Source organism: Eleutherodactylus coqui, chromosome 12, assembly GCF_035609145.1.
Source record: "Eleutherodactylus coqui strain aEleCoq1 chromosome 12, aEleCoq1.hap1, whole genome shotgun sequence".
Lineage (NCBI taxonomy): Eukaryota > Metazoa > Chordata > Amphibia > Anura > Eleutherodactylidae > Eleutherodactylus > Eleutherodactylus coqui.
The window spans coordinates 102591821-102735999 of NC_089848.1; the positions used below are offsets into that span (position 1 = coordinate 102591821).

General features: G+C 46.0%; 1 protein-coding gene across 2 annotated transcripts; it reads right to left on the bottom strand.

Moving 5' to 3' along the window:
* Positions 1–59633: 59633 nt before the first annotated feature.
* Positions 59634–120999, bottom strand: NCAPG2 (non-SMC condensin II complex subunit G2). Of its 2 annotated transcripts, none has more exons than XM_066585370.1 (28): positions 120896–120999; positions 114012–114095; positions 112737–112925; positions 111692–111806; positions 109536–109693; positions 106073–106207; positions 104015–104109; positions 103424–103493; positions 103041–103127; positions 99971–100063; positions 97836–97961; positions 97560–97739; positions 94195–94347; positions 92636–92858; positions 90087–90208; positions 86492–86665; positions 85103–85173; positions 84865–85018; positions 80429–80602; positions 79117–79233; positions 78898–79026; positions 72124–72223; positions 67185–67375; positions 66111–66254; positions 64680–64783; positions 64386–64486; positions 62454–62556; positions 59634–59821 (listed from the first exon to the last, which is right to left on the bottom strand). In XM_066585370.1, the coding sequence occupies exons 2-28, from the start codon at positions 114087–114089 to the stop codon at positions 59770–59772; spliced, it is 3438 nt and encodes a 1145-aa protein (XP_066441467.1). In that variant the 5' UTR covers positions 114090–114095; positions 120896–120999; the 3' UTR covers positions 59634–59769. The 2 variants fall into 2 exon arrangements, with proteins under 2 accessions (XP_066441467.1, XP_066441466.1); XM_066585369.1 differs by lacking the exon at positions 120896–120999 and adding an exon at positions 120777–120814.
* Positions 121000–144179: the final 23180 nt, after the last annotated feature.

Below are 144179 nucleotides of genomic sequence, written 5' to 3' on the forward strand. Positions count from 1 at the left end.
TGACATTCCCACCAAATGTGTATCATGTTGCCTCTGCTCCCGCTGCATCTCCAGTAATCCGGGGAGGCCTGGGGAAAGATCCTCTGCAGTTGGTCAGGAGTTCTGTACCACCTTGAAACTATCTTGTAGTTCAGGTCTTGAATTTTACCTGCCGTGGAGACCTTATGGGTCAGATTCCAGATCCTTCCCCAGTCCTCCTCTGTGAGGTTGTCCCCCAACTCCCGCTCCCAGGACTCCTTGTACCCCAGGGCCTCGTCCCCCGTCTCCCGGCTCAGCAGCATTTTATATAGCTTAGAGATCATGTGCCTTTGGTTTAGGCTTGATAAACAGATTTGTTCGAACTCTGTGAGAGATGCTGTTAAATTCACTTTCGGCGTCAGCGAGCTCACAAAGCCCCTTAACTGTAGGTATTGCAGCCAAAAACCTGGCTGTGGTGGAGCCTGGTCTAGAATCTCTGTCAAAGATTTCAATCCTGACTCTGTCACTACGTCTCTTAGTCTGGGGGTTGGTGTGGCCGGAAGGGATAGGAGACCCGTCCTATTTTTGGTGGTTTCAAATAATGGATTTGCAGTAAGCGGTGTTAGTGGCTCGGGAACCGTGACCAGGCCGATGCGAGGCGCGAAGCCCGCCCATGTGGTAAACAATTGCCGACTGAAGGGAGAGATATTAGGAATGTATTTTATCCACCTGGTTGGTATCCAGGGGGCTCCGTATAGGCCATCCGTCTCCCCTGCGTGTTCTATTTCCACCCATAGCCTTGAACTCCTGCTTTTAATAATATCAAGGGCACAGTTTGCTATGTTGGCTTTGTGGTATAACGCGAAATCTGGTAGGCCCAGACCTCCCTTTTCTTTTTCCCTCGTCAGTATGGAGTAGCGTAGTCGTGGTTTACACCCCTTCCATACGAAGTTTATGATCAAGGATCTAATTTTTTGGAAAAATACTCTTGGGAGACCTATTGGAATGGTTTGGCAGATGTATAGAAATCTGGGCAGCACGTCCATTTTTACCGCATTAATTCGCCCATTCCATGAGATGTAGAGGGGGTTCCATTTGCCCAAATCCTTCTCCAGGCTTTCAGCAAATGGGATAAAGTTTAACTTATAGGCTGCCGTAGGCTCTGCTGAGATATTTATTCCTAGATATTTTAAGTGTGAGTCAACCCACCGAAAGGGGAGTACCGACTTCAGATGGGAGACCTCGGCCTGCGGGAGTGATATATTCAGGGCCTCTGATTTCTGTGCGTTGATTTTATAGTTATTAATTCTCCCGAATTTCTCGAATTCCTTTAGGAGCACGGGCATGCCGACTCGGGGGTTGGACAGGTATAGCAGCAGATCATCGGCGAATAATGCCATTTTATGTTCTGAGGTGCCAACCCTGTAGCCCTTTATTGAGTCGTTACTGCGAATCGCGTTCGCTAGGGTCTCCATGGTAAGGATATAGAGAAAGGGGGAGAGGGGGCACCCCTGTCTCGTCCCATTGCTTACTCTGAGCGTGTCGGACCACGTCCCGCTCACTCTGATTCTCGCGGTCGGGTCCTGGTAAAGCGCCATGATCTACTGGAGCATCCTTGGGCCCAGTCCGATTTTCTCTAGTGTGGCAGAGAGGAAGGTCCAACTCACCCTATCGAAAGCCTTCTCTGCATCAATCGACGGCAGGCATAGGGGGAAATTTGTCGATTTGGCCCTAGCTATTAGGGACATTGTTTTAATAGTATTGTCCCTTGCCTCTCTGCCAGGGACAAAGCCAACCTGCTCCAAGTGAATCAGCTTAGGGATTTGATTTTGTAGTCTGTTTGCTATCAATTTAGCAAACATCTTGAGATCGACGTTTATCAGCGATATTGGCCTGTAACTCCCGCAGGCCGAGGGGTCCTTGCCCGGTTTAAGTATGACTGTGATGTGGGCTTGCAATGCCTGCTTAGGGAACGGGTGGCCTCTGTTTACCGTGTTAAATGCGTTTAAAGCTATTAGGACAAGTTCTTCCGCGAATAATTTATAAAATCTGGCTGTGTATCCATCTGGGCCCGGGCTCTTATTCACTTTCAGATTTTGAATTATATCGGTCAGTTCTGAGGGTGAGAAGTCCTGCTCCAGGGCCTCGGCCTCAGTTGGTACCAGGCTCTTAGGTGCATATTCAGAGAGGTAGGCATCTATCTCGTTTTTAAGGGTCTGGTGTGGGGTATGTGGCTCTATCGGGATGTTGTAGAGTTTGTCGTAGAAAGATTTAAATTCCTCCAGTATATCTTTGGTGTTGTGTACTACTTGGCCACTGGCGGAGTGAATTTTAGGGATATATGTTTGGGGGGACCTGGGATGGAGGGTCCTAGCCAGGTGTGCACCACATTTGTCCCCGTATTCAAAGGACCCTTTTCTGATTTTGTCCCTGAGGGCCAGAGAGCGCTGGTCTAGTATCTCTAGGATCTGTTGGTGGACCAGCGAGATTTCCGCCCGCAGTGTTTCGTTTTGCTGTCTTTTGTTAGTGTTCTCTTTGGCCCTCAGGGTAGCCAGAAGCCCCGTCAAAGTGGCTGCTCTTTCTTTTTTAATCCTGGTTCCCTGGGAAATCAGCACGCCCCTTAGTATACACTTGAGGGCTTCCCATTTTATTGGTGCCGGGGTCTGGTCTGCTTGGTGTGTATCCTTAAAGATTTCAATTTCTTTTCTAAGCGTTGATACGCACAGGGGGTCCTTTAGGAGATTGTCGTTGAGTCTCCAGGACTGACATCTAGGTGTGGATCCCCATCCCGCTAGGCCCCCAAAGACCGGGGAATGGTCCGACCACAACAGGTCCCCGTGTGAGCATGAAGGGGAACTATCTAAGAGGCTGTGTGAGATCATGAGATAATCGATCCTACTGTAGGAGTTGTGAGCCGCTGAGTGAAACGTGTAGTCCCGGGTGTCTGGATGTATGTTCTCCAGAGATCTATTAAGTGTAATGCGTCTAGCTTTTTTTTGAGTGCCCTGATTGCTGCCCGGGAGACGGAGGACTTACCTGATGAAGTGTCCACTGAGGGGTCCATTGCCACGTTAAGGTCTCCGCCCAGAATTATTCTCGATCCGTCCGCAAATTTGGCTAGGGCGGTCAGCACTCTCATCGCCGCAGGAACTTGGTTCTGGTTGAGGAGATAAATGTTAGCAAAGGTGGTCACTGTACCCAGTATTTCTACCTTAAGAAAAATATATCTACCCCCAGGGTCGATAAAGGAATCAACTTGCTGGTATTGGAGTGTCCTATGTAGGGCAATGGAAACTCCTCCCGCCTTTCTCAGAGGGTCGGGGCTATGGAGCCACTTGGGGTAGTACGAGGAGGAGCAAGTCGGCACGCTCCCCTCCCTGAAATGGGTCTCCTGTAGCATAGCTACCATCACTCTTTTTCTATGGAGGTGGTAGAGGAGCTGTCGTCTCTTCTGTGGGCTGTTCAGCCCCTTAGCATTATGGGTGCCAAACGTTAGGTTCGCCATTTGAGCCTAGAGACCAGGGTGGATGCGTGTCTCCCATCTCTCCTCAGGTGGGTTAGGAGCTGGGAAGGGAAGGGGGGGTGACACAAGAGGAAATGACACATCGGGAAAGACCAAGTAGGGGGTAAACACGAAACTTGAGAACAAACAACATCTGGTAGGGGGCCGCTAGCGGTCCCCTAGAACTAGTGGTCCGCCTAAACTAGGCAGAAAACAACAGCTTAACTTAGCTGTCAGCCCTATGTGGGAGTGTGGAGGCCAAGGAAGGGTGGGCTCCGTCCCGCCTCTCAACCCCATCGAGATAATGTGTCCCAGGTGTAGGAACCGGGATCATTAAAAATATGAGTGGGCGTTCCCAGACCCGGCTACGTCCAATTCGTCCCCCCTGCTAGTAGGATCTTGTGGCATGTTCACCCTGTAAAGGCGCGCTTGAGGGAGGGAGGGAAAGGGGTTATAGGTATAGTAGGAGTATATGCATAAAAAGAGGAGAAACAAGACAGTATGAGATTGTAGGATAGAAGTGGCTGCGTCCTGGTCACTCTGCTGCTCCACTTCTAGCGACTTCGTTTCCCCCCTGGCGTTGGTCTCTGTGTCGTCGTCTGGATCTCGGAGGTACCGGTAGCCACGTGTTTCTTGGGGGTGGCACCGGGAGGGAGCACGGTGTTGGCCAGTCTGGTAGTCGGACTGGGGGTAATTCCAAAGTTCCCAAGAAATGTGCTAAGTCTCCCAGTCCTCGGAATGTTGCTGCCTTGCCATTCTTGGAAGCATGTAGTTGAAAGGGGAAACCCCAGCGATAGGGGATCCCCCTGTCCTGGAGGATGGTCAGCAGCGGTCTCAGTGCTCTGCGCAGCTGCAGCGTTCGACGCGAAAGGTCCGGAAGGATCAGGATTTGGGTACCCTTGAAGGACAGATCTTTGATGTCTCGTATTTTTTGTAGAATTAAGTCCTTGTCTTTGTAGAAGTGGATTCGGCAGACCACATCTCTGGGTCTGCTGGGGTCTGAGGATTTCGGGCCGAGTGACCTGTGAATTCTATCTATTTCTAGTAAGGCGGACTCCGGTCGCTTTAGTATGTTATTAAAGAATGACTGGGCCCAGCTTTCAAGTTGTGAAGGTTCCACTTCTTCAGTGAGGCCTCTTACACGTAAGTTATTTCTCCGATGGCGGTTTTCTAGGTCATCGAGGTGCGTGTAGAGATCCAGGATCTGCTGGGAGTGTAAGTGTAATTCTTGATAATGGGCCTCGAGCGTTTCTGTGACCTTCTCCTGGGCCTCCTCTACTGCCTCTACTCTCTGGCCTATTTGTCGTATCTCCTGCTGGAGAGATGCTACGTCCTTCTTACGTGCGGTCTCGAGTTGCTGAAAGAGGGTATCGATGTGGTTCTGTGTCGGTAGAGCCCTAAGATGACTTTTCCAGTCCCAGTCCTCTCTCACTTCTGATTCAAGGGTTTGATTGTTGGGTTCGCTCTGGGCTAAGTGCCTGGAGTTCGATCGTCCTGCTCTGTTTCCGGGATTGTCTGCGCTGCCTGTCCCCAGGTTCGGTTTGCTGGCTTGCACCTCGGGAGTCTTGGGTTTGGCTGCGCTTTGTGCATCGGTCTGCGTGTATCTTCTCTGTCCCGCGCTTCTTTGTGGTAGTGGGGCGCTGTGATATGGCTGTACTGGTGGGCCAGTCTCTGTCGCAGGCTGGTGATAATCTGTGGGTTCTTTAGAAGGGGCTCTGGGTCCTAGATGTTGCTCTGGCGCGCCGTGTGTCAGTGGGAGACTGGACCGCGAGGGAGCCTGGTCCGGCTGCGACGCCGGGAGTGTTGATGCATTCTTGGCCCAGTTACTGAACTCGTTCTGTTTGTTTGGCCTCTGTGGTGGCTTAGTTGTGGTTATGGCCTGCTCGTCGGCCGGTCTGGTCTTTCTTTGCGATGCACTTTTTTGCGGCTGAGGGGAGCTCGGTCGTGGCTGGCTTGTGTCGGCGTCCGGCGCGTTTATATGCGGGCTGTGCGTAGGGCCCTTAGGAGTGTCTCCTTGCCGGGTGGGTGGCTCTGGGGAGCTGGGTGTTGGTGGGGTACTGCTCTGCCTTGGGGGGCTGTTTCCCGGTGGGGGTGCTTGCTGGCCTGAGCTGCATCTTGCTGGGGAGATTCGCCCTGCCTCACTGGGTGCTGTAGGTGTCTCTGGTTTAGCTGTACCCCCTTGCTGGGCTTGCTGCTAGTGTGGGTTGCTGCTCTTTCCCCCTGCTCCACTAGGGGCTCTTTTGCTGGGGGTGGTTGTCGGGCTCTCCCCTTCTCCTGGGCTGCTCTCCCTGGTTCCTTTTTCCCTGCTTGGTGCTGCAGATCTGCCTGTGGGGGGGCTATCTGGGCCGCAGGTGGCACTGGTTTTGCGCTGGTGAGGTCTCCCCTTATCCCTGGGGCAGGATCGCTGGTCTCACTCACCGCCTCGCTTGCTGTAGTGCCCTTCGCGCTTGCTGCTCCTCCTCCCCCTTCTGTTAAGCTGCTGCTGCCGGCGGGCTCCGGCGGTCCGCCGTCCGCCGCTAGTACCGTGCCGTCACCTCTGTTCTGTAGCATGTGGTGACCGGGGTCTCCCGCTGGGCCGCCCAGGCTTCTGGTTGCTCTCCGGGTTCTTGCCGGCTGGTCGCTGCCCGATGTAGCGCTGGGTTGCCGCTCCGGAAGTGGAGCGGGCGCCATCTTTGGTGCGAGCTCCCGGGACTCCGCTCCCGCTGTTCTTCTCAGCAGGGTCGCAATGCTTCTCCTGGAGTCATCTGGGGAGGTTGGTGTAGCTCCTCTCTTCTTTCCCTTTGCCATTATTGCGGATTGCCGGGTCTGGGTCATCCACATGTGGGCTAGATGGGGCTGGGTGCGGGAGCCGAGCTGAGATGCGTCTCACTCCTCCATTAGCTTGCCACGCCCCAGCACATGCCCAAGGATATTTTTGCAGAAGCTAATGTTAAGGCCTCATTCACACGGGCGACACGGCATCGCTGCGCGAAAACCGCAGCTATATCACATCGCTGGTCCGTGCGATATCGCTGCGACTTATCGCTGTGATACCGAGATTTTGTAGCACCACATGCAAGGATTTTCAGGGAAGGCTTGAAATATAAGCCCTTCCTGGAAAATAAGACATAGCTGAAGAAGAAAAAAAAAACACACATACATCACCTCTCCCGTGGTGTCAGCCCGGCCGCATCTTGTCTCCGGCAGTGATCATCTTCTTCTCTTCTGGCCGGGGATTCCAAAATCCCCGCCTCCTGGAAGCACTGGCTGTGATTGGCTGACGCTTAGCCAATTACAGCCAGCACTTGATGAATGGCGGTGATTGGTTCAACAGCGCAGGAGAGGTGATGTATGTGTGTGTTTTTTTGTTTTTTTTCTGCAGCCAGGGCTTAAATTTTAGCTTTGACAGCAGGATTTCCTACTGTCAAAGTTGCATCACATCGCACGAAAATCGTGTTTTTTGTGTGATGCGCAGCAACAGAGGAAGGCTCCATAGCGAAACATGGACTACAAAACCTCATGAGTCACGTGCATATAGCAGGACCCGTGAGGTTTTTGTGTCTGATTGTCGCATGCTACACAATATCGCATGTGTGAAGTAACCCATAGGAAAGCATGGGCTTCACATATATGTAATTTGTAGCATTGTAGCAATGCTACAAAATCGCGCAACTTTGTCGCCCGTGTGAAGGAGGCCTAAACAGGAGTGAATTTCCCTAATATCAGAAGCTACAATATAGCATGTCTAACAAGACACATAGTAGACACATAACTAAAAAAATAAAAACACTCTAGTAAAATTAATAAAATCAGGTAAGCCAGTTAAAAAACAAATGACACGGGTGAAGAGGTCTGATTATCGGCCTCCTCGAACAGAGTCCACTTGCTCAAGAACTGTAGGACAGTAAGTAGTCTGCAAAGATGTTCCTGACTTGGAAGCCAGATGATGCAGGTCTGCCATGCCGTCCACCTTGGTGAAGCGTCATTTGGTTGGCAGCTCCTCCATCATTTGAAACACATCGTACTCCAGAACTATTTCACCGCTCTCACTGGGTCTTGCTCCACCCTCCTTTTTCATCTTTGAACCCACGTAGTTGGCTTGGCAAAAATTGTGCAGAACCACACAAACTCCCATTACGGCACACACATTCTCGGGTGCCATCTGAAGTGTGCTTTGGAATATCCTCCACTTGCTGTTGAGAATGCCAAGAGCACATTTAATGAAACATTGGGCCCGTGACAGTAATTAAAAATGTGACTCGTGGTGTCCAACCCTCTGGGTGCAAAGGGGTGCGGAATGTGGGTGGCCAGGCCAAAGCCCTCGTCTGCCACAATAATGCATGACATCTGGATAGGAGTTAAAATGAAGGGGATGTTACTATGCTCAGCCCTTTGGTTTAGAAGCAAGCAGTTGAGTATTAACCAGCGGTCCTGTAACCATGCACTGACCTGCAACATATATGCCTTGTCTTGGCTCCTACCATTAATTTTAGTGATGTCAGGTGCATCCTTAACTTATTGATAAAGTTCCCCTTGATTCAGAGGTATGTCCACGTATGGCATAGTTTTTGGGGGCTATGAGTACAGAACCATCAGTTCCTGATTTTTTGATCTGTCTGAAATCCATCAATAATAACTTTACGGTGTTTCACAAACTTATTGTCCCAATCATATTAGGAATAGAGTTGAGCGAACGTACTCTGTCGAGCTGGATGCTCTTCGAGTATTAGTGTACTCGATGGTGCTCGTTACTCGAACGAGCATCAAGCCGTCTTCGACCCTGCCCCAGTTTTTGGCTCCTCCACGCTGTGACGTGCCTGTTTTGGCCCCTTCCCGCCGCAATGCAGCGTGCGTCAATGGCAATTTTTTTGTCTGCGGAGAGAGAGAGAGAACCAAGAAAAGAAAAGCTCGGCACCCGGCGTCCCACATATACAAAATGCTTGAGTCTTCCATTGTAGCCAATGGGGTTCAATACTCGAGTAGAGCTCTTGAATTTTACGAAAAGCTCGACTTGAATAATGCGGACCCGAGCATTTGGGTGCTCACTCATCTCTAATTGGGAACTTTTAACACTTCATTGATTTCCTTGATATTAGGAACTGTGCAGAACAATAAAAACAGACTTGTAAACTTTGCTGAGGGTTGGGGCTCAACACTTTCTTGCAATGGCTGGTGTGTATCTAGGTGTATTTTCATTCCACTTTGAATGAAGTAGCGGTTGTGAGCTGTATCTGGTAGGGTCCAACGAATCTCAGTTCAAATGTTCACATTGCAACATACACCTGGGGCGTAAACATATGTAAATCATCAGCGTCGTTACATACTAGGCCAATCATGAGTTGTTATGATGTTGGAAGGGATATGCATGTAATTGGTGCATCATATTCAGTATAACTGTATTGTACTTCCTTACAATAAACCAGAAGGGCATGGGGGCTCACTGGGAGTACCCCTGAGTTCAAATACATATATTCATGCATGAAGCTTCTCATTATAACCAATCTGGAGCAAACCAGTGAAATCTTCTGGAATATGACTTATTCCCATAACAGGACCTTATAAGGGGACAGCTTGGTCGTTTTATTGAGTGTGGTTCACACTAAATATAGAACAAAGGCAAGACATTCTGGTCATAGTTTTCTGTCTTTTATCGCTTTTTGTATTTTTAACTTCTAACTGCTATTAAGTCTCTGTACCTTGCCATTACTCTTGGGGTGGTATGGAGTATGGAACACCTGAGTGATCCCCAACCCCTCTAGGAGCTCCTGAAGTTCCTAACCATTGAAATGTGTACCTCTATTGATTTCTATGACCTCTGGTACACCATATCTACAGATCACTTTATCCAACAGTTTCTTAGCCTTAGTCTTGGTGTTGGCATTTTTTTTTATTTTCATAGGCCACACATCCAGCTAACCTGAAAAGAGGTCTATGCAAACCAGCACAAACTCCAAAACACCTAATGTAGTCAATCTGCAGTCGCTGGAACGGGTAGTCTGATCAAGGTGGGCATCGAGAAGGCACCTTTACAACTTTGCCAGGATTGTGTTGACTGCAAACCATGCATCCTTGTACAAACCTGGTCGCAGCAGTTTGAACCCTGGGGCAATCCAAGAGGAATACACTATACCACACATTACCTCTTCAGGGCTCAGTCACACGGGCGCCGATCCGCCCGTGTTTCTGCACGATAAGACGGCCGCACCGCGTGTGGACGACTCTCTGCATGACCGGCTCCATTGATGGCCATGTGTTCTTTCCTCCGGCGGTGCGGGGAGTCGTCTGCACCTGCAGTGCAGCGGTCTTATCATGCAGGAACACGGGTGCCCGTGTGACTGAGCCCTCAGACTGATGGGTAGATCCATGATTTAGATGCAGCACCATGGAGAAGAGCATTCAGGGAAGACACGGGTGTTTACCTTTCTTCCAAACTCTTCGCTCATCTTCTTCAGCTCCCTTCTTGCACCACCCTTTTTTCTCCATTGAAAGTCTGTTCCTACAAAATAGACAACAGAGAGACATCCACTCCTGGTTTAGTTGCAACCAGATTGACCTGTATGATGTCATCTAGTGGGAGTCGGGCGGCGGCCTTCACTGCTGCATTCACCCTCTGGTTCCCTGGTGCTTCTGAAGTCCTTTCCTTGGTGTGAGACCGCGCTTTGATGACTGCCACCTGCTTGGGAAGTACTACAGCCTCATATAGTAATGATACTACTTCTGAATTCCTTATTGGCTTACCCAATGATCCAACGACACTACTGCATAAAGTATATGTGAATACTTTCACACTATTATCAGTGAGAGTCAACAGCACTACCGAGAAATATTGATTATAATTGTAATATCGGAACCCTGAGTACAGCAGCTTCTTTACATGAATGTGGTTGCTGTAGCAAACCATAGCTAATCCAAGTGTCCTAACTCCAAGGGAAAAGAGAGTCAGCCACCATGCTGAGATACTGGGAACAGTGTCAGGCATCACCCATCTGTCACACACATAAGACATCAGACGTCTGGAAGCCGCACCTGCCAAGGGAAGGGAGAAACCTGTGGGTATATGCATCTGCATGGTCACCATATCACATGCTATTTGATGCACACACCCCAGAACTCAAGGATGAGGGGGGACAACAGGTGTCCAGACTGTCCTCAGGGAAGGTGAGAGAGACACTTCAGACAAGCATGCAAACACCAGCTCTGAGTGGGATTAACACAAGCTAAAGCACTAAAATGACCAGCATCTACTACCAAGAGATGCTGATTTTTATATGCAGCAGACAAGAGGCGATTGGCTGGAGAAACACCACACCCAACCAGCTCAATTAACCCCTACCTGTGAAGCTGTGCTCATGGAAACCTGTAGAACCACAGGTCCCAGACACACAACCTAACAAGTATAAGCCCTTATACCAAAATGTTTCCCATAAACCTACATATCAGTCTGCTCCTGCCCTATAACATGCTGCCTACAATATGACTAGAAGGTTATCGTTTCTCCTTGGGAGAGCACCTAGAAGGTGCGATGAGACTTATAAGACCATTCATGCTCCTCTGGGAAATATGCAAATAGCAAGATGGGACAATACCTCTACAGCACCACCTATTGGAAGGTAGAATTCCTGCAAGTCGATGTCAGACATTGGTATTGTTCCTTTTTCCCATGTTCAAGGTGACAGGTTCACTTTAAATGTTATATTTTCTTTCAGATGACTTTCATGCTTAATCTATTTTTATTGAAAAAAATTTTATGTTTTAACAGAACCAGAAATAGACAATATTCCTGACAAACGATATTTCCAATTTCTACCATTTAGCATATCACTTATCACTTCCTACCCCACTGATTAAATACCAGAGGTGATAAATTCCTCATCAGGCCAAAGTCAAATGAGCAATTCTTTGTGTGCGCCTATGTGTGCAACAAAAATTGCGTCTATTAGAACCATTGGTTCCCTATGAAGTGTTCACATGTCCGTTTTTTACAGGGCCAAAATACTCACACCTGCAAAAGAAAGGACATGCATGCACTATTACAGTGTTCAGTGATGAAGGGACTCCCCGCTGAGACGAAAGAATCCCCTGCCACGGCTGTGGCAGAGGATCACGATGTTCTCCCATTGCTTTCAATGGAGTTGGCGCTACTGCCGCCCCATTGAAAGCGATGGGATGAAGGCAAATCGTGCAGTGATTTTCGGGGAAGGGCTTGAAATATAAGGCCTTCCCTGAAAATTATAAATAAATATAAATATATAAATATATATATATATATATATATATATATATATATATATACATCACCTCTCCGTCGCTGTCCAGCTCCGGCACGTCTTCTTTCTGGCTCCCCAGCAGACTCCTGAAGCACTTTCTCCTGGCAGGGAATTTAATAATCCCCACCTCTTGAAAGCGCTGGGTTTGATTGGCTGAGCACTGTGACTAATCACAGGCAGTGCTCAGCCATTCATTGAATTCTGATACATTCTAATGTCATTTGTTATAGACCAACACAGAAAGTTGGAAGTCTCCCTGGCAGGAGGAAAATCCAGATTATAAAATGAAGGGATTAATGGCCCCTTCTTCTTGGACAACCCAAATCTTAAAGTCAGATGACTTTTATTTCTGTTTTTTTATCACTGTACGGCAATTGCGTTTGATGTCGGTCATACAAGGACGTTTCTGGTTTACTTTGTATTCACTACTGAGTTTGACATGTTGAAAGTAGAGACCGAAAAATCACTATTGACTAAGTTATTATAAAATACTGAAATTCTCTCGACTTCTGTCCTTTGTGAAGGCGCAGTCATTATATTCATTATTTATTATCTGTCATCCCTCCTGTGATAATTTCCACTGCAAGCCATTATGAAATAATTACAGGTCGAATCCGGGTTTGTTTCCGGAGCCTCCCTCCTACGGGCTCAGGTTATAGCAATTAGCTCGTCTCCTGAGAGACTTCATCTCTATCATTTGGTGTCATTGTAGCAGCACTGAGCCGACTTTTTCAGGTTCTTAATATGTGATTATCTTTCCTGTATATTCTGTAATTAATCATGTGCTGGGGCTACGACCATAACATAATAGACCGCTTACATCAGAGCCGCCATTAGACCAGTATTATCACTACCGTTATAAAGGGTCCACGGTCAAAATATGGGGTAAAAAAAATAAATAGCCCAAGCACCAAAGTGTTATTTAATAATACAGTGAGGAGGAGAGGGGAGGGGGGGACACAACCCTCTTGATCTGAATAAATGTTCAAACACAGAAATTTGAGAATGTTTTGCACTCAAAACCTAAAACAACAGACATAATGAGCCGAGACATAAATCCTAAATCAGTCCACTGAGCTCAGGACAGTTTTATAATGTGTCTTATCTCTCCTTCAACCTGCACATGGAAGGAGATGCAGCACCACCTATTGGATGGCAACATTATTACAAGTCAAGTTCTGAAATTTTATGAGGTTTTAAAGAAAGGAGAAAAAAAATTATGGTTGCAAAGAGGACATCCCTTTTGACCTCCTTCAGACCTTTCATATTATGTGCCATCCAAACTAGTTTCTTTCACTAGCCTGACGAATGGGGCAAGATATCCCTGAAAGCTTGCTGTAACATCATGTATTTTTGTTAGCCATTAAAAGGTATCATATCTACAAGATTACTTGGTTTCTCTCACTGAGAACAATCACACATTGCTCTACTGGCTTACACTGTACCAAACCTTTTTTTTTTGTTTTAGCCTAAGATCTTGTATCCCATGACTCCCTTTCCATTAAATGTTCTTGGGCTAATTCCAAGATAACACTCTTCATAGGCCCATTCCAGAAATCTTCAACGATGTTTCTCCTAGGAGATCGTCTGCCAAAGGTTAAATACCAGGTGCATAAATTGATTCAAAATATTTGTATGGCGGCTAGAATCCACATTGCTGCCAGATGGAAGCAACCACATCTGTCCTTTCAGGATGTACTGAATAGGATCTCACAGATAGCGCTATATGAAAGACTACATGCCATAGAGTCAGATACGCTAGACAGGTACGGAGTAGTGTGGGGACGATGGATATTCCGGGATTCTGCCATGCTCTTCTTTTGACCTGGAACTGCCCAGTTGTCTAGATACAGATCGATACTCTACCATAAGTCTGTTGAGAGTGTTTAGCCAATTAAAAGCAGGATGACCTTAGTTTGGTTTAGTCAAGTTTTATTGTTCAGGTTTATAATGCTCGGTATAGTATATAAATTTCATAAAATTTGAGAAAATTGAAGAAAACTCATATTATGATTGCTTACATAATTGTGAATGTTTTACCATTTGTTGCTATGACTTTGAGGCCCCCTGAGTGGGGATTAGGATGCATAAAAGGCATTTGTATCAGATTATGCCATTAAAAAAATGTCTTGAAATTAAATTTAAGACGACTGTCACCAAGTTGGCCAACAGGCACCACCAGAGCGCCAAAAAGTTTTCCCCCACCCATCTAAGTTTCCCACTTGTATTTCTTTTCACTGAGGAGGAGATATTCCAGTTGGCCCTGACTTTTGACTCACTGTGCATTTATCATTTCTTCACCGTGGTTTGGTCATATGGGGAGGACATTTCATAGGAGTACTAATCACCACTGAAGACTGTAGGATATTCTTGGACAAAGGATGTAAATGAGTAGCAACACATAGAAGGTGATTCATTTGATGCATCGCTTGTATTGTATTGTTGATGTCCTTCGATGGAGGGTTGTATACATGACAGACAAAGGCTTATCTTGTGTTACAGCGAATGGTGTCCATAAAACAGAGGAATCTCTTGAACTATTAATCATTGGGGGAATAATTTTGAGCTGTCATTTCAATGGTTTTTTAAAGGCCCTTCCTTCTTTTCTTGACCACTTTCTGATATAATGGCTATGAGATACCTGTTCTATATTCAATATACCTACTCAGCTGGCCGAAGGCATAGTGTGACGTTCCTATGATCTGCAGGAAATTAATGTCACAGGTCTTCCACAACTTTATATGTAGTTTAGGTGACATTCACATCTGCATTTGGGCTTCCAAGTAGGAAAATGAAATCCATGCCCGAACAGATTCATTCCATGGCGGAATCGAACAGTACCGAATGATCCGCATTGAATTTAATGGGGTCTGTTTGGCTTCTGTCGTACCCTATGAAATTATTCTGGATAAAATAGCGCATTATGCTATATTATTTCATCCTGGATATTATGCCAGATCTAAGACGTAGAGTATGGCCTTACAATACGGATATCATCTTAGAATACCCAAGCAAAAGTAACCTGAGCAAGAATCAGAAGTATTATTTATTTCCATATGTTATTACTTAGTGGGGCTCCTTTGGCCCTAATGATATCAGATACTCTCTGTGGCATACTTTCTACTAACATCTGATACACTTCAGCTGGTATTTCCCTCCATACATCCTGCAAACAACTGAGGAGTTACCTCAAAGAAGATGTATTGGCCTGTCTAAAATGGTGCAAGAAGCGTTGTCATTAGACAGTTGAGCAATGAAAAAACATTCTACAGAGTGACAAGTCACACTTTTGAATCTTCAAGTCAGATGGATGTACCTGGGTGTGGAGGATGATGGGGAACGCCTTTTGCCTGAGTGTGTCGCACCTACAGTTAAGTATGGCGGGGGTATCGTTATGGTCTGGGGATGTTTAACATGGCATTGTCTCAGTCCGATGCTTGTAGTGACACGATCTCTGCTCATTTTACATCCTGACAGCCTGAGAGGCTGGTCATGTTAGGTTAGCTCCATCCTGAGGAAGCAACCATCTCCAAGGTTGTGGAAACACGTAGATGGAGAGGGAGGGATAGGTTCGATGGGCCGATTCTCTCCATAAGAACTAATCTATGTGGGGGTTGTATGTTCATCATAATGCAACCCACGTAGACATATACAACTACAACTATAACAGACAGAGTCTATAGCTGTTGGTGCATCACAACAGACTGCATATACAGAGACAGAGATTTATCCAAAAGGGCATTGGATATAGGTGATAGCCTAGAATTCATTCTGGGCTACCACCAAACTATCTATGTGCATTTTATTGCAGCTATTTAAATCCTGAAGGATGAGTAGCTCGTAGATGAATACTGCAGCTGTTCCATTTAATGCAGCCACTGTCTTTATTCATCTTATATATGTTCTACCTGTAATAATCACTTATACAAGTGGGAGCATCATCTCTCCGGAATAGAGCCTATGTATAAGTAGGAGAGAGAACATATTGAAAACACATTATTATTTGGAACAACTTATCTCTATCCTTGATAATCACTGAAACTGTCGTCTGGTTGCAATTAACCTTGGTATATAATCACATGAGCCATAAGAAATGAATGGCTCATGCGATCAGTCATAGGCATAAGGGAATACCATAGAGTATCAAGCCAATATAAGCTTGGGTCTGCGTTATACAAAAACATACTCCGGACTTAACACCTAATGGTGACATATCGGGGTGATTTCTATATAAATCAATCACCGCGATATTGTTCTAGATATAATAAGAACAAATACGACCCAAGCAATATTAATGAGCAACGGTTATAAATGGGACGACAGTACTAGTAAATGTGTGTGTCAGGTACAATATTACTGACTGTAGATTAACAGACATCACTGTACCGTGACTAATCAGAGGACATCAGGCCTACCCTGTGATAGAGAATTAAAAGTGTTCAAGGTCACTGACAGTGAGTGCTTCACCACACTTTAATAAACATCTGGTGGCGCAAGTCATTGACAAATAGAAATCTGAGTAACCCTGGATAGAAAAAGACATCAGGGAATACAAAAGTGGTAGAAGCACGCGGGAGGCCCGGGTACGATTCCCGGCCAATGCACCTAGATTGTTGAGACAGAGCAGTATTCATCTATATATCTAAGCCCTACTGTTTTTAATTATTGTGTGACTTTTAGCACATATGAGAAAATATAAGGACGCCTTTTTATTATTTAAAAATCAATAAAAGCTAAGTTTTATTATTTTTGGTCCTTTCGGTGACAAGTTTCATTAAAGTTGAAAAAGGATTTCATTGCTACGGTGACAATAGTGACACGATCCATGAACATGGAGGTGTACCCTGACATCCTAGACAATAATGTGCTGCTGACAATGTGGTAATACTCTGGGAATGGTCGGTCATACTTCCAACAAGACAACGCGCCTCGTCACACATCCAATGCTGGTTTATGTTGGTTTCAGGATATGGAAGTTCCATGATTGGACCGGCTGCACAGAGTCCCAACCTGAACCTACTGAACATCTTTGGGACAAACTGGAGCGTTGGGTCAGGAAATATGAACAACCTATAAACTGTGAAAGGAATAGCACACAAGGTGTTGCAACAAGTGCAGGAAAGTCATCTACAGCCATATTCCCTGAGGAAGAAGCAAGGTGCCAGGTATGACATTGCAAGATTCATCCCTTGGCCGCAGTGAAAAACTTGGATAAGCAGTACAGGACATTTTTGTTGTCAGCGGTACCTCCAGTTGCCATCTCCTGCGCTGGATGTATTGAATGACAGCCTATACTTAGCCGGAAACTACAATAAAGTGTTTGCTTTTAGTTATGCTTCTTTTTGTTATTTTATAACTTTCCCTGGGTTGCCTACATTTTTTGTTTGCTCATAAAAGCCTTTTACAGATAAGAAGGACTATGATGATGATGATGATGAAACTGTGAAGTAATGAGTAGCGCAAAGTACTATATCCTTCTAAGGTGAACCCCTGTTAATGGTGAGTTTGTACGGAACGTTTAACCCTTTCCAATCCACTGTCTGACCTCTGAAGACATTATGATTTAAGGCTGTACAGCCCCAATGTTGGAAGACGTCCGTCGGGGTTCTCTTACTGTATATTGCCAGCCTCTCTGGTGTCGGAGCCTATCCAACGTGTCACCTCATGCAGTACTGGCTTTAGCCAGCAGATAGCGTTGTTGTATAACCGCAGAAAAAGAGTAAGCCCCCAAGGAAAACCAGGATACAAATTGGATTGGAAAGGGTTAATTCCACAGCAGAAAGCTTTTCCGCTGCTGAACTTACCAAACCAAACTTTCAAGTTATCCCCTATCCATTGATTGACTGAGCCAGCACTTTATGAACCAATCAGAGCAATCTCTTGCTTGAGGTGGGGTCTTCATACCCCGTCACTAGCAAAAGATTCTCTGTTGGCGATGACAAGTGCCAGGAAGCCTGCCTGGAGCTCTGGAGAGCAGCGTCAGAAACCCGGACGGCGCCTGCTAGGTGAGTATTGATTTTTTTTTAGGCAGTGTAGCTAACACTTGTGTTTAGTGCTGTCAAAAACGTGGTACCAAGTTGTGCCACATTTTCACCAGCGCTGAAACCAAAGCCCATTTATTTCAATGGGCAACACATGGCTAAAAACGGCCAAAGATAGAACATGGATCGCAGTCAAAGGCAGCTTTGAAGACACTTGTGTGAACGGCCCCATTAAAAAAATAAGAAAGAGCGTTGTACAGCGTTTAGTCAGCGTTGAAAAGGCCGCGCTAAATGCTGTACAAAAACACCTGTGTGAGGCAGGCCTTACTGCGCCCCTGCAGTGAAAACGTAACTGAATGAAGCACTGGTTGCGCATCTGCAACATTCACTTCCAATGGGACTGCCAAGATACCCGAGCGGCACCTGCTTCGGTATCTCCGTCAGCCCCCTTAAAATTAATAGAGCGACGACCACTTCATGTAGACGGAGAAGCGTCCCTCGCAAGGAGAGGAAAAATGGTACGCGGAAGTACTGTTCTCGAGATCAACGGGGGTCTCAGCAGTGAGACCGCCACTGATCAGCAGGTTAATGTGCGAGGGTGGTGGAGGTATATCGACGACGTTTTTATGTTGTGGGATGGTCCAGATGAGGAGTTGGTATCTTTTTATAATGAGTTGAATGGTATCCTCCCAGAATTGAATTTTACAATGTCAACGTCAAAAACGGAACTTCAATTTCTAGATGTAATGATTATTAAGAATGGTGAGGTGTTGGAGACTGATCTTTTCACCAAGGTTACAGATAGAAATAACCTGTTGGTATTTAACCCTTTGCAATCCAATTTTGGATTCAGGGTTTCCTAGAGGGCTTTCTCTTTCTGCCATTATATAATGGGGGCCACCTGCTGGCTAGAGCCAGTACTGCGGTATTGGACATGCTGGAGAGGCCCCCAACCACAGAGCAGCCAGTAATATACAGTAGGAATACCCTGCTGGACGTCTTCCGACATCAGAAGCTGTACAGCCTTCAATCAGAATGTCTTTAGACATCAGACAGTGGATTGAAAGGGGTTAATAGTTTCCACCCGAAAAGGAGTATCGAATCGTTACCGTGGAGCCAACTTCTCCGAGTAAGGCGGATAGTTAGTAATGATAAGATCGATGAGAGGTTGGAGGAAATGTGCTCCAAATTTATAGTAAGAGGTTATCCATGTGAATTGTTGTCACCATTGGTGGATAAGGTCCGATCACTTCCACGTGAACAATTATTGATTCCTAAGGATAGAGAAACAGATAATGCCCGCATTCCATTCATTTCAAACTATAGCCCTATAATGACCAAGTGATGAGAATCATCAGAAAGCATTGGCCACTATTATCGAGGGGCAGTGTAAACATTCTGGAGTTTCTTTCGTTCCCTATAATGGCATACAGGCGTGGTCAAAACCTCAAAGACCAACTAGTACACTCCTACTTGCCTGATGTCAGTCCCCCGAGCCAACGTACCCTTCTTCCAACTAAGAAAGGGAATTTCCCCTGTCTCAGCTGCACTTGTTGCAGCAATATGAGCAGGGGGGGGATACATTCAATCATCCGAGGACAGGAAAAGTCTTTCATATAAAGCATAGATATACTTGTCAGTCCTCTTATGTTGTGTATTTAATATCGTGCCCCATGCGGCCTGTATTATGTGGGCAAAACGATTCCGGAGATCCGCTCCAGGATCACAAAACATAAGAGCGCGATCAGAACGAAGAAGACAATGCTGCCCATTCCTAAGCATTTTTTGGCTTCTGGGCATAGCATCAGTCAACTTAAATTCAGGGTCATAGACCACGTCCCTGAGAATATACGTGGCGGTGATCAAATCAAAACACTAAAGAGAAAGGAAGCCAGTTGCATTTTCAATTTGGATACTCTTAACACCAGCTGGCTTAAATCTAGAGTATAACACCTTTGCATTTCAGTGAAGCTTTGGCCTCTCTCTGACCTATTTTCCCTGTATATATGTGTAATATTTATTTCTTTGTCTTTGTATTACAGGTATTTCGGATGGAGATGGAGCATACCTTGATATGGAATTACCTTGTGCATGTGGAGCCTTTGGAATCTGATTCAATAGATGTGACAGGCTGGTGTTATGCTGCCTTGAATATTTGTCATTATGGAATAATGGATAATGCCCATCCCTTTAATGTATTTTTGCAAGTGATTTAATAAAAACATTCATTGTTAAAGTTAGTCCTCCTCATATGTTGCACTTTTTCTCAGTACCCCTTGGCTATATATTCATATGCATAAACCATAGAAGCAGTGAAAAAGCAATTAATTGAGGTTTGAAATAAACGGGGACTGTATGTATTGGTTGTGAACATATGCGGAAGATTCTTATCATCCGGCATATGATTAAGCACTAGAGATGAGCGAGCACCAAAATGCTCGGGTGCTCGTTACTCGAGATGAACTTTTCGCGATGCTCGAGAGTTCGTTTCGAATAACGAACCCCATTGAAGTCAATGGGCGACCCGAGCATTTTTGTATATCGCCGATGCTCCGCTAAGGTTTTCGTTTGTGAAAATCTGGGCAATTCAAGAAAGTGATGGGAACGACACAGCAACGGATAGGGCAGGCGAGGGGCTACATGTTGGGCTGCATCTCAAGTTCACAGGTCCCACTATTAAGTCACAATAGCGGCAAGAGTGCCCCCCCCCCCCTCCCAACAACTTTTACTTCTGAAAAGCCCTCATTAGCAATGCATACCTTAGCTAAGCACCACACTACCTCCAGCAAAGCACAATCACTGCCTGCATGACACTCCACTGACACTTCTCCTGGGTTACATGCTGCCCAACCCCCCCTCCCCCTGCACGACCCAGTGTCCACAGCGCACACCAAATTGTCCCTGCGCAGCCTTCAGCTGCCCTCATGCCACGCCACACTCATGTCTATTTATAAGTGCGTCTGCCAGAGGAACCGCAGGCACACACTGCAGAGGGTTGGCACGGCTAGGCAGCGACCCTCTTTAAAAGGGGCGGGGCGATAGTCCACAATGCTGTACAGAAGCAATGAGAAATCCAATCCTGTGCCACCGCCATCAGGAGCTGCACACGTGGGCATAGCAATGGGGAACCTATGTGCCACACACTATTCATTCTGTCAAGGTGTCTCTGCATGCCCCAGTCAGACCGCGGTTTTTTATAAATAGTCACAGGCAGGTACAACTCCGCAATGGGAATTCCGTGTGCACCCACAGCATGGGTGGCTCCCTGGAACCCACCGGCTGTACATAAATATATCCCATTGCAGTGCCCTGGACAGCAGAGCTAACGTCAGATTAAATGCAGGTGGGCTTCAGCCCCAACCGGAGCAGGGTTTTTAATTCATAGACACAGGCAGGTACAACTCCCTATTGTGAAGTCCCTGTGGACCGACAGCATGGGTGGGTGCCAGGAAGCCACCGGCGGTACATAAATATATCCCATTGCATTGCCCATCACAGCTGAGGTAATAAATTCATGTTTAATACAGGTGGGCTTCGGTCCACACTGCATGCCCGAGTCAGACTGGGGTTCTTTAGAAGTGGACACATGTAGTTACAACTCCCTGTGGACCCACAGCATGGGTGGCTCCCTGGAACCCACCGGCGGTACATAAATATATCCCATTGCATTGCCCATCACAGCTGAGGTAATAATGTCATGTTCAATGCAGGTGGGCTTCGGCCCACACTGCATGCCCCAGTCAGACTGGGGTTCTTTAGAAGTGGACACATGTAGTTACAACTCCGTGTGGACCGACAGCATGGGTGGGTGCCAGGAACCCACCGGCGGTACATAAATATATCCCATTGCATTGCCCATCACAGCTGAGGTAACGTCAGCTGTAATGCAGGTGGGCAAAAAATTAATTTGATTACACTGTAGGCGAGGGCCCACAAAAATTGGTGTACTAACAGTACTAATGTACCTCAGAAAAATTGCCCATGGCCAACCGAGAGGGCAGGTGAAACCCATTAATCGCTTTGGTTAATGTGGCTTAATTGGTAACTAGGCCAGGAGGCAGCCCAGTTAAAATAAAAATTGGTTGAGGTGAAAGTTTCAACGCTTTAATGAGCATTGAAACGTCTAAAAATTGTTTATAAAAATTATATGAGTGAGCCTTGTGGGCCTAAGAAAAATTGCCCGTTCGGCGTGATTACGTGAGGTTTCAGGAGGAGGAGCAGGAGGAGGAGGATGAATATTATACACAGATTGATGAAGCAGAAATGTCCCCGTTTTTGATGGGGATAGAGAACGATGCTTCCATCCGCGGGTGCAGCCTACGTATTGCTTAGGTATCGCTGCTGTCCGCTGGTGGAGAAGAGAAGTCTGGGGAAATCCAGGCTTTATTCATCTTGATGAATGTTAGCCTGTCGGCACTGTCGGTTGACAGGCGGGTACGCTTATCCGTGATGATTCCCCCAGCCGCACTAAACACCCTCTCTGACAAGACGCTAGCCGCAGGACAAGCAAGCACCTCCAGGGCATACAGCGCTAGTTCAGGCCACGTGTCCAGCTTCGACACCCAGTAGTTGTAGGGGGCAGAGGCGTCACGGAGGACGGTCGTGCAATCAGCTACGTACTCCCTCACCATCCTTTTACAGTGCTCCCGCCAACTCAGCCGTGACTGGGGAGCGGTGACACAGTCTTGCTGGGGAGCCATAAAGCTGTCAACGGCCTTAGAGAGTGTTGCCCTGCCTGTGCTGTACATGCTGCCTGATCTCCGCGCCTCCCCTGCTACCTGGCCCTCGGAACTGCGCCTTTGGCCACTAGTGCTGTCGTATGGGAATTTTACCATCAGTTTGTCCGCCAGGGTCCTGTGGTATAGCAACACTCTCGAACCCCTTTCCTCCTCGGGTATGAGAGTGGAAAGGTTCTCCTTATACCGTGGGTCAAGCAGTCTGTAAACCCAGTAATCCGTAGTGGCCAGAATGCGTGTAACTCGAGGGTCACGAGAAAGGCATTCTAACATGAAGTCAGCCATGTGTGCCAGGGTACCTGTACGCAACACATGGCTGTCCTCACTAGGAAGATAACTTTCAGGATCCTCCTCCTCCGGCCATACACGCTGAAAGGATGACAGGCCAGCAGCATGCGTACCCTCACCAGTGGGCCAAGCTGTCTCTTCCCCCTCCTCCTCATCTTCCTCCTCCTCCTCCTCACCGCGCTGAGATATAGACAGGAGGGTGCTCTGACTATCCAGCGACATACTGTCTTCCCCCGGCTCTGTTTCCGAGCGCAAAGCGTCTGCCTTTATGCTTTGTAGGGAACTTCTCAAGAGGCATAGCAGAGGAATGGTGACGCTAATGATTGCAGCATCGCCGCTCACCACCTGGGTAGACTCCTCAAACTTTCCAAGGACCTGGCAGATGTCTGCCAACCAGGCCCACTCTTCTGAAAAGAATTGAGGAGGCTGACTCCCACTGCGCTGCCCATGTTGGAGTTGGTATTCCACTATAGCTCTACGCTGCTCATAGAGCCTGGCCAACATGTGGAGCGTAGAGTTCCACCGTGTGGGCACGTCGCACAGCAGTCGGTGCACTGGCAGATTAAACCGATGTTGCAGGGTGCGCAGGGTGGCAGCGTCCGTGTGGGACTTGTGGAAATGTGCGCAGAGCCGGCGCACCTTTCCGAGCAGGTCTGACAAGCGTGGGTAGCTTTTCAGAAAGCGCTGAACCACCAAATTAAAGACGTGGGCCAGGCATGGCACGTGCGTGAGGCTGCCGAGCTGCAGAGCCGCCACCAGGTTACGGCCGTTGTCACACACGACCATACCCGGTTGGAGGCTCAGTGGCGCAAGCCAGCGGTCGGTCTGCTGTGTCAGACCCTGAAGCAGTTCGTGGGCCGTGTGCCTCTTATCTCCTAAGCTGAGTAGTTTCAGCACGGCCTGCTGACGCTTGCCCACCGCTGTGCTGCCACGCCGCGTGACACCGACTGCTGGCGACGTGCTGCTGCTGACACATCTTGATTGCGAGACAGAGGTTGCGTTCGAGGAGGAGGAGGGTGCTTTAGTGGAGGAAGCATACACCGCCGCAAATACCACCACCGAGCTGGGGCCCGCAATTCTGGGGGTGGGTAGGACGTGAGCGGTCCCAGACTCAGACTCTGTCCCAGCCTCCACTAAATTCACCCAATGTGCCGTCAGGAAGATATAGTGGCCCTGCCCGCCTGTGCTTGTCCACGTGTCCGTTGTTAAGTGGACCTTGGCAGTAACCGCGTTGGTGAGGGCGCGTACAATATTGCGGGAGACGTGGTCGTGCAGGGCTGGGACGGCACATCGGGAAAAATAGTGGCGACTGGGAACTGAGTAGCGCGAGGCCGCCGCCGCCATCATACTTTTGAAGGACTCCGTTTCCACAACCCTATACGGCAGCATCTCAAGGCTGATGAATTTGGCTACGTGCACGTTTAACGCTTGAGCGTGCGGGTGCGTGGCGGCGTACTTGCGCTCAAACACTTGCGCTAGCAACGGATGGACGCTGCGCTGACAGACATTGCTGGATGGGGCCGAGGACAGCGGAGGTGTGGGTGTGGGTGCAGGCCAGGAGACGGTAGTGCCTGTGTCCTCAGAGCGGGGTTGGATCTCAGTGGCAGGTTGGGGCACAGGGGGAGAGGCAGTGGTGCAAACCGGAGGCGGTGAACGGCCTTCGTCCCACCTTGTGGGGTGCTTGGCCATCATATGTCTGCGCATGCTGGTGGTGGTGAGGCTGGTGGTGTTGGCTCCCCGGCTGATCTTGGCGCAACAAAGGTTGCACACCACTGTTCGTCGGTCGTCTGCACTCTCAGTGAAAAACTGCCAGACCTTTGAGCACCTCGGCCTCTGCAGGGTGGCATGGCGCGAGGGGGCGCTTTGGGAAACAGTTGGTGGATTCTTCGGTCTGGCCCTGCCTCTACCCCTGGACACCGCACTGCCTCTTGCAACCTGCCCTGCTGCTGTCCTTGCCTCCCCCTCTGAAGACCTGTCCTCAGTAGGCATAGCAAACCAGGTGGGGTCAGTCACCTCATCGTCCTGCTGCTCTTCCTCCGAATCCTCTGTGCGCTCCTCCCTCGGACTTACTGCCGTACTACCTCACTGATAGACAACTGTGTCTTCTGTCCCTGCCTAAGCACTTCTGTCCCTGGAGTATGTCACAGAACTGCACAGTGTTGCACTGTGAACTGCAACACAGCGGTGATTTCAGAGCCCAGACAGAGCCAGGAAATAATTTGGCGCAAGCCTGCTGTAACACTTAGCTGGCTGCGTATGATTTTGTAGAACTACTACACCCAGCACAGACAGACCCAGAACACTGAGCACAGTGACAGGCAGGCCAAATAGATTTTTTGCCCAAATTTTTTTAGCAAAGGCCCACTGCCTATATTCAATCAATAATTAATATGTCTTCTGTCCCTGCCTAAGCACTTCTGTCCCTGGAGTATTACTGCAGGGCGCAATGCTCTGCACGGCCGATATACCAAAAAAAAAAAATGTGCAAAACTGCTAAAAGCAGCCTCCACAGTACTGCACACGGTTAGATGTGGCCCTAAGAAGGACCGTTGGGGTTCTTGAAGCCTAAAATAACTCCTAACGCTCTCCCTATAGCAGCTCCAGCACCAGCAGCACTTTCCCTGATCTCTGTCAGAATGCATCTGAGGCGAGCCGCGGGAGGGGCCGATTTATATACTCGGGTGACACCTGATCTCGCCAGCCACTCACTGCAGGGGGGTGGTATAGGGCTTGAACGTCGCAGGGGGAAGTTGTAATGCCTTCCCTGTCTTTCAATTGGCCAGAAAAGCGCGCTAACGTCTCAGAGATGAAAGTGAAAGTAACCCGAACATCGCGTGGTGCTCACCTCTAGTAACGAGCATCTCGAACACGCTAATACTCGAATGAGTATCAAGCTCGGACGAGTACGTTCGCTCATCTCTATTAAGCACATATGTGACTATGGATTTGTAACTTATCCTGAGGGATAGTAATGTAATTAAGGGTAAAATCAAAAATAAATATAAGCCCACGATAAATGTAGGTGGAAACCAGTAAACCCCCTTTTATGCAATTCAACCTCTCAGGTTTGTTCTTTCTTGAGGGTTTTGAGAGTAGGTATGATGAGGATAAGATAAATAAATACAGCAAAAGAAGATAATGGGTTAATCAAACATGGGATTATAAGGTAGATTATCGGAGTCCACTGAAATTAACTGTGTATGTGAATATTGAATTGAGTATTATGCACAGGCTGTGGTAGGATGTTATGGGTCCTATACTTATAGGGTTATGTTAAGAGAGATGATCATCTATCTCCTTGAGTTTACATGATTAGGAGACACTGGGACCTCTGCGCATGCGCAAGGTCCGGCCCCGCTTGGGATGGGTACTATGGGAACGGAGGTACTATGCGTTACGTGATGCACGTCGGATGACGCACACGGAGGGGGTGGGACAGCCCCTTAATCCTCCAGAGGCTTGAATATCGCGAGAGGACGTGACTCCCGCGCATGCGCGGTGCTCGGCCGTCGCTTGGAGATGATGACGCTTTGGTGGGTGGATCCAACGACGCATAGTATACGTCACGTGAGTAATCACGTGACGAGCTTAATGGAGAAGACAATCCTGGTGCATACACAATGAGGATGATAGCGTTTATTCGCTAATTAAGAGGTAAGGGCAATAAAGGATATGCATTTGGGCTCACATGTAAGGTATGCTCCACGCCTGTTACAAATGTTTTTAATTTTGTGGGTGGTTGTTTGGGATATAAAAGTACCTCGGAATATGCATTGTATTAGCTTGACAAAGACCAGCACAGAAGGTCGAAACGTCGCTACTTTGTGTGATGTAGAGGCTTTTGCCTGTATTCTGATGGATACATAAGAACAAATTGCACCGATAATCTGCTGCCTGACGCTTCTTTATTTACCTGTGACTACAAGGGATTTGGATCCGATCCCGGTCGGGCGTGCATACTATCTATTCAGAACAAGACCCCCCCGGACAGGTGGTGGTGAGTGCTGCTGATACCTTCTCTCCTTACCGATCAGCAAGTTATCGCCTATTCTGTGGATAGGGGATATCTTGAAATTCTTGTACAGCCCCTTCAAACTGGAGAGGGGAAAAAGCTGCCATAATAGTGGCGACAAAAATTCCCTGACAACTTTCCATGCAGCACATTTATTATACTATGTATCATTTTGACTGGTTGCGCCAATGTGATGTTGTTTTTGTATTTTTGTTTTCTATTAGTTGGCTATATTTTATTGATTGTGCTGTTGTCTTATTCATTTATCTCTCGGCATTCACTAACCCCTCCGGTCTTCTCACTGTCTATGTCAGCGCTTGGATATTTCCTGTTCTTTCAGGCCCTGGCGTCACGTCTCCTGCGGCGTGCCAGTGCACCGCGGGAGCTCTTGTACAATGTCCCAGCCCATTCAGCAGTTGCCTTGCCCGGCTAGGTGCCAGGATTTCTATGGCAGCAGGCTGACTCCGCTTTTATCCGTGTTAAATCCTGTATTGTTTAGACACACATGATCCGTGCTCATCACATGTATGCTCATAAACCTGTTTCCGGCAGTCTGCTCTACGGTTTTTCTTTGAACGCAGGTATCTGCGCCCTCCGGCTGCTTCTTTGATCTCATGTTGGGCTTTCTTCTCATTGGTCGCTGATTTTCTATAACATTTTTACTACTGAAGTGCCTTCAAGCGAATATTATAGGTTTTGCGCAGATTTCACCGCATTGTAAAGGGCGAAATCTGATGTGAAGATCCGCAGCATGTCTACTCATATACCATCTGCATGGCGGTAGATGAAATTTGATCAAGTATCATCCACTTTGCTGCTGCAGTAAATGTGCACAGAAAATCTTGTGCTCTGTGTGGCCATGGCCTTAACCCCTTAATGACTGAACCTATTTTGGCTATAAGGATGCGACGATTTTTGGGAATTTCATCTTTTCAAGAGCCGTAACTTTTTTATTCCTCCGTCCACACGGCCGTATGAGGGCTTGTTTTTTGTGTGGCGAACTGTAGTTTTTATTGTTTTTTTGGTTCCATGACCAAGGCAGAGGAATCAGAAAAAAGTTAAAACATATAATGTATTGAAAAACTTTTATACATTTTTTTCGGGGGGCAGGGAGAAAAAACATCAATTCTGCAATTGTTTGTTTTTTTTTGCATTAATCATATAGCATGAATGACCTGATACATTTTTTTCTGCAGGATTGTACGATTATGGTGATGCCAAAGTTATTTGTTTTTTTTTAGGATTTTCCATATTTGCACAATAAAAACCCTTTAATAAAATGTTTTACATCATTGCATTTAGTCCCATAGCTTTTTATTATTATTCTTCCATGGATGGAGCTCTGTGGGGGCTGTTTTTTTGCATGATGAGCTGTAGCTTTTATTGGTACCATTTTGGGGTACATACGGCTTTTTGATCACTTTTACTGTGTTTTTGTGGGAAGCAAAATGAACAAAATAATCATTTTGCCTAAGTTGTTTAGTTTTTCTTTTTTACAGTAACTACCCTGCAAGGCCCTACATAATCTATGATGTCATAACTATTGTGTGCTTATGGTATCATAGTCCTATGAGTTCATCACCTCCACCCTGGCTAGGGTTGTTGGGTATTACATTACATAGTGCCAGGGATGGCAGTACACTCATGCTGTCTCATGTCCCTTCTTGCAGCTCACTATTTCGCTTTGCTCTTCGTCTGCACCCTGTTCAACACACAGACCTCTTGAAGTGTCGTCTTCTTCGGTACTGCTGGTGTAGTGTCAGGCACTGTGGGGAGGAAGACTCTCTCGCTTTCCAAGCACTGCGATGATGCAGCTTATCCTCCATTGTGTTGCTTTTGTGCTCACTTCTTCGGCCCCCAGGTCTTCAAGGCCCTTTGGTCTCTCAGCATAGGGAAGTATCTACTGCGTAGACCCACTTCAATGGCCACCGCCACTTTAAGACTCTGCTTGCTGGCCTGCTGTATGACCTCTGTTCTGCTCCCTTTCTGTGCTGCGACACTACTGTGACGCAGCACAGTCCCTTTTATGTCAGGTGCCTGAGACACCTCGAACCTTCCAGGATCGATGGGGGGGACCATAGCCAATGTTGGCACTGGGGGAATGGAATTTCCCCCAGCATTCACTAATGCATCAAAGCACTTTTATTCCTTGTGCCTACCATCCCTTCTCTCTATCCCTCCCTACCACTATCCTGGCAGGGATGACGGGACCCTTCAGCACTAATTATGCGTCACCATATAGGCGCACGGCCTCTCCAGCCATGTTCTCTGGCACACGGCATGCTACACTACTCCCCCCGCCACCACCAGGAGACCCTGCATGGGGACAGAGCCTTGCAGCCACTGCTACATGTAAATGGGGGGTCACTCCTCCAACAAATGAACACCAAAATAGGACATACTGCAATTTTTTAGTATGCAACATTGATCCGGAACCTGTCGCCTGCTGTTATAACTAGAGATGAGCAAGCATACTCGCTAAGGGCAATTGCTCGAGCGAACATTGCCCTTAGCGAGTACCTGCCCGCTCGAGAGAAAAGGCTCGGCTGCCGGCGCGGGTGGCAGGTGAGTTGCGGCAGTGAGCAGGGGGGAGCCAGGGGGAGAGAGAGATCTCCCCTCCGTTCCTCCCCGCTCTCCCCCGCAGTTCCCCGCCCGCCGCCGGGCGAGTTGCATATTTGGACACATTAGTTGGAGCACCAGCGTTGCGCTCCAGTCTCACAGATCTAATTTCCATACAGGGAAGCTCCAATCCTGAGAGCCCTGGTGCCTCTAATAAAGTGGCCATTGGGTGCACAAGTTACACATCTGTACACAACATAATAGAAGGCATATCCTTTTATACTCTAGGTGTTGTTAATAATGCCCAACCGCGGTTGTTATATTGTCAGTAGTCATCATCCACAATCCTTAGTCTTTGCCTTGACATGCATGTCCTTACTGTTTTTCGTGCATCCCGATCATTACACCCCTATAGCTCCTCCATTACGTAGATTTGAACTGCTGCATCCAGTGCTGCAAGCCCTGAGCCACCATACCGCCATATGTCTGCGACCTCATTCCTGCATGCTGTCTTAATGCGCAAACAACCAATTACCTTGAGCGCACATGTTTACTGTCTGAACCGTGTCCGGTGACCGACTTCTGAACGAGCTGCAATCACCTTAGACGGTACGCAGAACTCGTGTTGTTCCATTTCACAGAGCAGTTTCTGCAGTTTTCTATGTACGCCCATAAATTTGCAGTACATTAAGCAGTGGAGCTAATTGTGGTTGTTTCCCGGCAAGAACCTGCAGCTGCTTCTGTGCAATTTCATTATTAGATGCACTAATGTTATTACCATTCTCCATTAGAAAGAGATAGATCTGTGTGCTGTGCTCTGTGTAATGCCATATTACCATGTCTGCTACGTGGCGGTAACATATAGACGACAGCGGGGGCCGCTTGTTTACAGCGTGGGGGTAAAAGAAGAAATCTAATTGTATATTCCAGATGTTCTTCGACTCAGACGAGGTTGTATCATCGCTGGGGTTATCATCTCACGTCCTTCCATCTTTGCCTTCAGTAAGATTGCGGTTTAGCGTGTCCTTGCAGATGTTATTATGGCCGGTTACTATCACACATGCACTCACATCCTCATTCTGCAAGGCTGTATTATTGTACTGGGTCAGCGAAATTAAATTTCCCCAACTCAGAGGCTGCTGGAGGGCGCTGTGCCGCTCCAAGTAAATGAAATTCGGACAATGGCCACTTCAAATGATGCATTCAGCATTTAAAAAAAAAAATTGGGAAAGTCACCTATAGATGGCGCTGTAGCTATGTAAATCATGCTACAAATGTTCAATTTGTCCCCCATGGTTTTCAATAACGTTCTCCATATGCAAAACCATGTTTTTTCACCACTCACGCAGCGAGTACGCTTTAATGGCTACATCACGTCGAAGAATGCTGTCCTTCAGATCTGAAACTGATGCAGGTCAGATTGGGTAGACCTGGTCTGCTACAGCGCCACCTAGCGGTGACTGTTTTATTCAATTTCTTTTTTTGAAAAATGGTGAGTGCATCGTCTGAAGTGGACGAATTTCATCTCATTTGGAGCAGCGGAATGTCCTTCAGAGACCCAACCGAGTTGGGAAAGTTTAATTTCGCCTCCCTGTATGAAAGGTGATGAATCTTCATTGTTTTTTCAAACTAAATTTCCCATATGACAAGCAGTATCTGTATGTTTGCTGCCTTCATATTCGGGGCTGGTTTAAAGGGGTTTTGCCATGTTATAAAATTATGGATAGGGGTAACTTTTTGATTGCAGTGGGGTCTGACTACTGAGACCCATACTGATCCTGACAACAGAGGTCCGGTCGGTCCCCGAGGGACCCTGCTCTCGGGATTAGTAGCAAACCCCCGCCGATCTTAAAGTTATCGTCTAACTTTTTAACTAGGCACGATTGCTAAACAGTACGCTAGGCTCCAGGCACAAAGGTGAATTTGGACACCTCCAAACTGAATATACACAATAACTCCCCATAAGTAGCAGGTCACAGGCGGAGCAGTCATACTTACAGTTATTTGTAGTTTATCACTTTTTTGTAAACATTTGCAAGCTCCTCCGTCCAGCTCAGAGAGAACTGAAAATGAGAGGAACAGAGGGGACAAATGGTGATAAATACAGGATACAAGCACATAATGGCCAGATATAGTGTTAATCCTCATACACACACATGGGAGCCTATTCTGAGCAGTCACCTGAGCCTGCTGGTACGCTTGACTATCTTTCCTTTTCTTGTTTTTCTTTTCTTTGGTACTCACCCACAGACAGCTACACACAGCACAACTCAGCGGTGATGTTGATGTGTAGGAAGCCTCAAAATCTGAAAAAGTGGTAGTTCATGTTACCGGATGTTTTCTAACAATCTCAATTTCCAAAGATTTCCTGTTTTTTGTTAACCTTTTCTCACATTTTTTCAGAAACCTTAGGGTGCGGGCAGACGAGCGTAGGCGTATTTACGTTCGCACGAGCGCAACGTTTAATCGCCCGAGCGATCGTTTTTCACCGATCACGACCAGAGCTAGAAAGCGTATTTTCGTTTGTTCCTACTTTGCAAACGGTCTTTTCGGCGATCGAATATGCGTTGGCGCGTATTTCGGTCGCATATGTTCCGTTTTTTTTCGAATTGCCGTTTTTACGCGCCATAAAACCGCCCATGTGAACGAATACATTCGAAACCATTGCCTCAGATGGTCACGTATATACGTTTGGTCGCAAAAACGCGCCGTTTATGCGCTCGTCTGCCCGCACCCTTACTGTGGTCTATCATTATATTCTGGCTGGCACAAATGCTGGAAACAAATGGAAAACTTCTCAAAAGAGAGACCATCACTTTTCGCTTCTAATGGCAGGCGCATCTGCACCCCTAAAGGGGCTTTCCAGACACGAAAGTCTAAAATGCTGAAATCTAGGAGGTCCAGCTAAGTAGAGGCAACCTGTACATTTTATCTGCCTCTCTGGACCCTCTTCTTCATCCCGTGCTGCCGCTGATCTGCTGCCATACTTACATGCATCACTTCTGCAGTGACTAATATATTGATGACCTACCATATCCTCAGAATAGGGCATCAATATAAGGTCGTTGAGGGTCTTTGCATTTGGATGAACCGCGCATACGCCAATGTTCTGCAGTCTACATTGGCGAATGCGCAGGTCATCTGTATTCAAGGATAGCCCACAGCTGGTGATGTAGTTGCTGATGACGTACGCCAAACCACGACGGCTCATGGGATTATGTAGATGACGTCAGTGGATTGGACCGCGGGGCGGGTGACTGTAGTCTCTGTAAGTTAATGACAAAGTTGCTCAACGTAACATAATTAGAGGAATAAAGAGTGTTTTGGGGTTTCGGACAACTTTTTTGTGTTTTGTCTCCAGAGCGGAGAGCTGCTGCATTATGTGTTATTCCCTCATTAGTATTGTTTATGACACGGTGCGGTATTACACATGCGTTGACACATATGTTCATAATGGGGACTTATTGAAGCGAGGCGTAATTTGCTGTCATTAGTTCATCAGTCTATAATTTAATGCCATTAAGTGCCGCGCTGTTTCAGTCTTATGAAAAGTAAAATGTCACAAAGTTGATTAAAGCTGACTCATCCGTGAAATGGCAGCATTATTTGACCAAAATAGTATTTCTAAACAAGTAGTGCCTTTATGAGATGATCTGATAATCAGAGCAGCGTTAATTGTAAATGACGTTAATTAGACCTTAAAAGCTTTTTTATTATTGCGTTGCTCTTTAAGTATGGCCGGTCCTTCTACCGGTGCGTCGCTGATTTCTGTTAGACGTTCTGATTGGACAATCGTGCCATTAGGATTGTTACAGGGGTTGAGTACAAATGCTCTTAAAGCCTCCATTAATGGATTCGGTAAGGTGAGTTCGGATATATTTCTAAGTGATTGTCCCGTGGAGGTGGTATGCGACACAAGTTTTGGAATACAATGGAGCCATGGTGATAACAAAAATACACAATGTTTTAATTAAAGGTACAGAAATGATGATTATATCGGTATGAGCATAAGAAGGGCTTATTCACACAAGTGTATATCAGCTGATGTTTTCACGGCCGGCCGATATACGCTCCCAACTGATACATTGGATTCCAATGCATCAGATCACACAGGCGTGTTCCCGCAGCGTAAAAGCGCCCGGCCAGAAAATATAGTGCCAGGTGCTTTTACGCCGGGCAGCAAAGATAGTCCTGGAACTATCTTTCAGGGCCGGAATACGCCGGCTGCTGCATAGACTCCTATGGGAGCCGATGAGAGCGGTCGGAGAAGGGAGGTGGGAGGGAGTTTAGCAGTGTGACTGCTAAACTCCCTACCCCTTCCCTCCTCCCCTCCAGCTGTTTACAATGGGAGGGGGCGGAGCTGCTCCACCCCTCCTACTGCTGGCAGTGGAGAAGGGGCAGGGAGAGAGTGGTTGCAACACCCCCGTCCCGCCCACTTCCATTGCAAACAGCGGGAGGGAAGGAGAAAGAAGCTGAACAGGCAAGGGGGAGGGAAGGGGAGGCAACAGCATTGCGGCCTCGGCATATATGCGCTGGGCCTGTGCCATCTGAACGGGCGCACAAGTGTTAGATTTGTGCACTCGTTCATGCGTTTTTACAGCACCAGGGGGGTGCACGTAAAAGCTCCTACGCTCGTGGGAAAAAGCCCTAAGGCCGAGCTCACACAGGCGTGATTTAATTGTGTATTACTCGTACTATAATATATGGTGAATGGAGTCAATGAAATACATTAATACATGCACACCTACTTATATTTACTGTGTGTAATACAGCATGTTCTGTTTTACTGCATATTACACAATATAAAGTCCTATTGTTCTCTAAGGGTGCGAATGAAACCGCTGTACATACGCTATGTAATGCGTGGTGTTTTTACGCAACATTGTTAAGAGATCACAGAATTAAAAAAAAGAAGAAACCAGAAAGCCATCGCATGACGGTGTGCGTGAGATATGCTGTCATACACGATTACAAACTCGGTGATACACAGCTCTGCGTGCCGCTAAAATGCTGCAATTTTTTTTATGCCGCGTTTTACCATACGGCCGTGTGAACCAGGCCTAACTCAGTACTTTGTCCGATACTTACTAGCAGTGGTAAATAAAAACACATGAATGATATTTGCAAGAATTAGGCCGGCTTCACATCTGTGTTGGAACTTCCAGTCCTATTCAAAATACCGGAAAAATAGAGCAGCATGTAGGGCTTTTTCTTCTGTCCAAATCTGTGCAGTGGGGTCTGTTCGGCGGGGTTCAATTCCATCCTATGATGCAGCCGCGTGGATTTCTCTTTCCTGCTCCTCGAAAGGAGCAAGAAAACGGAACCCCAAGTACAGGTGTGAAACGAGTCTGAGGCTGGTAACAGTAGAACAAGGCTGTTACCGCACTAATAGGAACGCGCTAGAACTAATCACAGCGTCTGTGCTCCCAAGATGCACAGTGGTGTACTGCTTATAAGTCTCTGTTCATACCCAGGGAGCCTGGTCTCCCTAACTAGCAATCGCTGCAGAGCTTCCCTATACAACAGGCCTGTTCTGAATGTGTACTAGTGTGCACACTTATGACCTGGGTTGGAGCCAATCTCACTTACAGTTTGTCGCTGAAGAGTACAATGGTCTCCGTTCCGGTATTTCCTAAACCGGTTCCCGATAACACAAACAATAGCATGTGGGCCTTGTAAAAGCAGCACCAGCAATTGATCTCCCTCTCTGCAGTTTGTCCCCTTATGGTTCTGTGGGGTACAAGGAGGCTCCCGGTGTCTCTCCTTCCAGATGCTGTGTTCCCCCTCTGACCCACAATGTCTTTAAGTCCTGGCAGAGCCTTCTCTTCTCGGGCCTGCACCCTCAGAGTGTCTTCACACAAACACCTCTCCAGCCACCAGACTGTAACCCTTGCACCACTTGTTGTTGAGCTCTAATGACTTAGGACTTGTGGAAGGTAAGGGGCTCAAAGGTCCTTCTCCACTATTCCCTTTGCTTAGGTATAGTGGAGAAGAACATCATCGAGGCTGTGTTAACCCCTTGTGGGTAGCCCCTCACATGAGCACCAGTGCAGAGGACGATTCTTTGGTGGGCACAAACCCTGACATGCTTAGGGGTGCCAACCACAACTGGGACACTAAGGGCCAGATGAGTTTAGAATGCAATTAAAGAGGACATTCATTTGTTCTGTATAGCTGGACTGTGGTCCTCAGTCTCATCTCCTCTGGCCGGCTCTGTGTAGTGCAGTCCAACCCTGGTGACCACCATTTACAACAATTTCAGGGCATGTTCTCCCGTACAAAGGACCCTAGATCCATGCTTTACAGGCTTGTGGTAGGTGTCATGAGAGATGGTGCTCGATGCAGGTTCCAGGACACAATGCAGTAGACGGAGTTACAAAAATGCATATTTTTTTTTTTACATTTTAGAACAAATAACTGTCAAAACAATAGTATGTTTTAGTATAGTATACCGTCACTTAATCCTAACTCCAACTAGCTAAGGCTTGGAATTATTACTATACATACAAAAAATAACAAAACTTTACACTTTGTAAGAAATAATCACAACACTGGCAACATGCAATATAAATAAGGCAACTCGCACTTTAACATAGGGTTATGGAACAGTAAATCACAGTTTAATCCACACAGTTTATTATATGAAATTCGCATTCACTGGCTCGCAGATTCTGGATCAGCTTGGATGACGGATTCTCCTAATGTTGTCTGTAAGGCCTTAGTCAGACGGGCGTTCTTAGCCGCGATTTGCGCATGCGTCCGGCGATTTTATAAAACCATTGCTTTACAATGGTATCGGACAGATGAGCGCTTTTTATGCGCTCGTCTGATAAGTTAGAGAACAGAAATCGCAGATTGCACCTATCTGCGATCTGCGATTCCTGTCCTCTTCTCTATATGCGCTCAATGGGGCCGGCGGCAGCAGCGCCGACCCCACTGAGAACATATAGAAGACAAATCATTCTTCTCTGCCACAGCTGTAACAGCTGTGGCAGAGAAGAACGATGTTTGCCCATTGAATTCAATGGTGTCGGCAATACAGCCACTCTATTGAAAGCAATGGGCTGCCGGCGTGCGCGGGGTGAATTGTCAGGAAGGGCTTAAATATATAAGCCCTTTCCTGCAATTCATCCTAAAATGTGTTAAAATAAAAAAAAATTGTATACTCACCTTTCCGCTGCAGCCGGAGTCCAGCCGCGGCCGCTGTCAGTTCTCCTGAACTGCTTCTCGGCACTATTCAGCCGGCAGGGCTTTAAAATCCCCGCCTGCTGAATGATCTGCCTCTGATTGGTCACAGCCCTGACCAATCAGAGGCAGGTTTCACTCACACACCCATTCATGAATTCATGAATGGGTGAGTGACTGCTGCCTCTCAGCGCTGAGCCAATCAGGGGCAGGTCTGACTCACATCCATTCATGAATTCCTGAATGGGTATGAGTGAGGCATGCCTCTGATTGGCTCAGCGCTGAGCCAATCAGGGGGCAGGTCTGACTCACACCCCCTTCACACCCACTGCAGGACGGCCGCGCGGAGCTCCGGCTGCCGGGAGAAGGTGAGTATACAATTTTTTTTTATTTTTACACATTTTAGGATGAATTGCAGGGAAGGGCTTATATATTTAAGCCCTTGCCGACAATTCATCCCGGGCTCGCCCGCAGCGCATTGCTTTAAATGGAGACGGCTCTATTGCCGTCTCCATTGAATGCAATGCGCTGGACAGCTCCGGCCCGTTTCTAATGAAACGCGGCTAGGAGCAGATTTTCGGGCGATTTGCGGGCGACTTGCGCGCAGCGGTCACGCGATTTGCGGATGCGCATCCGTCATGCGATCCGCAAATCGCGCGAAAAAACGCCCGTCTGACTAAGGCCTAAATGCGCAGGCTCGATTCCGGTTACTGTATCAACAATAGTCCACTACTAACAATTCAAGCCTCTGTTAGATCAGTACTCTCCAAATTGATAACATTTGAATCCTTGCTACCCTGACAGCAGCTCTACTGACTAACTCACAAGTCCTTTATGGTGTGCACACCAATCAGCTTTTAATGAGGCTGGCCTCACTTACGTACATTACGTGGAAGTACTAGCTGTAACTGCCTTAGGCTACTGCGGAGACAGGAGAGTTCCTCGACCACGATCAACAGAAACCCCGAAGGTTGTCCAAATGTCCTCCTAAGACCCAGTGCCGATCCTCTGTCTTTTGCAGATCATCGCAGCTCAGATGGCAGCTCCGCTTACCTCTGACTTTTGCAGACCTTTTCATCACAGCCTTCCAGTAGCAGCTCGCTTTTAACAGCACCTGCAACTTCTCACTCCTATGGCGCAGATAAGATTACTTTTAATAACGGTGCAAATAATGCTGAGACTATTCTGGCCATGGACTGCACTTAGCGCTGTTTTCTTCCCTATCGTCTTAGCGGTTTGTCTGGGCGCTGACGCACTGGTGATGTCACCGCTGCATCACAGAAGAGCCTCCTTAAGCCAGTGCTACTGTGTGGCTGTAACCTTTCTCCCTGTCCCTCTTCCCAACCGAGATGAGACTGGAAAGGGCGCAACCTATGGCTGTGACCATAGGGCTGCTTGTACAAGTGGCTGTGCGGATTCACACAGTAATGGGGGGAGCAGAGCAGTGCTCCCCCTTACAGTATGTATCATCCATTCAGGCACTAGAGGCCGGACAAGGGGGAGGCAGAAAAGGTGAATGACTAAGGCACATTTACATTTAAAGGGGATGTCCCGCGGCAGCAAGTGGGTCTATACACTTCTGTATGGCCATATTAATGCACTTTGTAATGTACATTGTGCATTAATTATGAGCCATACAGAAGTTATCAAAAGTTTTTCACTTACCTGTTCCGTTGCTGGCGTCCTCGTCTCCATGGTTGCCGTCTAATTTTCGCCGTCTAATGGCCAAATTAGACGCACTTGCGCAGTCCGGGTCTTCTGCTTTTCTCAATGGGGCTCCGTGTAGCTCCGTGTAGCTGTGCCCCGTCATGTGCCGATTCCAGCCAATCAGGAGGCTGGAATCGGCAATGGACCGCACAGAAGCCCTGCGGTCCACCGAGGGAGAAGATGCCGGCGGCCATCTTCAGCAGGTAAGTAAGAAGTCACCGGAGCGCGGGGATTCAGATAAGCACTATCCGGTGTTCTTTTTTAACCCCTGCATCGGGGTTGTCTCGCGCCGAACGGGGGGGGGGGGGGGGGGTTGAAAAAAAAAAAACCCGTTTCGGCGCGGGACAACCCCTTTAAGGATTTACATTTTAGTTATTCAACTATTTTACTACATATGCTTTTGTTTATTTAATGATTTCACTCATGTGACCTTGTGGATATAAATAAAGGTACATATATTTAACTTAAATGGGCTACATCTCAGAGCCAAGAGCTAACTCAAAGCTTTCAATATCATTTTCGTTTCTTCCATGATTAAATGATTAAGAAATATCTATTTTCAAATCGGAAATATTTTCACTATTGACCAGTGTTAACAAAATACCTTTTAATTAAGGAGCTGAGATTGGATTTGTGGATTTCACTGGTGCTTTGCCATTTAAATAAAAGTACTTAAGGCCTGGTTGCTGAGAAATTTGTTCTCAAAGAAGACTGGTTAGTGTGAAACATGTTTTACTGCAAAAACCTTTTGGAATACCACTGAAGACATCTGCAAGTACACACACTCACACAGTTTCTGGCATATAGGTTAAACTTTTTATTTTAGGGCTGGTCCAAATGGCATCTTGTGGTCATGCATAAGACACAGTAAAATTTCAAGTCTACTGCTACCACGATGCAAGATGGATTTGCCTTTGATTCATGGTAGTCCCATGATATTGTGGAAGGGCTCAGGTGGCAGCTTTGGGACATCGCTGGTTCTCTGGGTAGATGTCAGCCTAACATGCAATAAGTGGACCTGCCTGTAGTACAGGGCATGCCAATCTGAGCTCCTTGAGTGAAGTCATGGTCCTCCTGTGTGGGCAGGTGGGAAAGCATGGCCTGATTCTGGCCAGACCAATTTGGGAGAGGGCCAGTCCTTGAAGTAGGCTCTGTTGTCTGCTATAGTGTGAAGGCTTTGTGGGTAACTGACATAGACCTCAAAAGACATAATTTCTCCTTCAATCGATCAAATTTAATAAAATAATAAAACCGCAATAAGGTATATGAACTGAATCCCGGGATAGGTCAGTCTCTTATATAGAATAAGACAGGCTGCAATCGACAGGAACAGCTATAGAATTCTATATTAGTGGTGAGCAGGGATCATCAACATTCTGCGTTCCGTTTGCTGGGAATGACTTTTTCACAGATAGATCAATGTTGTCAGAAGGAAGGGCAAAGAGGGCCAATTTAACTCTGAGTGTCCTTTTTCTCGTTCAACAAAGAAAACCTTGTCTATAGGACAATTACTGCGGCTTCAACCTGAAAAGATTCCCTCTTTCCTCTGTACACAGCTCCTCTTACCGCTGCTTCCGGTTACTTCCTGCCTTGTTGTGCCATTCCTGCAGTGTCTTAAAGCAACAGTACCATAAATAAGAAAAAATACTGTATTAAACAAATCACATAGTATCATAGAATGGTAGAGTTGGAAGGGACCTCTAAGGTCATCAGATCCAACCCCCAGGTCAGTGCAGAATTCACTAAATCATCCCGGACAGATGTCTGTCCAGCCTCTGTGTGAAAACTTCCATCGTAGAAGAACTCACCACCTCCCATGGTAACTGTTAGGCCGGCTACCTGTGTCTACCACCCTCTTGCTATTCCGGGCAGACACGGGTGTTGTTCTGCTCCTCCTGTATGAATGAACTCTCAGCTTCTAATTTTCATCAGCACTGCAGGAGTTAATCGTCCTCAGTGCTCACAGCCCAGCTGCAGGGTAATATGTTATTGCCCTCCTATTTAAGTGAGCTGGGCAGCCCATTCCTTTCCCTGAGTGTTGCTGTGTGTTTCCCTCAGTCACCCAGCATAGGTCTCCTGTCTCTGACGTCTGTGTCTGCTCTGATCCCTGAGCTTTTACCTGGACGTTTATACTCTGCCTGCTCCTACTTGCATCGGTTTGTGATTATAGTTCAGACAGTTTCACAGTGCTTTGCACCGATGTCTCTGACCTCCGTGGGTCAGCTGCCAACCACACCGAGACTACTCCAAGAGGTAGTGGCTTGCTCGGTTTCCTGCAGCGAAATCCAGATCCCTCTACAGAGGTTAAAAAGTGAATACCGGGAGACTGTCAGGATAATGCCCTTAGGCTTAGCTCAAAGTCAAACCGGTTGGTTGGCACAGTGGGTCCACACTCACTGTCCGTAACAGCAACCTGTTCCACTCATCAATCGCCCCTAATGTCAAAAGTTTTTTTCTAATATCTAATCTGTGTCTCCTCCCTCTCAGTTTCATCCCATTGCTTCTAGTCTTTCCTTGTGTAGATGAGAATAGGGTTGATCCCTCTGCAGTGTGACAGCCCTTCAGATATTTGTAGACCGCTATTAAGTCTCCTCTCAGCCTTCTTCTTTGCAAGCTAAACATCACCAGATCCTTTAACCTTTCCTCATAGGGCATGATTTGCAGACCGCTCACCATCTTGGTAACTCTTCTCTGAACTTGCTCCAGTTTGTCTATGTCTTTTTTAAAGTGGGGTACCCAGAACTGGACACAGTATTCCAGATGAGGTCTGACTAAGGAAGAGTAGAGGAGGATAATGACCTCACGTGATCTAGACTTTATGCTTCTCTTAAAACCTCTCAGAATGGTGTTTGCCTTTTTTTGCTGCTGTATCACATTGTTGACTCATGTTCACTCCGTGAGATCTATTAGTATATACATTTTTTTTTCACATGTGCTGCTGCTTAGCCCAATTACTCCTATTCTTTATGTGCTACTTTCTTTTTTTTCTTGCCCAGGTGTAGGACTTTGCAATTCTCCTTGTTAAATACCATTCTGTTAGTCGCTGCCCACTGTGCAAGCTTTTCTAGATCTTTTTGAATACTCTCCTATAGTGTCAGCTATCCATCCTAGCTTTGTGTTGTCAACAAATTTGATCAGTTTCTCATCAATTCCCTCCTCCAGATCATTTATAAAATGTTGAACAACACTGGGCCTAGGACAGAGCCTTGTGGTTCCCCATTTGAGACATTCTTCCAATTGGATGTGCAGCCATTTATGACCACTCTTTGAGTACAATCACAGTTTTGAACCCACCTAACATTTGCCATGTCAATATTACCACAACTTTTGCAAGTTGCCATGTAGCCCAGGCTCTAATGTGTAGATCTTCAGAACCTTCCGTAGTCTTCTAGCAGATCTCCAAACCTCAAAGGTTGCATACCACTTGTATGAGAAAAGTAGAGGTAGTACATGCTACTGCCAACCAAACCATGAAGATGGTAAAGGCAGCTTCAAATTGTACATAGAAATTTCGCAGAGCTTGTTTTGCGTAAATTCTGATATTCCTGACGGAACGACATTGAAAATGATCAAAACCTTTTTTTCTCGCTGTCTGATCATGCGTTCGACCACGACTCCTGACCTGTACTTTGAAGTCTCAGTAGCGTCTGTGCTTTTGAAATGAGACATTTAGTTCTCTGTAATTACCTTTCCTTTTTATTCCCTCTCGGTTGTATTTTATTGTCTACAAAGAATACAATGCCCGCGCAGATCCTGCAAATGCGTCCTCAACAGAAAAGGCAATTTTCATTTGAAGTAATTCTTTTCCTCTGAAAACCAACATTGTCCCAAATATTTTACAAGACCCTTTGATTTACAGGGAAAGAATTATTCCTTCTGTGACACTAAAGAAAGTAGAATAGTGGGAAATGACTATATATTCAGTAGAGTTTCATCTTCCTCATATTTCCTAAAGGACATGAGTATTTCCCAGTGGAGTGAAAAAATAATTGTCTGAAGATGTACGGTACATATATTCCTCCCAGAGAGGGCAAAGAGGAACAGCAACGCATTATGTACTGAGCGCTCCATGGCAGATTTATCAGGTAGTGCATACGCCGAATGGCCACATTATTGGAGACCCCATCTAGTACCATGTGGGACTTCTCTTGGTCTTCGGAACGGCAGCAATTCGTTGTGATGTAGATTCCACTAGGTGATTAAATCATTCTGTAGGAATATCGGCCCCTGTGGACAGGAAGCTTCTTGTAGTTGCCCCAAACTAGATGGAGGTGCTGGCTTGTTTTGATCAGCTGATAGGAAGGGATCATCGATTCATGCTGCTTGTGCCAAATTCTGACCTCCCATCAGCACGGAGAAACAGAAATCTGGCTTCATCAGACCAGGTGATGTTTTTTCTGTTGCTCAGTGATACAATTTTGTGCTCTTTCATCGGAGACTCCCTTTTATGTTTTTCTTTGATAAACGCTGGGACTGATTGGGCGCTGTTAAAGCTCAACCATGCTAAGGAATAACGGGTTATACATTCAGACATCTTAGCTGGAGCACCAGCGTTGTATTCGGCTGCCCCTGACTTCACAGCACCTGTTGCTCAGAATGATTCTTGACATCCTCCTCTGACCCCTTTTGATGAAGAGTGGTTTCTGTCCACAGGATTCCCTTTCACTGGATGTTTTTTTTCCCCTCGATCACACCATTCTAAGTATATTCTCCACATCGTTGTACAACAAACCCCACAAGGTTGGCAGTGGAATCCTGGCCCAGGCTAATCGAGCACTGATGACCAAGCCTTGTTGGAAGCTGAGATCGATGGATTTTCCCATTCTAATGCAGATTCCTACTGAAGTTGAGCCATGGAAAACGTATGTGATTTTATGCTGCACTCCGGGGTCACAGCTCTAATTTTCATACCGAGAAGCTCCAATCATCGAAGAGGTGAGGTCTCTAACAGAAGAGGCAGTCAGTAGATAGCAATGGTAAACTTTGATTGTCCCCCACGGGTAAAAGTATTACGAACAATAAAAGGGTCACTATCAAAGAGTACACATTGCAAAGATAATGCAAACTAAATGGCAAGTGTGTTACTGTGTCCAATGCTGGCTTTGTTTGGAAAGGGGACGGTGGCGGCAGGAGTAGACGTGGATTAAAGTTATCCAAATCTGGTAAGCAAATAAGTCCAATCACTGGGGAACCGGAGACTTATTGGTGGAAGAATGCTGCTTTATTAAAGGAGATGTCTCGAGGAAGCAGTGAATTTTTTTTTTGCCCAGTCCCCCCCATTAAGTACACATTACTAAGCCCCCTGTAAATGACATTTCTAGCTGGTTCGTACTTACCGTTCCAGCGTTTCAGCAACTTATAAAAGTTTCCCCAAGATGGCTGCCGGCTCTTTTCCCGTCGCTCGCTGCAGCCCGACGTGCGCGCTCCCGAGACGCTGCCAGCTGTGTCTCCATGACAACACGACGCCCCGCAGCCGCCGACCGGACCCCTGGAGTGAACACGGCCGACCAGTCACCCACCGCCAGGCAGAAGGTAACCGGCGCAGCCCCCCCCATCACAGCGGCAGCCCCCCCCCCGGCGCAGCGACAGCCCCCCCCCCGGCCCAGCGCTAGTTTGCCCGGCGCAGCGACAGCCCCCCCCCCCCGGCCCAGCGCTAGTTCCCCCGGCGCAGCGACAGCCCCCCCCCCCCCCCCCGGCCCAGCGCTAGTTCCCCCGGCGCAGCGCCAGCCCCCCCCCCCCCCCGGCCCAGCGCTAGTTCCCCCGGCGCAGCGACAGCCCCCCCCAGCGCTAGTTCCCCCGGCCTAGCGACAGCCCCCCCGGCCCAGCGCTAGTTCCCCCGGCGCAGCGACAGCCCCCCCCCCCCCCCCCCCGGCGCAGCCCGGCGCAGTGGCAGCCCCCCCGGCCCATCACTTACCAGGACAGCTGGACGGCGGGACAGCTGGGCGGCTTCTCCGGACAGCTCGGCAGCTCTGCACCTTCCTCTAACAGAGGAAGGTACAGAATGGCCGCTCCAGCGCGCTCCCGAGCAGTGACAGCTCGTCTGCGCATGCGCAGAGGAGCTGTAGCGGGGAGCACACTGAAGCGGCTCGTGCTGAAAGGAGAAGACCGGACTGCGCAAGCGCGTCTAAAAAAGCAAGCTGCCAGCGAATTTAGACGGAACCATGGAGACGAGGACGCTAGCAACGGAGCAGGTAAGTGAATAACTTCTGTATGGCTCATAATTAATGCACGATGTATATTACAAAGTGCATTAATATGGCCATACAGAAGTGTATAACCCCACTTGGTTTCGCGAGACAACCCCTTTAACTTGTACTTAGCCTGACAGGATACACTTTACAGAGAACGCGTTTCAGACCTTATCTAGGACCTTGATCACCTGCCCTCGGCCCCTTAAACAGGTCCCTGGTTACCCTCCGGGTGGGAGACGATAGAGCCCCGTGACAAGTCCCAAACTCTACCCCACTGTCTCCTCAGCTGGGGCCCGCTCCTTGGACGCTGCACGGTGTCCAATGAGCCATCAAATGACAATAAATATCTGCACAGCAATGCAACGCTGAACATGGAAACTGCAATTATTTTCCAAGGCATGCCCCTTTAATGATCAGCCTCATATCTTTAGCTGTCACATATTCTACATGTTGTAATAGTCGTAGTTGTGTAATATTAGGCCTCTGGTGGTTGGGATCAGCACAAGAAATAACTACAACCAGCGAATACGTGATGCATCATGTCGGAAGACACAGGTATAGCTCTTACCGGTAGCTTTACTCAGTTCTTTTTTTTTTGCCAAGAACACAGGTAGGTTATGTTCACACATAGGTCCTAGGTTATATTCACACCTGTATTCAGGGATTCCATTTTCCTGCTCCATTATGGCAGAGAGACAGGGGAATTCTTTGGCCAACTAAATGTGTCTTATAACTGAGCCAAACGGCGCTGAACTGACCCTATTGACTATATTGGTGTCTGGTTGCCAATAAGGATGGCTTCAGACGATCGTACACACATATATGCTTGCCTCAGCAAAACATATTTGCAAAAGAGAACAAGATAAATTTGCATGCATATTGGCGCATGGTCCTGCACTTTTTGAGCATGCAGGGCCTATTCACATGAGCGCGATCCCTCCCCACCCTGAATTAAAAGCCTACTAAGGTCTAGGTGTGTTCTTTATTCCATGGGATTGCACAACATATTGTGCATGTTCTTGCGTTTCGCGCATCTCCCGACGACTTCTATGGCCCTTGGTGTGTTAATACGCAGGGAATTCGAGCAGGTTCTATTTTTTGGGCCATGCTAAAAAAAAAAGGAAATGAGATCGAACCATTGAAATCAATGGGTTCTGTTCCCCGTTTTGTGCGCACAAATATGTCCGTCTGAAGAAGCCCTAAAGACATTATAAGAACATCGGTTAGGCCGATGCAGGAAGGGTGGCAGTCCATGTTCAACTGTCACCAATATTCAAGAGCGTTTACTTCTGTCGACTTCCACTGCTGGGACTACGGACCGGTGACGGCTAGATGCACATATACCCGGGCACAAGCGGTTTTCTCTATATAATCCAAATGGGGACACACCGGTTCCGTGCTCAAAATGCTAACTTTTATTTTAAAACAGTCAGCAATGTAGATTCTCTGGGATTCCCGGGGTGCAGCCGTTACAAACAATTAAAGACGAACGGTAGGCTATGGCCACCCGCCTCTCATCACTCTGACGGTATCGTCTCTTGGCAGGGTTTCCTTGTTATAGCAAGAGTAGCAAAATCCTACTTAGGCCTCCTGCACACGGGCGGATTTGCATTGAGAAATCTGGAGCAAGGATTCCGGCTCCGGATGCTGCAGCAAATCCAGCCCATAGCATGCTATGAGAATACGAGATTTTCTGCCCACGATCGGAAATCGATTGCGATTTTCCGCTCGCAGGGGAGAAATCGCAGCATGCTGTGATTTTGTGCAGGCTACGCACGGCCGGCTTCCATTGAAATCAATGGAAGCCGTCCGACCCACCGCCATCATCATTGCAGAATGGTCCCAGGAGCCGCATCATCGCCATAATGATAGCACGGCATCCTCCGTACGGCGCATGTGCGCCAGCCGGCACATTCACTGCAGAGGAGAAGACTGGCGGAGAGGTACGCTGGGGGCACCGAGTCGAACTCTGCTGCGGGAATCCCGCATGCGGGCTCCGAACCACCCGTGTGCAGGAGGCCTTAGTCATGACCTTTAATATGGGCTGCAGAGAGAGTTGTGGCTGCAAGCTCCGATCATTCAGGACACATACGCGCTGTATTTTGCTTTATAACACCTTTGGCCCCTCTCACTAAGCGCCACTCACTTTTAGAAAAGTGGCGCAAGCATTCACACATACAGTCTATAATGTATAAAGCATAAAAGTAAGATCTACGGACAGTAATATACAGGTATGCAGTCCGAAGTGTGTTATGTAATGCCTGTACACAGCTGAGTTAGTAGAGGCCTTTACGGGTTTTATGCATTTACTGCTCCTATTTGCGTTTAGGTATTTGCAGAAGCTCCCAGTAGAACAACATGGGATCCCAGAGGAGGAAGCAGCCGGTTGATGCTTTATACGTTGTTCTAGACTCTGCAGCAGATGCCGTTACTTGACATAATGCCCAGAAGAGCAAGGATGGGATGAGAGAGAGAACTAGCAGTAGAGACACCATTCTGAACACAACGGTCCCGAGGAGCCTTCAGTCCCGCAGCTCCGGTGTAAATATGGTTTATAGCGTTAAATACAAATTCCCTTTCAATGCCGCTCTCATTTTTGACAGTGGCATTTAACCCTTTCCAATCCAATTTGTATCCTGGTTTTCCTAGGGGGCTTATTCTTTTTCTGCCGTTATACAATGGCGCTATCTGCTGGCTAAAGCCAGTACTGCATGAGGTGACACGTTGGATAGGCTCCGACAGCAGAGAGGCTGGCAATATACAGTAAGAGAACCCCGACGGACGTCTTCCAACATCGGAGCTGTACAGCCTTAAAACATAATGTCTTCAGACATCAGACAGTGGATTGGAAAGGGTTAAATGTCCCAAACAATTTAGATTTGTGTGACCTTATCAAGGACTGGATTATGTCTGGAAAAATGTATCTTGTTGAATGTCATGTGACCATGTAATATATATGTGATTGCAAGGTGTATGCAAGTTAGTCTAGTCCAGTCTAATGAGTCCAAGAGTTGTTGGAGTTGGAGCTAGGGAGAGATTCCGGCTGGTCTTGCAAGAGAGAGGACTTTCATTGATTAGGAGAAACTGCGCCTTGTCTTACAAGGAGCCCCAGGATGGAAGAGGCTGAGCGAATGCCTTGTGTGTGCCCTGGGCCCAATTCACCCAGGCCTTCATGCAGTTAATCTGGAGGACTGAGGGTGTGAGAGGAGCCGACGTGCAGCGTTGAGTGTCCGTCTTCCAAATGTGAGTGTTGACCGGTAAAAAGAGTGAAGGAGAGTGGCCGGGAACAGAACCCCACTGATAACTGGGACCGTGGACTCGTCTGTCATCCTGTGAATCCTCCCTGTCACACCACTTTGTGTTCTGCACCATTTTCCTGCTGGCATGTTTATACTGTTTCTCGACTGTAATTTTTCAAGCAAGGGAGCACTGTGGACCGTTCCCGGCTTTACTTTAAACATTTCCCTGTGTGTGGACTACTTATTTTTCTACCATCTTGATTCGCTGCAGAGGAAGGAACGGTGGCGTCACGAGTGACTGACTTTAAGTTAAGATGCATTTTGGGTTACCTTCTGAAACTCCTCCAGCGGTAACTTGGACAGGAGGAGATGGTGGAGTCCCGTGACAAGACCGCAATCTACCCTGCTATCTCCTCAGCTGTGGGCCCGCTCCTCGGATGCTGCACACGTCCGAGGGCGAGACGTGCGGACCAACCGCAGTACAGATGAAGATCAAGAAAGCAGGTACGCGTTGAGCCGCTGCTGCCCAGGCCCGGATTCGGCTGCAGGATCTGGCTCTGCTGTGTACATGCGGCCTCATACTTGTCATTTTTTAAAGAACTCTTAGTTTCTTTCTCCTTTGCAGCCATTGTAGTTCCCCTCCACATATACCACATTCTGTCACTGTTGTCTCACTTTCCTGCTCCTGCCACTAACTTTATAAAATCATTTTTTCTCTGGTTGCTTTCATTGCCTTTTGTGATTGACATTTGTACTGCGTTCTTCCTGGATGTCCATCATCTCACGTTTCAGCTTCTCCTTACATTATAAAGTAGCAGCAGCAGTATTGCTCATTTTTCTGTCTACATGGGCTGCAACCTCTCTTTCAGGGTAACGTTCCTGGGACTCGCCTGGCAGCAGGGCCTAAAAGCTGTCTGAATGGATTGTTCAGACTCACCTTTTAATAGCACCATCCTTTACCTGTTCCAGAACCTCCCAGGTAGCCCCATCACCTTACTTGTCTTTTCGTAATTAACTAATCTCTTTAGTTAGTAATATAGTTAGTAATGCTAAAAAAAACACCTCCGTACATTCAGCTCAGCCTATTATCCTGCAGTGTTGATCCAGAGGAAGGCAAACCCCTCAATGAGGTAAGCCGGTGTCTAGTAATCTAGTGATGTAACCCATAATATTATCATCATCAAATAGGCAGAAAGTTCCATAATCTCACTGCTATTACAATAAAGAACACCCTTCTTTTTGAACTTTTGTTATTCTGTTAGGTCTATTGGTTAATATTAAGTCCCGCCCACTAGTTGGTTCCTGCACCAGTTGATATTAGGACTAGCAGTACTCCTCCTCCCTCTACTTTGGTCCTGCATTAGTTTATATCTTTTGCATTGAAGTTATATTTTACAGGTACCCCCTTAATGTCTACACATTTATACATGCATAAGCATAATATACATAAATCATATCATTACCCCCAAACAATGCAATTAATCAAAACTATATTTAAACAAATCATAATCCCCCCCCCAATAAAATGTAACACATACAAAGAACAAACTACCTCTTCTCCACCTCTCACTCACCCCCTCTAAATCCCATCAATTTTCTGTAATACCTCAAAACACCCAACACTCAATATGAACTATCCCATTATATGTATCAGACCATCCTCCCCAAATTTCCTCAACTTAGTCAAACAAACAGCCTCTTTTTTTCTATATCCCCCCTTCCAAAGATACAATCTCTCTGATCTTTGTGACAAAATCTCTTACTGTTGGGGGGCAGGCTGCGTCCAATGGAAAGTTCATCTGCTTCCGTGCACGATATAAAGCTCTCCGAATTAACAAAAAAGTAAGTCCATCAAGCCAATCAACAATACCCAATATACAAATTCTGGGTTTAAGCCGACAAATCATTATCTCTAGTACCCCATTCCAAAATTCACATACTTTTACACAAGCCCAGACCATATGCATTACATCTGCACCATCCATATAACGTTTCAGACAGTCTGATAGCCATATTAAATAACGTTAATGGATTATAATAATCTCTATGCACTAAATAGAATTGCGATACTCATTGACTTGTAGATAGAGATATAATTGGAATCATACACAACACTGCGGCCCATTTATCATCATTAATATGGCCTAAATCTTTTTGCCCATTTTCCTTTTACCTTTATGGGGATCTTTTGTAAATAGTAAGAAAGCATCTGTCTATATAAATAAGAGGTTACACCCTTTGTAGCTCCAGAACACCCAAGAAAATTCACCAAAGAGTGTTGGACCGTAAGGCTAAATACTGACCAGGCTTGGGCAGTAAACACGTCATAATTGGAGGCACAGGACAAAGTAGCTCTGGGGAACATCTCTCAGTAGCTCCAACTTGAAAACGTAAAAAAACAAAAAAAACAAAAACAAAAACAGAATGGTGAAAATCCCTCCAATATAAAAAACTGGCAATTTAGAGTTCCTCTAGAGTGGGGTGGGGGCAGGGATATATAATAAATCCATCTAATTGCAGAATCTGCTTAAATTTATTCCATAATTTGATCATTAAAGTAATTGTCAGGTATACTTCCTTTTTTCCTCCTTTTATCCCTCTCTCACATACCATTATAGGGGGCTACAACCTGCCATTTTAGAAACTAATCTGCTATCCAATCCCACCCATCTCTTCCTCCCCACCCTTTAACTTGTAAAATTGGGACACCAAAAAATAAATCAATATGGAGTTGACAACCCACCAGAACGTCTATCTCCAATTTAATTCTGGCATAATAAATTCTTAAAGGGGTTGTCCCGTGCCGAAACAGTTTTTTTTTTTAATTCAATAGGCCCCCTGTTCGGCGCGAGACAAACCCAAGGGATGGGTTAAAAAAGAAAAGTTTATTACTTACCTGAATCCCCGCGCTGCGGCGACTTCTTTCTTCCTTTACCAAGATGGCCGCCGGGATCTTCACCCACGGTGGACCACAGGTCTTCTCCCATGGTGCACCGTGGGCTCTGTGCGGTCCATTGCCGATTCCAGCCTCCTGATTGGCTGGAATCGGCACACGTGACGGGGCGGAGCTACGAGAACCAGCTCTCCGGCACGAGCGGCCCCATTCACCAGGGAGAAGACCGGACTGCGCAAGCGCGTCTAAAAACGCCAGAAGACAGCGAATTTAGACGGATCCATGGAGACGGGGACGCCAGCAACGGAGCAGGTAAGTGAATAACTTCTGTATGGCTCATAATTAATGCACAATGTATATTACAAAGTGCATTAATATGGCCATACAGAAGTGCTGAACCCCACTTGATTTCACGAGACAACCCCTTTAAATAACATGTGGAGTCTAAAAAAAATACAATTTGGAGAGTTTTGAAGTATACAAAGGAGTTGTGGCATCAAAACCGTTTTATTGAGGTTTTCCCGGCCAATTATGGACAAAGAGACGACCTTGCCTTATCTTTGAACGTTTGTACTAATGGAAGCAAATTGGCAGAAATATAGTCTTGGGGATTAGAAGATACCACAACTTCCAAATATTTGAATTCCTTCACTATTCGTAATTGCGTGTGTTCCGATGAATAGTACATCGGCAAGGGATCTAAAGGAAGAATTAGAGATTTTCCCCAGTTATTACCAAGACCTGACATCTTGCCAAATAAATCGAAAATGGACTTGACAGGACCCATTAACAACAACAGATCATCTGCATATAGTGAGATGTGTTCCTCGATTTCTTCATACTGCAATCCAAATATATCAGGAGATTTCCAAGGCAATGACAAGAGGGAACAGGAAATACCCCTACTTTGTTCCCTTCCTCAACACCATCCGTCCCTTACCTTCACTCTTGTCCCTGGCATTGAATAGAGTAGTTTAACACATGCCAAAAATTTCTCACCAAAACCCATTCTATGAAGCACAGCCTACAAATAATTCCACTCAGCGCTATCAAAGGTTTTGGCAGCGTCAAATGAAAAAATAGTCCTGCTCTCACAAACTCAATGATCCGCTAGAAGATTTCAAGGATATATATTGCCATTAAAACATATTTCTTTTGCACAATAATACGTCTAAGACAAATTAATCTCCCCATAGAATCTATAGAAGATGACTCACATTTTAGGAGATATTTTTATGAATCAGTACACTCAGTCGATGCGAATAATTCACGTATACAGAATAAAAAGAATCCACCTAACAGTTGCCTTGTTAATCCCATATTTGGTCATTTTTTCAATAAGGATGGTTTATTATTAGAGATGAGCGAACGTGTTCGGCTCCGCCCCTTTTCGCCCGAGCACCGAACTTTGCGAGCAATTCCGTGCTCGGGCGAAAAAAGTTCGGGGGTCGCCGTGGCAGCGCGGGGGGGTGCGGCGGGGAGTGGGGGGGAGAGGGAGAGAGAGAGGGCTCCCCCCTGTTCCCCGCTGCTGCCGCCCGCGCCGCCGCGCCTCTCCCCGCCCCCCGGCGCCGGCCGAATCTTTACGCGCGGACACTGAAGTCCTCGGTAAAGCCGGTGTCTGGGTGCGTAAGTGTTCGTTTAGAACACGTTCGCTCATCTCTATTTATTATACTTTCTCAAATGCTTTGCTTAAATCATGATATACTGCAGTAAATCTCCTGCATTCCGATGACCAACCCAGTCCATGATTCTGTCAAAGAAGAAAACTAGGTTAGGCCTCATGTCCACGGGCGTGTCGGATTCTGCTTGCGGGAGCCTTCTCTTTTCTTCTTCTCCTCCTCCTCCTCCTCCCCCCCCCCCCCCCCCCTTCCCCGTGCAGTACCTTTTTTTTTTTTTTTAAATCTCCTGCTTTCCCACAGATCTGAAGCACGTCCGCTATGTCAGCTGCGGGTGTGCCGCGGATCGGACAGCTTCTATTGACTTCAATGAAAGCTGTCAGTGCAGGATTCGCAGAGAAATGGAGCATGCTGCAATTTGTTTTCTGGACCGAAAAGTTCGCAAATCAAATCTGCATGCTTTAATTAATTTGCAGATGCCAATGCAACCGTACGGGCGGCTTAATTTGTGGGTGCTCTACACGGATTACACAAATCAAATCAAATGGACATGAGGCCTTAGACTGGCATGACTTGTTTGTTATAAACCCATGCTGACTCTAATTACTCCATTCTCATCCAAGTAAGTACTTGCATACATGCTGTTTAATAATTTGTTCAAAGATCTTTCCCGGTATAGAAGTCAGGCTCACAGGTCTGTAGTTTCCTAGATCCACCTTCTTCCTTTTTTTTTAGGACATTTGCCCTTTTCCAATCTTCTGGAAGTACTCCAATTCTCCAGGAATTTTAAGAGGCAGGTATCCTTCCTCCCTCTAGGTGGGTGCTGCACCAGTTGATATTTTGGTCTAACAGTGCAATTCCTCCTCCCTATTGTTGGGTTCTGGACCAGTTGATGTTTGGTCTAGCAGTGCCCCTCTTCCTCCTTCGAGTTGAGTTCTACACCACTTCCGATTAGGTCTAGAAGTGCCCCTTGTCTCTCCATATATATATATATATATATATATATATACACACACACGAACTCACTTTTAATTTACAAATAATTGCTAATCAAGTCATCATGACAGATCATTTTTATGTCCTTCTGTTGAGTAATTTCAAGGGATCAACATAGCTCTTTCCCACTCAAAATAAATATGCTGGTGGTAGGGAAATAGGATTAGGGTCAATATTAGGTCTAGCAGTGCACCCCCTCCTCCGTCTAGTGGGGTCCTTCACCAGCTAATATAAGGTCTAGCAGTGCCCCTCCTCTTCCCTTTAGTTGGGTGCTGCATCAGTTGTGGTCTCTTCTGGGTTTAGTGACATCAGGTTCATTCAAGTGATTGAATAGAGAATGAGCTGCTACAAAATGTATGGCACGGTGTGAAGAAGGCTTAGAAATGGGACTCCGTTTTAAGAAACATTTGTTCTTCTTGTTCCTCTATTATGCATGATACATAATGGCATTTCCCACATCTATGCAGATAGCAATGACTGAAGAATACCAGCATCAGGCACTTATCCTTTAGAAGCCAACATGTTTATTTATAGGTTCTAAGTCTACATCTGCTCCTTTGTATCAGCCAGACAAATTTCTTATTTTGAGCTGAATAAAAGTTAATAAACCCTTTCATCGCCCAACTTTTCCTTGTGTTTCTTCAGATGAACATGTGTTCAGGGGGAAGCAGAGACGATGGGTATCAGAGACACGAGTTCCCTGAAATATTCTTTTTTCTAGCTCCATGTACATAAGAGATGGCAGAGATTGCTATTGTAGAACAGCATTTTGTCAGCTCACCATATGGATCTCCTCTCGGAGCTACATTTCTGTATCAGATCATTTCCGCACATCTTCCTCAATTATAAATATCCTGCACAAGCCGACAAATTATTAAGAAACATGAACCTACAGATTTAGAAAGGAGATGTACCCAGGTCATAGCTAAGATCCAATGCCATCAGCCTAGTCCACTGGCGTCACCTTTTCTATATTGTACATTGCATATTAGAGATGAGCGTGCATACTCGATAAGGCAAACTACTCGAGCGAGTAGTGCCTTATTCGAGTACCTGCCCGCTCGTCTCTATCGATTCGGCTGCCGGCGCGGGCGACAGGTGAGTTGCGGCGGTGAGCAGGGGGGAGAGAGAGATCTCCCCTCCGGCACACGAATCTTTAGAGACAAGTGGGCAGGTACTCGAATAAGGCACTACTAGCTCAAGTAGTTTACCTTATCGAGTATGCACGCTCATCTCTATTGCTTATGTAGCACCTTAAATAGTGTTGAGCGAACTGAACCCGGAGAATGCTGCTTTTGGCCAAACTCTTCTAAGAGCTTGGTTCAGGTTCATGCCAAAACTAACTTTTATCAAAGTGTTACCCAAATCCGGGTTCTACTGGATTGTTCCACCAACACTAATCCTGAACATTGATGTATAACACTGTTTTGGAGCCATAAAAGCCCTGTGTAATTCTGGGGTTGATATACACCAGTATTAGAGGTATTGGTGAACGTCTTTTCTGCAAAGGTTTGGCAAACCGGGCAAGCTACACTTTTCAAAAGTTCATTCATCACTAATCTTAAACCATTTTTGGTGCATGCTATTGAGTGGAAACCACAAAATAAGTTGCTTGAAGGCATTTTACAGTATTAGAAAATATCTCCTCCCTAATCTCACTCTATTGCTTTAACCATAGTCTCTGTTGAAATGATCTCAGACCGATTCCATAATTAAAACCGCTCCAAGACTTTCCAAGAGTTGCACCAGTTCTCTGGAATGTACTATCCCAGACAATCAGATTAAACCCCGATATCCACAGTTTTAGGTGTGCCCCAAAAATACATCTCTTTAGTGAGGCCTTTATTGTCTCACTGCTCTTACATTAACAAAAACCCAAACCCTTCTATGTTGGTGTAGAAACCCTCTTTCCCCTAGACGTAGAGGGCGCCACCTTGTTACAGTCACAGTCCTGGATATAAATAGATGGGAGAGATCTCTGTATTGACCCCTAGAACTTACCTCCTTATAGAAGCTGATCAGATTGATTTAACAAGGGCGATCTCTCATTACGCCCAAAATGGCCATCCCTCTAGTTGGGTCCTATACAAGTTGGGTAAGGTAATTATCTTTAATAATTGACAGAAACTTGTTTGAGATCCAAAGATTTCAGATTCCCAGTTCACAGCCAGATAGTTGAAGTTCCCCCAAATAATTACCTCATTGCGATTTGCTGCTTCATCTATTTGCCTCAGTAATAGAGTTTCAGCGGCTTCTGTTATATTTGGTGGTCTATAGAAAACCCCTATAATAATTTTATTATTGTTTTTCCCTTCATGTATTTCCACCCGTAGAGATTCCACATGTTCACCTCCCTCACATATATCTTCCCAAAGTGTGGGCTTTAACCAGGATTTTACATAAATACGGTTTTTACGATCGCTTCTGAACAGACTCTAAAGGCCCATTTACAGGGAGTGATGATCACTCAAAAAAAAAGCACTAAAAAGCGATCGTTTGAGCAATAATCGTTGCGTCCAAACGCACAGCCATGATGCACTTTTCGGGTGCTGCTAGCTTATCGTTAAATTCAGTCCAACCTAAAAATTGCCCTTCAGCCTTATCAGTAGTTCTCCGTGAGTAGTGCTGATAGCATTTTCTCCCGCTGGAGAACAAAAGAACTGAAAGCAGATAAGCGCCCTCGGGCTTCATTTGCACACTTAATTGCTCCTGAGTAGCTACTTAAAAGTTTCTGCACAATGATCACTCAAAGCTGTCACTCAAACTGTCATTTGAGCAATCTTTGAGCGATCATCGCTCCGTGTAAATGGGCCTTAACCCTGTATGTTCACCACCCAGTCACAGCTTTTATCCAACCAGGTCTCAGTTATTCCTACTATGTCATAGTTTTCCTCAGACATTATTACTTCCAGCTTGTCTTCCTTCTTGGTCAGACTTCTAGCATTATTCACCATACAGTTTAGAAGGTTTTGGGTATTTTTTTTATATTAAGTTTATCCTATGAACTAGTCTGCCAGTTCTAACTGTACTAACTCCTCCCACCGCTCTGTCCCAATTTACATTACTTAGTTTCAGGTCACTGTCTACACAGTCTTCTTCCTCTACCTCTCTGGTTGCCTTCCCCATAGTCTCTAGTTTAAACACTGCTCCATCTTCACCACCAGCACAGCTGTACCCTCCCCACTGAGATGCAGCCCATCCCTACGGTAGAGCCTGTAGCCAACAGCAAAGTCGAACTAGTTCTCTAGGAACTCAAACCCCTCCTTCCTACAGCAACTTGTTTATCTCCCTAATCTCCCGCTGCCTTTCTGGTGTGGCACATGGTACAAGTAGTATGTCAGAAAATACAACTTTCTGGGTCCTTGCCCTAAGCTTACATCGTAGTTCCCCGGAATCATTTTTAAGGACATTTCACCTACATCTAACTTTTTTATTGGTGCCAATGAGCACCATGATCGCTAGATCCTCACCAGCCCATCCCAGTAATCTGTAAACCTGATCCGCCATGTGTCGAACTCGAGCTTCAGGGAGACAACACACCGTTCGACAACCACTACCTTTGGGGCAGATTGTCCTGTCTGCCCCTCTAATAATTGAGTCTCCCACTACCAGTACTTTCTAGCCTGCCCTGCAATCCTATTCCCCTTCTTACTGGAGTAGACACCCCCTGGTGATCAGAGGGCATGTCGTGCTGCAGCAGTACTAACCCTGTAATGGCATCCCCCTCATCTGCTACATTTGCAAACTTGTTGGGGTGTGTCAGTTCAGGACTAGCCTTCCTGTATCTCTTCCCTGTACCCCTCCTCCTGTCACCCAGGTAGCTACCTGCTCATTCTGCTCTCCCGAACTATCATCCATCCCGATATCTGCCCCAGTGAGCTCCTGCTCAGTGAGAAACATACTCCTTTCCATGATGCCAATGGATCTCAGTGTTGCAAATTGCTTATTTAGATCTGGGCTTCCAAATGCGCAACACGCTCACATCTCGTACAACAATACGCAGCCTTGAACAGCTATTCTAGGATGCAGTACATTTAGAATACAGCCACACACTCACTCACACGCTCACTTCGGTTTTGATTTATATAGCTCTTCTCTGTACCGCTTCTGTTCCTCCTCTATCTGTGTGTGTGTTCTCCATTATACATTTTATTTAAAGGGGTTGTCCCGCGCTGAAACGTTTTTTTTTTTTCTTCAATAGCCCCCCCCCCCCCCCCTTTCGGCACGAGACAAACCCGATGCAGGGATTAAAAATAAAAACCGGACAGTGCTTACCTGAATCCCCGCGCTCCGGTGACTTCTTACTTACCTGGTGAAGATGGCCGCCGGGATCTTCTCCCTCGGTGGACCGCAGCTCTTCTGTGTGGTCCATTGCCGATTCCAGCCTCCTGATTGGCTGGAATCGGCACGTGACGGGGCGGAGCTACACGAAGCCGCTCTCTGGCACGAGCGGCCCCATTGAGAAAAGAAGAAGACCGGACTGCGCAAGCGCGTCTAATCGGGCGATTAGACGCTGAAAATTAGACGGCACCATGGAGACGAGGACGCTAGCAACGGAACAGGTAAGTGAATAACTTCTGTATGGCTCATATTTAATGCACAATGTCAATTACAAAGTGCATTAATATGGCCATACAGACGTGTATAACCCCACTTGCTTTCGCGGGACAACCCCTTTAAAGGGCTTCCCCACTTCTAGCCATTTTAATGCAGGAAGCAAACAGCTCTCTACACTGCACAGTGGCCTGGGTTGGTATTGCAAGCTGAGACCTACTGGGACTGCGCAATGTATGGAGTTGTCTGTTTCCTGCAGCAAAACAGCAAGAAATGGGACCACCCCTATAAGTCTGGGAAACAGGCAACGTTTCTCCTTGTGGAGAGCACTAGGAGGGTGTAGGGAGACGTACAAGCCATTCAAAAGGCTATGCAAATAAGTGATGGCATTGTGAAAGCATTATTTCATCGCTCATTTGCATACATTTTATTTATATAAGATCTGACAGATGCAGCAGCCTTAGAAAATAAAATAATTTATTGTTTCTTCCTCTAAGTTCTTCCCCAGATTCCTGGATGTTAAAGGTATAATTAACACTACCAAGCGCACAATCCATCACCTTAATAGGGTTGATATATACGATCCCCTCCCTTATTCCATGTATATTGATTGCACTCATAATTCATGTAGAACACCGGGGTCAAGTTTACCGCGCGCTTGTCAAGCACAATATCATAAGGCATATTTCAGACTTGCTCTTGTGTACACTGTGTAACATGCCGTACAGTACAGTTATATATGGCTGACATCAGTTCTGCATAACAAGCAAATTGATCAATTCACAGGAAATGTAAGAAAAAATAACTTCTACTATTACGGGTTGACTATTCAGAAGTACATAACATAGATTACAACTGGAGATGACCACAAAGGGAGGGTCAAGTTTTGCAACTACTTTTTAATTGTTCCAATGTAAATTGAATTAAAGGGAACCTGTCATTAACGATAAGCAATATAAACTAAGTCATGGTTCTTATAGTTTAGGTGATGTGAAGTTTGTGGAGCCCCCTTTTATACTCACCTGGTCCCTCTTTCCTGCGGTGTTCCCTAGCGAAGTCAGTGCATGCACACCAGCATGATTCTTTTCAGAAGGCTGTGCGCACGCACTCCCACAGAGATGAATGTGGTGCACTGCTCAATGAGCCAACCTATTTCTGGTATAATTTACACCAGTTTATAGCAAAAAAATGATACATAAACTTTCAATCTGGGCGGCCACCCCCCACTCCGCCCCCGCCCCCCAAACAAGTCTTGCCCACTTTCTACAAACATACTGAGCCGAGAGGAATTTTCGCACTAAGACCACTTTAAATGTCTGATGCATTGTAGATCCGACTGCTGGAACCCCCAGCGATCCCGAGAACAGTGCACCCCATTGGCCACTTGTGAGTGGAGCAGCGGTATCGATATTTGAACGCTGCTGAATTCACTTCTATGGAATGGAAAGAGATAGCCGAAAACATTATCCCTTTCCAATCCACTGTCTGATGTCTGAAGACATTATGATTTAAGACTGTACAGCTCCAATTTTGGAAGACGTCCGTCGGGGTTCTCTTACTGTATATTGCCAGCCTCTCTGCTGTCAGAGCCTATCCAACGTGTCACCTCATGCAGTACTGGCTTTAGCCAGCAGATAGCGCTGTTGTATAACGGCAGAAAAAGAGTAAGCCCCCTAGGAAAACCAGGATAGAAATTGGATTGGAAGGGGTTAATATATCTGAACCATAGAGCTGAATGGAGCGGTGGTCACACATGAGCTCCACTGCTTCATTCTAATAGGGTGCTTCATTCTCAGGTTTGCTGGATGGGATGACAAGTGATCAGATATGTATTCCCTGTCCTGTATTCCCATTGAACAGTGAAGTGATGAATGGTGGATGCAGGTTGCCCACTGGCTGGCAGTGGTGTTCATCATAGTGTTCAGATCAGAAAAGCAATTAAAAAATAATAAAAACTTTACAAGTTAACATTTTCATATTATAAAGTATATTATATTTACATAACAGGAAACGGAACGATACAAACAATGCCCTGTATTCGTCATAGATAACACTTTGTACATTGCTTTAGTCATACGATGGAGCGGATATTCTCCGGTGCTGAATTTAAGGCTGTAGGAGCTGATCTAAAGTTCTCACCGATGATTCATATATGGCCCTGAAAAGGTAAAAGACATTTACATTATTGTACGTCAGTCTAGCTTGTGGCTGATGTAAATCAGTTCAAAACCGCCTGGAGCCTTCGTCTTACATCGATATAAGGATATAACAAACGTCGTTGCATTTGGCGTACGCAGCATGTTGGGGGTCATTTTCACAAGAAATACGTTTTAACCCCAAAAGTCCTGATAATGTGATGTCACCTGGTGGGGAGTTTAAATCAATAAGGTTTGTGATGATGTCATATGAAGAAACCATGTAATATTCCCCCAAATCATATCATATTGTAGGCAATATTTGGAATGCTACTTGTAATAACTGCTATGCCCAGCAGGAGGTCTCCTGCTACATCATTATCTTCTGCTTTCCCAATTGCTGTTGGGGCAGTTGCTTTGATCTGTTGGAAGGAATCAGCAAACTACACTGCTTAGCCTTGTTACAGAAAGTGTCTGAATAGCTTGCCTCTTTGTAAATACTTTTTGTTTTTGCAGTGCAGTGTGGATGATAGCTATGACAGCATGTGCTCTATCCAGTATTCCTTGTTCTAATTCCTAGTAGCTAGTCCAGTCTTGTTTAGTCTGTCCAAAATTGCACCATAATACTGTTATATATGCTTTGCACCACATTTATGATGTGTTTTAAACACTTTTCTCACAGTGTCCAACAAAGGAGTCGTGGCTCAAATGCAACATTGGTTAAAACAAAGCCAATAGTTGGTATAAAGTTAGACTAGCCAGTCTGAAAATGTATAAGATTTATTACCCAGCACGAGACCCTGTTATAAATCTGGCACATTTTAAGGGTGCATTCAGACGACCGTATATCAGCTGGGTTTTCACGACCAGACGATATACAGCGTCTCTCTCTGCAGGGGGAGGAGGCTGGAAAAGCCAGGAGCAGTGCTCTGAGCTCCCGCCCCCTCTCTGCCTCCTCTCCGCCCCTCTGCATTATTTGCAATGAGAGGCGGAACAGGGGTGGGGCTAAGTCTCGGGAATTAGCCCCGCCTCCATCCCGCCTCATTGAAAATAGTGCAGGGGGTGGAGAGAAGGCAGAGAGGGGGCGGGAGCTCAGAGCACTGCTCCCGGCTCTTCCAGCCTCCTACCTCTGCAGAGAGAGACGCCGTATATCGGCTGGGCGTGAAAACCCAGCCGATATACAGTCGTCTGAATGCACCCTAAGACTGTCTAAGTCTGCACCATTTAATTATTAAACAAGATTAATAAATCTGCCCAAGTGTATCTAGCTCCTTAGTTTTCTACTTTAGTCTGGTCTACTCTGTCAAGTCCGTATCTCTTGCTCCTTGGTTATTCAGTCCAGCCTTATGTAGTCTGTCCAGTGTGTTCTGATCCTTGGAAACACATACTAGCCTAGCAAACCTAGTTTGTTGTTGGTCTTGATCCACATTTCAGCATTGCATCTTAGTTCCCACAGTATTGCGTCCTAGTTCCAACTTGTTCTCAGGGATAGTGTTTTACACAGGGTCATCCTCAGGGACAACTTAGAGCGGTTGTGGAACAATTGTTAGGGATAAATTAGGGATTGTGTGTGAGGGTCAGCATTTCTCTGATTATTTGGATTCCATTCCATCCGTTCCAGTCTCAACTGTTTTTCATTATAGTCATTACCACTACCCTCAGGTTACCATTATCCTCTGCCCTTGTGATGTTGAGTCACTAGTTGCATATCAGTTCACACTGTGTTTATCTGTTATTTATATCTAGATTTCTTGTGACCTCTGCTTATTACACTGTTCAGCCCTATTGTAAGTTCTCGGGGTATCTAAATACTGGGAGACACTAAGTACCTAGTAAAGGCGACTGCTATAAGTGAAGCCAAATATTATGCGTATGGAGGAGCTCTGGGCCGAGGACAATCATTCTCAGAATATCAAATCAACCTGGACTCATTGGATCTCATCCCAATCGACTGGCTTCTTTTTGACTATAGTGTAATCTCATACCCCACCCTTTTTTGTCCTCTCGCTTTCTACTTTGTGTGCTCGGTTTTGTTTCCTCTACTGCAGTTTCTACTGTATCACTGGTGTTACTCTTTTCGCTTTACTTTGGGGAGCCCTTTTTTCCCATTTGTTTTGTCTGCCATAGCAGGCTTGGTTATGTTTTTGCTGTAATTTTACGGGTTCTGTGTCTATGGTATTTTCCAGCACTCTGTTTTCTCTATCGTATGTACTTTGGGTTTTCACTGATAACGTGGCATGATATAAAATGTTAATACACATAAAACTATATGCACCCTAGTTTTGTCTACATGTCTGGTCACTGCATACAGTCCATTTGGAGGTTCCACCAGGGGCGTAACTATAGGGGGGTGCGGTTGCACCCGGGCCCATGAGCCTTAGGGGGCTCATAAGGCCTCTCTTCTCCATATTGGGAGCCCAGTACTATGAAAAAAGCATTATAGTTGGTGGCACTGTTACAGGTTTTGCATCGGGGCCCAGACGCTTCGACTTACGCCTCTGGGTTCCACCAATACTAACTAGCGGTACATATGGCAACACATATGAGCTGAAGCACATGGGGCCTATCTGGACTCCCCGGGACCTTACAGTATGTGTAGTTAGGGTAGGTGTATGATTATCTAGCAGATCTTAATCTCGTCACTTAATAACTTACCTTTCTACATTTTCATCATCTTCCATTGTGATCTCTCCATACGTCTTCAGTTTCCGATGAATTATTGAGGCAATGTCTTTGGCAGCGCCGGACGTTGCTTTACCTATACGAAAATATTTTTCTATAGGATTGTTTGGATGCAAGAGAAATACGCGCTCTCAAGGGAAACTGGAAGGAAGCAGCTAATCTGTACAATCCTAGTGATCGTTGCTGAATGGTCAGTTTGTGTTACCGCACACCACACTATGAAACTCACTTAAATTGTTGATATAGGCAGATAATCCGCTCATACTAATGACAACTGACTGGCAATGAGCATGTTGGTTAGCACTTGTTACCTCCGTGTGTGCAGACTATCTACGATCATTAAGAGGATTGTTCTTCCCCATACAGCTGTCAATGATCGGCTGCACCTCTCCTCGTTTACATGGGGAGATGTGCAGCCCAGCAGTCAGTGTTCGTTATGCTCGACTAAAAGAGCTGATGAATGAGCATTTGCTCGGACGTCAGCTGATCGTTGGTCCCTTTACACAGTCTGATTGTCGGGTGAGAGTTCGGAGGAACGTCCGGACCGGATAATGTGTACAAGTACCATTACCCTTCATGTTCTTCTGCAGGCAACAGATACTTGCTTGGAATTTATAGTGGTCAGATTTTTGCCTTCCTAATCCAAGGCTCTACACTCCCGGTATAGAAATACAGTCACACGATTAGGCCACTCTCACGCAAGAGTTTGTCTGCGTTTTTACTGCATAGTCTGTGCAGTAGCAACGCAGGTAAAGCAGGCTGGTGACGCCACCGTTCCCTCCCACCTCCTGGTGGCATATAGAAAGCAGCATTAAAAACACTGTATACAGCGTTTTACACGCACCCCGATTCATTTAAATTGGCAATGCAAGGCGTCAAAAACGCAACGCCCAAAAAAAGAATATACAGTGTTCGTTTTAGCGTGCATTATAAATGTTGCACTAAAACGCTTGTCTGGGAAGCCCTATTGAAATAAATGTAGGCCGAGTGAAGCATTTTTAATGGGCTGTTAAAAAAAAAAAAAATGGCGGTGTGAGAGAAACCTAAGGCTGGGCTCTCATGGGGCGGAAATCTTGCGGCTTGGCCGCACCGAAAAAAACGTGAGATTTCAGCGGGATAAGCGCAGCTTCAAAACCCGCAGCCTGCATCTCTATTGTGGCCATCTCTGCCCATAGAAAGAAGTGAGGTCGCAGCGGGGGAAAAAAAAAAAAAGAATTGACATACCGCGGAACTGAATTCTGCGCCACATGCTACACATGTTTGTTTCCACCCAGCTTTGCCGCCCTGTGTGGACAAGATTTTTGCAAAAATCTCATCCACATGGCTGGCTGATCCCAGGATTAGGAGTTTCAGTCCCATGTGAATCCAACCTAAAGGTCCGGAAAATCTGCAGCAAACACCAGGGAGAGTTCAGGCATCTGTTACAAACTATTACAAAGGGAACTCAATAATAAATCAGTATGCAGAAAGCGCCTTCTTGTGGTGGCTGAAAGCAGGCAGAATTTAAATTTCATATCTAGGCAGAAAACTGAACTTCAGGCTTTAAGGAGATACAATAAGGCGACAAGGGGCGCAGGCAATAAGACAAGGGGCGCAGGCAATAAGACAAGGGGCGCAGGCAATAAGACAAGGGGCGCAGGCAATAAGACAAGGGGCGCAGGCAATAAGACAAGGGGCGCAGGCAATAAGACAAGGGGCGCAGGCAATAAGACAATGGGCGCAGGCAATAAGACAATGGGCGCAGGCAATAAGACAATGGGCGCAGGCAATAAGACAATGGGCGCAGGCAATAAGACAATGGGCACAGACTTGGACGTAAAATGACAAGGTGTTAAATAAAGATATTTGTGTATATTGAAGAGCATTAGATGTTAATAAGGAACGAGCTTTAAAAGCAGACTGTACCTTTGTAGCCAACCATAACGATATGTAAGGATGCGGTCAGACTCAGAATTCCTTCAATCTCTCCCATAGAGATGCATTCTGCCAATTCCCCTAAAAATGAACTGGAAGAGATAAAAACACGAATGACGATTTCTGACGCCAAAAGCTCAAATAAACCATTCGTTTTAGAACATTCTTCATGCTTTATGGCAAACTCCACTATAGGAATCAGCTGGAGGCGAGATACAAAAGTTATGATAATGTTTTAGAAGTAAGCCTTGTATGGATACATAATATATACAGCAGGACACGTACCTCAGTACACTGGGGGTCTTTAGGATACTCGACAGTAAACACTTTGACAGCGGAGGGAGATCCAAAACGGACGCTGGGGTCAGAATGTTACTTGGATCTGAAATCTAACATGAATAACATTTAGAGGTCAGTGGACAATTGTGAATCGCTTATCTATGATGGAGGCCATCAGCTCTGAAATAACGAATTACACACAAAACCAAGTTTCTGCACTTCCTAAAGCAGTATCCATCAACTCACGGCTCTGAAAATACTACTTACTAACTTATACACTGAATGGACGCTTTATTAGAAGACGAACAAGCACAAAAATTGACTGAGCAGTGAAAAAACATTACCTGGCCAGATGACTCTAGATCTCTGTTGCACCATGTGGATGGGAGGTCAGAACTTGGTACAAGCAGCATGAACCGATGACCCCTTCCTGTCAGCACCTCCATCTAATTTGCAACAACTGCCAAAAAAATTCCTGTCCGCAGGGGCCAATAATCTATGTTCTACAGGATTATCGGCCCCTGCGGACAGGAACTTTTTTTTAGGATGGGGTCATCGATTCATGCTGTTTGTACGGAATTCTGACCTCCCATCAGCACGGAGCAACAGAACTCTGGATTCATCTGACCAGGTGATGTTTTTCCACTGCTCCGTGATACAATTATTGTGCTTGTTCGTCCACTGGAGTCTGGTCTTTCTGTTTTTCTTACACAAAACGGCGCTGGAACTGGTCATCTGCGTTTATAGCCCATCCGTGGTAAGGAACGAGGAGTTCTGCATTTGGCCGTGTTATTTGGAGTGACAGTGTTGTATTCAGCTGCTCTGGACTGTGCAGCAACTGTTCATCAGAACGATTCCAGACATCCTCCTCTGACCCCTTTCAGTGACTAGTTATTTCCATCTACATGATCCCCTTTCACTTGATGTTTTTCCTTTATCACGCCATTCTGCTCACACCATTACACGAGAAAACCCCACAAGGTTGGTCGTGACCCCTGTTCCCGGCTAGTCTAGCACCAATGACCAATCCTTGTTGGAAGTCGCTCAGATCACTGGATCTTCCCACCTAATGTGGATTTACATTGAAAATGATCCATGGAAAATTTGTCACGTGATTTCATGCTGAATTCCAGGGTCATGGGGATAATTTTCATCCAGGGGAGCTCCAATCATGAGAGGGAAGAAAATGTATCTAGTAAAGTGACCAATCAGTTTGTATTAACAGAATGTAGGAATTAACTTGCATATCTAAAATAAACTTTTTGCAGTCCAGATAGAAGAACTTCTATCACCAGAGACATCATTTATTACAGACACTGCATTATATTTCAGACTGAATCAAAGCAGTAACGTTAGTCTGTGGCACAATATCGCCCACAAGATCAGCAAAACGAAGGGACTGATTAACCCTCAATGTAAAATACCCAAAGTACCTACTTTACGTAAAGAATGGCTGATTTCCACAACGGCAGCCGCTATGATGGTGGAGAGGATTCCCCTGTGGACCTCGGTAGACGCGGTGTGCCAGCACTGAACTGTGTGTACGAACTGGCTAAGAGGGACCTGCATGGACTGAAGGAGCTGCGAGATAAGGCAAAGACAAATTAAGGAAATACAGTTATAGTCTCCATTGACTGAGAAACAAAAGAACACATTTAAAAGAATGAAAAAAAATGGTCCAATTGGGTTGTTCTTGAATATTTTACTGGAAACCCGTAAGCAGTAAGCTTCACCCAAGGGCCCTACACTCATCGGCAAAAATTTAAAAAAAAATGCGCCCAGATAGAAGTGTCCGATTGCTGCAAAACTTGGCATGCTATTATATCATGGCAGATATGTAAATGATTACCTGCGGCCCGATTAGACACAGAGTCTTGCCATCAGACGCCATCAAAAACGCTTTCCCTTTGCTCTATGAAAAGGCTCTCAGTGGCCTGAGAGATCGATGACATTACGACGCACTCGAAGGGGGAGGGAGGGAAACCAGTTGTATACAAAAATGTTATAAAGATATGTAAAAGGTGGAAAAGTTTTAAAGAAATACTTTTAATTAAAAAAAAACACATCCCCAAAAATCGAGAAATTGTGTTTTCTTACTATTTCACCCCAACAAGAAATTCTTTTGAGTTATCCAAAACATTAGATTAGTGATTCTCAACCATAGTGCTGAGGTACCTTAGTGAGCCGTGAGAAGCTCCCAGGGGTGCCGTGGACAGGAGAAAGAGAGAGAGATCTGGTTTGTTCTGCACGGCGGATACGCTTGGCTTGCCAGCCAGCGTTCCGCGCGCATGCGCCGTGCCTTATTTAAAATCTTCTGCTTTCCCACAGCACGTCTGCAGTGTCAGCTGCGGGTGTGCCATGGACTGGACGGCTTCCATTGACTTCAACGAAAGCCGTCCCTGCGGGATACGCAGAAAAATGGACCAGGCTTTTCCCAATCCATAAAAATTTGTGGTACAGATGTAACTTGTAGAACGTCTCACATGACCAATGCAGTCACAGCAGGCGTACCTGGAGTGCTTCCTCACGCTCCTTCCTTAGCCGACGAGCTGCAGTCTCCAGCGCTTTGTGGAAGATTTTCTGAATAGCATCAAGGTGTTTATTCAAGTCCGTAGAGGCATCACTCATCTTCTGAGCCAGACAGACGTCTGTGACCTCTTTCAGTACAGAAATCAGAATTGGCAGGTAGTTATAGGACTTCTCTGGAAAACAGAAAATCATACAGCACATGCAGCAGCTCTTGGGGGTTGGAAATTTACTTGAACGGAATCGGTCATCAAGTTCTTACAACCCAATCTGTGATAAACCTGTAACAGCACTGCTAATGAGATTTCCTTATTGTTACTTAGTTTTGCAATACCTGCCTGGTACCTTTACAATCTGTTTTTGATGTTTTCCTGTGCTGTATTCTAATGAGCTGAAAAGAGTTGGGCGTTTCCTGAGATGCCGCACTGAGCCGCCCCCGTTCTTCATTGGTATAGATATGGATTTTGTTTCTTGACTGTAAATCCATGCAGGCACCAGAGCAAACCCTGCCCGTGCCTGCCCACCTCAGCTCTTCTCTAGTCGCTGTGACTTTAGCAGCATACGGCGCATGGGCACAGAGGAGCGCTCCTCCCATGGTCACCTGACCTTAGACACAGAGTTACGATTGTCAAGGCGCATGCACAAGTATGCCGCTGCAGTCACAGCAAGTGAGGGAGAGCTGAGGTGCGCAGGTGCGGGGAGGGTTTGCTACGGCGTCTTCGCAGGATTACAGCAAAGAAGCTAAATCAGTATGCATGCCAAATAAAGAAGAGGGTCGTACCCGGCGCAGCGCTGGAGGAAACATCTGACTCTTCAACTCATTAGAATACACCGCGGGAAAACTTCAAAAACAGATTGTAACGGTACCGGGGCACGTAGTACTAAACTAGATAGCGATAAGGAAAGCTCGTTAGCAGCGCTGCTATTTCTCTTACTAGAGACAGCCTTCACTTAGACAGTGGTCAGCATGTTAGGAGGATGTGAGGCCCCTAGCGACCAGCGCTTTAGAGGGATTTTTTTGGTACAAAAGCTTAATTTTAAATAACGTGATTTGCACTTTTGCTAACTATCATACTAACTATAACATAAGTACAAGTTTGTTCAAACTGCATTGCCCATTTATGGTATAAAACATTTAATACATTTTAAATAAATTATATAACATAATTTGCATTTTTTTTTACATGTTATGTTGTGCCTTCTGCAAATCTAAAAAAATAAAATAAATTCAAGTTGCCCGTCATTCTGCACTCTAAATACCCCATAATGGCAAACTGAAAACAGAAGGTTAGAAATCTTTGCAATTTTTTTTTTTTAATGAAATACTAACATTTTGCATTGACATAAGTCTTCAAACCCTGTACTGAGTTAAACCTCTTGGGGCAAATACAGCTTCCAGTCTTCTTGGGTCTGATGCCACAAGGTTTGCAACCTGGATTTATGGATTTCCTGCCACACTTCTCTGCAGATCCTCTCAAGCTGTCAGGTTGGATGGGGGCCGACTGTGGACAACCATTTTCAGGTCTCTCCAGAGAGGTTTGATTGGTTCAAGTCTGGGCTCTGGCTGGCCACTCAAGGACATTCACAGAGTTGTCCCCAAGTCACTCCTATGTGGTCTTAGCTTGGCTGTATGCTTAGTGTCATTGCCTTGTTGGAAAATGAACCTTCCACCCAGTCTGAGGTCCCTTGCGTTCTGGATCAGGTTTTCATTAAGAATATCTCTGTACTTTGCTATATTCAGCTTTCCATCAATCCTGAAGGGTCTCCTTGGTCCCCCATCCCCACAGCATAATGCTGACACCGCCAGGCTTAACTGTCGGGATGGTATAGGGCAGGTGATGAGCGGCGCCTGGTTTCCTTCAGACATAATGCTTTGAATTGAGGCCAAAAATTTCAATCTTGGTTTTGTTACACCAGGTAATCTTTTTTTTTTCACAGTCAGAGTCCTTAAGGTGTTTTTTTGCCAAACTACAGGTGGCTTTCATGTGTATTTTACTAAGGAGAGACTTCTTTCTGGCCGCTATGCCAATAATGCCTAGATTGGTGGAGCGCTGCAGTGATGGTTGACCTTCTGGAAGTTTCTCCCATCTGCACACAGGATCTTTGGAGCTCAGCCAGAGTGACCATTGGGTTCTTGGTCACCTCTCTTACCAAGGCCCTTCTCCTCCAAATACTTAGTTTGGCTGGTCGGCAGCTCTAGGAAGAGTCCTGGTTGTTCCAAACTTATTCCATTTAAGAGTTATGGAGGCCGCTGGGCTCTTGGGAGCTTTCAGTGCAGCAGAAATGTTTTTGCAGCTCCTCCAGATCTGTGACTCCACACAATCATATCTCTGAGCTCTACAGGCAGTCATTTCCTCCTTATGGGTGGTTTTGGCTCTGATATGCATTGTCAGCTGTTAGACCTTATGATGTGATTGGATGTGTCTTTTAAACTTATGTCCAATCACCAGAATTTACCACAGGTGACTCCAATCAAGGTGTAGGAACATCTCAAGATGTTCAAGAGAAATGGAAGGCTTCCATAGCTAACTTTTAAGTGTCATACCATAGAGTCAGAATACTTATGTCAATGGAAAATGTAAGTTTTTCATTTTTTAAAATTTTACAAAGATAAATTCTTATTTTGAATCGGTTTTCTTTCAGAAACTAGATGCTACATTAACTGATCTTCCCTGTGCTATTGGGGAAATAAAAGAATGCAGGCTATCTATAAGCAGAGGGATGGTGAGGAAACACTTAGCTAACTTAAAGGAATTTAAATCTCCAGGTCCCGATGGATTACATCCTACTAAAGGAAGCAGCAGAAATAGTTGCTAAACCACTCGCCATAATCTTTAAAAACTCCCGGGGATCAAAAGTCCCAGAAGATTGGAAAAGGGCAAATGTGGTGTCCATCTTCAAAAAAAAAAAAAAAAAAAAGAAGGAAGACACAGACCCAGGTAACTACAGGCCTGTGAGCTTGACCACTGTACCGGAAAAGATCTTTAAACAAATTATTAGGCCCAATGTCAACGGCGTATTTTAATTATAAGGGAGTTCCGCACCTCTAGCCGCCCATAGGAATGCATTAGCATTCGCAAGACAATTTATAAAGCATGCTCCATTTTTCTGTGGATCTCACGGGACGGCTTCCGCTGAAGTCAATGGAAACCGTCCGATCCATGGCGCAGCCAGAGCTGTCACTGTGGACATGCCGTGGATCTGCAGGAAAGCAGGAGATTAAAAAAATATATATTGCAATGCACATGCGTCTGGCACGTTGCTGGCGTGTCCAGACGCATCCACCATGATGAAGAAAGAAGATCCGGTTGGGATGGAGGAGATCCAGCGCTTGAGCTGGACAGGTAAGAAAATGTTTTTTTTCTGTGCATGTGTGCGGGCACAGCTAGATTCCGCTGTGGAATTCAGCAGTGGAATCTGTGCGTGCAAGTGGACATTGGACCTTAAACAGCATGTATTCAAGCACTTGGATAGGAATGGAGTAATTAAACAGAGCCAGCATGGGTTTGTAACAAACAAGTCATGCCAGACTAATCTAATTTCCCTCTATGATAGAATCACGGACTGGGTTGATCAGGGAAATGCAGTAGATATAGTACACCTTGATTTTAGTAAAGCATTTGATTAAATAGCTCATATCATCCTTATTGAAAAAAATGACCAAATATGGGATTGACAAGGCAACTGTTAGGTGGATTCACAACTGGCTGAGTGATCATAAATGGCTATGCATCGATGTGGAAGAATGTATCAAGTGGGGTACCAAAAGGCTCTGTCCTAGGCTCAGTGTTGTTCAACATTTTATAAATGATCTAGATGAGAGAATTGATGGGAAACTGATCGAATCTGCCGATGACCCAAAGCTAGGAGAGAAATCTAACACTGGAGGAGAGAGAGGATTCAAAAAGATCTAGACAAGCTTGAACAGTGGGCGGCGACTAACAGAATGGTATTTAACAAGGAGAAATGCAAAGTCCTTAAATAGGGGCAAGAAAAATGGACAAAAGCACATACAGAACGAGAGGAACTGTGCTAAACTACAGCACATGTGAAAGAGACTTAGATTGAGACTGAATATGAGTCAACAGTGTGATGCAGTAACAAAACAGGCAAACACACTTCTGGGTTGTATTAAGAGAAGCATAGAGTCTAGATCATGTGAAGTAATGATCCTCCTCTACTCTTCCTTAGTCAGACCTCATCTGGAATACTGTGTCCAGTTCTGATCATCCCAATAAAAAAAAAAAACAAACAAAAAAAAACAGGCAAATTGGAGCAAGATTAAAGAAGAGCTACCAAGATGGTGAGCGGTCTGTAAATCATGTCCTATGAAGAACGGTTAAAGAATCTGGGAATGTTTAGCTTGCAAAAAAGAGGCCCGAGAGGAGACTTAATAGCTGTCTACAAATATCTAAAGGGCTGTCTCACTGTAGAGGGATCAGCCCTATTCTCATTTGTACAGGGAAAGACTAGAAGCAATGGGATGAAACTGAAGGGAGGAGACACAGATGAGCTATTAGACAGTGAGGGGGATCAATGAGTGGAACAGGTTGCCACGGGAGGTGGCGAGTTCTCCTTTAATGGAAGTCTTCAAACAAAGGCTGGACAGACATCTGTCTGGGATGATTTAGTAATCCTGCACTGAGCAGGGGGTCGGACCCGATGACCCTGGAGGTCCCATCCAATCCTACGATTCTATGACAGGGTCTGAAGACTTCCTGAAGGCATTGTATGTGTGCGCATATATATTCTATATAATATACATGCGTGTAAGTGTGTGTGTATATGTGAGTGTGTTATAACCTGACATGCACATAAATAGCAATAATATAAAATGTATTGTATGCATACGTGATGCTTTAGGATTTTACACACTCCGTGTTTCAGTAACACTTGTATTACAATACTCATCATAACTACTTACCATTTTGCATTGTTGAAATAACAAGTTGAAGAAGATGTGCCTGAAATTCTGCGTCCCCCAGGCCGACCATTACTACATCTTTACAAACAGTTAAGTAGGTCTAATAAAGAGACAAAATATATGCACTACACATAAATCAATGACTACAATGACAGCAGGCACATCGCTTCATAATGCTTGTGGTCCCTTTAAGATGACTGTCTTTGACCATATGCCCAAAACAAAAGTCAAATAATGCGACCAGTCTTGGGGTGCGTTCATACGTAGCTCATTTGCTGTGGATTTTGCTACAGATTTCACAACTTCAATTTGAATTCAATTAGGGGTGAAACCTGCTGCAGACCTGCAACAGAATCTGCAGCTGATCAGCAATGTGTGAACACCGCCTTATGTCCCTCAGCATGGAGTGATTTGTTCCAGTAGGAGAGTGCTGATCAACAAGATCGGCACTCGTCTAGCCAGCCTTTACATGGGACGATTCAGGCTCTTCCCCCATAAAGAATCATTGCCGTGTGCGGCACATCCGCCGTTCACAGATGATGTGCAGATGACAACCTTTTTTTGGCTGCACAAAAGATGTTTTATTCTGTTTGTTGGCTGAATCGGTGCAAGTCTACACAGGTCAACAATCCGGTAAGCGAGCGTTTCTATGAACGTTCATACCAACTGTCAGCCCGTGTAAAGGGGTCTTTAGTTGTAAAATAAATCTCAAGGAGCCCAAGGCTGGGTTCACACGGAGCGTGGAAATTCCGCTGCGTTTACAGTAGTGGCATGCTGCGGAAATAACCCGCACAAAGCCCTTGTGGAGAGTGACTGGCGTCACGGAATTCAAATCTGTGATATGTCAATTATGTCGCCATTTCTGCTGCGGAACTCTCAATGAGGGGGTGAATTCCACACAGGAATTCACAATGAACCCCTTAACAAATGGTGCAGGTTTGGAGGCAGGCATTCTGCGGTGGGATGTCCGCTGCAGGACATTCCGCTGGAAATCAGCCCAGTGTGACCTCAGCCTAAGGGCTCCCTCACGAGCGGTTTTACTGCATATTAGGCACGCAGGTTTTGCACACGTAATACACTGTAACAAACCTTACATTGCTTTCAATTGCGTGTCTCACATACAGCACCTGTAAAAAAGAACACAGCATGCACTGTTTTAGTGCAGATTACCGTGCATACACGCCAAGATCGTGTATAGGGATTGTCGGCACACAAGTACGCAATGCACTGCGTACTGCTGCGTGCTCCACACGCAAGAGATACGCATGCGGTTCACTGTATAAAATGCTTGTGTGAGAGGGCTCTCTGCACAGGCCAAGAAATGGCCAATTAGAACGGTCACCGATCGTCAAACAGCATGTGGATTGTCGTTCATTACTGCAGTTCAGACTGGCAGAGTATTGACGGAGTAGGAATAGACGATCGTTAGTGCGATACTTTGTCCCCATACTAAAAAGCACAACTCCAAGTTAACAGAGAGTGATGTGCTGCCGATCACTGATCGTTTTTATGCCTGCATGAACGATCCAATCACCATTTCCTTGTGCATTGTCTGATCGCAAGCAGATTCAGACAGGCCAATGATTGTGCAAAAACGGGAATTTTTTCTTACCGATAATTCCCTTTCTTAAAGGCATCATGACAGCATACACCTGGAGGTTGCTCACCTGCTGACCTGATGGGACAGGAAGAGGCAGAACATAAAAAGCACCTCCCCTCCACCAAACACCAGTGCGTTCCAAATAACCACAGTGACAGTATACTTAACCAGAAGGTGTGTTTTATTGGCCCCACACACCTTAGACAAAGAAATCATAAGCATACACATTACCTCATGTGTTTAAACCAACAAGGGTAACCGTGTCGGTAGGGGGGGGGGAAGCCCGTATGCTGTCATGATGCCTTTAAGAAAGGGAATTATCGGTAAGAAAAAATTCCCGTTTTCCCTTCGTCATCATGACAGCATACGCTGGAGGAATACCAAATAAGTGGCATGGGCTTTTTTAGGGAGGTATTACTGCTTGAAGCACCTTCCTCCCGAAGGTTGCATCCTCACTAGATTTTAATGTCCAGCCTATAAGGTTTAATAAACGTATGACTAGAAGTCCACGTGGCTGCGTTACAAATCTGTTCAATTGAGGCGTGCGCTCTTTCTGCCCAGGAAAATGCCACCGCCCAAGTAGAGTGGGCTTTCAAACCTTCTGGGGGAGGAATGCCCTTGGCCTTGTAAGCCTCCTGGATGGCTCTTCTGAGCCACCTGGCTTATTGAATCTCTAGAAGTGGCCTTCCCTTTGGCCTGCCCCTGAGACTGAACGAAAGTTAGTCAGTCTTTCTGCAACTTTCCGTTGCCTCAAGGTACACTAATGCAGCTCTTTTAACGTCAAGATTATGGAGCCTCTGCTCGTTTTCGTTTTTAAAATTTAGACAAAAGCTGGAATGACTATTGGCTGGCCTCCGTGGAAGTCTGACAAGACTTTGGGTTGGAGGGAAGGGTCTAAGGAGAATACGATCTCATCAGGGTGCATAGTCATATATGGGGCCCTTTGCGAAAGGGCCTGAATTTCACCCACGCACATAGCCGACATAACTGCCACAAGGTGGGCTACCTTGTACGTCAGCAAGGCGATGGATAGGTTTCTAATAGGTTCAAACGGGGGGAAAAAAATAAAAAATTAAAAATCGCAGAAGGCCTGAAGGACTATAGTCAGATCCCGGGGGGGGGGGGGGGGGCACACCATCAGCTTCATGAATGGATGCAGTCTACTCGCTCTTCTAGGAAATTTCCTGATCCCCTTGTGCTCAGCAAGCGTGAGATCAAAGAATGCCCTCAAAGCCACTACTTGGGCTTTGAGGGAATCTGAACTCAACCCTTTATACGGGCCTGCCTGGACGAAATTTAAAATTTTTACGAATGTCTGATTGGATGTCCTGACCCATCCATTCTGAGATTTTTTTCCAACTTTGGGATAAATCTTTTCCGTCGAGGGCATAAGGCTCTCGCACATAGTGGAAACCCCGTTAGATGATAAACCCTTTTCTAAGAATTTTACCAGTTCAAGATCCAGACTGTAAGCCTGAACTTGTGAACCTCCGGGTAGAGGAGAGGACCCTGCAGCAATAGGTCCAGTCCTGACGGAAGATGGAGAGGCTCTCCCACTGACAGATCTCAGGAGAGGAAACCAAGGTCTTTTGGGCCAATAAGGCGCTACTAACGTTACTGACAGCCCTGGCCACAGTAATTTCTTAGGAGTAGCGGAATCAGGGGTAAAGGGGAAAAAGCGCAAGCTAAGTCCCAAACCCAGGGGTGAGAGGGGGCGCCCGTGCCTAAGGCTTGTTTCTCCGAGTCTCGGGAAAAGAGAAGACGGCAATTGGTATTTGCGCTTTATGCAAACAAAACTATTTTGGGTGCCCCCTATTTGTCCCGAGCAGGCTAGACACTTCGGGATGGAGTCCCCACTCTCCTGCGTCTACTTTCTTCCTGCTTAGAAAGCCCGCGACTGAATTCTCGGCCCCTTTATACGGAAGGCCGACAGTTACTTAGTTGTGAGTTCCGCCCATTGAAGGAACCTTCTCGCCAAATGCTGAAGTAGAGGATTCCTGGTGGAACCCTGGTGGCGAATGAGTGGCACTGCCATCATGTTATCGTAAAAAAATCCTCACATGCTTTATCCCTAAACAGTTTGCAGGCTACGTCGGGTTTCCCAAACCTCATTACGTTCTCTAACGTTAGATAACCTGGATCTCTCATGAGGGTCTTAAGTACCCTGTATATGGCCACCTTCAAAGGTGACGCCTCACCCTTTTGCGCTGGCATCAGTTATCGCATCAGTTATCAGTTACCCCATTAAAAGGCTGTCTGAGGACAACCGTCATCGGAGTGAGGATCTAGCCCTAGTGGATATAGGGATTGTCCTGTCAAGTGAGGACTGACTTGTCCCCCTTCTGGAGGATGTGTCTGAAGATCACTGCTGTGGAATTGGGCCCAGGGAACCACTCCAATGCATGAAGTCATTAGCCCCAGGATCCGCATCACCTCTTATTGAAACTGTAGATTTTTTATAGAGAGCAGAACATTCTCTAGAATGAGCTGTTTCCTTAGAGGAGGAAGGGATGAACATTGGAGACGAAAATCCAAAATGACTCCTAGGAATTTTTTCCTGGTGTCCGGATCCATGTTGGATTTCAAATCATTACTGATCCAGCTCAGACCCTTAGACAGCTGAAGCGTGGACCCCCAGTATGACCTCAGAATAGTGAGGGGATCTGCCACCAGCCGGAAACCATCTACTGAGCTATGCCCCCTTTCAGATGGGGGATGATGATAATCCCGCGATTGTGCAGAAAGGCTACCATTCCAATCACCCCTTTGGAAAAGCTCGGTGAAGCAGAGGAGATTCCAAAGGGAAGGCGCCATTCTCAGCGCAAATTTAGGAACTTTTTGCGAGTTGTCATAATTGGGGATGTGATAATACTCATCCTTAATGTCAATCGTAGCCATAACGTTATCCCTACCAATCAGGGGGGTTGCGGTTCTGATCGTCTCCATCGGTGGGAGCCATTGGTTCAGAAAGAGAGGGGAGTAAAACCCTTTCCCCCATTCCGTCTTAGGGATGGGGATAACTGCACCGATATCCAGCACGATTTGTTCACCCTTAAGAAGAGCCTGCTCTAGGGTTGGTGCCGGGATGACGGTCACGGTAGAACCGGAAGCCCGTACTTGGACCCAGGCCCACACAGTCCGAGGTTAAAAAAGAATCTATTTGGAGGGCGGGGTACTAGCTCAAATCTTGTACCCCTCCGTCACCAGGCCTGCGCTTGTGGGATCGATTCCTGTCATTAGGATCGTTTCCCAGCGTGTAGTAGGCACCATCAGTAGCTATGTTTCTCCAACTAGTGCAGAAGTGAACTAATCTTCTGCGGGCATGAAGATGCAGGTTGAGGGACAACAGTAAGACCCTTATCGCTTCCTCCGGTCTTTCCATTCCCCACTTATGTTTATAGAGGAGGGACATGGAATTAAGGCGCTTTTTGCGGGGTCTGATGACTAGCCGCCCCGAACGGGTAGGGTACACAACCTATCCTTGGAGGTTATGTCTCTTGACCACTACTTTACCCCTGAATGACTGCCGCAGTGGTGCCGGAAAGCCCGTCCTTGGACCCAGGCCCACGCAGTCTCCGGTTAGCTCCCGGATGAGGTACTTCCCACTGGGGCAACCGGGGCTGGCAGAAGAGATGCTCGTGTTGGATAGGGCTGCCTGAGATCCGAAGCAGACTGCCTAGTCAAACCGCAGTAGAGCGAGCCACCAAGGTGGCCGCAGTATTAGCTTTATAATGAAGCTGGACGTGGACCAAGCCTTACGCATGGTCATGTCTACTTTGTTGCCTTTGAGCGGGACGTATCCTCAGATGGCGTCTCCTCAAGGATAGCCTCTTCATTGTCTGCCAATAAAGGACACTCTTAAAATTCTTTTAGAAATTAACGGAGCTTGATCCATACAATTCCAATCATTAAGGATCAATGGTTTAAGTGTGGCTTTTACAGGGAATGTAGATTTACGTTGTGGAAGCAGACTGCAACATGACGTCCTGCACAGTGCAAGGTTTTTAGGGTTTTTTTTTTTTTGGTTTTTTTTAAAACGAGATATTTTTTCTCCCCCTGCGACACTTCCAAGAGCTACAAGATCGAATTCTTCTGCCATGTCAGAGTCGGACTCTAACACTGCTGGAGCAGACCCTCTTGTGGCCCCTAAGGGCCCTGGTTGGAGGTCCGAGAGGTAGGACTGTTTCTTCCCGGACAACTGACTGGATTTCAGACATGGGGGAAGATTTTTCTTCCTGCAGAATTGTCGCTGAGCAGGAAGCGCATAATGTTTTAGAATAGGAGTCATCAAGTTTTGTAAGCATACAGGACGCTTTTTACTTCTCCTCCTAGCCTCCCTAGGTTTTTGAGTATCCCTGTCGTACGTGACAAGGGAGAGCTCTGTTAGTAAGGGAAGTGTAGTGCAGGTGTCTGTAGGTTGGCCCACAGGACCACTTACAGTTTGGAGATTCTCTGGGTCCTCTCTTGGCCGACATCCTGCGCTTGTGGGATCCATTCCTGTCCTTAGAATCGATTCCTAGCGTGAAAAAACAAAACACCAGCCGACTCCCCTGGTGCAGGGGCTTTACATTTTGAATTTGGCGCCAAGCCGCGCCAGGCCACGCCCCCTTTGTGCGCTCCATCGAGGCCACGCCCTCTTGCGGAGCATCTGGCGTCACACTCCTTGTGTTCCGCCCGCTACAGCCGGGACCCAGAGATGGCGGTCGCCGCCTGGTTGGCGACCGTGGTGGCGCCGGAAAGTCCGTCCTTGGACCCAGGCCCACCGGAGATGGCGGCTGCCGCCTGAAATGACGGCCGCAGTGGTGCCGGCAGCCCGTACTTGGACCCCGGCCCACGCAGTCCCCGGAAAGCGCCCAGATGGGGTCCTTCCCACTGGGGTTGCCGGGGCTGCCCGAAGAAAAACGCCGCCGCTTCGCTGGTAAGTCCTCCTCCGGCATGGGACAGCGTCGCTGGAGCTCTGCCGTTGCTGTCCTGAAGGGACAGGAAAAACACTGGTGTTTGGTGGAGGGGAGGTGCTTTTTATGTTCTGCCTCTTCCTGTCCCATCAGGTCAGCAGGTGAGCAACCTCCAGGTGTATGCTGTCATGATGACGAAGGGAAAAAACTTTTATGACCGATCGTCAGCCCGTGTAACCAGGCCTTAAGTAGACTACTAATTAAGTCAAAGCAGCTCACCTTAAGTATTTCTTGAGACAAATCACTCTTCTGATCTTCATCTGAAGCAAGAAATGCAAGAACCTGATTTTCAATCCAAGCCCCCGTGTCCTCCAGCAATGACAGATACGTCCTTCCTTCTGAGCTAAACTAGACATCAAATGCAGAAATGAGGCAAGACTCAATATAATGTACAATATGCACGGCCCTCCAAATGTCTAATGGCTGTAGCAACATTACCTTGCATTGGAGGTGGATACTGAGCCTGCAGTAGAGGCTGAAAGCCCTCAGGGCGGTTTTCTGAGTGACCTTGTGGGCCGTATCTTTCGTTGGCGTGATAAATAAGCATAACACCTCCTAGAATAAAAAATATACCCTCCGTCAAAAGGCGAGTAAATGATATATCTGACATCGAATAACTTGAGCTAAAAAAGTACAATCCGGTTAGTTGTTGTAAGGTCTCATTCACAAGGGCTGTAAACGGTCAGATTCACGCTGGATCTTTCCAACACAGATCTGACAGTTTAGTCAGCGACAAAACTCAAAGGCCGAGCCTCAAACTTCTGCGATGTGGATCTGCATGTGGCAGCCTGAAGTAGTTATGGAGTTGCAGCCATGCCAAAAACGGACGTCAATTGTTTTTTTTCTGCAAAGAGGATTTCAGAATCTGTGCCGGGTGAACGACTGCGTGGATTTTCATACCATTCAACTCAGTGCTACAATGTTGCAGAATCCGTGCCGCAATTCCACTGCTTGAATAAGGGCTGAAGGGAGTGCACAACGCCCGTCTGTGTTAGTGACTTACTATTACATTTATATGCCGTTTCGAGATCTGGACTCCCACTGTCAAGTCCCCCAACATCATATAAGCAACCCAAGAGCCTTTGCAGCTGAGTGTACGGCTAGGTCACCAGCAGCCATGTCTGCATTGGCGCGCACTCACCTGATAAGAATGCGAGGATGGCCCACTGCTAGTGCCACAGCTGCCGATGACGTACCTGTACACCCAGCTGCAAATGCTCGTGGGTTGTGTAAATGGCGTCAGCAGACGTTCAGTGGTTTCAACAGTTGGAGCACGTGACCATAGTCCGGTTTAGGGAAACTACGCTCATCTTGGGCCGCCCGTGCATTTCCTCCTGAAATCTATACTAGGTAAAATAAGTTTCTGGCGTAAATTATGGCAAATTCAAAGGGCTGTGAGTAACCCCACCCCCTCCACTAAGCCCCACCCACTTCGTTTGTCCAGGCCTGGAGGGTCGCTTTAAAGGCAGTGTTCACAATACTGTTAACTGTGTTATTACCACTTAGATCTCCACTGTAGGAGCAGAATAATGAAAGTGACGGTCACACTAGATGATGCCGGACACCAATGGCACGTGACGGACTCCAATGATCGTAATAAAAATAAGTAAAAAAATATAGCGCTGCACATTGTTCTTCAGTAATTTATCGGAATCTGCAACGGAGGCTCCAAAAGAAACAGGTGTGAACAAGGCGTTGGAAACTACAAACACATTCATCCACACAAATGTTGTGAGACTTTATAACTTACTTTTACAAGTCCCAGAACTTTTAAGAGACTATTCAGCTTTTCAGTTGGCACAGTCAAAAGGCATTCGCGATTCATGGTGTGGGTCATGATGTACTCCATGTACTCAAGAGCTAGGTCCGGCTTACTCTCCATCGTATCCTGAATGCGGACTTGTCGTCCAGAATTCTTTCGGCTCTATTGAAAAAAAACATTAAGAAAAAAAAGTTACTACAGAATATTTTTTGAAAAAAAACCTTTTTCATAGCCAAAAGGACCAAACTTTCTAAGCTTTTTTGTCATCATATTTTCATCCCCGAATTGCAAAAGCTATCAAAATACTAAAGACCACCTGTCAGTCTGTCACAGGCTCCGCCCCTTATGACATGACTGTGACATCATCACAGGACCTTCATTCCTGTGCAGATTAGGGGCGGACTACATCCCCTACAAAACCCGAGGCCTTAGTTGCTATGGAATACTATCGACCACCTATCCGTGAGTGACTGTGTCAGTTACATGTGAAGATGCCACAGTCATGGGATCAGTCACCGGGGCTCTGAACTTTATTAAAAGCCTGCAGAGCCAGACAGCAGTCGTGTGCTTACAGGACCTGTGATGAAGGGACAGTCATGTGATCACTGTGTGCAGGACTCTGCTGTGCTGGTTGTGATCCCTGTTTTATGGGATGAAAAATGTATGCGGCAGAGCTGTGAGCGTGCGACGTGCATGCGGCAGAGCTGTGAGCGTGCGACGTGCATGCGGCAGAGCTGTGAGCGTGCGACGTGCATGCGGCAGAGCTGTGAGCGTGCATGCGGCAGAGCTGTGAGCGTGCGACGTGCATGCGGCAGAGCTGTGAGCGTGCGACGTGCATGCGGCAGAGCTGTGAGCGTGCGACGTGCATGCGGCAGAGCTGTGAGCGTGCGACGTGCATGCGGCAGAGCTGTGAGCGTGCGACGTGCATGCGGCAGAGCTGTGAGCGTGCGACGTGCATGCGGCAGAGCTGTGAGCGTGCGACGTGCATGCGGCAGAGCTGTGAGCGTGCGACGTGCATGCGGCAGAGCTGTGAGCGTGCGACGTGCATGCGGCAGAGCTGTGAGCGTGCGACGTGCATGCGGCAGAGCTGTGAGCGTGCGACGTGCATGCGGCAGAGCTGTGAGCGTGCGACGTGCATGCGGCAGAGCTGTGAGCGTGCGACGTGCATGCGGCAGAGCTGTGAGCGTGCGACGTGCATGCGGCAGAGCTGTGAGCGTGCGACGTGCATGCGGCAGAGCTGTGAGCGTGCGACGTGCATGCGGCAGAGCTGTGAGCGTGCGACGTGCATGCGGCAGAGCTGTGAGCGTGCGACGTGCATGCGGCAGAGCTGTGAGCGTGCGACGTGCATGCGGCAGAGCTGTGAGCGTGCGACGTGCATGCGGCAGAGCTGTGAGCGTGCGACGTGCATGCGGCAGAGCTGTGAGCGTGCGACGTGCATGCGGCAGAGCTGTGAGCGTGCGACGTGCATGCGGCAGAGCTGTGAGCGTGCGACGTGCATGCGGCAGAGCTGTGAGCGTGCGACGTGCATGCGGCAGAGCTGTGAGCGTGCGACGTGCATGCGGCAGAGCTGTGAGCGTGCGACGTGCATGCGGCAGAGCTGTGAGCGTGCGACGTGCATGCGGCAGAGCTGTGAGCGTGCGACGTGCATGCGGCAGAGCTGTGAGCGTGCGACGTGCATGCGGCAGAGCTGTGAGCGTGCGACGTGCATGCGGCAGAGCTGTGAGCGTGCGACGTGCATGCGGCAGAGCTGTGAGCGTGCGACGTGCATGCGGCAGAGCTGTGAGCGTGCGACGTGCATGCGGCAGAGCTGTGAGCGTGCGACGTGCATGCGGCAGAGCTGTGAGCGTGCGACGTGCATGCGGCAGAGCTGTGAGCGTGCGACGTGCATGCGGCAGAGCTGTGTGTGCGACGTGCATGCGGCAGAGCTGTGTGTGCGACGTGCATGCGGCAGAGCTGTGTGTGCGACGTGCATGCGGCAGAGCTGTGTGTGCGACGTGCATGCGGCAGAGCTGTGTGCGTGCATTGCGCCACCAGAAAGACTGCTGCTATGATTTCCTAATAATTACTAGTGACTTTTATTTCTCTGTCATCATAGCCGTATGGTACCATATATTGCAGGAATGAACTCCATTTTCTAATGGGAGAGCTAACCAGTTTGAATGGCCGCAGAAAAACTTAAAAGGGCATAAATAAGTGATAGATAGGGCTCCACTTTCAAGACTCTCACCTATTGAGAGCAGAGGCGTTGCCATCGTAACACATGGGCCTGATGAGTACTTGTCTGGGGGTCCCACACTAATCTATGAATGTTAACATTTCAATGCACCTTGTATCATATATGATAATGTTGTGTGGCAGGAACTGAACTTGGCTCCAATCTGTCTATGCCATGTGTGAAGACTATAATTGTCACTTTCTGTTTCACTTTCAAATTACCCATAATGCCCTTTGTAAATTACAAATAATCCCCATTGTAAATTATCCATAATTTCTATGATACAAAGCAAGATTTCCCGCTGAATGGATGTGTGGATCATCTAGTGAAGCGCAGTACTTCATCTCGGAACTTTTTAGTGTAAAGTAGCCTGGCACTAAGAACAAAGACGCCTACAAGAGGAAAATGGACCCTAGAGACTTAGACTTCGGGTTCTGCAGTCTAGTTTGCTAGTTACCAACTCGTTCGTCCTCCCGAGTTTTCTTGATGTCGTCCCGTGCGTGACGCCTCCTCATGTAATATATATTTACAGATGACTAACCCTTTCAGCAGAAATGAAACGCAACGTCTTGAGCGGAGCACAGTAGGGGCCCCAGTACACGGCTTTGTCCAGGAGCCCATAATGCTGTTACGACCGCAAGGAGCATAGGGGTCCCCTTCTCCCTTATTCACACTCTTAAAAGAGAAGAGACCATAAATACGGCTTTCTTTATCGTAGTTTATGCAAGTTACTGAAAGGGAAAGTGCTTCTCTACTACCATAAACTACGATGAAGAAAGCTGCATGCATGAGTTACCAAATCCCCACTTCATGTACTCCTTTCTGGAGTGCCATAAGGGTAGAAGACCCCATTCTGTCAACAAGACCCCAATTCTGTCCAAGAGATGGTCGAACAGTGCACCACTATTACGTAACCATCCCTGTTCCCAACACTATGCTCCAGGCCTCTACCTTCTGACATATGAGCAGCCACCACAGACAAGCATATCTATGACCAGATGTTTTGAGGCTGCACAGCATGGCTTCTTGGGCTGCATTTGGCCTTTGATATAATGTATTGAAAAACGAAGACATGTCAAAGCAGGGTGAGATGGAAAAGAAACAATTGTGCCTTTTTTCCCCAGGGAAAGGGGGAGGTTGCATAAGTTTAAAAAACTTAAAAAATGTTATTCCGGTCAGTACGATTATGGGAAAACTTTTATGTTTTTTTTTGTATTTTACTACTTTTAAATTATAAAAAGTATTTTCTATACAAACAAAAAAAAAACCTTTTCTGTCGCCGTCTCCTGCACTCATACCTCTTATTGTAAAGGTCACCTGTCACCTCCCAACAGCACCATAAGCTAACAGTGACTGGGTGATGTATTGTTTAAATTCCCCCTGCTGTATGTAAATTGGAATGGTACCGTCCGGATTCGCAGTCTATTACTAGCAAGAAGTCATGGGCTTTATGCATTATGCAAGACAAACCTCTCTCTAGGGCTTTTGATTGGCTGCTAGCATCATACTTGAGCCATCAATCAAGTATGGAGTGAAGGGGTTGAGGGTCGCATAACGCAGAAATCCCAGGACCTCTTGCTAGAAACAGACCACCAATCAGGCAGTTCTAACGTACTTTACATAGATGTTGCAACCAGAGTGACAAGGAAGTACGTTGGCCGGTCTCACATGTTACAATGTTTCCCTGCTACTGTTTTAGGGTCCTCCTGGATGGGATGTTTAAACGCCCGGCAGTCATCGCAGCTGTTATCGCTCCAGTGCTTTCACACAAGAGCGATAATCGTTCAGTAAATGGAGGTGGAGCAGCCGGAGATCGCTTCCATCCGTCCGCCTCGTTCACAGTACTTAGATGAACGACTGCCTATTTACATAGGCTGATTGTTATTTGATTTTTATGCTTGCCTAAACTGAACGATAAGCGAACAAATTATCATTCGTCGTTCAGTCGCCGGCAGCGATTACATGGAACGTGTATCCTTCAGATTCGCACAATGCAGCGATGGTCTGAATGATCGTTCTGTGTAAAAGGGCCCTTCATAGAAAATACCCTGACAGATGGCCTTTAAATGTATATCAGATTGATCTGACTTTGAACAGAAGGGGTCATCGTTTTGGAAAAAGACTGCACTGGTTTTATGGGGCATGTTGTATCGGTTGTGCCCGCAGCATGTTGTGTTGATCCCTGAACACCGGCTTTGTCCTGCTTTACCTTTTTCTCCGGGAAGGTGTCGGATAGCCAATCGTTTATGAGCTCCAGTATGTGGCCCATGTGCCCCCAGCGACACAAGCAGTCTATGAGTGTGGCGTACTTGTTCTCATCAGCGCCTTCCTGTAGGTTTCTCAGCTTAGACAGGACAGAGCAGCTGGAAGGATATAGAAATGCACATATAATGGAAATGTACTTAACAGTAAACACTGATAAAGCCCAAGATCTGAGTAATGAGTACCTGAACACGGGAACAGCAGATGGAGGCATAAAGGAAGCCAAGATTACTAACGCTACAGTGCAACGCTCGTCCTGCAGGTAAAACAGGGAACACACATTATGTGGAGACAGGAGAAGACGAATACATAAAAATGATGGCAAATTCTCACATATGTATATATTATAGGACACGGGTCTCACAAATGTAATTTGTGGCATCATCAATCCCACAAGAGCATGAAAATTACTGCTTCTACCATGACAAAACCCGCACCACAAGGCCCCCTATTTATCAGAACTTACAGAAACACTGCACTTTGTTGCCCAAATCAGCCAATCACAGAGCAGTTTGGTTTTTTTTGTACAGAACAATTTAAAAGGGCTGTGCAGACACATTTATATTTATTTTGGCGAAAGGCATTAAAGGGGTTTTCTATTAAAGACATTTATTCCCTATCCAAAGAATAGCAGACAAGTGATCACTGGGGGGTCCAACTGCTGGGACCTCCAGCCATCCTGTGAATGTGAGTGGAGTTGTGGTGCACAAATTCACTTTTATGGGATAGAGGTAGTTCTATACAGTTTGCCAAGTGCATCAATCTCCCTCCATCCCATAGAACTGAATGTGCACCGCTGCTCCATTCAGATGGGGTATTCAGAGTGCACCAATTTTGGGATAACTGGGAGTCCCAGCGGTTGGGCGCCAAGAGATCAGGCATTTTATAAAGGTCTTCAGTGGGAAAGCCCTTTAACCCTTTCCAATCCACTGTCTGACGTCTAAAGACATTCCGATTAAAGGCTGTACAGCTCCGATGTCTGAAGACGTCCGGCAGGGAATTCTTACTGTATATTACTGGCCGTTGTCTGGAGCCTCTCCAGCATGTCCAATACCGCAGTACTGGCTCTAGCCAGCAGATGGTGTCATTATATCATCACAGAAAGAGAAAGCCCCCTAGGAAACCCTGAATCCAAAATTGGATTGCAAAGGGTTAAAGGGTTTTTCAAGAAAAATGCTATTGATGACGTCAGGATAAATCATCAATAGTTGATCTCCTAGAATTTACCCACTTGGGATCCCAGCTGATTGGGAGCCCGCTGTCAGCACCACAAAATATAGGGTGAAGAATGGGAAACTGGTGCTCCGACCCCAATGTAGTGGCCGGTACTTGTAAATGTGGGCTCGGGTCTTAGGAAAATCAATAAGAGCTGTGCCTGTGGTTAAATGAATTGGCTGCTACACTGGGGTCAGAGTCCCAGCTTCTACTCTGACCTCTGTGTATGGAAGTGCTGACAGCAGGCACCCAAACATCTGATCGTCAACAAGAGGAGAAGATGGAACAGTTTTCAGAGTTCATCTTTGGAATCCCCTATTATGGAGACGCCTACAGAAAAACCGCGTTTGCACACTTACCTTAAATGCTCTGAAGTATTCGGGCAGCACAGATGCAAATTTACTTATTGTGTACTTTTTGGCCTCTTCATTTTGATCAAGAGCTTTCTTGATACTTCGCCACAAAACGACCACGATTTCCAGTAAACTGGCAATAGATGCCACGTCTTCGGTAGACAAAACATTTTCCAACATCTGAAAACAAAGAAAAATGTCATTATCCTGCAGTGAGACCCCAATGTGATCTGGAAGGCTGAACATTGAGGGGGGCACGGACGCGGTAGGTACATACGTTTTTTTCAGTCATAAGTTTCTTTAAAACTCTGCCTGAAACCGTGGAAGAATTGTGGCAGCCGCAGCATTATTACCAAGTGTGAACATATTTTTAACCCCTTCCCCCTCCAGGACGTAGCGGTACGTCCTGGGAGCCTGGTACTTCCCGCAACAGTCACAGCCGGCGTCCCGCTGCAACAGTGGGGGGGGGGGGGGGGGGAGAGGCTCTTTAACCCCTTCCCTCCCTCTGTGTCTCCGGCCGGCTATCGCAATGTCATCGCGAGAGCCCGGCCTGTCACCATGGCAACAGGACGCCAGACACTGGCGTCCTGTATTACCTGTGCCTATAATCGCTGTACAAGCGATAAGGCATGGCAGAGCAGTAGCTCTGCCATGCCTTATGATAGCGATCATAGGCATAGTGCTGCAAGTCCCTCAGAGGGACTCAAATAGTATAAAAAAAGAACAGAAAAACGTAAAAAAAAGAAAAATGTAGAAAAAAATATTTAAAAACCCTTTTTAAATGCTTTCTAATATTAGCATAAAAAAAGGGGAAAAAAATGAAAACCCCACATATTGGGTATTGACGCGTCCGTAACGACGTGTACAAAAAGTTGAACACGCTTTTTATTTTGTACGACAAAAAGCGTAAAAAAAAACCCGCTAAAAAAACAGAGGCAAAATGCTAATTTTTAGCATTTTGCCTCACAAAAAATGCAATAAAAGTGATCAAAAAAGCCGTACATTCCCCAAAATAGTACCAATAAAAACTACAGCTCGTCTCACAAAAAATAAGCCCTTAAAGAGCTCCGTACATAGAAAAATAAAAAAAGTTACAGGACTTTGAATGCAGCTATAGAGGAAAAAAAAATTTCCAAAAAAAAGGGGGTTTTATTGCAAAAAAGTGTAAAAACCTAAAAAAAAATATAACAATTTTGGTATCGGTGTTACTGTACCGACCCGCAGAAAAAATTTAGTGTGTCATTTATGCTGCATGATTAACGCTGTAAAAAAAAAAAAAAGAAAAAAATCTATGGCAGAATTGATGCGTTTTCTCTCCGTTATAAAAAAAAAAAAATTTATGATATTGTCTATGTATCCAAAAGTGGCACCGATAAAAACTACAGATCGCCACGCAAAAAACAAGCCCTTATATGGCCGCATCCACGAAAAAATAAAAAAGTTATGGCTTTTGACAAATGGAGATGGAAAAATCAAAAAAAAAAAAAATCGCTTGGTCCTCAATGCCAAAATAGGCCATGTCATTAAGGGGTTAAACCTGGTGAGACATCCTACATACAGGTACAACAGATGTCCACTGGGTTTGCATGGAGCCAAGTCCGCTTCATGTGGGCAGATGCAAGCTGTAAAATACATCTGGCCACAGCAATCGGGTTTGGATATGTCAAGTCTGGCCACTAATCTTTTAGATGCCACGGTCAGTGCTGACCGATGCATATTAATAGCTTGACATAGGGTGGGTGCATCCTCCACCCTCCAAACAGCCATTCGGTTGGCATAGCAGCCTAAGCCCTGGCGAAGGCTCCAAGGCCTATCATGAATCACAGCCTATTAAAGGGGTTGTCAGGATATTTTCCCTTATCTTAAACTTCTGCCCTCTCCTTCTCCCCGAAATACACTGTACTGATAAACTTACTGTGGCGGCAGAGTGCTGCTCAGCAACTGATACAGGACATCACTGGGGCTTGTGGCCAGGTCACGTCCCGTAAACCTGTCACGTGGCCTTCTACTGTCAAAGGCAGGTTTACGGGATGTTACCGATAGCGTCCCTATTGAGCCTCCTATTCGCCGTAGCGATCAAGTTGGTAAACAACAATTTGACCACTACAAAGAGCACAAAAAATAACCACAAGAACACAGCGCAGTATTTAATAACTATGCCACCCTCCCACTGCCAACAACGTTCTACAGCTACGTGGCTGGCACGTAGCTTATCGTGATGCATGACTTTTACCTTTATTATTCCAGTGGCCCCTAAAGTAATAGTGCCCCCTCTCTGTGGGCCCAGCAGTAGTAACAGTACCTCTCTCAATGGCTGGCAGTTATGTCATCAGTAATAATGCTTATTGCTCAAGCATTAGAAATCCTCTGTCATATTCTCCCCAACATTAAAAATGTTCCCTTTGTTGCCCAATCATTATTAATGCCCCTCCTTGTTGCCCCGTCATTAATAATGCTGCCCCTTGTTCCTTCTGTCAGTAACAATCTCCCTTGCTGCCCCTATTAGTAATAATACTGCCCCTTGTAGCCCTCAGTCAGTAAAGACACTCCTCCTTGTTGCCCCCATCACCAATACTGCTCCCTCAGTCCCCCTTATGCTGGATAATAAAAAAAAAAAAAAAATTATTTATATATATATATATATATATATATATATATATATATATATATATATATATATATATATATATATATATACACACACACACACACACACACACTCACTTTCTTTGCGGTCTAAGCTGCTCCGCTCTGGGGGTCCTTCCATGTAAACTGGAGGCGTAGGGGAATGGCTGTAGCAGCAGCTACTGCAGCGGTAGTTGCAAGCGGCTCCATGATCAGCCCACTGGACTGAACAACCAAATCCGCCCCTGATGCCTTGGCACCCCCGGCAGGCTCTCACGGCGCACCAGGGTGCTGCGACACCCCGGTTGGGACTCAATATATGAAATTATGTAAGTCTCATCATTTTCAAAGTATATTCGTATTAACAAACTTTGTGGCTTCACCACAGTAAATCAGCTGATTGGACCAGAGACCATGAAATACAGCATGGGAAGTCAGGAAAGGAAAGGAAACCCCCCTTAATGAAAGTGGGTTGCAAAAAGCAGGGCAACCGAAAAATGGGGAAGACCACCTGGAAATCAGAACTTACAGACATTAACAGGGTGCAAACAGCAGCAAACGAGTGAGTTGTATTCTAGAGAACTTGTTGAAAACTCAGGTACACCAAGTATGGGATAATTTGGCTTCTACCATATTGTTTTGTTTTTTTTGCCTTAATCTGGATCAACATGGGGAGGCCGAAACAGGCTGAACATTTGTCTTTTTCAGCCTTGCATACTATGCAACGAAGTAGGTGTTCAACAAGTGTAAACCCAATGAGTTCTATCAGCGCTCTCTATAGAGCCCCTCAAACAGTTTCCCCCTGGTGCACAATGTTTCCACCAAACTGCTGGGCCTCAGGGTGTGACGGCATCTCCTGGCGCAACTCTCAGTAGTGCTAATTCATCAAGAACTTGCAGCCAGAAATCTCATCCCCCTTTACAATCATAAATACAGTAAAACCAAAGACCATACTGCAGAACAAGCCTCTACTTACACTCTTATTTTTCTTTTCGGTCTCCCCCTTGTTGCCGCCATCATCATTCTCCTCGTCTTCATTGCGATGGTTTTGATGCAAGCAGGCATTCAGACAACGCCTTATAGTGAGCATCAGTTTAGCTGTAGAAGTAAAAATGTTCCCGTTAGAGAATGTAGACGCCTGTAGTCCGCCATCGGGGATGCAGGCTTTGCTGCAGCTTTTGTTATTTTGTATCAATCCACCTTTGAATGAATATGCAGGGTGATTGTACCTTTGTCCTGTTAGTGAGCCTCAGGGAGATGCTGAAGCATGATTGCTATCATCCTCCATTGATAGCAATCTCCAGAGTAGCCTTTTTTTAGATATCTAGTTCTATAGGAATGGCAGGGGTCTGATAGAGGAGCCACTAGGAGTAGATCACTGCACGTACTCAGGCACTAGCTTTGACCACTGTAGGACTTCCTGTAGTTGGCCAACCTGATGCTCCGATCCAGACGAGTGTCCATCCGCATCTAGTTACGGATCGTAGGGAAGCAACAATAGAATTCTTTCAGGTATCAACAGGGCTCTTAGGTCCTAATCATCCATTAAGGACACTATTGATGGGTGATCTAATTTATTGATGCGATCCTACTTCTGCCGTAACTGGAAGAACTTGCTACGAGAGGGTGTACAGTTATAGCAATTTAGGGAACAAAAGAATCAGAGCTTTCCCTCAGTCAGCCGTTTACATGTTTTGGTCTAGTCTTCATGGTAGATTCCTGAAAACTCGCTCACTAATTTCCACATTAACAGCTGGATTGGGTGGTTCTGATTGCACACTGGTTGTGTGCTTGACCATCTTCACTCTCACGAGTACTGAGCAGGGGTTTGGACCCGATGACCCTGGAGGTCCCATCCAACTCCACCATTCTATGATCCTGCAGTGAGCAGGGGGTTGGACCCGATGACCCTGGAGGTCCCATCCAACTCCACCATTCTATGATCCTGCAGTGAGCAGGGGGTTGGACCCGATGACCCTGGAGGTCCCATCCAACTCCATCATTCTATGATCCTGCACTGAGCAGGGGGTTGGACCCGATGACCCTGGAGGTCCCTTCCAACTCTACCATTCTATGATCCTGCACTGAGCAGGGGGTTGGACCCGATGACCCTGGAGGTCCCTTCCAACGCTACCATTCTATGATCCTGCACTGAGCAGGGGGTTGGACCCGATGACCCTGGAGGTCCCTTCCAACTCTACCATTCTATGATCCTGCACTGAGCAGGGGGTTGGACCCGATGACCCTGGAGGTCCCTTCCAACGCTACCATTCTATGATCCTGCACTGAGCAGGGGGTTGGACCCGATGACCCTGGAGGTCCCTTCCAACGCTACCATTCTATGATCCTGCACTGAGCAGGGGGTTGGACCCGATGACCCTGGAGGTCCCTTCCAACGCTACCATTCTATGATCCTGCACTGAGCAGGGGGTTGGACCCGATGACCCTGGAGGTCCCTTCCAACTCTACCAGTCTATGATCCTGCACTGAGCAGGGGGTTGGACCCGATGACCCTGGAGGTCCCTTCCAACTCTACCATTCTATGATCCTGCACTGAGCAGGGGGTTGGACCCGATGACCCTGGAGGTCCCTTCCAACGCTACCATTCTATGATCCTGCACTGAGCAGGGGGTTGGACCCGATGACCCTGGAGGTCCCTTCCAACTCTACCATTCTATGATCCTGCACTGAGCAGGGGGTTGGACCCGATGACCCTGGAGGTCCCTTCCAACTCTACCATTCTATGATCCTGCACTGAGCAGGGGGTTGGACCCGATGACCCTGGAGGTCCCTTCCAACTCTACCATTCTATGATCCTGCACTGAGCAGGGGGTTGGACCCGATGACCCTGGAGGTCCCTTCCAACGCTACCATTCTATGATCCTGCACTGAGCAGGGGGTTGGACCCGATGACCCTGGAGGTCCCTTCCAACTCTACCAGTCTATGACTACTGCTCTTACCATTGCCCGACCATTACGGGAAGACCGATTTGGTTCCTAAAGAACTGCTGACCAAGCAAGGACATGCGTTGAACCGTTTCAGAATCAAAACCACGCACTCTCCGAGTGGTAATCGCATTAGATTGGGAAAGCATGAACCCATCTATTGTCTGCACTGATCTTTAGGGTACAGTTTAAGGAGGAATACACTTACCTAAATAAAGGGAGTAATTCTTATCATCCAAGTGAATCGATTATACCAGTACAAACATGGCCTATTTTTACACTATTGACCAGACCCCTACCCTTCGCCATATCACTCGAAGGGAGGGGGGAGACTGGATCTGTGCAATAGTTGGGGTACCTAGATTTCAGGTGCCCCAGGTGTTTCGCCTTTTGTTTCAGTTGTTCAGTGTTCCACGTGACTGCACCAGATTTTTGTGCGTCTTTCAGCCCCGATTTTAATATATATTTAACAGATTTTATCATTTTTTTATAACATAAACATCTATACTGTGAAGGGCTTTTAGATGCAGAGATAACATCTAATAAACCTTGCAGGATGCACCAACGTGCTGCACTTACCTATATTGGTGGGAGCAGTGTACTCGTAGGTGTACTGGTAAAACCTCCGCGCGGCTCCGGGGTTCATTTGTATAAGTGCGACACATCGTTCACACCAGGTCTCTTCTGGTTGATTGACAGGAAGGAAAGAGTTAAACATCAGATTGACAATACGGCGACAAACTGGACGTGAATCGATTTCAAGGCGAGCCAAGAGGTGTTCCATGGGGCACACTTTCCAAAACTGAAAGAGAAAAGAAAAATATATATAAGATGTCAAATTAAACCAAATTACAGCTTTACAAAAAAAAAAAAAAAAAAAAAGATATACACTGAATGGCCACTTTATTAGAGACCCTCCCCCATGTAGTAGTGCGTTGGAACGTCTTTGCCATTCAGAACAGCAACAATTCATTATAACAGATTCCACTAGGTGATGAAATTGTTCTGCAGAAATATTGTCTTGTGCAGACAGGAAGCTTTTTGTAGTTGCTGCACACATTCTGACCAGCTGACAGGAAGGGGTCATCAATTCATGCTGCTCGTGCCAAATTCAGACCTCCCGTCAGCACGGTGCAACAGAGATCTGGATTCATCTGACCAGGTGATGTTTTCCCACTGCTCAGTGATACAATTTCTATGTTCTTGTGCCCATCGGTGCTAAGGAATGATGCATTGTGTGTTTGGACAGGTTATTTGAAGAACCATTGTTGTATTTGGCTGCTCTTGACTGTGCAGCTCCGATTCCTGACATCCTCCTCTGACCCCTTTGAGTGATGAGTAGCTTATCCACAGGATCCCATATCGCTGGGTATTTTTCCTCATTCTCATTATACTCTTCATACCGTTGCATGAGAAAACCCCACGCGGTTGGCAGTGACATCCCGGCCCCGGCTAGTCCAGCACCGATGACCCGGCCTCGTTGGAAGTCGCTAAGATCACTAAGATTTTTCCATCTAATGAGGATTCCCACTGAAACTGATCCACAGAAAACTTGTCACCTGATTTTATGCCGCACTCCAGGGTCACATGGATAATTTATATACAGGGAAGCTCCAATCACAAAAGGGTCGGGGAACACCCAACATCCACCGTACATGTGCCATGGATGTTGGGAAAGGGTTAAAGAGGAAATATATGATAGCAGACAGAGACCTTTGTCAGGCTTCCAGCTGACATAGAAACCTATTGGTACCTTACAATCACACTGCTGAGAGCTGATGGGTGACAGAAGGAGCTTCATTCGCCTCATCTGCTTACATGCTGCAGTTGCTATTGATTGTGGCATGTAAGGGGTTAAACTGCCAGAATCTGAAGCATCTTGGTTTCTGCCTGTTAGAGCAGGAGCCTGGCTGTCAGTAGTCAGTCAAGCTACCACCATAATTAGATGAATATGCAGGTGTAAAGCCCACTAGTGAAAAGGCGTATTGCAGTCACAAAGGGGTTAAAAAAAGTTACAATCTGACATTCAAGACTGGATATTCACTTTTCTTTCTTTTTTCCCTTGTGAAACTGTATTAAAGGTTAGCACATACATACTATACATTAAAGAACCACATAGAATTAGTATAGAGCAATACCTTGGCAGCACGGACAGCCTTTAACTTAAGCAGCATGTCAATGAAGGCCACACGGACCTTCTCAGAATTATCATGGAGACTGTTCTTCAGTGATGGCAGCATCTGTTCTAATAGAGGATGGCTCAGCTTATTGTCCAGGAGAATGGTGAGACACTGAGAGGGAAAACCAGTCATTAATACGGAACTTTAAGACCCCTGCAGTCAGGCTCTGCTCTCACTGCTGTTTGTTCTTCTGGAAGTTAGAGAAGCTGTCAGCTCTTAGGAGCCCCAACAACTAAACTCGTGAGCCCCGAGAAGCCGAAACCAGTTATGTGACTATTATACAAGCAGTGTCAACAGGAATCAAACACCGAGGAGAAGTTGTCAGAACCAAACGAAACTTTATATTACAATATCAGAGCAAAAGGAGAATTTATTGTGGAAAACTGACCCTTTGAAGGGAGAATCCAGTACCCTGTTGTACCGCCTCTAGCTTGGATACAAGATGTGATACAGGCGGGCATGGAGGCAATGGTACCCTGTTGTACCACCTCTAGCTTGGATACAAGATGTGATATGGGCGGCCATGGAGGCTCCAGTACCCTGTTGTACCACCTCTAGCTTGGATACAAGATGTGATACGGGCAGGCATGGAGGCTCCAGTACCCTGTTGTACTGCCTCTAGCCTGGAAACAAGATGTGATACAGGCGGCCATGGAGGCTTTAGTACCCAGTTGTACTGCCTCTAGCTTGGATACAAGATGTGATACGGGTGGGCATGGAGGCTCTAGTACCCTGTTGGACCACTTCTAGCTTGGATATAAGGTGTGGTACTGGCAAACATGGAGGCATACCGGATCTGTATGGTATCCTGCGACATATCAGTCTGCATTTGCTGTAACTGACCCTCCAGATCGTGCAAACTTGTAGGCTGTCAAAGTTGGCATCCCAGATGGTCCCATTCATGTTCTATTAGCGATAAATCTGCTGACTAGGCAGCCATGGAAGTGTGACAATGTTGTGTAGACATACCCAACACCTCCTAAGAGTCTGGTCAGAACGGTCCAGACGAGGGACAATCCATCGATACGTCCATCCAGCTTCTCACATCCCAATAATGCGCCCCCCTCAAACTTTAACGGGGTGAAATCACTTCTCTGTGTTGTAGAGGCGTCTAGTGGTCAACAAGCTCTACACAAGCGGAAGAAGAGGTCACTGCACACAAGGAGCCTCTGAGGGCCTTTTATAGGACAATGGTGGAACCACTTTTAGGGCCTCAGGTATCTAATCACCTCACAACTCTAATCATTTACAGATCTGCCTGAGATGTAACTGCATGCCGGATTTTGCAGCAAAACAACAACGTCTTCTAGAGACCTGACTTTTGTTGACAAAGAGTATAATTACAGTCCTCAACGTTCCCCCACTGTGGCACAGGAGGTTCTATTCAGCAACCTTATCATTGTTTCCCTCCTGTTTAAGATGGGTATCGTCTCTCCTTTAGGAGGGAACCTAGTAGGTGAGTGAAGAGACTTATAAGGCCATGCATGCTCCTCTGGGAAATATGCAAATAAGGAAAATGAAACAATGTCTCTGCAGCGCCACCTGTTGGATGGCATCATTCCTACAAATGAATGTCCGACCCTTTATACAGATCTTTGGAACAACGATTGGTAATTCAAAACCAAAAAACACCCTTGGTTTTCAATTCCTAATTATTGCTCTACAGACCTGTATAAAGTGTCAGACATTGATTTGCAGGAATGCCAACATCCAATAGGTGGCGCTGCAGAGACATTGTTCCATCTTCCTTATTTGCATATCCTCCTGTTCAAAACACACAAACACCAGACTATTCATCTCTGAGATGAACTACTATCCCCCAAAGGAGAAATTAATAACTGGGATTATGAGTAATCCAAGGGGAGGGGGGGGGTTAGATTTTCAGAACCAGGAGTCGACCATCAACTCAATGCATTCATTCCCCATGTTGTGCAATCAGCAAAAATGTGGTATTGCATAGCCGTTAGACTAATAATCTTCTACATAGGGTGCTTGTTGTCTGTTTGTAGAATAAATTAACCTCATGAAACATGGCGGCCATAGATTCCCTTCTGGAGCGACTTCTGGGTAAATGTAGCAAAAATACTGAATTATGCCATCATCTGGGAGATTTGTGCATCCACTCAGCCGGTCTCTCCCTGATGTCATGGGGGAAGGTTGGAGCCACCTTAAACCCCATTGTCACACACACCACATGTTGGTCAGACCAAGAAGTTGTATTGGATACAGGACTGTCCATATTTTCGTGTTCTCCTTGCAACCAGGACTATTTGAACAAATTCATAAAACTGGAATTTCTATCATTTAATCTTTGTGGTATGTTCCTTACCGGTTTGTAGATTTTTTTTTTTATATAAGCACTGCTACCTTTTTAGATTAAAGCCATAAAAACTTTATTAGCCGATCCTTGTGGCTCCCAAGAAATCCATAAACCCAAAAGGTGTAGCAATTGTGTTTCGGGTGTTGGAAACTGGGAAAGTGCATATCCAAATAGTGAGCTGAAACTGGGTGGCTGACCTACCTGGCAGTAAACGGTCAGTGGTAACAGTGAAGTGTTTTGGGGCATGCAAGACCATGTCTGGGTGTGAGCGGTTCTCCATATTGAACGAGTGCAGGATCCGGTGAGCCACGAATGAGTCCACCCTGTGGTCTGCACCACTGCTGCACGTCACAAGGACTACTTCGGGCAAATGCACAGAAGACGACGACTAATTCTCTCAGTCTATGTGCACGCCCATGTAGTCCAACAGATGCATGCAGCTGTGGATTTGACAGCAGGGGAGCACAGAGGATAAGTATAATAATCACATACCTGGATTTAGCATTTCAGATTCTATAAGCCCATCTGATCAGTTGACGGGGCTCAGAGGAGCTGACAGATTCTATGTAAAGGGGTATTGCCATCTGAGCCATTCATAGCATATCCACAGGACATGCCATGGAAGTCTGATAGGTGGGATCCACATCTATCTCTAATGCTGGCCATTGCTTCCCCCAGCCTTACTGAATGTGCTAAATAAAAACAGCATAGCACTGCAAGAACACTGTTTCTGTAATTTGAGAGCTGTGAAAACCGCAAACCTTGCAATGCTACATTGTTCTTGCATCGCCTATTCACTTCTTTGAGAGTTATGGAGATTGCCTCGTCAAGCCCACTTGGCTATTTTGTAGCTCCCAACCACTGTAATCAGCCGGGCCAGGGACGGTGAATGCTACAACTAGAGACAGGGATGAGTCCAGAGATTGGGCTCACATCTATCAGACTTTCACAGCATATGTGTAGGTCCATTTTTAATAGGAAACTACAATAAGCTAAAACTTACCTTAAAAACAGAGCAGCGCACGTCAGCGGAGCTAATGTCGGCAGTAAGTTCACCAAGGATCTTTTTCATAAAATCTGCCAAGATTAATGGTGGGATCATCTCCCAGTATTTAGCAGAAATCTTACAGATTCCCAAAATTCCGGTAGATCGCACAATGGGGTGCGGATCTTCTAAAAGACTCTGTTAAAAAAAAAAGCACAAAAAAAAATCCATAGAAGTATATAATTTCTATTATTGTGAATTTAAACAGTGAAACAACAACAATGTGAAACTTACAAAAAGTTCTTCAAACTGCTTCTGGATTTCATTGTCCATGTCCTCATGATTCATATTGGGATCCCGAAGAGGAAACGCTTCGACAAATAACAATGCAGCATTAGCCCGAACCTCGGAATTTCTTGCCTATTTTAAAAATGCAACAAATTTTGTTATTTGTGCTAAAAAGTAAAACCAATACATTAACGCAACGTACAACAGACTCAAAGGCGTCTTTCAAGAATCATAATAATCTTAAGCCGCTCTCACACAGGTGTTTCTATATAGCGTTTAGCGGGTGTGTGAAACACACATTAATAACGTTGTACTGAACCTCCACTCATTTCAATGGAGCTTCTCAGACGAGCGTTCCTAATGCGCGCTAAAGCGAACGTTCAATTTTCATACGTTTAGCGTGTTTTTGACGCACCACAATACCCATTGAAATGATGGTATGCGTTAAAAATAGAGATGAGCGAACGTACTCTTTTCGGGCCTTTTTGCACTCGATCACCGCTTTTTCCGAGTAACTGACTATTCCGGCGACAAGATTCAGGGGGCGCCAGGGGTGAGCGGAGGGTTGCAGAAGGGAGTGAGGGGGGGGGAGGCTCCACCCTGTTCCCCACTGCTACCCCCCGCTCCACCACGTCGCCCCCCGAATCTTTTCGTCCGAGTAGTCAGTCACTCAGGAAAAGCAGTGCTCGAGTGCAAAAACACCCGAACAGAGTACGTTCGCTCATCTCTAGTTAAAAACTGTCAAATGCGGTCAAAACTTTTGTTTTTAAACGCAGCATTTTTAACACACACCATCATTGCAATGGGTTTTTACAAACGCCTATGTGAGTGTAGCCTTATTCTATACAGAAACCTGCATCGACAGGATAGGAGATGAATGTCTGATCATTGAGGTACAACTGCTGGGTATCCATGTGTGACCACCACTCCACTCACTTATATGGCAGCTCAATTATTTAAAGGGAACCAGTCACCACCTTTGAGCACAAAAAAAATATGGTGCTCATAGGGCAGTTTGCAAGGATGTAGCTTTTACACTCAGCTGGCACCCGTTGCCATGCTGTCACATATAGAAGTCAGTGCCGGACGACTCATCATTGCAAGCTGTGTGTTGTTCCATAGAGAACATTGTGTGCACAGAGGACTCATCACTGTAGGCTGCACACTATTCTCTATAGAAGTGTGTGTGCACATTCTGCAGAGATGAGTCCGCTGGCGCTGACCTCCACGGGTAACAGCGCAGTGCAATAACATCCCAAGACTCCTCGGACCCTGCCTAAAAAGCATCATAACAGTTTATGGTGCTCATAGGTGCTGAGATATTCCTTTATAAGGAACACCATGTGCTCACCCTCTCATCCCACTGCGATTGCTCCTCCATCTTTAAGATGACCGACTATGGAGAGGCACGCGACAACAGATGTCACTCAGCCTCCTCCATATTTATACGAGTGATGTCCATGTTCACATGCTCATCCATAGTCAGCTATCTTAAAGAGGAGCAGTCAGGACATGAAAAGGGAGTGGGAGGAGCAATGGAGTGGGAGGAGCAAGGGTGTGGCTTCAGTAATTCAGCTCAACAGAGCACTGCAGAAATAAACAGTGCATTATTAAGCTGAGAATAACCAATGTTCAGAAACGTTGTATTCCGCTGCTCTTGACTGTGCAGCGCCTGTTCATCAGAACGATTCCTGACATCCTCCTCTGACCCCCTTTTGGCAACAAGTTCTTTATGGCTATAGGACCACCTTTTGCTGGATGTTTCCCTCAATCACGTCATTCTCTGTATACTCTCCACAATGTTAGTCTAGCATCGATGACCAGTTCACGTTGGAAGTCGCTCAGATCACTGGGTTTTCCCATTTAAATATGGGTTCACACTAAAACTGATCCATGGAAAACCTGTCACATGATTTTATGCTGTCCTCCTGGGTCACAGCTCTAATTTCCATGCAGGGACCATGTAAACTACAACACAATGTAAACAAATGAGCTGTGAAAGAAGACGTCACATACATATTTTGTAGAATGCTTTAGAAAATTGCCCTGGGGTTGTACATTTTTCTTATTTGAGCAGTAATCTGTATGTCAATTTTACAGTAAAATATTCAAAATAGAAAAAAAAAACTCAGACACTTCACCTTTAGCCCCCTCCAGAGGATAGGCTGGTATAGTCTGTACAACATCTCCTCCACTCCTGAACGCAGCTTTTGCTGGTGAAAGTAGCTCAGTATCTGGAAAAATTACATTTAATCTTTCAGAATGGTCTATGGCAACATAGAAATAACCGGTCATTATAATATTATACTATAGAAACATGTAGCAACACATATTGCATCTTACATATAAGATTATAACTACTATAATACTGCCCCCTATGTACAAGAACATAACTACTATAATACTGTCCCCTATGTGCAAGAACTACTATAATACTGCCCCCTATGTACAAGAATATACCTACTATAATACTGCCCCCTATGTACAAGAATATAACTACTATATTACTGCCCCCCTATGTACAAGAATATAACTACTATAATACTGCCCCCTATGTACGAGAATATAACTACTATAATACTGCCCCCTATGTACAAGAATATAACTACTATATTACTGTCCCCTATGTGCAAGAATATAACTACTATATTACTGCCCCCCTATGTGCAAGAATATAACTACTATATTACTGCCCCCCTATGTACAAGAATATAACTACTATATTACTGCCCCCCTATGTACAAGAATATAACTACTATATTACTGCCCCCCTATGTACAAGAATATAACTACTATAATACTGCCCCCCTATGTACAAGAATATAACTACTATATTACTGCCCCCCTATGTACAAGAATATAACTACTATAATAATGCCCCCCTATGTACAAGAATATAACTACTATAATACTGCCCCCCTATGTACAAGAATATAACTACTATAATACTGCCCCCCTATGTACAAGAATATAACTACTATAATACTGCCCCCTATGTACAAGAATATACCTACTATAATACTGCCCCCTATGTACAAGAATATAACTACTATATTACTGCCCCCCTATGTACAAGAATATACCTACTATATTACTGCCCCCCTATGTACAAGAATATAACTACTATATTACTGCCCCCCTATGTACAAGAATATAACTACTATATTACTGCCCCCCTATGTACAAGAATATAACTACTATATTACTGCCCCCCTATGTACAAGAATATAACTACTATATTACTGCCCCCCTATGTACAAGAATATAACTACTATATTACTGCCCCCCTATGTACAAGAATATAACTACTATATTACTGCCCCTATGTACAAGAATATAACTACTATAATACTGCCCCCTATGTACAAGAATATAACTACTATAATACTGTCCCCCTATGTACAAGAATATAACTACTATAATACTGTCCCCCTATGTACAAGAATATAACTACTATAATACTGCTCCGTATGTACAAGAATATAACCACTATAATACTGTCCCGTATGTACAAGAATATAACTACTATAATACTGCCCCCTATGTACAAGATTATAACTCCTATAATACTGCTCCTATGTACAAGAATATAACTACTATAATACTGTCCCCTATGTACAAGAATATAACTACTATAATACTGCCTCCTATGTACAAGAATATAACTACTATAATACTGCCCCCTATGTACAAGAATATAACTCCTATAATACTGCCCCCTATGTACAAGAATATAACTCCTATAATACTGCCCCCTATGTACAAGAATATAACTCCTATAATACTGCCCCCTATGTACAAGAATATAACTCCTATAATACTGCCCCCTATGTACAAGAATATAACTCCTATAATACAGCCCCCTATGTACAAGAATATAACTCCTATAATACTGCCCCTGTGTACAAGATTATAACTCCTATAATACTGCTCCTATGTACAAGAATATAACTCCTATAATACTGTCCCCTATGTACAAGAATATAACTACTATAATACTGTCCCCTATGTACAAGAATATAACTACTATAATACTGTCCCCTATGTACAAGAATATAACTACTATAATACTGTCCCCTATGTACAAGAATATAACTACTATAATACTGTCCCCTATGTACAAGAATATAACTACTATAATACTGTCCCCTATGTACAAGAATATAACTACTATAATACTGCCCCCTATGTACAAGAATATAACTACTATAATACTGCCCCCTATGTACAAGAATATAACTACTATAATACTGCCCCCTATGTACAAGAATATAACTACTATAATACTGCCCCCTATGTACAAGAATATAACTACTATAATACTGCCCCCTATGTACAAGAATATAACTACTATAATACTGCTCCCTATGTACAAGAATATAACTACTATAATACTGCTCCCTATGTACAAGAATATAACTACTATAATACTGCCCCCTATGTACAAGAATATAACTACTATAATACTGCCCCCTATGTACAAGAATATAACTACTATAATACTGCCCCCTATGTACAAGAATATAACTACTATAATACTGCCCCCTATGTACAAGAATATAACTACTATAATACTGCCCCCTATGTACAAGAATATAACTACTATAATACTGCTCCCTATGTACAAGAATATAACTACTATAATACTGCCCCCTATGTACAAGAATATAACTACTATAATACTGCCCCCTATGTACAAGAATATAACTACTATAATACTGCCCCCTATGTACAAGAATATAACTACTATAATACTGCCCCCTATGTACAAGAATATAACTACTATAATACTGCCCCCTATGTACAAGAATATAACTACTATAATACTGCCCCCTATGTACAAGTGAATAATCTCTTATGTTTGCAAGTGCGAATATTCATTTTACACAAATCTTCTTCCGTGCCCTCACATGGACCCCTTACATAATCGCATCCAGAGTTTTCCCCATACACAATACACAGAGGCTCTCCTGCCTCACCATTCACAGGAGTCAGGCGTCCACCTGTCCCCAGTGACATGAACCATATCATACCAATAGCTCACTTACCTCCTCCTGCAAGTAATCACTTACAGGAACAGAACGCACCGCACTTCACATTACATACATGTAGGCCCCGACATAAATAGCCCCACAGCCCCATGTGAACGTAGCCATACAGTGTAACTGAACATGACATCACAGCTGTATAATTACATGTGCTGGAGCCTACCTCTCTCACTTTGGGGTGCAATGGAGACTTCCTGGGTAAATGAACACCGTGGTGCATCAGGTCCTGGACACAGGCATTTTCAATTGTCTTTAAAAAAAAATATAATATATTATATATATATATATATATATATATATATATATATATATATATATATATTAGTTTGTGAAGAATTGTTTATTGCTGTTATTTGATTAGGTTTAAAAAAATAAGATTGTATGAAAAGAAACTTTACTCTAAAGCCTAAGTAAGCCCAATGATGTGAGATCCGTAAAGTTGGTCCCAGGATATGAAACTCACCAAATTCTAATTAAATCCTCACTTATGCACTAGTGCCCCCCCCCCCCATTAATTATACTAAAATACAAAAGAAATGGCGTTACCATTAAAATGTCACCAGATGCTTTTTTCCAGGCTCTGAAATATATATCTGCAATATTATTCATCAATGACCTAATAAAAAAAAGAAATAATCACATGGTTAATGCAAAATATAACAGGCTAGGAGAGAACATTCAGAATGGTGAGGGCCAAACCACTGGGACCTCCAACAGATCCTGAAAACTGGCATTTAGTAAGTCCTGGCAGCAGCAATCATACAAGTGTAATGCCACTCTATTAATTCCTATGGGACTGGTGGAGATACCCGAGCACTTGAACTCCACTCCCTCCATAGTCCCACTGAAACGCATAGAGCAGTAAAGCGCAGGTACAACTATTGCTGCCCTCGGTAACGATGCACCTGAGTGTTGATCCTGGTATCGGTGAGGGGAGCCAGCGGTCAGACCCCCACCAATCTGAAAGTAACGCCCTAGCCTGTGATAGGGAATACGTTTCGAACATGACACAAACCCTTCCTAGAGCAGGATCATTTAGCTTTAGGTGTGCTGTGGATGGGATACATAATAGCACAGAGTATATTCACATAGTCGATTGATCACAGGAAAAATACAGTGACAGAACCTCTAACTTACTTTGGAAACCACTGCAGTTGATTTTTGATGGTTCCATGGATCATCTTAATGAAGTTGACATCCCAGCTGAACAGAAAGCTCAGAAATCTCCGTCCCTATTAGTAAGATAAAGAGAATAAACATGTAAATATATACCATAGCTTGAAGGAGGTGGAAGCTGATATACCGTGACAAAGGATAGTCCACCTGAAATGATTCATGAGGCACAAAAAAAATAAATAAATAAAAACACAAATTTTTGCACAAAGCCCGCTTGCACATATATTTTGCAATTTTTCGGTCTCCAGCACAGACATTTTTTCAAAAAGTGGGTGGGACTTGGCCACCCTGAACACGTTTATTGTAAAGGCAGACTCCCTTACAGTCCAAGTTTCTGCAGTGTACCCTTCAGCCTAGGAGGCTGGTGTCTGTGGCGAGTACCCGCGGGTGTAGAGTCAGAAAGGAGCATCCCTGATGGATCAGAGGAGAGCCCAGCCAACAGAGAAGGGGGCACTGAAGCTGCTGAGAAAGGCAAATTTATTGGTCGAGAGTGTGCACAAATCTGTCCCACCGAGAGAATGGCCCACTGAAATGGCTGCGCATGAAATTGACAGAATGCAATACTTATCCTTGTAGATGGAATAATCACATTTTCGACATGGAGAAATACAGCTCCAGAACTCAAGCAGTGTGCGCCCGAGTGCTTGCCTGTCTTTGGATATGGAGGAAGTGCTCCAGATGGGGGCTAGTATGACTGGTGGGTCAGGGTCAAACTGATAGTTGGACTGTGCCTCCTTGCCTTCTGAGGTTTGGGCCAACAGCAGAATGGTTAACTCAATTCTGTTCGCCCTCCTCAATGGGGTAAGGAGGGTCTAGTGCCAGCCTGATATTACCAGCTTCATGGAAGATACAGTTGAAGACCGCTGGAGAGGTCTGCCTCCTACATACACTAAGCTAAAACTGGTTAGCTTGGTGCCTGCAAGAGGGGTATAGCTAGTGGGAGGAGCTAATACTTTTGCTTAGTGCCCGCCTCCTAGTGGCAGTAGCCACGGTCTTAAGCTGTGTCCCCCAATGATTCGGATGAGAAATAAACCCTCAAAGACAAAAAAATGTAAAAGAAAGTTAGGAGTTTCAGAAGAGGGTGACAGAAAGCAATTTTGAAAAAAGAAAAAAATAAGGAGGTGAAGGGAGATTACCCAACGCATTAATCTCTCTGCTTGTCCCACTCACAGTGGCGTCTGAGGGTCCAGTTCTCAAGATCACTGGGGGCTCCAACAGTTAGACTCCCAGCAATAAGACATGTATTACCTATACTATCGATAGGAGATAAAAGTCTTTGCGGGTAACACTCCTTTAACAAAAAGAAAAAGAGTTTGGCACCGCGTTACCGCTCATGTTCACGTCATACGCAGTGAATGGAGTCAATGAAATATGAGTGTGTAGACACTGCATGTAGAAAAACGTGAGAAATAGATCACAGCATGCTCTATTTCTAGGCGTACCACGCAGCGTGAGCCCTATACATTTGTATGGGCAGCGTATGCAAATGTTGTCCATACGAAATACATTGCACATGGGCGGCACTTTCATACGCAACCTCGCTATGAAACAGAGCAACGAATTTTCAAAAAAGACAAGAATCGTACTGCGCAAGACCGCGTGCGTGAGATATACAGACATGTGCAGTACCCTCGGTGCTCTTTTGCCGTCTTTGCCGGCTCTCTGCTGGCAGAGAACATCAGTGAAACGCTGCGGGGATACCCACTGCGTTTTACTATACGCCCGTGGATTCAGTGGAACAAAAGAATCTTGCAGATATGATACATTTAACGGCTAACAAAAACAGATGATGTTACAGCGAGCTTTCGAGGAAACTTAGGCCTCTTTATCAGACTGGTTGCTAGTCAGATGAGGAAACCTAACTAGCCTTGAAAGCTTGCTGTAACATCATCTCTTTTTGCCAGCCATTAAAAGGCATCATATCTACAAGATCGTCTTGTTTCTCCCACCGAGAGGAATAGCGTCCCTTAACAAACACAATTAGTAAGTAACAACGCTCGTTCTGGTGCACAAGATTACCTCTTCTCTTTTAATGTGGTTAATACTCATGAAGCACTGGAGTAACAAATCCTTCACTTCGCTGCTCTCATCCGAGTTGTAATCAAAGCTTAGAAGAGAAGAATGCAGTTGCCACAAGCGAGTGATGTTTGCAACCTGTTGAAAGAAAGATTTCTAAATTTAAAAAACTGAGTTCTGAGGCCCTGACACATTGACTTCTATAGGAGAGCGTTGTGGGCATGCTCCGTGACCTGTGCTAGGAGGGGGAGGATTACCATCACCTATTGTGAAGGACGGATCCCATGTTATCAAACTACTAACGATGACCTGTCCGTCCATGCCCGAGTGAGTGGGTTTGCGAGTGACTTACATGCTCTGCCCCAATCACATTATAGTGACATTATCAAAGTCTTTCATCCCCAGTGAGGGAGTTACATGCTCCGCCCCTGATCAAATGACAATGACACCATCACAGGTCCTGTACGCACACGGCTGCTGTACGGCTAGGTGTTCGTTAGTATTCCATAGCAACTGAGGCCGCAGGGGGTTTGTAGTCTGCCTGTAATCTGCACAACGATGCAGGACCTGTGATGACGTCACCGTCATGTGATAAGAGGCAGAGCATATAACTCCCTCACTGGCAATGAAGGACCTTTGAGGACATCACCGTAATGTGATCAGGGGCGGAGCATACAAGTCATTCACTCGGGATGAGTATCACCGTCATGTGATCAGGGGCGGAGCACGATTGTGACGTCATCACAGATCCTTCATCTCCAGTGATGTGCTGCTTCTGATCCCTGTTGTATGGAATGAACAATGTATGTAGCAGTGCTATGTGTGTGACATGCATATAGTAAAGCTGTGTGACGCATTGCGCCCCCAGAAACGCTGGTACTATAATTTCTTAACAATTACTGGTCTAGGTGTCACATCTCACTGTAATCCTGCCTGAGATTATAATAAGACGACTGCTGAGAAGTTCTCTCTGTAGAACAAGAAGGGCCAGACTATTCTTCGGTTTAGTGGTCAGTATGAAAACTGCAAGAATTTAATGATTTGTAAAAAAAATATAGATTGTGATATCGAAAAATAAAGGAAAAAAAAAAAAACACCAAAATTTCTTTTAAAACATGTTTCATATAAAAACTTGATTTATAGAAGGTCATTTTCTGTATTATATTGTATTTGCACAGATTAATCTAAGAAACCAAACACTCACAGTAGCCATCATCAAAAAATAAAGATTTTACCAAATATGATTATTATATTAATCAACACTCATGCTGATCACGGCTGTTAACCCCTAAAAAGCCACCGTCAATTCTGATAACAGCATTTAAATGCCCTGATTGCAGATCAGGGGTCCCCAACTATCCCCACAATGAGGTCGCGGAGTGCAGTTTTGTAGCCATGATAGCCAAGGGCCTTCTGAAAGCTCCCAGGGCTGCCACTGCAGATCACCTATTAAGCAGCCATGCCTGTGGAGTGGCTTGATAGATTGACTGTGAAATCACGGTATAATGTAATATTATGGTATTACGTCATAGTGAAGATGCGAACAAACCGTCGCAAGTTCATGTTCTCTATGGAAGAGAAATTTTCTCTAAAAGAAAAAAAAAATGGTAAAAATCAGTTTTAAAAGTCTTAATTATTTAAGGGAAAAAAACTAATAAAATTTACTCCTTCTCCCTTTGCCATATTTATAATAAAATCTAGATTAAAAAAAACAAAACAGAAACCCATATTTGTTATCGCTGCGTCCATAAGAGCTTGATCTATCAAAGTAACACATTATTTATTCCTCGTGGTGAACTTTGTCAGAAAAAATACAAGTTAGAATTGCACTTTTTTGGTCACACCGTCTCCTAGAAAAAACCATGATAAAATGCGATCACATCACATGTACTCCAAAATGGTACCTATAGAAACTACAGGACGTCCTGCAAAACAAAAGCCCTCACACAACTATGTTGACGAAAAAATAAAAACGTTACGGCGGTCAGAAGTTGGCGGCAGAAAATAGCTTTATTTTTTCCCAAAGATATTGTATTTTTTTAAAAGTAGTACAGCAAAAACAAAACAAAAACTATAAAAATTCAGTAACGTAGTATTCGCACTGACCCACAGAATAAGGCTGGGTTCACACAGGGCGGATTTGCTGCGGTTTTGCCGCAGAAGAACTGCTTCTGCGGCAAAACCGCTTCAAAGGTTAATTTTGGCTTGCGGATTTTGCTGCGGATTTTCGTGTTTTTTTCCGCAGCGCTTTTTACCGCGTATTTGTCACGGTTTTGGCTGCGTCCATAGAGGTCTATGGACAAAAAAGCGCTACGGAAAAGACCGTAGAATGAACATGCTGCATCTTTTAAAACCGCGCCGCAGTTGCATTTCCGCACTGCGGCTGTGCGGAAAAAATCCGTCCTGTGGGAACAGCTTTTTGGCAAATCTCATTTGTGCTGCATTGCACTGCAAACGCAGCAGTTTTGCCGCAGTGCGGATATTCAATGGCAATCCGTGGCAAAACCGCCCTGCGTGAACCTAGCCTAAAGCCATCATGTTTATTTTTACTGTTGTGTGCATCGTAGAAACAAAACTAAGAAAACCATGACTAAGAGCGCTAACGCTTGGTGCTGCTGTGTGCGGTCACTACCTTTGTCATTTTTAAGGATTAACAATAAAAGTTGAACTTTTAGGGTTGGGTTCCATTGAAATGGAATTGCGGTGGAATTTCCGTGCGGAAAGTCCGCATGGCAATTCCACCCGAGCCTCCTAATCCCGGGATTTGTCATCAAAGCGGATGAGATTTTGCAAAAATCTTGTCCACAAGCTGCAGCCAAGCCACACAAAAACGGACATGGGGCGTGGAATTAAATTCCGCAGCATGTTAATATTTTTCTTGTTTCCACAGCGGCCTCTCTCCTCTCTATGGGGACAGGGAGCCGCAGCGGAACGCCGATGGCGAAACTGCTCCAAACGCCGCAAGTTTTGAAGCTGCACTTATCCAGTGGAAATCTAGCGGTTTTTCAGTGCGGCCATTCAGCAAGAATTCTGCTGAAATCCTGTCCTGTGTGACCGGAGTCTAAGGAAGTGCTGGGATTTTCATTGAAACCCTTAAAAATGCTGCAATGGTGCTTTTTTTCCTATTTCAATCCACTTACAATTTTTTACAAGTTTTTCAGTACATTACATAGTAGGGGGTGCTGCGAGGACACGGTGGATACTGGGAGCACATTACCTCAAAGTTCTTGCCCGACTCCCGCAGGAAGCCAGGTAATTTAGATGCAGGTAAGGAAGTGGTTTTATTTTTTAAATTGGTGATATTTAGTAAAATCTTTAATTTGGGGAGATTGCTTTTTATTTTAATTTTTCTTTTCAACTAAACCTTGACTTTTTTGATGCTGGGTCCTCAGTGAAACACTCACTATTCGTTATACCGCAATAGAAAACACATAAATAAATGAAGACTTCCACAACTGCGACATACCACACACTTGGCATCAAGCGACTTTGCCAGCAGCACAAGCAGCGCAGTTTTTCCAAACTCCTCCTTCTCCTCCAGTCCCTTTTCCCACCAGGCTTCACAAAGACCCTGGATAGCAACACGCACCCCGGACGCGGATTGTGGCAAAGCTTCCAAAAGTTCTGAAAAAAAAGTATATTAGTTGTAGAAAGCAAACTGAATAAGCAAGGATCAACAAAACAGAAGATTTAAAGGGGTTGTCCCACGATAGCAAGTGGGGTTATACACTTCTGTATGGCCATAATAATGCACTTTGTAATATACATCGTGCATTAAATATTTGCCATACAGAAGTTATACACTTACCCCCTCCGGTGCTGGCGTCCGTCTCCATGGCGCCGACCAAAGCCGCCTTCTGCCTGGATTAGACGTGCTTGCGCTGTCTGCCCTCTTCTGTCCGGCTCCGGCGTGCTCCCGCCGCAGAGGTCTTCTGCGCATGCGCAGAAGACCTCTGCGGCGCGAGTACGCTGGAGCGGCCCCTTCAGCGCAAGCGCGTCAAATCCAGGCAGAAGGCGGCTTTGGTCGGCGCCATGGAGACGGGGACGCCAGCACCGGAGGGGGTAAGTGTATAACTTCTGTATGGCCAATATTTAATGCACGATGTATATTACAAAGTGCATTAATATGGCCATACAGAAGTGCTTAACCCCACTTGCTATCGCGGGACAACCCCTTTAAAGGGGATGCCCAATGAAGAATTTTTTTTTTTTTTGCTAGATACAGAACAACAATTTCTCTGTGGTCCAAACAAGACAATTTTGCTTTGGAAAGGTTTCCCCATTTTGTCCTATCCGGATCTCTTGATAATTTCAGGTGATCCTGGCAGCTGCTTATTGGATAACCTTTCAAATGTGGATAAGGCCTAACCACACTGGAGAACCCCATTAAAGGGGTTGTCCCGCGCCGAAACGGGGTTTTTTTTTTTTTTTTCAACCCCCCCCCCCCCGGTCGGCGCGAGACAACCCTGATGCAGGGAGGTAAAGGAAGCTTACCGGAGCGCTTACCTTAATCCCCGCGCTCCGGTGACTTCAATACTTACCGCTGAAGATGGCCGCCGGGATCCTCTGTCTTCGTGGACCGCAGCTCTTCTGTGCGGTCCATTGCCGATTCCAGCCTCCTGATTGGCTGGAATCGGCACGTGACGGGGCGGAGCTACACGGAGCCTGCATTCTGCACGAGCGGCTCCATAGAAGATTGCAGAAGACCCGGACTGCGCAAGCGCGGCTAATTTGGCCATCGGAGGGCGAAAATTAGTCGGCACCATGGAGACGAGGACGCCAGCAACGGAGCAGGTAAGTAAAAAACTTTTTATAACTTCTGTATGGCTCATAATTAATGCACAATGTACATTACAAAGTGCATTATTATGGCCATACAGAAGTGTATAGACCCACTTGCTGCCGCGGGACAACCCCTTTAAGTCCATCATCAATTCTGGAGATTCTTGATTGTACAAATTCAAGGCCCAGCGCGCGTCTCAGATCTCCACCGGGGGCCTGCACCCACCACCTCCAGAAAACTACTGATCTTGCCAGAAAAAGCAGAGGCCAGACATTCAATTTCCCTTTAGCGGCGGCTGCTGAAGTGGAGATGTATTATTACAGGACATCCATTAACATAAATGGTTGTCATGTTATACAAGGACTGCACATGGTCTGCCAGAACAGGAGTCATTCTTACAGAATATTTCTGGCCATAAAGCAGGGTACCAAATAGTGTACCCATCTCTACGACATTCTTATGCTCGAATTAGACATACGAACAGAGGTTTCCATCTTGACTAGAGATGAGCGAACGTGTTCTTAACGAACACTTACGCTCCCGGACACCGGCTTTGCCGAGGACTTCAGTGTCCGCGCGTAAAGCTTCGGGGGGCGCCGGGGGGCGGGGAGAGGCGCGGCGGCGCGGGCGGCAGCAGCAGGGAACAGGGGGGAGCCCTCTCTCTCTCCCTCTCCCCCCCCCCCCACTCCCCCCCGCGCTGCCACGGCGACCCCCGAACTTTTTTCGCCCGAGCACGGAATTGCTCGCAAAGTTCGGTGTTCGGGCGAAAAGGGGCGGAGCCGATCACGTTCGCTCATCTCTAATCTTGACACAACCCCTTAAAGGAACAGAAATCTTACCTTTGAGAATGGCAGCACATTCCAGGAGAGCCCCATAGGTTACAACGCCATCTATCACAGACACAGAGACTGTGGCGACAGTCGTCACTCCATGTATAACATCCATTGTGAATTTCTAGGAAGAGCAAAAAACAGATTATTGTTTTAACAATGTTCACTGTTTGGTATAAATCACAGGATAACTTCATTCTGCAACTCATTATTACAACAGAGATACCGGAATATTTTTTTCCAAGTTTTTCTACTTTTGCACAATAAAAACGTCATTATTGAACATAAAAAATAAATTATGTCACTGCATTCAACAGCACGCTCGGACAAGAATGCAGTTACTCGAGAAGAGCGAGGCTCGCTTGAGTAACTGACTTATCCGAGCGTGCTCGATCATCTGTAGTAGCAAACTTTTAATTTGACACTTTTCCACTGTAGCTGGGGCATCCATAGGAGCCTCGGTTACAGGAGAAAACATCCCCTGTAGTCACAATAGTCACTGGCTGAACTGGTCAGGGTCTGCTAGGACCCTGCAGCTCTGCTGTAGCAGGGAATCCCGGCGGTCACGTGACTGCCAGCTTGTGTAGTGGAAGTTATCATTGAGCGCTGTGTACTAAAGAAAGGAGGAGCCAGAAAGGGTTAAAAACCTCTCCTGACTTCCCCTCCGAGTTATCAGCTGTGACTAACAGCTGACAACCCGACATGCCTCTGATTTATTGCAGAACAGGGGCTTTAAACCCCTGGCATATTTTTACTATCGGCTGAGTTTAAACCCCAAGACCAAGCGCCGTAAATTTACTGTGCTTAGTCCTTAATTGGTTAATTCAATGAAAAACTGCTGTAAAACAACATGTATGTTGTGGACATGGCAGGAAGGCCTTGTAGTAGTAATAATTGCTCTCGCAGCTAGAGTAAGTGATTGAGTTCATAACAGATTAGGGATGTGATATTTGCAATTTACGATTCACTACATATCTACCACAGTATGGAATATACAACTTTTCCACGAGAAACAACTACATGGATTAAATAGATCTCATATAACATCACGTACCAAATCCGAGGCTCCTTCCACTTCCATGTCGTCATCGCTCTCATCTTCTAGTCGGTTCCACGATTCCACCGGATTTGCCACCAAAGTGTCTGCCAGCAACGTCTTCAGCTTCTGCCATAATTCTTCTTTCTGCTTCCTTGGCAGCTCTTGTAGCAATTCATTCAGATCGAAGGGATCAGATGCATCTTTCTGTGAAAGGTTTAATGTGCGATTGTTTTCAATAGGAAAAGCCTGAAAGACTTCGGATGACGATTCTAGACTAAGAGGGAATCGTTCAACATAAGGGCTACAGAGAACACTCTCCGCTAGTAATGCTTATATAAGTAAATACATATGTCCTTAATGGACTATAACCCAGGAGAGATCCAGCAAACTGGCTGCGATGGGGAGGAATGAAGACCAACTTACCCAAACCTTTGTATTTATTATGAGCAGCACCATCGCCTTTTGTCATTCATTGGGTATATGAGGACCAAACCCTCCAATGCGTTTGTTGTAACCGGTCTGGACTTCCCCACCTCCTTCTGTGTTAACCATGCCCATTATTGACACCGCACTCTGGATAGGCCATCAATATTTCATTGTCCCCTGCCTGAGACCCCCGCCGATCAGCTGCTTGAAGGGGCCACAGCACTGCATCCGCTTCAATGTTAAATTTTGAGTATGATCCTGTTTGTACTTAGAAACCATTCTGAACACTGCTGGCTTGTCCCATTCACTTCATTGGGACAAATCTGCAATACTCAGAATGGCCGCTATGAAAAGTATGGAGTTGTGAGTACAAATAGGATCGTACTCAGATATAACATTGAAACAAATGAAGTGGCCCCTTCAGTCAGCTAATCAGTGGGGGTCCCAGGTGACACCCCCTTCGATCAAATATTGATGACCTAGCCTCAGGATAGGCCATCAATTTCATCAACAAGGATAACCCCTTTAATTGTGTGTGGTTGGAGCTCTTTGTTCAGGATTCTCATCCTTTGACCGGAATGGAAAGTGGTTACAAAGAGCATCTCTTGTTCTGGAGGACCCGCCCAGTCCTGTATTACATTGAAAATGTATTGATTTGTATGGACACTGTGTAATGCATCATTCACCACGTGGTGGCGCTGCAGGGAAATTAAACACTTGCTGCCAGGGTTCCCTACAAATGACAGCTGATCACTGCAGATCTTAGCAGGGGGACTCTTTGTGATCAACTTATTGTCTGAAGACCCTTCTAACAAGTAGGGATTGTCTAAAGCAGAGAACACTTCTCAATGGCGCAGTACTTACATGTAGCTTGATGAAGTTTAAGAATTGTTCTACTGTCTCCTTTCCTGTGGCCTGTATAAACGCCTCACGCTTCGACATTGTGACCTGCAGACAGCAAATATGAAAACTATTAAGATTTTTACGAAGATTACTAATAAAATCTAGTATGATAGTATTTAATCCATAGGACGTCAGCGGGGCTGGTTGCATAGCCCTGCAGCTGCGTTCCTGCTAACTTTATTGCCCCCTCCCTTATACTCACCTCCGCACACCCGAATGGGATCTTCTTAGGTCTAGCTTCCAGTGCGGTTCATGTGTCAAGTGGGCGGTCCCCACAACTCTATCAATGGATGACGGACTGTCAATCAAATCCTACATCACCCATTAACAGTGATAAGTGGGGACCGCCTAGAGGACACACCACCAGGAGTCGAATCTAAGAAGAGGCCCTTCGGAAGAAGGGAAGGGAACGTGGTGGTGGTGGTGGGGAATAGAGTCAGCAGGGCCATTGCCAGTCCTACTGGTTTTACCACATTACAGGTCCTCTTCAAGGTCTCATTACAATACTTTAAGTGAAATGTATACCGCTTGGCCACTTTATTAGACCCCGGCCCTTTCACGATTAGAGCTACCATGTATGGAAATTACCCCCGTGATCCCGGCGTGCAGCATAAAATCAGGTGACAAGTTTTCCGTGGATCAGTTTCAGTGTGAATCCACATTAGATAGGAAAATCCAGCGATCTGAGCGACTCCCAACAAGATGTAATGTTGCACATGCTGTTGAAACATGTCAGCACCCCCATCTAATTTGTAGCATCTACACTAAGCTTCCTGTCCGCAGGGGCTGATATCCCATTGAACGATTTTTGCACCTAGTGAAAGGTACATCACAATGAATTGCTGCAGTTCTGAAGGCCAAAGTAGTCCAACACTCTACTATATGGGGGTCTCTAATAAAGCGATGCACATGATGGAAAACATCATTGTGGTCAGCTATGTATCTGCGCCATTGAAAGGGATGTCTGTGCATGTGCAACCAGCGGCTCCATTCCTCCACACTACAGAAGTGGGATAAGGCATGTTCAACTGTGAAAGAGGGGTACACGGGTCCCCCCATTCTCCAGATCAGTAGTGGTCCCAGCGGTCGGTTCCCCACCGACCGATCAGTTTTCACGATGGGTGCTTGGTAGTGATGAGCGAGTATACTCGCTAAGGCACTACTCGTTTGAGTAATGTGCCTTAACCGAGTATCTCCCTGCTCGTCCCTAAAGATTCGGGGGCCGCCGCAGCTGACAGGTGAGTTACGGCAGTAGGCAGGGGAGAGCGGGCGGGAGAGAGGGAGAGAGAGAGAGATCTCCCCTCCGTTCCTCCCTGCTCTCCCCCGCATCTTTCGGGATGAGCGGGAAGATACTCGGCTAAGGCACATTACTCGAGCGAGTAGTGCCTTAGCGAGTAAACTCGCTCATCCCTAGTGCTTTGCATATAGCTATTTGGTGTGGAGGGTTTGGGAAAGGTTTACTAGGCTAGAGAGGACTCAATGATCTCACTCACACACACACACACACACACACACACACACACACACACACACACACACACACACACAATTGCAGAATGAAAAAAATGTGACCAATGCAATTACTGGGCCAATTAAGGAGTTTCATCATTAAGACAGCTGCATTTATATTCCCTATTAAATAATATTGACTTCACAAAGGGGGGGGGAACCCTACTTACCACAAACCGAGAACTGCTAGAGCCACGCCCCCTCCCCCTGGCAATATTGATCAATGGAGGGTAGAATCGGCCCCACTACAGGTGGATGGTTTTCCCTGTAACTGGGGCTCCTATGGATGTCTCAGCTACAGGGAAAAAGTGTCAAATAAAAAAAAAAAAAGTTGCAAAAATAAGTAAAAGTAATAAAATTTACAGATTAAAATAAAAATAGACATAAAAAAAATGACCCAACGCCAACCCAAGCCGTTGCCATTTGCGCCCTGTGATCTGAGATTATATATCAAAACGTCCAAAACAAAGTGAACTCATTCCTGTACTTTATTTTAGCGTCAATATACAAATTTTATATATACCCAATAAAACAAAAACAAAGAAATCCATGAAAAACAGATATAAAAAAAGCCCTATATGTTACAAAAGAAAAAAAAAAGGCTGCAAAAATAATTTTGGCAGTTGAAAAAAAAAATAAAATAAAATGGGGCAGTAAACAACCACAATCGGGGAACACTACTTAAATAGTGTCTAACCCTCTAGGACCGAAACACCCTGGTCCTTAAAGGGGTTTTCCAGTGATAATACTATTGATGACCTATCCTCAGGATAGGTCATGAAGAGTTGATCGGCTGGGGTCTGTTGCTCGGGGATCCTGATCGCTGTCTGCACCGCAATTACACAGAGGTCGGAGCGGAAGTCTCTTCTCTGACCTCCGTCTAGTGGCCGATGCTTGTAACTGCAGGCACGGCTCACATTGATTTCAATGATAGCCTCTCTTGCTGGTACCTACACAGAGGTCAGGGCACATATTTCCACTCCAATCTCTGATTTGCGCAGCTGATCAGTCGATGTCCCAAGCGATGGACCCAGCCGATCAACTATTGATGACCTATCCTGAGTGTAGATCATCAATAATATTCTCCCCTTTAAGGGGTTACGGGTCAGTTCAGCATGTGCGGCTCCAGTGCAGTCTGTACAAATCCAACACGTTCACAGACCTTCCTACATCCAGCATTATTCACCGAGATCGTGACTAACTGGATGCGCCGCCATAGAAAGAGCAAACTGTTGAAAAACAACCTTTGTGGGCGTCATATCCTGTAACATGACTAATATTGGAAAGCACCATCCACAAACACCAGCCCACTTTCACTGCTACGTGTGACTATCCCCCAAGGGCTTAACCCACAAAGGGATTCTCCAAAATAACTGATGAAACTCCCGGTCCCCATCTCCACACACCCGCCACTGGCAACAAAAATGGCGTCTCAATGGTTTCACGGATGCTAACAGGCTGTGAGACGTCTGCTCACATATGACCTACTAACCTAGGGTCTGTGACTGTATATAGTTTATTCCATAGGTTCACCATGTGAAGAGCGTAAAATGTTTTAGACTGGTGGAAAAGCTGTTGGGAAAAAAAATAAAAAGCTCAAAAATTTGGCTAAGTAAAAAAAAAAAAAAATCTAATAAAACACTGTAAGACAATCGACAGGAATCATCCTGCTATTTCATCCTCTCCCGTCTTCTAGCTTGCTGTTGGGGCAGTTGCTGTGTAACGGTTCCCATAGCTGATACATTAGAGTGGGTCTGCCAAGACAATGCTGCAGCCCGGGCTTGTTTGGCGAGTTCCACACTGGTTAATCTCTTTTTATATATTACTGGCTTCTGCAGTGTGTTGCTAGTTATAGCGTAAGCTATGTGCCTTTAACTAGTATTGCTAGTTTGCTTCTAATCTAGCTTTGTTGCTTGCCAGTGTAGTCTTGTTCCTGTGGTTATTCCTAGCTCAGTTCTTGCTTCTTAGCCTCATAGTTGCTATTTGCTCTTTCACATTGTATCCATCTTTGCCTTCCTTCTTAGTTCGATTCTGTTGTCTTGTCTCAAGGTCAGTGTTTCAGAGAGATTTTCTATTAGGAATATTTTTAGGGATACTAAGGGACAGGGGTGTCTGGTTTTAGGGTCTGCAATAGATTTAGGGATGACTTAGGAAAAGTTGGAGTTCCATTCAACATCTACTCCATTATATGATACAGTCATCTGACTACTAGAACCATTCTGTTAGTCATCTTTTGGGGATTCCCAATTCTTGCATTCTTTTATACTTGTGGTGATACATACTTCATATTATCGCTCAACTCTCCAGTTGTTACATAATGTGGCTCAATTGTAAGGCCAGGCTCACCCAACCATGTGAGCAGCGGTAAGCAGCCATATCGCCATTTCTGCCTATCTAATGCACGCCGTTATCCTCAGTCTTCTTGGTTTCATTTTTTTTTAAATAACACGCTCTGTCGCCTTGTGACGTTGCGTATAAATGCTGCACATACGCAGCGTATGCTTTTGATTACATGCCCACAGACCGGCTTCACATAGGTGTCAAAATCGCGTGAGATTTGTGTGTCGCGAGTCGCACAAATGTGAACCCCCAATCTTTTGAATGGGGTCATACACATGAGCGATGTTTTCCTGCATGGAACCGCAACGCTATGCAGGAAACAAATCACAGCATATTCTATCTGGCTGTGTGATCTTGCATCGCAGCCCCATTATTTCCAAAGGGGAAAATGGCAGCATCGCTGCCTCCATTAAAAGCGATGGGTGAACTCTGCGACCCTCTGTAATGGCTGTGACGGCCGAGCCAGAGAATCCCTGCATCCCCAAAGTGATGCGAGCCTGTTTTCACATGAAAACGCCTGCATCCCTGCAGAATTCACATGGATGGGGAGTGTGATACGGGCAATGAGACATTCTAGTCAAATGGGTAGTAAACCCAATATAATGTAACATGTGAGCGCGCACACGGTAACAGCAGGGGAGGCAGAGACAGTAGAGATAGTTATCACAGTGTCTGCAGATCTGTCAGCCTGCTAGTGCATGGGAGCTGCCTGTGAAAATATCCCACTGTTGCTATGGATACGTCCCTGTGTCCTTGTTCTTACAGAAGCTCTGTACCTAATTACAGAGAACCTGTAAGGGAGACCCCTAGTGGCAGCCGCTTCAAACGTGATTTACAGTGGTAAAGCAACACAATTCTTCATGCAAGTATATTACAGAAATGATGAGACTAACAAGATAGCAGATGAGCAGAAGTTGTCTGAAAAGTTAGTGCGCTTTAACTTTTGTCCAATCAGCTCTTGGAGAAGTCATTTAATTGAAGCAGCTATCACATTTCACCATATAAGCCCCCTGCCACGATGCTGCAGCACGAACTGCATAAAGGCCCATTTAGACACACCGATTATCGCTCAAAAGCCGTATTTTTAGCGATAATCGTTGTGTGTAACTGCACTGAGATCGCGCCGTTTTCATTCTCCCGTCGCTCATCGTCGCCTTTCAGGGTTTTTTCACCTCTCCAGCGCGGCTGGATCTTCTTTCTTCCACACGGCGGATGCGTCTGAACGTGCCCAACGCAGGTGCAGTGCATTTTACATTTTTTTCAAGTCTCCTGCTTTCCCGCGGTCCGTCCCCAGTGACAGCTGAGGGGGGTTCGCGGATTAGACGGCTTCCATTGACTTTAATGGAAGCGATCTGTGTGGGATCTGCAGGAAAACGGAGCATGCTGTGATTTCAATCCGCACGCCGGGAGAAGAAGAAAAAAACATCCGCACGCTTTTTACTGTCCGGCGGACGCTAATGCATCCCTATGGGCGGCTTCATTTGCGGGTCTCCCACAAATTGGACAATGGGCCCAACGATTAGCCAACGATGATTTAACGCTTATCCTTCAAATTCGAACAGTCCTACAACTTCCTGAAGGACAATCCCTCCGTATAGAAGCACCTTCAGGCCGCTCTCATAACGACGTTTTAAACGCGGCGTTTTAGAACGGCATTTGTTAACGCATTAACTGTGTTTTTCACGCACCCCATCATTGCAGTGGGGGATCTGGTGCATTAAAAGGCGCTGCAACGCACTAAAAGAGAACATACAGCGCTCAATACAGCCTGCATTAGAAATGCCGCGCCAAACCGCTCGGCTAAGAAGCCCCATAGAAATCAATGGAGGCTCAGTGCAGCGTTCTCAGCGGGCGTTTCAAACGCCCACTAAACGCTGAAAAACCCCTGCCTGCGCGAGAGCGGCCTTAGTGTAACGGCACGCCGTCCTGCATGATGAGCGCCCCCCATAATGGTTGTCATCAGCTCCAGCGCCACTGATACCCCGTGCCTGTTCTGTCCGTCTCCCCGTAACCCCTCAGGCCGGTGGCACACGAGCAGATGGTTGCTGCGGAATCTGCAGCAAATACCGTTCAAAGCCGGCGATGTAAACTCGCTTTTTCCTTCACATTCGTGGAAATGAATTGCGATTTCCACGAGAGGAGGGGAAAAAAAAAAATTTAAAATCGCAGCGCGCTCTATTTTGCTGCGGATGATTTCCTTTAAAGTTGATGGAAGCGTTCGACCCGCTATTAACATCGCACATAGGCTGCGGGTCCGTGCGTCATCAACGGCGCAGGAAAAACATTAAGAGGAAAAAAATCTGTACTGCGCATGCCTGACGGCGAGCGTCCGCAATCACACGCATTACAGAAGAAACAGGTACGCGGGGTCGCCGGCCTCACTGCAACAGGACGGACGTTTACGTCACGGGCGCACGGAACTGAGCGCAACAGATGTAAACTTACGTCCTGTGTTTAAGGTATCGCTGCGGCAACACTGTAAGGATGGAACAGTCAGCAGCCAATCACAGCGCTCCTGCCCAGCGATTGGTCAGTTAGTGCTGTGAAAGGCTGGTATTACAGGATAGGGGATAACCTGCTGATCGGTGAGACCCCCACCGATCCTGAGAATGGGGGGTTCCCATGGCCCACTCTCCTGTGACTGCAGGGGGCGCTTCTTCCCCGCAGTGACATCACTCTGCTCTTGAGATCAGTGGGGTCACTGCAGTGAGATCCCACCAACCAGCAAGCTGACCCCTGCCCCATTGATGGGGGTGACTTGTAACTGTTGTACGGCCCCTTTAAGGCACAGGCAGATACTAAGTGGATACACCATATCACCCTGTATGGATACAACGTATCAGCCTTGTGCACGCGCCATGTCGCACGGGCACTCACATTGTACCACCACACCATAAACAGTCCTGGCGCCGGGACTGTCACAACTGCCCGCCGCACAGCTGAGACTTGTAGTCCTTCACGAGGAGGGACGCCCGCTCTGTGACCTGCGAACTTACCTGCTTGTATCCCGCATCCACTTCCCGCCTGCTCTTCAATTCAAATCCCCGTCAGCCCGCCAGCCAGTTCCCGGAAGTGCGTCATCACGCTGCGAGCGTCTCTCTGCACTTCCTGTTTTGCTTGGCGGGTGTCATGGAAACCGCTGCGCCGTAGCTTCTGAGAGTTTATTAACCCTTTAGTGACCGACCTGTTAAAGAGCCTTAGCTTATTTCCTAGCTCTCGCCGTCTGTATGAGGGCTGTCTGTGCGGCACAAATCGGCTGTTTTAATGCCACCAGTTTTGGGAACATAAAATGTTGCAGGACTTGTATAAGGCTGGGTTCACACCGGGCGGATTTGCCGTGGAAATTCCGTGCGGAATTTCGCCGCGGCAAATCCGCATGCGGCCGCTAATCCCGGGATTAGCCAGCCATGTGGACAAGATTTCTCAGATTTCTCTAAGCCAGCAGAAGCCGCCGCTGCGGCGCGGATTTGCCGACCGCAGCATGTCCTTTTTTTTTTTACGCTGCGGCCGCGCTCTCTGTGGGAGCGCCGGCCGCAGCGGAAGAGCGAACGGCCGGGCCGCTTCAAAGCCGCCGTGGTTTTTGCAGCAGTGGTTCTCCCGGCGTAAATCTTGCGTTTTTTCGCTGCGGCCAAACCGCACCCTTTTTAAAAAATCCTAACTCTGTTATTTATTTGTCGCTGTCTGAGGGCTTGTTGTTTTTTCGGAGGACGAGTTGTATTTTTCATCGGTACTATTTATGTGCCGTATAATGTACTGAAAAAACTTTAAAAATTCATAGTGGAGTGAAATGGAAAAAAAAATTCCGCTATTTTGGGTGCGTCCTGTTTCTACGGTGCGCACACGCCAACAAAGATGACCTGATAACTTTATTCTACGGGTCGGTGCGATTACTACGATACTAAACTTATAGAGGGTTTTTTTTTTTTCTGCACTACTTTTATTATTTTTTGCCGCCATCTTCTGACCGCCATAACTTATTTAGTTTTCTGCCGACATAGTTGTGCGAGGGCTCATTTTTTTGCGGGACGTCCTGTTATTTCTATGTTGGAATATATATGACTTTTTGATCGCTTTTTACTACATTTGTTTCTTGGAGATGGGCTGACTAAAAAAGAACGCAAGTCTGGCGCTCTTTTTTTTTTTTTTCTGATGACGTCACGGTGCGGGATAAATGATGCGTTACTTTGATAGATCAGACATTTACAGACGCAGCCATACCAAATATGTTGTATTATTTAGATTCTTTTATTATAAATATAGCAAGAGTTTTTTTTCAAACCTTTATTACTTTTTTATGTAACAATTAGAAAAACTTCTTAAAACTTATTTTTACTTTACTTTTTTTAGTCCCCAGGGGGCGCGATGCTTTGATCACTCCAGCAGTATTATGTAATGCCACAGCATTACATCATACAGCGATCTGACAGGCAATCTATCAAGGCACCCCACGGGCATGACTTGATAGGCACTCTGCAATGACAGCCCTGGGGCCTCTCAGAAGCCATAGCAACCACACAGCAACCTATACTGGACCCTACAAACATCGGTCAGGGCATTTAAATGGTTAACAGCTCTGATGAGCGGCATAGCTTATCAGAGCTGGTGCGGGTAGGTAAGACACAGCTAGTGCCCCTATTGTATGGGGCGGGATCGACCCGCGATTCTTCCCATACGTATCCTGAACTTGCAGGACGTAACTATATGTCCTGTAGCATTAAGTGGTTTTCCAGGTGGGAAGCAAATTTCCGAAAATTGCAGATATTAAGGATGTTTGCGCCATAGAATCATAGAGTCGGAGAACTGGAAGGGACCTCCAGGATCATAGAGTCCAACCCCCTGCTCATTGCAGTATTCACTAAATCATCGCAGATGTCTGTACCGCCTCTTTATGCCCAGCTGGTTATGGGTTGAACTCGAGTAGCTGTTACCTTCGTCGCCTGTCCTCCACTTTTGATGTTTTCCCACATCGCTATTTTCTAAGATGGCCACCAGATCCCTGTCGATAAGCAGCGTGAAACTACATTTTGCACAAACCCCCAATTTGTACTTCCTACCAGTGAATGTCGCCACTAATGGCCCTTTCACACAGGCCAATAGATCATTCATCGTAAGGCCGGGCTCACATGGCCATAAGCGTAAAAGCCTACGTGAGTCACGCAAGGGTTTTACCGCTGTGGAGTCGACGGTGGTATCTTGCGCAGTCATCATGCTTTGTGCTGTTTATATTTCCCGCGCCATTACTTCGCAACAGCGCTTATATACATCACCCACACACATTATAATTGCGTATGGGCGGTATTGATTAAAGGGGTTGTCCCGCGGCAGCAAGTGGGGTTATACACTTCTGTATGGCCATATTAATGCACTTTGTAATATACATCGTGCATTAATTATGAGCCATACAGAAGTTATTCACTTACCTGCTCCGTTGCTAGCGTCTCCGTCTCCATGGTGCCATCTAATTTTCAGCGTCTAATCGCCCGATTAGACGCGCTTGCGCAGTCCGGTCTTCTTTCTTCTGAATGGGGCCGCTCGTGCCGGAGAGCGGCTCCTCGTAGCTCCGCCCCGTCACGTGTGCCGATTCCAGCCAATCAGGAGGCTGGAATCGGCAATGGACTGCACAGAAGACCTGCGGTCCACCGAGGGAGAAGATCCCGGCGGCCATCTTCGCAAGGTAAGTAAGAAGTCACCGGAGAGCGGGGATTCGGGTAAGTACTATCCCGTTTTTTTTTTCAACACATGCATCGGGTTTGTCTCGCGCCAAACGGGGGGGGGGGGGGCTATTGAAAAAAAAACCCAGTTTCGGCGCGGGACAACCCCTTTAAGTGTTCATAGAGAACAATGGTCTCTCTTGGGCATGATATGCGGCAAAATAGTGTTCTGGATTATAGTTTTCTCCAGTAGGTTTTGGGGTATTTTGTAGCTTCCGAATTGTATCGTGTGCACACATCGTGGAGCAAATTAGACACAAGCTATCAGCCTCATATCCAAAATGGCTCTCTGCCCAGCAACAGCCAGACAGGGCCTTTTATTGAGAAGGATAACACCTGCCCTTTATGGGCGTTTAACAGGTTACATCAGTAACATATATGATTCTCATTTGTCGGATCATATAGAATCCCCCCTCCTTCCTGCCCACCTTCTCTCAAGTCCAATGTATAAGCAAGTCTTTGTCTCACAAACGTGCTCAAAACTGAAACTGGAAGTACATATCTCTTTGTTCAAGAAGATTCTGTGTGGGGGATGGGGAGGACTGGGAAAACACTCAAGATGAACACATAAGCAATAACATAACACTGTGATTTAACTCTTTCCTTATGCAGCAGAGTTCCACATTAGGCTGAGTCACAAAACACACATAATACGTCTAGTGCAAATCGATAGACATTTTATACTAATTAATTATCATGTCTATCACAATCCCCCCTTAAAATGTCTATCCTCTAACTCTCAATCTGATTTTCACAGTTCTCTGCGCATGAGCCTATAACTGGAGCGCGTTGAAGGTTCGTTTTAGAGTCTTCAAGGGGGTGTAGGACTTGTCCACTCCTTCTGGGGATGCATTCAGCAAACTCATGGTGGGAGCGGCTTTTCCAGCATCAGTTTCACAGGTCTCTCTGACACAGGGGATAACACAGCAGACTAGAACAGAAAAGATAACCATCAGTTCACATACAACAGCGACGCCCGTCTGTGCCAGGATCCTTTACCACCCGCTCATCCATGGCGAGTGCTGGTCCCAAAAGTTAGCTCTTTTTAGTTAGTGCGGTCAGCTTCTTAATGGCAAGTGCGTCTTTACCCGCGGGTCACGTGTCGTCTAGGATGTAGGTACAACAAGTCTCCCCTATCATCTTACAGACACTCCCCTTTTTAGCTAAAGTCATATCTAAGGCCATTCTATTTTAAAAGTCATAGTCGAGGTAGGTCCTATTGGTCGACTCGTCCCTATAAGGCATCTCTAGTATAATTTAGAAACCACTGCCAATTATAATAAACATAATTAATCCAGTCAACGTTTATTTACCATAATGATCAGGAAAATGGACTCGAATCTAGTTTTAACTTGGTCTCTATTTTTTTAAAACTCATCAGGTACCCCCCCTTGGCTATCCTATGACGTCAATGTACACGTGTAGATCAAAACTACCACCAGGGGTCTCTCTTCTCGCTCTAGTATAATGTTACAATACTAGTAGCGTGCACAGGTACGCACGGCGTGGGACTCCCTAAACTTCACCCACACCAATGTCCCTCCTGGAGATAGTCCTAATGGTGAACACGTCCAGGTCGCCTCACCCTGACCCTACACTACCTAGTGACAAGACTGGAAGGAACTGCCGTACCTATGCGGAAAACAAGGATAGACCAACATGACAGGATAACCACAAAACACAGACTGAGTTGGATCGAGATAAAGTAACTATTGGGGGTAACCTCATTATCCTCAATGCTGTCTGACAGGATGTGGAGGAGCATAAGGGCTTTTGCTAAGGCACACTCCCCTGTCCAATTACCTTCCAGGCGGGTCCTCTACCTCATGTCTCCACAAAGACAGTAAACGTCTCCTAAGGACTGGACCTGATTCTGTGTCCATTCCCCTCCTATCGTACCGTAGGAGGAGCAATACCCGTTAGTGAGTTCCCCAAAAATCTCCCTCCACCCTGCCTATTTGCCTGGCAGGTGTAGTTTCCAGGGTAGTCAGTAATACTCTTTCTGGTGCAAAACACTTAAGTAGTTATAGAGTATTCCTTTTTCCATTTCTCACGAACAGTGTAATTAGCGGAAATGTTCGTGAAGAGACTGATAAACCACTCTTCAGCATCTACAGGGAGATTCAGGAGGACCATCCCTGAGTGTAGTCGGGCACTACCGCACACGCAACAGTTAGACTTGTTGCTCCTGTTAGCATTGTACCTCATCAACTCCAACCAGAGATTCTGGTCAGAGTAGCCAGTCGCTACTGTCAAGGTGTCCTCAAAGGTAGGGTCGGCTATGATCATCATGTTCGTCAAGGTCTTTATCTTACAGCGGAGGGGGTTAATTATGGGCACGGGACTAAGTGAAGGCTTCCATTCGGGTGCATCTACCATATCCCTTATTTTAAACTTCCCTAAGGGATCTGTCCTCCCGTACCGGTATGTCCCCAGACTATAAGTTCCTCCGTCCCCCGGGCTTGGATCTCCCATGGTTAATGTAAAAACCGCATTAAAACCAAGCAGCATACTAAGTTCAGCCTTCCAATACCTGCTGTCCTTATTATTCTCAAGGAGGGTTATACGACTAATTAGGGATTTCCCGCTCCTATCTTTCTTATTTAAGGCACTTCGCGGTTTATAGGACTAGTCTGTTCCTGCGTTCCATCCCACTAATCCCCAATAACGGCAGTCTTCTCCCCAGACGTTATCAGTGGCGCAAACATATTGTATTCCCCGGGTATATAAGTCATATAACCAGCTGGACTGAGCTAAATCTGGCCTGCGGTGGGATCTTGCGCCTAGACACGGGACCACAGTACAATAGTCGAAGGAATATGCGGCTACTTGAGCATTGGACGAGTTATACTAGAAGGTAACCATACCCTCATATTCTTCCGACTAAGGACTCCAGTTGCCACCCTCCTCTCTCACTAGCCCTAACCAGAATAATGTCCTCGGCACAACTAAGACTGGTCTCCCGGATCTGAAGCTTTCTTACAGTATGAAGCATGGATCCATGTAAGTCTTTCGGCTAGTTTCACAGCTGTGGCAGTAGTCAGAAGCACCTGGTAGGGGCCATCAAATCGGGGCTCAAGAGGGTGCTTCCTGGGGAACTTCTTGACGCACACCCAATCCCCAGGCTGCAAGATATGTGTCCCAGTGTCTGCCTCTGAGTCTGGAAGAGAACACCTGTGCATAGGCTTTGGTTAGTTCTTTAACAACGGAAATCACATACTCAGTCAACACATCAGATTGTAATTGTAACCACTGAGAATAGTAACAACCTAGCCTTGGGGCTAGCCCAAACAATTTCGTAGGGAGATAATGTATAATCCCCCCTGGGTTCATATCTAACACTGTATAAGGCTATTGGATGACAGTCTTTCCAAAGTGGCGTCATTTTTAAGTATCTTACTTTTTAGCGTGCCACTAAGTCTCTCCACCTTTCCATTACTCTAAAGATGGTAGAGTATGTAAAAGGCCTGGGATACACCCAGAGCAGACATGACATGTTACATTCACCTGCGAAGTTTATACCTCTGTCTGACTCTGAATCACTTCTGGTACCCCATATTCACAGTTTACCTCGTTCATGAGCTTCTTTGCGGTTACCTACTTGTTTGCCTTGGTAACAGGGTCGGCCTCCAACCTGCAAAGACATCAACAACAAGCACGTATTCATACTTCCCAACAAGTGGGAGCTGAACGTAGTCAATTTGCAATCCCTGAAATGGGTAGAGTGGTCTAGGCAAGTGTGATGTGGCAAATTTACTTCTGCCCTGTCTCACCCATGGCATAGATCATGCTAAACCGGACAAATGATGCAGCAGCTACAGAGAACCTAGAAGTCGCCCAACCTCTTTCAAGCGTCGTCGTCATTGCTGCTTTACTAGGTGGGTCTTTCCGTCCATCAGCTGGGCCATCATGGGATACAGGAACTGTGGTGGGCAAGTGCTGTTGACTGTTTACCACACACTGTCCTGTTTCTGCTGCTCCCATATTAGTCCATTTATTCTTTTCTTCCTTGCTGGCTTGTAACTGTAAAAGTCTTTAGCATATCAAAGTCCAAATTTTTGTCAATGTCCAAAGTTTTTGCCACTGACTCATGCCGTCAGTATCTTTCTTCTTTCTTCCACGGCTTGAGGGCCGCTGCCTTTGCTATGCTGTCAGCGAGGGTGTCGTCTCTCGCCTCTCCAGTGTAGGAATCGGTGCGAACTCTCAGCTTTGTCAGGTAGAAGTAGGGCCTCCATGCGACTCTGTACCGCTGCACCATTCTCAATTGGTTGTCCTGCTAAGGTAAAAAAACTGTCTGGCCTTCCATATTGGGCCGTAATCATGAGCTATGCCAAATGCATACCAGGAGTCAGTGTAAAGGGTTGCCGTCTTACCTCTCGCCACTCTACACGCCTTAGTGATGGCCTTTAATTCCGCTTCTTGTACTGAGACATGCGGAGGCAGAACTTCTGCTTCTAGGACATCTTGTTGTGTGACCACTGCATATCCGATGTGGAGTCATCAATCCTCACCCTGGTACCATCTGCAAAAAGCTCAACATATGCATTATCAACAGAGGTTCTGATAACTGTTTGCATATCTGCAATTTCTTACTGTATTAGTACTAAATAATCGTGCTGATGTTCTATTTCACATGGCTCGGAATCTTGTTATCTTATTCCATTTATTTATTTATTTTTAAACCCAATAGCTGATCTACAACACCTAGATCATCTATGACCCAGATCACCTATGCCTCCCCCCTTTTGAACCGGAATACTCAATGGAAAAAGAGTAATTGCGTTCAAACTAGTAAACCAAGAGGCACAAAAACAAGCACTTTGTAGGTCAAGGTGACATTGTATACAGCGAAGTCCGAGCGAAAATATTCTTTAGATTTTTTCCCCAGGTTGCAGTTAGCATTTTTTAACACAAGGGGGCGCAACACAGGTAAAATTTTACGTCACCCAGTGTAATAGTATTTCAGGGAACGTTCAGCGTTTAACTTTTACTCTCCTGTCGGAATATAATTATAGCTTCAGTGTAGACTGACACTAGAATATACAAAAGACTTAGGGAAAAAACTAAAGAATACGGATGAATTAACATCCTACTCTGGGCAATTCCGTCCCTCTTTCTTCACATAAAAAGTTAAATTACTTCATCAAATTGCGTGAAAAAGTTTGCTGGGTGACTATAGGGAAATTATTCCATCTGTAGGAGCCTTCCATAACATCATCTGTCTGAGCATCCATTGGAGAAGCGGGCAGTGGAAAACAGAGCCCCTGGGAACATGAGAGAGCGTCCCCTGTCATGTATTCCTGGCCTCTGTCCCCCATGCATAAACTCCAATCTTCCATACACTATAAACCAGCTTAGTCATCTACTATGTCCCAAGCTGCATCTCCACAAAGGTTTGTTTCCCTGAACGTATCACACATCCAAAGTGGCCACATCTTGGAGCGTAACAAAGTCCGGTCAAACAAAACCTTTCTTCAGACAATCATGATGTTAGCACTGGATACAGTGGCATTGGGGAATATAGGCCTCCCAAATGCAGCAAAATGGCCACCAGAGGCAGAAAGGGGCGGGGCTACAGATCTCCCAGGTGAGGCAAAATGGCCGCTGGAGGAATGGGCGGGCCCAGGAGTAGCAGCACTTCCAGGTGAGGCAAGATGGCCGCTGGAGGAGGAAGGGGCGGGGCCAGGTCCTGTCCCGGATGGGGAGGGACCGGAAGTAACATCACACACCCTGAAAGTGAGCACATGGGGGGAAGTAACTTCAGGGTGGGGGCAGGCCTCGCTACATTTACTGCAGAGTCACACTATGTTGGATTGTAAACATTGCAAGCACGGCCGCCATTACAGGGAGGGGCTGTAGTCAACACAAAGGCATTACATTGTTCATAAGCAATACACATACCCCCCCTACATGCTTTCTCCTCTTCAATCTCTTAACTACGTTATACCTCCTCCTAGCAATCTAAAAACACCTTTCTTTCTGCTAGGCTTCCTGCTCATCTTCTGAAAACTTTCTACAGTCTATCTTACCTATCCATACTCATTTCTGCTTATCTGTCCATGACCTAACATTTCTTTCTGCAACTTTTCCTGGTCCTTTCCCATTATTCAGTAAATTCTGCTTTCTTCAAATCCTTCCAATATAACCTCTCTTTCCCACTCAGATTACAATGCACATTAATTCTACAAGACAAAAGGAACGGAAGGGTTAATTGGAAAAAGCTTTCAGTTCACTCTTATCAGCAGCCCTCCCCCCAATAATAAACACTGCACATTCTTTCTATAATACCAAACAGACGGGATTACTGGAGAATACCCACAACGGCTCAGGGTATATATATATCTCATCCACCTTTATATCAACCCAAGGTCTACTATCAATCCCGAAGAGCACTTCCTGTACACGTCCTAGACAGGATATTTTAGCTATACACAGAGACTGACGATTATTTTCAATGACCAAGAGTTTCTGGAGTCAGCCGTCACACCACGGCCATATTCCCATGTATATATACCTTTCCACATATGAGAACATAACACGCTCAATCATAAAGGTAAATATACGTATCATAAATCTTCCTAACCTCACACTAGTTTTACCTAGGAGTAAGTGTCTGGCGTGTTCCCTCAGACTTAAACAGCCGAGTCCGCCCTCCTGACACATTAACCCTCACAGAATTTATCTCTTGGTCTTGTATACACAATTTTTAACCGTCTCAGACATAGCAGCCACAGCATACAAAATACCCCTTAAGCAGGTTAAAACGGTGGTCTTTTCCGAGTAAGAAAGAACTATATTACCTGCCTTTCATTGATTTATCACTCTGGATCAGGAACAGGCAGAAAAGCAGTCAGAACCCAGATCACATCGGTAGATTTACATAAAGCAATCTTACCGTGTTTTGTAGATTTTCGGGCCCCTGAGTTCTGCGTGCCATCCGCCGATCTCTGTATTTTTCCAGAATGAAAGAAATCAAAATCTCTTAACTCGGTCCACCCAGAGACGCCACTGTTCTGGATTATAGTTTTCTCCAGTAGGTTTTGGGGTATTTTGTAGCTTCCGAATTGTATCGTGTGCACACATCGTGGAGCAAATTAGACACAAGCTATCAGCCTCATATCCAAAATGGCTCTCTGCCCAGAAACAGCCAGACAGGGCCTTTTATTGAGAAGGATAACACCTGCCCTTTATGGGCGTTTAACAGGTTACATCAGTAACATATATGATTCTCATTTGTCGGATCATATAGAATCCCCCCTCCTTCCTGCCCACCTTCTCTCAAGTCCAATGTATAAGCAAGTCTTTGTCTCACAAACGTGCTCAAAACTGAAACTGGAAGTACATATCTCTTTGTTCAAGAAGATTCTGTGTGGGGGATGGGGAGGACTGGGAAAACACTCAAGATGAACACATAAGCAATAACATAACACTGTGATTTAACTCTTTCCTTATGCAGCAGAGTTCCACATTAGGCTGAGTCACAAAACACACATAATACGTCTAGTGCAAATCGATAGACATTTTATACTAATTAATTATCATGTCTATCACAATAGAGCATGCTGTGTTTTTGGGGTTTTTTTGTGTTCATGCATAAAGCATCGCATACACGCAAATGTTAGCGAAGCAGCATAAAGTAATGTATTTGATTGCCTGCAAATTTCCGCATATCACACGTGCGCACAGCAGTAATCTTACACTCCTGTGAACCCGACTGAACAATGAACGAGAAGGATATCAGTCAGCAACCCGACCTGGGAGCTGAAGAGAAGTCTTGAGTGGGTACAAAGGCGGGCAACTAAAATAATAAATGGATTCGGCGGACTACAATACCCAGAGAGGTTATCAAAATTGGGCTTATTTAGTTTAGAAAAAAAGACGGCTGAGGGGTGACCTAATAACTATGTATGAATATATCGGGGGACAATACAGATAGTCCCCGACTTGCGAATATTCGAGTTACAAATTTCGCAAGATGCGAACTATCTGTCCTGCACAGTATGATGTAATGCTATGGCATTACATCATACTGTGCAAGGACCGGGCAGGCTTCTATCAAGCCTGATAGAAGCCTGTTCGGTCACATCGCGGTTGCTAGGCAGCCGGGGGCCTTCTGAAAGGCCCTAGGGCTGTCTATGCAGAGCGCCTATCTCTCGGCATAGGCAGTCCTGGGGCCTTTCAGGAGGTCCCCAGCTGCCTAGCAACCACACAGTATCCCGCGATCTCATCGTGGGGCGCTGTACTGGCCCCCTGAACGTCGGGTGCAGGCTGTTTCTTATAGCGGGCACCCGGCGGCAGCAGTTCCGATGAGCTGCGCCGCTCGTCAGAACTGTTAACACTTTAAATACCGCTGTCAGAGCGGTATTTAAAGGGGTTGTCCCGCGGCAGCAAGTGGGGGTATACACTTCTGTATGGCCATATTAATGCACTTTGTAATGTACATTGTGCATTAATTATGAGCCATACAGAAGTTATAAAAAGTTTTTTACTTACCTGCTCCGTTGCTAGCGTCCTCGTTCCCATGGAGCCGACTAATTTTCGCCATCTAATGGCCAAATTAGCCGCGCTTGCGCAGTCCCGGTCGTCTTCTTTTTTCAATGGGGCTGCTCGTGCTGGATGCCGGCTCCGTGTAGCTCCGCCCCGTCACGTGCCGATTCCAGCCAATCAGGAGGCTGGAATCGGCAATGGACCGCACAGAAGCCCTGCGGTCCACCGAGTGAGAAGATCCCCGCGGCCATCTTCATCAGGTAGGTAAGAAGTCACCGGAGCGCGGGGATTCAGGTAAGCGCTGTGCTTTTTTTTTTTTTTAAGTCCCTGCATCGGGGTTGTCTCGCGCCGAACGGGGGGGGGGGGTTGAAAAAAAAAAAAAACAGTTTCGGCGCGGGACAACCCCTTTAAAGTGTTAACAGTTCCGACGAGCGGCGCGGCTCGTCGGAACTGCTGCCGCCGGGTGCCCGACGTTGTATGGAGCGGGATCCACACACGATCCCCTCCATACAACCATTTGTTCGACTTGCGAACAGGTTCCTGGAACGGAACCTGTTCGCAAGTCGGGAACTATCTGTACAGAGATCTCTCCCATCTATTTATACCCAGGACTGTAACAAGGGGGCGCCCTCTAGAGGAAAGAAGGTTTTCTATACCGCCAAAAAAAGGGGAGTTCTTAACTGTAAGAGCAGTGAGACTATGGAACTCTCTGCCTGAGGATGTAGTTATGGCAAATTCGATAAAAGAGTACAAGAGGGGCCTGGATGCCTTTCTTGGGCGCAAAAATATATGTTATCATTAAAGGGGTTGTCCCGCGGCAGCAAGTGGGTCTATACACTTCTGTATGGCCATAATAATGCACTTTGTAATGTACATTGTGCATTAATTATGAGCCATACAGAAGTTATAAAAAGTTTTATACTTACCTGCTCCGTTGCTGGCGTCCTCGTCTCCATGGTGCTGACTAATTTTCGGCCTCCGATGGCCAAATTAGCCGCGCTTGCGCAGTCCGGGTCTTCTGCTTTCTTCAATGGAGCCTCTCGTGCAGGATGCCGGCTCCGTGTAGCTCCGCCCCGTCACGTGCCGATTCCAGCCAATCAGGAGGCTGGAATCGGCAATGGACCGCACAGAAGAGCTGCGGTCCACGGAGGAAGAAGATCCCGGCGGCCATCTTCACCGGTAAGTATAGAAGTCACCGGAGCGCGAGGATTCAGGTAAGCGCTGTGCTGTTTTTTTTTTAAGTCCCTGCATCGGGGTTGTCTCGCGCCAAACGGGGGGGAGGGGGGGTTGAAAAAAAAAACCCAGTTTCGGCGCGGGACAACCCCTTTAATAACTTCAGAAGGGTCAGTGATCTATGGATTATTCCAATTGGAGTCAGGAAGGATTTTTTTCCCTTAAAATGAGAAAAATTAGTTTCTACCTCATTGGGGTTTTTTTTGCCTTCCTCTGGATCAACATTAGAAGGTAATAGGCCGAACTGGATAGACATATGTCTTTTTTCGGTCTTACATACTATGTTACTATGTATGGCAAGGGGGTTTACTCGCCTGCGGATAGACGGTCCCTCCATCCGGAAAATGGGAACCTCATGTGTAAATGGGATCCAGGAGACTTGAATTTCTTTAAAACTGGTGCCGGACAGCATTTATTTACAGCAACAGCTTTGTACAGCATACACAAATACAGTCCATGTACAAAGTCCCGGGTTTACAACCCACAGGTTCTCCATCACTAACCCCCCACGGAGCATCTGGAGGGCATCCTCCTCCATCAGACTGGGTGACGGGTCCCAAACAGGTCCACACAGGACCTCAGGCTAGCAGCCCTTCAGCTTCACTGAGCTATCACTTTCTCTGCCCCTGAGTCTGTCAATAACAGTCTCTTTTGTTACAATCTGCTTTGATCTTAGTTTCTGTATCTTCCTCTAACTGCTTCAGAAACACATCACTCTCGGCTTCCATCTCTTTAGATGTGCACTAAGGGCGACTGCACATGAGCGGAAATTCCGCGGCGGGATTTCCTGCGGAATTTCTGCCCCTGGAAGCTGCCCCGCACAGAAACGTCACTCACCGGCCGCCGGCCCCGCTCTGCACATGAAAGAGCCGGGGCCGCGGAAGAGGTGAGTGCCCGCGCTGCTCTCTGCAGACGCTCGGGTCGGGTCCCGCTACGAGAATTCTCGCAGCCGGATCCGACCCGGCTGTCTGCAGGCGGCCTAAGGCTGAGTCTCTGGTGCGTCTCTTCTTGCACCAGCCTCTAAGACTCTTCAACCTGAGCTTCCAACTCCACCTGCAGTCTGTTAATCTTCTCAGACAGCTCTGTCTGCATTCTGTCACTTTCAATCAGTTGTACTTGTAGCTCTCGCAGCTGCGTCTCTACTTAAAGGGGTGGTCTCGCGAAACCAAGTGGGGGTATACACTTCCGTATGGCCATATTAATGCACTTTGTAATGTACATTGTGCATTAAATATGAGCCATACAGAAGTTATTCCACTTACCTGCTCCGTTGCTAGCGTCCTCGTCTCCATGGTTCCGTCTAAATTCGCTGGCAGCTTGCTTTTTTAGACGCGCTTGCGCAGTCCGGTCTTCTCCATTCAGCACGAGCCGCTTCAGTGTGCTCCCCGCTACAGCTCTTCTGCGCATGCGCAGACGAGCTGTCACTGCTCGGGAGTGCGCTGAAGCGGCCATTCTGCACCATCCTCTGTTAGAGGAAGGTGCAGAAACTGGAGCTGCCCAGCGGAGAAGCCCAGCCCAGCCCAGCAGCCCCGAGAAGCCTCCCAGGTAAGTGATGGGTCGGGGGGCTGCCGCTGCGCCAGGCTGCGCCGGGGGGGGCTGTCGCTGCGCCGGGGGGGGCTGCCGCTGCGCCGGGGGGGGCTGTCGCTAGGCCGGGGGGGGCTGCCGCTGTGATGGGGGGGCTGTCGCTAGGCCGGGGGGGGCTGCCGCTGCGCCGGGGGGGCTGTCGCTAGGCCGGGGGGGGCTGCCGCTGCGCCGGGCTGTCGCTAGGCCGGGGGGGCTGTCGCTAGGCCGGGGGGGGCTGTCGCTAGGCCGGGGGGGGCTGTCGCTAGGCCGGGGGGGGCTGCCGCTGCGCCGGGCTGTCGCTAGGCCGGGGGGGCTGTCGCTAGGCCGGGGGGGCTGTCGCTAGGCCGGGGGGGGGCTGCCGCTGCGCCGGGCTGTCGCTAGGCCGGGGGGGCTGTCGCTAGGCCGGGGGGGGCTGCCGCTGTGATGGGGGGGCTGTCGCTAGGCCGGGGGGGGCTGCCGCTGCGCCGGGCTGCGCCGGGGGGGCTGTCGCTAGGCCGGGGGGGGCTGTCGCTAGGCCGGGGGGGGCTGTCGCTAGGCCGGGGGGGGCTGCCGCTAGGCCGGGGGAACTAGCGCTGGGCTCCGGAACCTAGCGCTGGGCTCCGGGGCCTTCACCTGGGCTGAGGGTCTAGCGCTGGGGAGCCGGGGGCTAGCGCCGGTTACCTGCTGTCTGGTCGGCGGCTGCGGGGCGTCTGGTCGGCGGCTGCGATGCGTCCGGTTGCCATGGAGACACAGCTGGCGGCGTCTCGGGAGCGCGCACGTCGGGCTGCAGCGAGCGACGGGGAAAGAGCCGGCGGCCATCTTGAGGAAACTTTTATAAGTTGCTGAAACGCTGGAACGGTAAGTACGAACCAGCTAGAAATGTCATTTACAGGGGGGCTTTGTAATGTATGTTTAATGGGGGGGACTGGGCAAAAAAAAAAATTAACTGCTTCCTCGAGACATCTCCTTTAATTTCTCTTGCATTCAGAATCACGATCGTGTTCCAACAAGCTAGGCTTATACTCGAGTCAATAAGTTTTACCATTTTTTTGTGGTAAAACCTATTGTCTCGGCTTATACTCAGGTCGGCTAATACTCGAGTATATACGGTATTTACTGTAAGATCATCTTAGTGAGTTAAAATAACCCTCTTGTTGATGGGTTTCCTTGTTAATATGATAATTTTGGGGGATTCTTAATTTATTGTGTATTCTATATATATATATATATATATATATATATATATATATATATATATATATATATATATATATATATATAGTTGATTTCATAGGCTATATAGGGTACTCCATTGTCTTGGTGACAGGGTTGTGTGTATATATAACTTGCTATGCTATTTATATTTCTAACAAGTAAGTGGTGCCCCAGTAAGCCTGTTCGTCTATATATCTGTGAAGCCGCGGTCTGGCGCGTGTGCAGTGACCGATCTGTGCCGCTTGATTATAATTCTATCACAGACGCTGTAGTGTGTGGTGAATTGTCTACTGCGCATGCGCATCTAGCTGGATTGAACCACCTCCAGTGAGAGTCGGGTGAACTTCGCTCCTGCGCAGTATGGAGCCAGCGACGCACATACACATGACCTTTGAGATGCCCCAACGGACCAGATGAGTGGAGTGATCACTCTTGGATGCACTGTGCTTTACGTATGTAGTATTTCCATGTGATCTGTATTTATGGATGTATTTAGCGCCTGTTTTATACTAATTGTTGGTATTGGGGTGTGTTTGTAAGTGGATTGGTGGTGTAATTTGGAGACTTTACTATTTAAACTGTGTATTTGTATGCACTTGTGAGCTTGAGGAAGACCTAATTGCAGGTCGAAACGTCGCTGCATTGCTTTCTGTTATGGGAGAATAAAGCCTTAAAATGGAATTTTGCAGCAATTGATGCTGCCACTCTTTTCTTTGATTTGACTTCTGGACACAGTCCTTGTCTTTGCGGCTGCTGCATTGCTAAGGAGTTCTACCCCAGGGGGGTTCGCAATGTGCTGCTCGTGAAACTTTATTACCGTGTACACAGTCATCCTGACTGCACAGTCCAATATCATTAAAAAACACAAAACAAGTCCACTAACTTGCTTTCCGACATCGTCCTCAGTCTGGACCTTTGTTGGCCTCCAAGGCAACAGCAGCTTTAGCCTCCTGGCCCTTTAACCACTTTCTGAGCTTGCTACAAGCATCCAACAGCACTGTACACCGCAGCCCTCCACTTTACACGTTGCTTGCACTTTGCAGCTTTGTGTGCCCTTCTGTTTTGCTCGCATCCTCCAACATATGTGGCAAGTGGTTTTACTCGCCTGCTGATCGCCGGACTCTCCATCTGGGAAATGGGCACCTCACATGCAAACGGGCTGCAGCAGACCTGAATTTCTTTACAGCTGGCGACTGCCAACATTTATTTATAGCAACAGCTTTGTACAACATACACAAACACAGTACATGTACGAAGTCCCGGGTTTACAACCCAAAGGGTCCCAAACAGGTCCACAGAGGACCTCAGGCTAGCAGCACTTCCGCTCCACTGAGCTATCAATTCTCTCGCCCCTGAGTCTGTCAGGAACTCTCTCTCTGTTTGTATTGCTTCCTGCCACACCCACAGCAGCCAGAATGCCTTACTACTGTGTTTCCCAAAACATAAGACCCTGTCATTAATTTTTGCCCCAAAAAGAGCCAATGCTTGCTTGGACTCTTCAGCCACCAACAGAAGATTGCTTCCTGTTAACAGGATACTTAAACCCCGCCTCCAGGTAGCGAAAGCTCTGATTGGTTCTCGAAGTGTCTTCTTTTCTCCTCTTATTCCTTATTAACTCCGTTACAAGCAAGCAATTTTTTTTTTGTTGGCGGCTGAGGACTGAAAGCAAGCATGCTAGAACTCCAGAGACCAGCAGGAGGGACCCCGACGGCGCCTGCTAGGTAATGTATTTCTTTTTTTTAATGCAGTGTAGCTAGTGCTTATTTTTGGATTAGGATTTCATAAGATCGCTCACTAGATCACGATAGATTTCTGATTTACGATTTCCAAGAAAAGAAGTGGAGACATTTGTGAATGGGAACCAGACCGCTTTGGGCTTAACAGTTCCTGAAACTTTTCATCACCCCTCACTGATCTTATTTGAGACCCTATAAAAACTCCTTCTTGCAGTTTTGCATCACTAACTTTGGGAAATTTAGTTTCAAATGCAGAAATGTTGCAGAATTTCGATCAATTTTTTTCATCAGCCCCAGTTTTATAATCAGAGGAAGAAAATACACTTCTTCAGGATTCACTAAATGAACATTCAACACATATTTGGAATGAGATGCACGTTTAGGCCATTGTGTTCAAATATACCATGTTTCCCCGAAAATAAGACAGTGTCTTATATTAATTTTTTTTAAAAAAGGTTAAACTTTTTTACATGTATAGCTGCCTGGACACTATTTAAATTGCCTTTTTTAATTAACTGTTAGCAGGGCTTAATTTTGGATTAGGGCTTATAATTCAAGCATCCTCAAAAATTCTGGAAAATCATTGTATGTCTTATTTTCAGGGAAACAAGGTAGTAAGACCTCCTCTCCCTGCTGTCCTGTCTATATAAGAAGCTGCTGAACGTAGTGACCCAAGTTACATTCTAAGCAATAAACCAACAACCTTCAAATCTTCCAGCTACTCGTATATTCTTCACAATGGATTTTTTTCTAACAGTTTCATCTTTTTGTATGTCTCTTTCATATCTGCAGCATGCGCTACAGGTATTGACGGGAATTGGTTACCATTGGTTACCATGATGACAAAAGAAGAGTCACAAAAAAGCCCTGCCTGATGGAAACATTCTAACAACACATTTGACTTCAGGGGGTGAAATACTACTAGAATCACCCATAAACACTCTTGTGATAAAAATCCTGTTGACCGGTGTTATGTACGGGTGTTTGCGGTTAACCATTTTTAAATACGGCGTGTTGGTTTCTTTCCTTTGCCACGACTCAGGACGCAGGTACGCTGCAGAAAAAGTTTTGGGGAGGGGTGGTCACAACATTTTTAACCTTTTCCAATCCAATTTGTCTCCTGGTTTTCCTAGGGGGCTTGCTCTTTTTCTGCCATTATACAACGGCGCTGTATGCTGGCTAAAGCCAGTACTGCATGAGGTGATACGCTGGATAGGCTCCGACAGCAGAGAGGCTGGCAATATACAGTAAGAGAACCCCGACGGACGTCTTCCAACATCGGAGCTGTACAGCCTTAAATCATAAGGTCTTCAGAGGTCAGACAGTGGATTGGAAAGGGTTAATATTTATTAAAGTTGGGTTCTAGGAGTTTTCTGAGTTTCTGGATAAGGCAGAGTTTTCGACAAGGAATCCATTGATTTTTCCGTACAGGAAAACTTCAAGGGTGAAAGGGTCAGGGTCTCTAATAAAAGGGGCGCTGCAGTGTACATTATTTTCTGTGCCTCTGAACCAGAAATCCGTGTGTAGCGGACTCAGATCACAAGGATTCTTTGTCCTTTTTAACATTTCCACCTTGTAATGACTTAGCACTCCCACACCTTGACATTCGTGGGAGCCCTAAGGGTGTTTTGACATTGGCGATTAAATAATGCGATTTTCATACGATGGAAGAGTGAGTGAAAACGCAGAATTATGAAATCAATTATTTTCAATGGTTTCCTTCACATTTGCGATGTTTTCACTCAAGCGATGTTGCGGGGGGGGGGGGGGGGGGAAATCGCAGTATGCCCTGTCCTTCTGCGTTTTTTTTTTTTATCTCCTATGTTTCCCTATGGAGCCTCCTTTTTTTTGCATCACAAAGCATGAACTTGCATTTTTTTGTGCGATTGCGTTAACATTAGAAAGTCCTATTAACATTCGCGTTAAAAATGTCACCACAAAATCACGTGAGAAAGCGCACAAGAAAATCGCAAGTGACGCTCAAAAATCGTGGGAAAAAGTTGCGATTTTGCCGCCAATTTTTTGGCGCCGGTCTCATGTGTGAAGGGGCTTTCACACAGACAAGAAAATCGTGCGATACTCACGTGATGCGAGAGTCAGTAAAAAGGCAGATTATGAAAGCAATAATTTACAATGGTTTCCTTCACATTAGGGATGTTCTCACTCATGCGTTGTACGGTTTTTTTTACCTTCCATGTTTGCCTATATAGCCTCCTTTTTATCGCAACATAACAAACTTGCAATGCGATTTTAATGGAAAAATTGGGAGTGAGAAAAATATGCGAGAAAATCGCGAGGGCAACAACGATTACTCTGCAAGAAAAAGCAGCGCGGGCGGTCAAAAATCACGGGAAAAGAGACGCGGTTTTGCTGCGACTTTCTCGCGCCAAATTCGCGATGGCCTGTGTGGAACTCGCCTTAGGGTTAGGGTTGCAGGGATGTCGTGTTGCCTTGTTTATAGACGTGTAAATCTGCGTAAGTAACAGCCGTTTATATTTTAAAAGCGCCTTTTTTTATCAGTGTAACAAGTACAGATGACGGCACAGATGGAGCCGAGATAATTAGCATGAGATCCGCTGGAGAAGAAGCGCAGACAGAAAACACAGCAACAAGAAGAAGAAAATGTCACCAGAAAATAACCACTTTCTCTCCCTTCCATAGTGTATGTGCATAATATACGGGTAAGACCATGTGACCATCGTATTACATGTCATGTCCAAGTCAGCTGAGGGAGATAATAAGGACCAACACTGCAATGACAATAGGTTATGTTTCAGCACATGGACTCCCACTAATGTTACAATGACTGAAGATATTTAAAGGGACAGCCCTTTTAATTTCTGTTTACAGCCTCTGCATCCGGTCTATTTAAATTTTACCGGTCTTTCCTAACCCTTGCTGTATCATTAGGGAGCGTCACGTATACACTCAGCGATCACTGGTGCACGATCAGTAATGTGGTACATATGATGGCTGCATCATGATCTGCTGTCTGATAACGTGCTATCCTCTCCTCTGCTCAGCAGAAGGCAACATTTGGCAGTCATGGGTAAACGTAGTGACCTTGACCGCCGGCAGATTGTTGGTGACCGTAAGTGCGGTGCCAGAATTTCTGAAACAGTCACAGTTTTTACTTGTTTCTGAATCACTTTATCAAGAGTGTACCAAGACTAGTTGAACCATGGACAGAGTCCGAGAGATCACATATCGGCAGGTCAAGTGTGGTTGATCAGGTGGCAGAGTCCGAGAGATCACATATCAGCAGGCCAAGTGTGGTTGATCAGGTGGCACGTCTGGTAGCTCAGCAACTGTCTGAGATGGGATGATTTAGTGAATCCTGCCCTGAGCAGGGGGTTGGACCCTATGACCCTGGAGGTCCCTTCCAACTCTACCATTCTATGATTCTATGCCTCCATTGACCAAATGACCCAGCTTTATAACAGTGGGGAAGTTAGAAAAATTTCAACCATACAGCATACCTCGTGTTGACTGGGGTTCAATAACCGAAGACCAACAAGGATGTCCCTAATGATCCTGCGTCCTCACCAACACCACCTCACATGGGCCCAGGGAAGATGTAAATGGACCTTGGACACATGGGAGAAAGCCATCTCCACTGAGGAGTCCCATTTCTTGCTGAAGCATACGAGTGGCCAAGTCCGCATCTGACGTAAACATCATGAAGCTATATCCCATGTATACCGTTGAGGTTCAACAAGCTGGTAGACATGTTACTACAGCCGAGGGAACATTTGTAGACATGACCTAGGACCATTGATCATCATACCACAATCTTTGAATGGTGAACACTACAGTGACCTGGCTTGATTTGAGTATGGAGGATGTTCGTCACATTGTGAATTTTGTTTCCTAAAGTCTGAAAGCCATGATTGCCCAAAAAGCTGGACGACCCCGTTACTGAGTAGGTGTTCCTAATGCAGTGATCATTTAGTGTATAATTAACATACATTTTTGCCAGCACCAAGAAAAAGACCCATGGGTATACGTGTGTGAATATAGATTGGTTTCGTTCCTTTCTACTGCTGCCTTGCATATAGTCCATTCACGGCTGAGTTATTTCAGATTTTTAGCTACTTGCTCATGTGTAACATAACATAATATCGTAGTGTAAAAGGCTGAAAAAAAGAACTATGTCCATCTAGTTCAGCCCATTACCCCCAATGTTGATCCAAAGGAAGAGAAAAAAAACCCAAACCATTAAGTAGAAGCCAATTTTCCTCATATTAGGCGATTTTATTTCCGCTTTCGACTGCAGCTCCCTGTGTCCAACAGCGTGTTGTAGCGCACCCCATCATTATGACGGGTGATGAGGTGCGCTAAACGGACAAATATAGAGCAGACAGCGCCCAAAAACCGTGGGACTGTCTGCGAGGCCCCATTGATTTCAATGGGACTGTTATACCACGATTAACGCATTAATCACAGTAAAAAGCGCTTGTGTGAGAGGTCTTAAGGGACAAATTTCCTTAATGACTCAATCTGGCACTCAGAATAATCCCCGGATCACCGACCCTTCTGAAGTAATCAGTGATATAGAATAGAATATTGTTACACTCAAGAAAGGCGACCAGGCCCCTCTTAAACTCTTATCTAATTTGCCATCACCACATTCTCAGGCAGAGAGCTCCATAGTTTCACTGCTGTTACAGTAAAGAACCCCCTTCTATGTCGGTGTAGAAACCTTCTTTCCTCTAGACGCAGACAGCATAGAGGGATACAGGTTCTATATGGTATCCTGCGGCATATTGGCCCACTTTTTCTGTAACTGAGCCTCTTGATCATGCAGACTCGTAGGCTGTTGAAGTTCTCCCAGATGGTTTCATACATGTTCTATTGGTGATATATCTGGCAACCTAGCAGGCTGCAGCAGTATTGCAATGTTGTGGAGGCATTCCTATAACACACTTGTTCTTGCTGGAAAATGCCTCTTGGAAGCCCTGACTACACCTGTAGCTGCAGGATATCATGAACATATTGCTGAGCTGTTATTGTTTCTCATACCGCTACTGGGGTGACAGACTGTCGTATGTGATGGCCCCCAGCCCATCATACCGATACACCATTTGTCTATTTTAATCTTCGTAAGATGTCTCTGCACTTCTTCCTGGTGAAATTTAGTGGAGAGTTTACTTTATTACTCTGCATTTCATCTGACATTTAACTTTGCTGAGTGAATACACTAGAGCCCGAGTCTCTTTGTCTCCACCATTGCTGCTTTTATCTGATTATTACATCATTTATTATTTTTTTTACCTTAGTTTTTTGTTCTTCTTTGCTTCCTTCTTGTTTGAGTAGTATAAACGGTTTTGTTTTTTTTTGTTTATTGCCCCCTTACCATCTATATAGAGCCACATTCATTTTCTCTTACTCCTAACCCTTTTCTTCCTGTAAGGTATGAACACTCAGTTAGTATTTAAGATTAGAGATGAGCGAACGTACTCGGATAAGCACTACTCGTCCGAGTAATGTGCCTTATCCGAGTATCTCTCCGCTCGTCCTGAAAGATTCGGGGCGCTCCGCTGCTGACAGGTGAGTCGCAGCAGGGAGCGGGGCAGAGCGGCCGGGAGAGAAGGAGAGAAAGATCTCCCCTCCGTTCCTCCCCGCTCTCCCCTGCAGCTCCCCGCTCCGCAGCGCGTCCCGAATCTTTCAGCACGAGTACAGCGGTACTCGGATAAAGCACATTACTCGGACGAGTAGTGCTTATCCGAGTACGTTCGCTCATCTCTATTTAAGATGCTTTTAAACATTTCCCATTTTCCGCCTGTACTCTTATTTCTGGGGATATTGTCTCAGTCAGTAAAGTTAAGGGCATCTCTGAGCTGATTGAACTTTGCCTTGCTAAAGTTTAGTATTCTTGTAGCTGTAAAAAAGTACGTGTCTGCCATCTAGTGGGTAATGCTTAGATTACTATTATGCAGAAATCACTTTCACAATCAGTTTAACTTTATTTCCAGTATTTTGTATCCGCATGTGTTGGTCCAGCGTGAATTTCACAACTCTCAATCTTCAACCACAGAGGAAACGAAGGAGGACCATAAGAGTTATTAAAATAAGAGCACAGAGCTCTCACTTGAAGTTCTTTAGTCCCAGTGCAAAATCTGTAAGTATCTTTAAACAGAATGTCACTGTGGATCTGGGATAATCCCTGGAAAGACATGGAGTGTCTGGCCTCACTCCTGAACTATAGTTGGGGATCACGTCCGCCAAGCACACCTCGCTACAACGCGGACGCAGGGCGACGTTCACACAGAACGCAAAAAAAATGAGCCAAAACAATGCTGGACAGTAAACACTCCAGGAACAATAAGATGTAGAAAACCTGTCGCTTAGCTAAC

Coding starts and splice junctions, on each gene's coding strand:
- NCAPG2 (XM_066585369.1), bottom strand. Junction 103,128..103,423: donor CATCTGGTGACATTTTAATG/GTAACGCCATTT, acceptor TTTTTTTTAAAG/ACAATTGAAAATGCCTGTGT. Junction 64,487..64,679: donor AAGACCCCCAGTGTACTGAG/GTACGTGTCCTG, acceptor TATCTCTTCCAG/TTCATTTTTAGGGGAATTGG.